Source organism: Tasmannia lanceolata, unplaced genomic scaffold, assembly GCF_043159265.1.
Source record: "Tasmannia lanceolata isolate RefF3 unplaced genomic scaffold, GAP_Taslan_0.1 ptg000023l, whole genome shotgun sequence".
Taxonomy (NCBI): Eukaryota; Viridiplantae; Streptophyta; class Magnoliopsida; order Canellales; family Winteraceae; genus Tasmannia; species Tasmannia lanceolata.
In genome coordinates, this window is record NW_027518700.1 from 33869530 (window position 1) to 33981287 (window position 111758).

At 39.9% G+C, this 111758-nt stretch overlaps 2 protein-coding genes, 1 long non-coding RNA gene, 1 other non-coding gene and 3 pseudogenes across 20 annotated transcripts; 3 read left to right on the forward strand and 4 right to left on the reverse strand.

Annotated features, from left to right (window-relative positions):
* The first annotated feature begins 8043 nt into the window (after positions 1-8043).
* Positions 8044-10733, forward strand: LOC143856349 (UDP-glycosyltransferase 92A1-like; annotated as a pseudogene). Its single transcript, XR_013238168.1, has 2 exons — positions 8044-8628; positions 9450-10733. The product of XR_013238168.1 is annotated as a UDP-glycosyltransferase 92A1-like (transcript).
* Positions 10734-14332: 3599 nt separating this feature from the next.
* On the reverse strand, positions 14333-16630 carry LOC143856546 (UDP-glycosyltransferase 92A1-like). Its single transcript, XM_077366800.1, has 2 exons — positions 15985-16630; positions 14333-15379 (listed from the first exon to the last, which is right to left on the reverse strand). Exons 1-2 carry the CDS (start codon positions 16571-16573, stop codon positions 14484-14486), a joined length of 1485 nt encoding a protein of 494 aa, XP_077222915.1. The 5' UTR covers positions 16574-16630; the 3' UTR covers positions 14333-14483.
* Positions 16631-32316: 15686 nt separating this feature from the next.
* On the reverse strand, positions 32317-63254 carry LOC143856037 (beta-adaptin-like protein C; annotated as a pseudogene). The gene is made up of 17 exons (XR_013238091.1): positions 63073-63254; positions 56714-56911; positions 52092-52205; positions 51626-51876; positions 50379-50514; positions 48761-48940; positions 48568-48660; positions 46718-46929; positions 46556-46618; positions 45697-46264; positions 45160-45205; positions 40272-40880; positions 35146-35185; positions 34672-35072; positions 34053-34242; positions 33763-33966; positions 32317-32679 (listed from the first exon to the last, which is right to left on the reverse strand). The product of XR_013238091.1 is annotated as a beta-adaptin-like protein C (transcript).
* A 966-nt stretch (positions 63255-64220) lies between these two features.
* TRNAL-AAG (transfer RNA leucine (anticodon AAG)) lies at positions 64221-64301 on the forward strand. The gene has a single exon. It is a non-coding gene; the product is annotated as a tRNA-Leu (tRNA).
* Positions 64302-68716: 4415 nt separating this feature from the next.
* On the reverse strand, positions 68717-70649 carry LOC143856038 (uncharacterized). Its single transcript, XM_077366079.1, has 5 exons — positions 70296-70649; positions 69968-70203; positions 69477-69853; positions 68893-69230; positions 68717-68806 (listed from the first exon to the last, which is right to left on the reverse strand). The coding sequence occupies exons 1-5, from the start codon at positions 70647-70649 to the stop codon at positions 68717-68719; spliced, it is 1395 nt and encodes a 464-aa protein (XP_077222194.1).
* A 2657-nt stretch (positions 70650-73306) lies between these two features.
* On the forward strand, positions 73307-75945 carry LOC143856492 (putative indole-3-pyruvate monooxygenase YUCCA9; annotated as a pseudogene).
* Positions 75946-80409: 4464 nt separating this feature from the next.
* Positions 80410-85913, reverse strand: LOC143856720 (uncharacterized). Of its 15 annotated transcripts, none has more exons than XR_013238306.1 (5): positions 85724-85913; positions 83361-83472; positions 82023-82085; positions 81487-81565; positions 80410-80722 (listed from the first exon to the last, which is right to left on the reverse strand). It is a non-coding gene; the product is annotated as an uncharacterized LOC143856720 (long non-coding RNA). The 15 variants fall into 15 exon arrangements; XR_013238309.1 differs by having other exon boundaries at positions 80410-80787; XR_013238314.1 differs by having other exon boundaries at positions 80410-80787; positions 80953-81565.
* Positions 85914-111758: the final 25845 nt, after the last annotated feature.

The following is a 111758-nucleotide window of genomic DNA, read 5'->3' on the forward strand; positions in this document are numbered from 1 at the left end:
TGGTCGGAGAGCCATCTAGAGTCCAAAGGGTATGAGAGGTGGCCATATTTTGTACTATTTTGCACTATTTCCGCCTGGGGGATTAAATGATATTGGCACCCATGTACGGGTGAGTGGAACTTTTGGTGGGTTTGGGCTAAGAAATACGCGATTATGCAAGGGCCTCTTTGGGCAATCTCTTCATGGTGCTGAAATGATAAGGGCACCCCTTCTGTGTGCATTGGGCAAAAGCCACTCTCTTTGACATTTTTGCCTAGGCATTGATTTGATATGGGCACCTTGTTTTGTATTGGTTATAAATAAGTTGGATAGGTAAGGAAAGGGATTATGCTTGCTTATTATTTCCTTGTCTCGAAGTGAAGTTGGCTAGTGTAGCCGATCAGCCGTGGTAGTGAGATAGTGCATCTCCTACATGGTGAAGGTGCAGTGAGCACCCCATCTATCCTCCATCCCCCATCCTCCTCGCAGCAGTGTGCACTTGGAGATCGCCCATCTTCCACAATCATTCAAGAGGACACCCCCTCCATGAGCAGTGCGCCCTTGGATGCGGCAACCATCTATCCTTCCCCATCTACTCTTCTCCTTCCCTACATATTCTCCAAAACATTCCCCTATGTAATGCCCCCTTTTTGTATGTGAATGAATCGCTATTGAAGATATTAGAGTGAGATTGCCCATCTGCCATCTACTTCTTGTATTTTGGTACTGTATCTATGGTGTGTTAAATGAGAGTGTTTTCATTTGTAGTATGTGTATGCAATGTAGCCATGCTTGGTGAGAGCTAAAGGCCCGTCATTTAGATTGGAAAAAAAGGGTCATTATAGGGTGTGTACCAAAAATCAGCTCCATAGGATCATCCTAACCCCTCCATTTGTGGAGGACAAAAATGGGCAGATTTGTGGACAAATAATGTCTGACCATTTTGACCTCCACAAATGGATGGGTTAGGATGATCCTATGGAGCTGATTTTTGGTACACACCCCATCTATGTAAGGGCCTTTCAAATGAATGCTTTGGATCATCCTAACAAAATAGGCCCCAATGTGATTGGGCGCTTAAGCTCACCAAACTTATGGTGAGCTTAAGCGCCCAATCACATGGGTCCCACATTTTCTGTGGTGATCCAAACCATTCATTTACAAGGCTCTATCATAGATAGGGTGTGTACCAAAAATCAGCCTCATAGGATCATCCTAACCCCTCCATTTGTGGAGGACAAAAATGGGCAGATTTGTGGACAAATAATGTCTGTCCATTTTGACCTCCACAAATGGATGGGTTAGGATGATCCTATGGAGCTGATTTTTGGTACACACCCTATCTATGATAGGGCCTTGCAAATGAATGGTTTGGATCACCACAGAAAATGTAGGACCCATGTGATTGGGCGCTTAAGCTCACCAACACTTTCCTCTCTCTCTCTCTCTCTCTCTATATATATATATATATATATATATATAACGTAGAGACAACCATCCATCTACTCTCATAAAAGCTAGCTTATCTAAGGTCTTGATAGTTGGACTTTGCCATAGATGGTTGAAGAGATAAGCCTTATAAAAAATAATTTCTTGTTGCACATTTCCCAAGAAAAGAACATGCTCTTTTTTTTCCACCTACGAATTGGTGCTTGGTTAAGATTAATGTGATTGAGAATAAAATATAGGAACTTAATTTTATTACCTAGTGGGTCATAAAGACCTTCATGCAAAATCCTAGCAAAACTTGAGGATAGAATTAACTAACCCTACAGTATGTCATGGTTAACCATATGTATTTAGTTGGCTGACATCTATGAGTAATGATTATTAGATTCAGAAAATTAAACCTACAAAATATAATTGTTGCCTCTGTGGGACCCGATCCCGCGAGAGGGGTGGGGCGCGAGCCGCCACGCACTCTCTTGGTCTCTCGTACTCACGCGATTGGCGTGTGCTCTTTTTTTATTTACTTTAATTCATCTTTTATGTGAACTTGGGATCACTGAGGCAATTCGAATTCCATACAAAAGAGACTGACAGAGTCGCCACCTAGATGTGGGATCTAGGACCCATAATTAACCAGAAATCTAGACTCGCTACCTGGTTACAAGAATGGAAGGTATGGAGAGTTATCCACCACATGCACCATTCCTGCCCGATAATCGGTCTTCAATTCCAAAAGTAAACTCTTTTAAATTTATTTTAAATGGCTCATTCAACTCTCTGTTATTGTGCGAACTATGTGACATGCATCCTATGATCTAATTTCAATGTAGATCCTAAATGTGTATCTTGATTTCTTAATTTGTTTGAGTTGAATCTAAGTGAAAGTTCTCCTAAAATTCTAATTTCAGGAAAATCCTACATATTTTAATTAAGAATGTACAAGAAAATTAATATACAAAACCCCACAATTTGTTGTGGAGCCGACTCGCGGTTGGTATGCCATCAGACATCCAAGCTGCCTACGTACCCAAGCCTCACTGGGATCAGAGTCGACGTAGTTCGGTGCACCTAAGCTAAGCTACTTATGCCTAACTCAACTAAGACACCGACCTAGACGGATTTGACTGTTTCAACAGTTTTAGGAGAAGTTATTTAATTCAAGTTGATGATTTTATTATCCTAGGATTTCATCTAAGATGCTATATGATTCTTATCTAAATGCAAGTTATTCCTTAGACTAATGCAGGTTAGCCTACATCCTAGTTTACTAGGCTTGTCCTAGGGAAAGATTGGGCGACTAGTGTAACTAGACCTATGGTACGGTTGCTATCCATAGAAAGCGTCCGTGATGAGGCTGGACTCCTAACTCTAGGACTCCCTAAAACCTAAGACTCCCTAAAACCTAGGATATGACCTGACACCAGTGTTCCTAAATTGGGCTCTAATGGTTCTTATATCGGAAATCGTAATCCAATGGTTCCGAAAGACTCGAGACAAATCGATTCAAGTTCTTGAAGTTAATGAATTTCAGATTTCAAAGATTTTCAGTTTCTGGACATTTAAGGATTACCAATGGCTCTAGGGTTCACCAATTTCGGCCTAGAATAACATCTAAGGAAGGGAATCGTGCGCTCTTTCCTTGCGCAATTTAATACTTAGGTTATAGCACCTTATTGCCTGGCATATCTCAGGATTTCTGTGGACAGTAACCTCGGAGCCAACAACGTGCTATAGCTTAAATATTCAAATTGTCAAAGATCGAGTGCAATAGGGATACGATTATGGATGCGCTGACCATTTTTCCAGGAAAATCTAAAGATCCTAAGATTTCTGTTTCAATGGATTAAGGAGTTAATATGTGACAGAGATTTAAGGTTCTTTAGAGATTTTCAGATGATTTTCGATTGATTTCGGATTTTCAATGAATTTTATCAATTTTAAACATATGAGTGATTTTACAAGTGAAACTGTTGCAAACGAATTCGAAATGAGTTGAAACTTCTACAGCAGCAAGATATGATGAAATGTAGCTTACTGAATGATTTTTACAGATTTTTACATTAAGCTCATATTTAATTTTGATTTAACAATTAATTGATCAGATTGCCAAAATAACACAGAAACTACTAGAAATAAAAAACTAAATTCAATGAAATTTCTACAGAAATAAGATATGAGTAAATATAGCATGCTGTGAGATTTTTATGAATTTTAGAAACTATTTACTATCAATTTCGGATTTTTGAATTTTCAGCCTAGATTATGAATTAACACTACATCCCATACGAAACAAGATCTAAAGCACTTGAAACTTTTACAGCAACTAGAAATATGAAACATAAGACTACTGTAAAAATTTTGGGAATTTTATCTCTGATCTGATGTCAGTAAAAAGTCTCCCTAAATCTGATAATTTTCAAAGAAAGCATAAAATAATATACCAAAACACATCCAAAAATTCTCAAAAATTCAGGGTAGAATATACCAGTAACATATTATTTTCCCACGAAATTTTATTAATTTTTGAATCGGTTTAGTATATAATTTATTTTGAAGAGTTTTCTATTTTTAAAACACGATTTTCGAGAAAATTACGACTCCGGAAAACGTCCTCCAACCTTGTTCTGATGTGATGAACACAAGAAAATTTTAAAATTCCAAAAAATAGATCATCCCGAGATGGCTATTTTTTCGAATTTCGTAATTTCTGAGTCATTATTTTAAATAAAATTCTACTCTTCACTCAAATTCTGAAAAACCGTTGATCTAATGTCCGATCCGATCCAATAATTATTTTACTCTATTTAGATAGATCATTGTATTAAATTTTGAGACGAAACGGAATTGAAACACTCATGCAGATCATGATTTTTGAGCACACACATTTAATATTGAATTAAATTCATTTAAATGCTTAAAAATCATGCAAAAATCCAAAAAAATACCAAATCATCCGGAAAAAATCTGAGAATAGTGTACTAACCTGTGATGGAGTTCCACGCCGAATCCGAGAGCCGAAAAATCCAAAAATCCCGCCGCCGCTCGATCCGATCCGATTTACTTTCTTCCTTTTCTTTCTCTTTTTTTGTTTTTTCTGTATTTTTTTTTACTGTGGGGATGGGGAGAGAGAAACTGATGGAGGGAGAGTAATAGAGAGATTGAAAGAGAAAGAATATGAGAGTAAGTGAGAGTTCGAGAACAGAGAGTGTGAGTGAGGGAGATAAAGAATGAGAGGGACACAGAGAGATTTCAAGGGACAAGTAGTGTTCGAGAATGAGAGAGGCACCGAGAGAGTTCGAGGGAGAGGTAGACACAGAGAGAGAGTTGAGATAACAGAGAGTGATAGAGGGTGAGTGAGAGACGACACAGAGAGAGAGAGAGAGAGAGAGAGAGAGAGAGTTGAGAGAGAGAGAGAGAAAGAATGAAAAAAAAAAAAACCGAAAAAAACAGAGTATGGGAATACTCTGTTTTTTTTTTGTTTTCTTTTTTTGGTTCGTTTTTTTTTTTTTTTTTTTTTTTTCGTGCTTCTCTCACGATGGATGAGAAGAGAGATGGAGATGAGAAGGCTGAAGGTGATGGGGGGAGGAGAGTGAAACACAGAGAATGAATGGGGGGAAGATTCTGTTTCTTTCTCTTTTTTTTTTCGTTTTTTTTTTCTTAACAGAAACCGACACTCTGTTTTTGTAAAAAAAACAGAGGTGGCTCGTGGCTACAGAACGAGGGAGTGAGAGATGGGGAGCACAAAGGGAGAGCTTGGTGGGATGAGAATCTGAATGAGGAAGAAGGCTGCTGTTATGAAACCTCAAAAAAACAGAGCCACCACCCAAGCTTTTCTTCTTTTTTTTTTCTTTTTTCCTTTTGTTTTTTTCGAGTTGCTGCCGAAAGAAAGCTTTGCGAGAGATTGATCGAGTGAGGAAGATGGCCGAGTGAAAATCAGCTGGGAGACGGCCGAGTGGGAAGGATGCTCGCAGATGAGAGAAGAGAGCAATCGACCTTTTCTTTTTTTCTTTTCTTTTTTTAATTTTTAGAATCAGATCTCTATATTCCAGCCAATTGTCGAGAAGTTTTCTTCCTTTTATAGACCACCTTCCTCTTGAATAGTGAGCTACTTTCTTATAATCCCACACTCCACAATAGAAAATTGCCGAACTCACGAAAAAAATGCCAATATTCTTCCACAGCAGAACGTATTCTTCCTATGAGAAATATAGCATATTTCAAAAATTTCTCTTTTCTTTTTTTTGATCTTAAATACAATTGCCATTTCAACTCCTCTTTTCCTTTTATATATTCCTTCTTTGACAACTGCTTGGGAATGTTTCCCATACGAGAAGCATGCCTTCCTTTTTATTTTTAAATAAATAAAGAATCTTTCTTCACTATGCGTTTCCACTATCATGATCTAAACTGTCCATTTGATGGGGCCACCCGACAATCTTAACCGCTCAAATATTGGGCTGCGATGAATTGATTGACCGTACCTTAACCTCTTCTATAAGATGATCCTAGCTATTCAATTGATGGGCCGCAACGAGAATGGGTCGCCAAAAATCATTTCCATTGAGTGATCCAATCCGCCCACTTAGCGGGCCGCAATACAAATGGGTTGGGCCCACAAATCATTTCCTTAGTTTGATCTGAACTGCTCAACCTGATGGACATCTTTAAGCCTTAGATCGAAGTAGGTTTAACACTTATTTTTCATTAAACAATATGCGGGCCCCTTGCTTGATCCAAATTTAAACAAATATCCAATACGGGCCCACCGAACGGGTCCAAATTCTCTCTTGCTCGAATTCTCGCAAACAACCCCTCTCAACAATTATCAGGACGACGCAAAACATGACAGAAATAACCGAAAAGATCGAGAAAACATAGGGGACGGACACCGAAATGGAGAATACTGACAAACTGACAGTGAAACACTAACTTCTTTGTTGACTAAGGCGGAGCAAAATGGGGGTGTCTACAGCCTCTTATATTAAAGACACCCTAGTACAGAAAGAAAATCACTCATGTTTTAGTTTTGGTAATGACACTCCATCTTTACCATAAATAAAAATAAATAAATCCTAATATGTGTGCACGGGGCCGGTTGCTACAAAAGGAAAGGAAAGGAAACTGACGTGGCAGAAAGGAAAGGGAAGGAAAAGAAACCTGATAGAAAACCGGTCAAATGAGCGTTTCGTTGCACAAAAACCTAATAGAAACTAACAGAAACTACAGAAATATGCGTTTCGTTGCAGGGAAACTCAATAGAAACATGTTAAATATAAATTGTGACAAACTAACATACAGAATGATGCCCACATAGAACCTAGTCTATAATAAGTGGGTCTAACTCTCTCAAGTGGATCAAAATAAGAAAACCATGACAAACAAAAGCTGAACATTAACAATGCTAATCAAATTGTCACAAATATAGAATCTACATATTAAAAATTTCGAAACCCTATTATCAGATTTCAACAAAAATATAAACCCTAGATCAAACATTAAAAAACCTAGCTATAAAATGGTAAAACCCTATGAAAGCAAATGCAAAAACCCAACCCAACATATGAATCAGAAACTATAAACCCTAACCCTAACCATAACCAATACGTTAAAACGAAAACCATCTGTTAAAAAACAACCCACAAAACCCTATTTCACCATATTTACCGACAATAAAAAAAAATCACAATGAAAAAGAAGAGAGATAGAGAGAAAGAATGTCCCCTCGTTTGAAGTGAAAGGTTGTAGAAACCACAGAAACCACTGAAAAAGGGGAAAAAGCCACTGGTGGAGAAAGAAGAGAGATAGAGAGAGAATGATACCTGGTTTGAAGCTTGAGAGGGTGGAGAAGAAGAGCAATGGTGGAGACGCCCAAACTCGAGGTTGAAGACAACACCCGAAGTGCCTTTTTTCTCGTCAAAAATTCCGTTGGGTCGGGGAAAACTCAGAGAAAAGAGGGCTTTTCGATATGTGAGCTCGGAAATGGGGCGACAGTAAAGTCGCGGAAACCACAAGTCCACGTAGTTATTTTGGTTTTTCCACGTATTTTTTAAACGTTTCTGCGGAAACTAAAAGAACACCGAAAAACACTGTTTCCGGGGAAAATAATTGGTGTTTCCGTGGAAAAGCGAGGGGAAAGAAAATAAAAGAACACAGCATATAGAATTCAGTCATTCACTTTTCTCTAAACATACCAAAGCCTCCCTCTACAGATTGGAGGGTTAGGATCATCTTATGGAGATGATAATCCAGATAAGCATATTTACTTTGGAGCCAAACAAATGAATGGTTTGGATCTTTTGAAAATAGTGGGCCCGATTGTATTTTTGTGAAAATAGGTGAACCTAAACGCCACACCATAAAAAATGTGCAGATATTGGCACTCTCTTTTGATAATGGGGCAATGGGGAAGACTCACCTTGTCTTTTATTATTTAAAGAGCTGTTACTATTGCAACTACCAAAAAGCCCTCAGGGCCCAATAGAAAAAAAGAAGAAGAAGAAATGACAATGTGAGTTCGCCCAATTATCAAAACATGGTAGTGCAAATATCAGTAACTAGAGTAAAGCCCCCTATAAATTGACATGTACTCAACTCAACAAGCTAAAGGGAAAAAAAAGAGACTTGGTCTGAATCTCATTTTCTTCCCTCAATGGCGGAAAGGGAAAAACACATGGTTCTGTTCCCTTACATGGCTCAAGGCCATCTAATCCCTTTCATGGAGTTAGCAAGGCTTCTACAAAAAAGAACGAGATGCACCATAACCCTAGTAAACACCCCTCTAAACATCAAAAAGCTTAGAGCTTTTCTACCTTCAGATAAGTCTATCCACCTTGCAGAGCTCCCCTTCTGTAGCTCTGACCATGGCCTCCCACCAAACACCGAGAACACCGATTCCTTGCCCTCCCACCGCTTCATCGATCTCTTCGAAGCCTCGCAAACCCTCCAACCTTACTTCGAACAGCTTCTTTCTAAAATATGTGAAGAAACTAATCCTTCTCATGTATGCATAATTTCTGATATGTTCTATGGATGGACGGTCGAGGTCGCAAACAAGCATGGTGTATTCCATTCGTTCTTCATCTGTAGTGGCGCTTATGGGACTGCTGTATATTTTGAGCTATGGTTGCACTTACCACACTCTCTAACTGATTCTGAAGAGTTTCTTCTGCCGGGTTTCCCCGAAGCTCGTCACATACACAGGTATTGGACTATTGGGAAACAATCGAGGCCCTATTTGTTTTAGATTATTACAAACCATTGTGGAGACCCAACCGATTATTGGACCGAGAATTGCACTAAATTGGACGCAATCCGTTGTCATAATCTAAAACAAACAGGCTCTAAGCTGTTAGAGTTGGTGTTATTTAATCATTTATACTCCTAAACACTGTCTCCTTGTGCCATCTCTTTTTGGGTTGGGTTGTCTTGGATATACAGTTTTTTGGATTTTGCACTAATATTTCTAAGGATGCAACTAGGGTCGGGCTCAACCCAAGAAGTCGGGTCGGGTTCGGGTTGAGTTCGGGTCGGGTTCGGGTTGAAGGCTTGGGCAACCCCGACCTGAGTGAACCCCGGCATTTTTTAGTAAGGTTAAAAACTTGGGTTGAACTCGGGCTGGGTCGGGTTCGGGCTAGGAAAAAGGGTTCCTTGGGTTGGGTAGGGTTGAACCTCATTGGGTTGGATATCGGTTCAGGTTGAGTAAATGGTTCCTCGGGTACGGTTCGGGTTGGCCTCGACCCAACCCGAGTTGCACCCCTCAAATAGCTTTATTATACCATGTGAAACAACCAATTACTCCAAATACTTGAGCTGTTGGGGTTGGTGTTATTAAATCATTTATACTTCAACACTCTCTGGCTCACCTGTAACTACATTTTTTGGGTTGCCGTACACATGTTTTTTTTGGGTTTGGTGCTAGGACGGTTCAACAGCTATACTCTATGTGAAACAACCAATTACTCAAATAGTTTAAGTTATTAGAGGGGGTGTTATTTGTTATTTAATCATTTATACTTCAACAGGTCTCAACTTCCCAACCATCTCAAATTGGCCGATGGTACGGATCGATGGTCCAAATTCCTTAAGCGAGAGCTCTCCTTTTGGTTAAGATCCGATGGGTTTTTTATCAACACGGTTGAGGAGTTTGAATTGATTGGATTAGGATATTTTCGTAGAAAAATGAGTCGGCCCGTTTGGCCCATTGGGCCAATAACTTCGGACAAGGAAGCATCTGTACGGAAGAATCCTGGAATTCCCGTAGATCATTGTGTTGAATAGCTGAATCTCCACAGTCCGTGCTCTGTTCTCTACATATCTTTTGGGTCTCAAAACAGCATCTCTACGTCACAAATGATGGCTTTAGCTATGGGTTTGGAAACAAGTGGCAAAGCATTTATTTGGGCCATTCGGGCTCCAATTGGGTTTGATAAAACAGATGATTTTAGATCCGAGTGGTTGCCCCAAGGATTCGAAGGTCGGATGGGGGAAAGAAAACAAGGGATTTTGGTAAGAACATGGGCCCCACAGTTGGAAATACTGTCACATAAATCAACGGGAGCATTTCTAAGTCATTGTGGTTGGAATTCAACGGTGGAGAGCTTGACACGTGGCGTGCCGATGATTGGATGGCCGATATCTGGTGAGCAGTTCTATAATTCGAAGATGTTGGAAGAAGAGATTGGTGTTTGTGTTGAGATTGGGAGGGGGGATAGTGAAGAGATTAGGGAGGATCATGTTGTGAAGGTGATTGAAATGGTGATGGGAGAGACAGAGAAAGGAGAAGAGATGAGGAGAAGGGTTTATGGAGTTAAAGAGATGTTGGAGGTAGCTATTAGAGAGGATGGTAGTTACAAAGGTTCATCGATTGAAGGTGTGGATGGTTTTTTCAACACTGCCTTTTAAACGAGGGAGAAAGATGAGTAGGGCTGCAACTCGAGCCGGGTTTTACCCGACCCGCATCGACCCGACCCGAAAATAGCCTGGGTTGGGTTCAGGTTTCATGGGTTTCGGGTCGTGCCAGGTTGAGCATTCAAAAGCCCGCATGAATCTCGGGTCAAGCCGGGTTTGAAGGGGCCCGACCCGACCCGACCCGAGTTACATAAGTTATAGTATGTACATTTTTTTCTATTGTTAGTTAAAAGTTAAATGTGAAAACCCACGCACCCACTGTTATTGTATGTGAGTGTAATTTCTGCTTCTATGAGTTGAGTTGATTCAAGTGTTTGATTCAGCATAGTTTGATTGTAATTACAACATTGTTTGATTCAAGTGTAATGTGAGTGTAATTACATCATTGTTTGATTCAAGTGTAATGTGAGTGTAATTTCTGCTTCTATGAGTTGAGTTGCCTTGTCAAACAAGAATTTTCCTTAAAAAATTGCGTCAACGTGAAAAAACCCGACCCGACCCGAGATTTATCATGGGTAGGGCCGGGTTTGGGAATCGTGGGTTTTCCGAAAAAAACCCGACCCGACCCGACCCGAGATATTTCTCGGGTAGGGTTGGGTTCTCCAAAACCCGACCCGCCCGACCCGAGTTGCAGCCCTAAAGATGAGTAGAGAGAGTTTTCTATTTGGGGTGTGGGGTAGGTGGGGATGAGATGTATTCTATTGTTATTTTTGCCTATTTCTTTGCCATATTAGATGACCTTTGAGCTTTTATCTATTGGGAAATGATGTATTCGACCCTTCATCTCTTTAGGGCCACTCCCTCGTATTGTAGATAAATTATATGGTGGCCGCCCTTTACATATATATATATATATATATATAAAAGACGGAGAGAGAAAATATCAACCCCCTTGATTTTTTTTTTTTTTTTTTTGGTGAACCCCTTATTTTTTTTATGAAGGGGAAAGTCAAAAAAGGGGGTTTAATCATAAATACATGGAGGGGCTTGATGCTGACGATCATTTGGCCAGTACTTTTCTACTGTGGGGTCAAATGCAGAGGCATCCTATTTTACTTCAAGAAATATTAGGAGACTCAAATATCTTAGAGATAATGTTTCATAACTGTTTTTCTTTACTTTATTTAGCTAAGGGATTTAGGATATTAAGTGGATTTCTTTCCTTAGGAGTCAAATATGCAAGTATAGTATGCCCACCTATTTGAATGATCTAATCCAATCATATATTGGTCCTCGCTATAAATTAGCCCACAACTTTTGTTTATTTGGACCCACAACTTTGTTTATTTGGAATCACAACTGTCCTCACAAAGTTCTTGGGATAGTAGTAAAAATTGAAATGTAAAACCAATTAGGACATTACATGCTTGTCGGTGAAGGAATACCTTGTTAAATCCAAAAAGAAAAAGCATACACACAAAGGCGTCCAAAACAAGCAAAAGAAGCTTACTCAGGATGATGCTAAATAAAATGTCAAAGAAGCCAAGCATCGGCGTGTCAAGGTCTTTGAGGTTGAGATGCTATGACGACAACACCAATAAACTCAATGTCAAGTTCTCTTCAAGTGGGGGGACTGACGTAGCCACGTCTCCCTGATAAAAGGGGTTTCAATACAACCTTTTCGGGTCAATACAACCATTTTGGGTTGCAACATGTTTATGTTGAGATTAGTTTATTTACTTTTCTTTTGTTTAGGACTTTAGAAGTGATTGGGTAATAGAGTCATGATAGGGTTAGAAGTTTGGTTCAAGTTGAACAAGGTAATGTCTTTTAGTGGAATTAGGAAGTTAGGATTTTGTCTGTGAAAGTAACAATGTTGCACGGCCAATTCATTTTTTTTGGGGTTTTCTAATAAAATTAAGTTTCTCCTTTATTACTTCTCTTTTCTTCTTTTGGAAATTAGAGAGTAGTGATACCATTTCTCGGGTCATGGATTCGAAGGCTTATTGAACAGAGGTCGATGGCTTTCAACCCCGCCTTGGTTCTTCGCATTTCCGGCTACGCCACCTTGCAAAACTAAGTACAACACTCAGTGTTATCTTTGTATGCTTTTTTGCTCACTTACATTTCCATTGCTTTGTATGCTATTATATCAGTTTTTGCCCGTCTGACTTTCTATAGAATAAGTGGAACAGCTCCCCACATCCAATTTGAAGCTGATCTTGCTAGAGCTGGAGCTCATTTCATCTGATGGGTCTTTGAGGTTACCTTTCTTATGGAAGTATGGGACCTTCAATAACAATTCTACAGTCAGAAATCAGTGCAATATAGAGGAATTATCTGGTTTAATCATTTACGCCGAATTTTGAGTTCTACTGAACTTCCAATGGTAGTCACAAAGAGTACCACCATCTAATTTGTATAATAAGTTCTACAACTGATCATTTTCTGTTTACATTTACCAATTGTGACGACCATTGAGTAAGGTTGATTTTTCATAAGCACTAAGCTTTTGCCCCTAAAATCCTACAATTCAAATGAAAATTTTACACCCATTTTACGTCGAAAGAAATGGAGACTAAATGAAATCATTGGGATAATAATTGTACCTTCCACCACTTGATTCCTCCTCTGCCAGAATTGGCGGCCGCATACCATCTAATTAGCTCCCTCATTCGAGAAATGGCTCCTCTTCCTGTTCATTGACCTGTCACTTCCATAATCAGCGATCGTCGAGCCTGACACCACTATGTCACAAATTGGTAGAAATTTACTGCCTACATGGGCTGATTCTGCCTTCTGACCCATTTGTTCTTCTTTTATTGAGATAGTCTTTAGTGTTTGTACATGTTAACATTCTCTTGCTGCTAGGAGTAGTTTCTATGGCTTGTTCTTGTGACAATTTGAGAAGCCATTGTAGGATCTTATAACAAGTAATCGACGGAAAAAAGAGCGATTAGTCATGGATAGATTAATGTTTATTAAACATCTAGATGTCTTAAGATGACAAGACTCACCTGCATACTGATCAGATTTTATGAGCTGTCTGTTATATAGAATAGCAGTTTATAGTGGTTAAAGGATGAAGACAGAGAATGATCTATTGATGTAAGAGATTCATGTCTCATTAGGCTGGATCATGACCGTGTGATAGAATTTGATCAATCAAATAAAGACGCCAAGCATTGAGTGGTGGTGGTGGTTTTTCTTTTGGGGGCTTGTGATTTTACTGTTGTAAGGTAGTAATGTGGTAGGATGAGAATGTTTTGTAAATGGGTTTTATGATGGGTCATGTGGGGATGAGATGGAGATTGGCTATTAAAAAATCGGTGGTGTTTGTGTTGGCCATTTTAGACACCATGTGTGGAGGCCTTGAGCCCACATGGGTGACAACCCATTTAACTTCTTGGCTTTGTATTCTAATCATATGAGGCATTCTTTCATGTGTTGGGATTTTACATGAGCTTTCCATTTGATTTGAGGACGTGTATCTCTATCCTTCATTCAAGTAAAGGAGTTATTTGCTGTCTAATCAGATCTTGGGAGGAAACTAGAAAATGTGCCTACTTTTGGGGAGAGATTTACTAAGATTGCATACTTTTCTCACATTGTCTTCATTCTCTCTCGATATATGTAGGTACTTCGTGTCAATTCCTAGAGAGGGCTAGAGAGGGCTATCACATTCCTTCTTCTTTTTTTACCGTTATATCCTCTATATAAGCCCCACTAGCATGTAACTATTGGGACCTCATTAGTTCACGAACACAAGATTAGTGACGAACTAATGAGGTCCCATTAGTTTACAAGGATTGATTGTAATTGAATTGAAGATTTAGTAAAATCCATAATTTTATCATGGTATTGGAGCAGGTTAATTGCCACAATGCTGACACAAGCAAAGCATAAGCTCCCTAACAAATAGGGCCATTTACCTTGCCCAGAGCACAACCCTAGTAATGTTAGTAATGTTGTGGTGGACTACCCTCTTACACTATAAGGGAGTGGCCCGAGGAAGGAAAGGGGGCGGCGAATGTATCATTTCCCATCCCAAAGGATATGAGCTCACAAAGGTCATCTAATATGAAAGGACCAATAGCAAGAGGCAAAAACATGAAGATAGAACACATCTCATCCACATACCTCACACCCTTATCTACTTTATCTATCCCACTGGGATTCCAGAACAAACAAAAAAGGACTGGGCCCTACTATACATCCAACGTACAATGCTCGTTGCTCGTCTTTGTCCTCATAAAAAAGGCAGTATTGAAAAATCCATCCAAAGCTTTAATCGATGAACCTTTGTAACTACCATCCTCTCTGATAGCTGCCTCCAAAATCTCTTTAACTCCACAAACCTTACTCCTCATCTCTTCTCCTTTTTCAGTCTCTCCCATCACCATTTCAATTACCTTCACAACATGATCCTCCCTAATCTCTTCACTATTCCCCCTAGCAATCTCAACACAAACCCCAACCTCTTCTTCCAACATCTTAGAATTATAAAATTGTTCACCAGAGATAGGCCATCCGATCATTGGCACACCACGTGTCAAGCTCTCCACCGTAGAATTCCAACCACAATGGCTTAGAAACGCTCCCGTTGATTTATGTGACAGTATTCCCAACTGTGGGGCCCATTTTCTTACCAAAATCCCTTGTTTTCTTTCCCCCATCCGACATTCGAATCCTTGGGGCAACCACTCGGATCTAAAATCCTCTTTTTCATCAAACCCAATTGGGGCCCGGATGGCCCAAATAAAAGGTTTGCCACTTGCTTCCAATCCCATGGCTAAAGCCATCATTTGTGACACAGAAATGCTGTTTTGAGACCCAAAAGATACGTAGATAACAGAGCACGGACGGTGGAGATTCAGCCATTCCACGCAACGATCGACAGAAATTCCAGGTTTCTTCCCGACAAATCCTTCCTTGTCCGGAATAGAAGTTATGGGTCCAATGGGCCAAACGGGTCGCCCTGTTTTTCTACGAAAATACCCTAATCCCATCGGTTCGAACTCCTCCACCGTGTTAATCAAATACCCGTCTGACTGTAAGCTGAAAGAGAGCTCTCGCTGGAGCAATTTGGACCATCGATCCGTACCTGTCAAAGTATAATGATTAAATAACCACAACTCTAACAACTCAAGCTTTTGGAGTAATTGGTTGTTTCACATGGTATCATAGCTATTGTCTCATTACAAGTCCTGGGTACTAAACCCACCAACTCCTTGAGACCTTGATATTAAAAAAACCCACTGGTAAGAGTGAGTGTTGAACTATAAATGATTAAACTCTTAAAGGCTTAAGCTTTTATTAGAGTAATTGGTTGTGTCACATGGGTATCATAGCTATTTCCTCATTGCAAGTCCTGGGTTCTAAACCCAGCAAGGAGTACGTGAGACTGTGAGAGGGAGTGTTAAAAAAAAGAGCTCTAATAGCTTAAGTTTTTGAGGTAATTGGTCATTTCACATGGTATCAGAGCTATTAAAAGCAAGTCCCGAGTCCAAAACTCAACAACTCCTTGATATTAAAAATCCTTTGCCAACCCAGGCCACATGCGACAGGGAGAGTGAACTAATTACAGCTTAAGTTTTTGGGGTAATTGTTATTTCACATGGTATCAGCTATTAAAGGCAAGTCACGGGTTTAAAACCCAACAACTCCTTGATATTAAAAATCCACGAGTAATTGGTTGTTTAACAATACCGTCGGCCAATTCGAGGTTCTTGCCAAGCTGAGAGAAGTGAATGTGACGCGCTTCTGGGAAATCTGGCAGAAGAAACTCCTCACAATCAGTAGTCCTATAGTGTGGTAAGTGCAACCAGAGCTCAAAATATACAGCGGTCCCATAAGCACCACTAGAGATGAAGAAGGAATGGAATACACCGAGCTTGTTTGCGACCTCGACCGTCCATCCATAGAACATATCTGAAATTATGCATACATGAGAAGGATTAGTTTCTTCACATATTTTAGAAATAAGGTTTTCGAAGTAAGGTTGGAGGGTTTGCGAGGCTTCGAAGAGGTCGATGAAGCGATGGAAGGGCAAGGAATCGGTGTTCTCGGTGTTTGGTGGGAGGCCATGGTCTGTGCTGGAGAATGGGAGCTCTGAGAGGTGAATGGAGGTATCTGAAGGTAGAGAAGCTCTAAGCTTTTTGATGTTTAGAGGAGTGTTTACTAGAGTTATGGTGCATCTTGTTCTTTTTTTTAGAAGCCTTGCTAACTCAATGAAAGGGATCAGATGGCCTTGTGCCATGAATGGGAACAGAACCATGTGTTTCTCTCTTCCAACCATTGTGGAAAAGAAGGTGAGTTTCAGGACACTTCTTTTTCTCTTTAGCTGTGTGGTGGGAAGCCTATTTATATTTTATAGGGCAGGGTTACAATATTTGCTGTCCCCTTTTCTTCAATGAACCACCCTGTAAAATGAGTAGTAAAAAATTCACTGAGAGAGGTCGCAGAGGGAAGAAAAGGGGGCGAATGATCATTTCCTTATTTATAAGTGTTTGTATACAGTTGGGCCCACTTTCTTAGAAGATCAAAACCATTCATTTGTTGGGGCCCAATGTAAATAGGCTGTATCCGGATTATCATCTCCATAAAAATGATCCTAACCCTATGATCTGTAGAGGGAGACTTTGGGGGTTTCTAGACAAGTGAATTCTATTACGACCAATCAACATATCTAGTCTTCTCGACATGTACGATGGAGATCACAATACAGTGGGCCCCATGATCTCGCCTACCTCTAATCTTCAGCATGTGGAGGTCTGAAATATCGTTGCACCCCTATCACCGCTCGAATGGCAAGGTATCCATGGCATTCCTTCAATTTGAGTTTATGGTTGCTCCATTCTGACCAGGTGGTCACGGATTCGAGTCACGGAAACAGCGTCTCTGTAAAGCAAGAGTAAGGCGTACATCTAGCCCTCCCCAGACCCCGCAATGGCAGGAGGCTTGGGCACTGGGCCGCCCTTTTTTATTCAATTGAGGAGCCCTTCATCTTTGCCACACATATACTCAGCATGATTTAGGCCTTCCTTAGATCCAATGATGAATGGAGAAGTTTGACTCTCCATTCGTGAGAGATATATCTACACAAATCAAAGGTTTCTGTCACAACAACTGGAAAAATAGTCATTTGGTAAGTCACAATACTTTTTTTTTTTGAAGACCCTCCAATTTTTAGGGCGGGACTATTCCCTACGGATGTAGGCATTCTTATTCCCTACGGATGCAGGCATTCACCCTGTTAGACTTAAAATCGGTAACAGGTACGACAGTGATGTAAGAGCTGAGCTGGATGACTAGGGGAGCTGAGTCCTAAGGGACCGGAGTGAACGAGGAGTGAGGTGGTCGAGAACGAGTCCTGCTATGAGGGCTGAGTCCTGCACAAGGCAAGCGAGGTCAGAAGACCAGACCGGGTTTTACTCCGGACAGGCCCTTCGACACTCAAGTCAGTATGAGCAGGAGTGAAGGGGAGATGTCTAAGAGTTTTTAGGGAGAGAAGGGATTTTTCATTACCCATTGGTCTGAGCTTTGATCCTCTATTTATAGGGAAAATCTGGTGAGGTGTCCTGGACAGGTGGCGGCCTGTGAGAGGCTGCAACTCACCTACTCTGGGACAGGTGGCAGCCTGTGAGAGGCTGCAGCTCACCTACTCTGGGACAGGTGGCGGCCTGTGAGAGGCTGGTGTTTTCACACCCTATCAGTTGCCCCCCAGTTTTCCAAGTCATTGAGAGACTTGGGAAAGTGTGATTAATCGATTCTCTTAATGGGTAGGCATTGTCTGGGAGTGAGTCAGAAAATTAAGTTCGGAGATCCAGTCCGGAGTCCGGTCTGGAAGTTGAGTCCGGAGATCCAGTCCGGAGTCCGGCTGGAAGTTGAGTCCGGAGATCCAGTCCGGAGTCCGGCTGGAAGTTGAGTCCGGAGATCCAGTCCGGAGTCCGGTCTGGAAGTTGAGTCCGGAGATCCAGTCCGGAGTCCGGCTGGAAGTTGAGTCCGGAGATCCAGTCCGGAGTCCGGTCTGGAAGTTGAGTCCGGAGATCCCGGTTGGAAGTTGAGTTCGGAGATCCAGTCCGGAGTCCGGTCTGGAAGTTGAGTCCGGAGATCCAGTCCGGAGTCCGGTCTGGAAGTTGAGTCCGGAGATCCAGTCCGGAGTCCGGCTGGAAGTTGAGTCCGGAGATCCAGTCCGGAGTCCGACTGGAAGTTGAGTCCGGAGATCCAGTCCGGAGTCCGGTCTGGAAGTTGAGTCCGGAGATCCAGTCCGGAGTCCGGTCTGGAAGTTGAGTCCGGAGATCCAGTCCGGAGTCCGGCTGGAAGTTGAGTCCGGAGATCCAGTCCGTAGTCGGCCTGGAAGTTGACTCCGGAAATCCAGTCCGGAATCCGGTTGGAAGTTGAGTCCGGAGATCCAGTCCGGAGTTCGGTCTGGAAGTTGAGTCCGGAGATCCAGTCCGGACTGATTTTTGTCGTCTTGCGGCCAGTCCGGTTCGGACCGGACTGATTTTTGTCGTTTTGTTGAAACGCGTTATATCCAGTTCGGCTTTTGCCGGGCTGATTTTTGTCGTCTTGCGGCTAGTCCGGTTCGGACCGGACTGATTTTTGTCGTTTTGTTGAAACGCGTTATATCCAGTTCGGCTTTTGCCGGGCTGATTTTTGTCGTCTTGCGGCCAGTCCGGTTCGGACCGGACTGATTTTTGTCGTTTTGTTGAAACGCGTTATATCCAGTTCGGCTTTTGCCGGGCTGATTTTTGTCGTCTTGCGGCCAGTCCGGTTCGGACCGGACTGATTTTTGTCGTTTTGTTGAAACGCGTTATATCCAGTTCGGCTTTTGCCGGGCTGATTTTTGTCGTCTTGCGGCCAGTCCGGTTCAGACCGGACTGATTTTTGTCGTTTTGTTGAAACGCGTTATATCCAGTTCGGCTTTAAAGATCCAGTACGGAGTGCGGAGCATGGAGTAAGGAGCATGGAGTAAGGAGCATGGAGTACGGAGCGGAGTACGGAGCGGAGATGTGAATTTTCATGCACGTAGGAACACGCGCGTGCTTGATCGTATTTTGAGTGGGAGAATGTGTCCGTTATAAATATGGGACACGTGGCGCCATTCGAGTGTCCTCGAGATGCGTGCGTCGCATTTAATGCCCCACCGCCTCTGAAAAGCTATAAAAGGAGGTTTACCCCCTTTCATTTTTTACTTTTTACTTTTCATCTTTTCTTCTTTTTCTTGCTCTGGGAGCTCCGACTTCTCAGTTCTCAGTTCGCAGTTCGCAGTTCGCAGTTCGCAGTTCGAGTTACGCAAGGACTTGACGAGCTCCACTCACCGGTATTCCTCTCAGCCCTTCTCTTTACTACATGTCTGATAGTAATTCGAGTTCCGAGTCCGGTACGGAGTCCTCCACTAGCAGTAGTTCAGAATTTAGGCCCCCGCAGGAGCCTGTAATGGCTAGGACGTCCGCTAGGATAGATCTTGTAGATAGCGACGACGGAGGGGACAGGGACGAGGTTTTTTTAGATTTGAACGCCATTCCACTCCCCACTGGTAGTCTCTCCCGAGCAGAAGGGAGTGTTGAAAGTGACGTTGCTGAAGCGTCTACAACATTCCCTCCTGGTCAGGCGGTGGAGGTAGTCGCTAGAGCGCGGATGGATGCCAACCCAAAATACAACTTGCGAGCTCTAGTCGAAAAGAACTACCTCACCAGGTCCATGCTAGGCGACATTAGGGATAAGTACTGTGTGCCTCCAAGATTTGAACTGAAGGCAGCTATAGAGGGAGACAGGGCCTGTAACGAGAGTCGAGATCTCTGTATCTATGAGGAGTCGATGAGGGCGGGACTCTGATTTCCCTTGCACCCATTCTTCGCAGCGGTGCTTCGATACTACGGACTGGCCCTAGCGCAAGTAGCTCCGAACTCATGGAGACTACTGACTGGGTTCTTGTATCTCGTCCACGGCCGGTTAGAGAGGAGCGTGAGCTTGTCGCTATTCCGTGCTTGTGCACATCTGAAGAGGCATAAGGAAGGGGGCTGGATCTACATCAGCCAGCGCCCTGAACTAAAAATCATTACCGGCATCCCCTCGTCAATACATTCATGGAAGAATAGGTTCTTCTACGTTGAGGATAAGGAGGTCAGTGAGCCCTGGCCTGTCCCTCTAGTGTGGGACACTCCGGACACTTCCAAATTAAGTCGAAAGCCGCTCCTCGAGAGTGAGGACAGAGAGACTTTCGCCTTGATGCGGAAGGAGATTGAGCAATCAGGCCTTATCCGCTGTGCAGAGTTCTCAGGAGAGGAGGTGCTAGTTGGACTGGGCGTGAGTGCCGCGACTCCAGAACGTATGTAGCTAGACTTGTCTTTAGGATATGTTTACTTTTATATGCTTGCTTCTGACTGCTCGCTTGTCTGGCAGAAATGAAGAAACAATCGACTGTCGAGAAGATAAGACAGGGAGCCCAGCCACGGGCACAGGAGGGTGCTGCACAGGCACAACAGGAGCGCCAGAAGAGAAAGGCGACTGTACTGGCGAGTCCGGCCCCATCACAGGGCACTCCTCCACCCCCATCTCAGAGGGCCAAGACTACGGTGAAGCTAATAGGCCCCTTTGCCCAGGGCGGTGGCTCTTCTAAGTCAGGTGGTGCTTCTACTGGAACCGTTTCTGGAGCTCGTCCTCCTACGGGGCTTAGTGAGCACGTCTTTCGACCCAATTGGGCCGTTCTGAAGGATGACACTGCTCTAGGCGAGAGCCGAGTAGCAGCAGAGATCATGAGCAAGTGTCTGCTGCGGAAGGACAAGCAACAGGTCCTTCACGAGCTGCCAGCTACAGGAGAGGAGGCTGTGTTATCCTCAGCTTACCAGGTAAGGAAGAGGTGATCAGTTTGCTAACTTTCTGCCCATTTCTTCCTTTGACCATACTGATGCCTGTTTCTTTCTGCAGATCTTGCTCTACTACAATGACCTCAAGGAGAAGAGTAAGAAGTTCTCCGAAGCCATCACTGCATCTGAAGAGGTGAACGGAAAGTTGGCCACTGAGGTGCAGGAGCTTCAAACGAGCATCGGGCGAGTAGAGGAGGAGAAGAAGTTGTTGATGGAGGATCTGGCCTCAGAGAAGAAGAAACTGGTCAAGGCTGCCGAAGCCATGGAGGCCCAAAGAGGAAGAGCCAAAGAGAGGCAGGAGACGGCAGTGAAGGAGGCCACAGAGGCGAAGGAGGCTGAACTTTTCAGCCTGTCGAGCGAGGCTTATAGTCTTGGATACTACGACTGCCTCCAGGAGCTCCAGGCCTGCAATCCAAACTTAGTGATGCAGAATATGACTCTCCCTGCCAGGCCGAAGATTACTGATGAGGAGCCAGATGCTCCTGCTGACATCACCTCTCTTCCAGATGCTTAGTATTTTTTTGTTTTGTTTATTTTGACCTCATTTTGTAATGGTCCTTGAGACCCTACAGCTCTTAGCAGCCTCTTTAAAATGAATTTTGTAATGGCCCTCGAGGCCCCACATATTCTGATCAATGAAATCACATTTGTCCTTCTGTCTCTGATATTTCTCAACTGAGTGATTTGCTCGACTTGTCTTTTTAATTTTGATAACCTGGGACTGAGGCTGTTGATAGTCGAATTGTGACGAGCTGGTCTTCTAACAAGTACCCAAGTTTAGGAACAACAAGTACCCAAGTTTAAGAACTGGGTTTCCAGTAAGTACCCAAGTTTTGTGAACTGGGTTTCCAGTGAGTACCCAAGTTTAAGAACTGGGTTTCTAGTGAGTACCCAAGTTTTGCGAACTGGGTTTCCAATGAGTACCCAAGTTTTGCGAACTGGGTTTCCAATGAGTACCCGAGTTTTGTGAACTGGGTTTCCAATGAGTACCCGAGTTTTGTGAACTGGGTTTCCAATGAGTACCCGAGTTTTGTGAACTGGGTTTCCAATGAGCACCCAAGTTTTGTGAACTGGGTTTCCAATAAGTACCCGAGTTTTGTGCACTGGGTTTCCAGAGAGTAAGAGTGAAACAAAGTCTGCAAAAAGATTATTTATTTATAACAACAAATTTACAAATTTACAAAGTCACCTTTTTACGCCGTACATTTTGTCTATTGATAATATCTCCTGAGATTTTTGGAGTTCCATGCGTGAGGTAATAAGTGCTCCTCCAGTGTCTCCAGCTTATAGCTTCCTGGCCGGATAACTTCTTTCACTCGATATGGCCCTTCCCAAGTCGGGGAGAGTTTCTCGACTTTCTTCGGTTGGGAGACGGCTGCCTTTCTCAGGACCAAATCTCCTGTCCTGAATTCTCTGGGGCGAATCTTGGAGTTGTAATAATTTGATACCCTCTGCTTATAAGCGGCGACCCGGATTCGAGATTCTTCTCGGATTTCTTCTAGTAAGTCGAGATCGGCATGGGGCCCGTCGCCGTTAAGCTGCTCGTTGAAGCTGGTGATTCTGGGAGACGGAGCGCCTATATCGACTGGTATCACAGCCTCAGTACCAAAGGAGAGGTTGAATGGCGATTCACCAGTCGTCGTGCGAGGAGTAGTGCGGTAAGCCCACAGAACGTGATAGAGCTCATCTGCCCATCGGCCAGCTTTTTCATCCAGCCTCTTCTTTATCCCCTGAAGCAGGATTCTATTAGTTACTTCCGTTTGCCCATTGGTCTGGGGGTGAGCAACCGAAGTGAATCTCTGTTCAATCTTTAGGTCCGAGCAGAACTTTCGAAAGTTCCGGCAGTCGAACTGTTTGCCGTTGTCTGTGATCAAGATACGGGGAATCCCAAATCTACAGACTACTGCCTTCCAGAAGAAGTTCTGCACATTCTGCTCAGTGATCTGGGCCAGAGGTTCTGCCTCCACCCACTTAGTGAAATAGTCGATCACCACTACCACGAACATGCGCTTTCCAGAGGCCGGTGGGAAAGGGCCCAGGATGTCCATCCCCCATACTGCGAAGGGGAGCGGACTAATAATTGGAGCCATTGCTACGGCGGGCTGGTGGATGGTAGGAGAGAACTTCTGACACCTCTCACACCTTTTAACCAGATCCAGGGCATCCTGCCTGATAGTAGGCCAATACAGTCCTCTGAGCAGCACCTTTATCGCCAGAGCTTTGCCCCCCAGATGTTCTCCGCAAATTCCTTCATGAGTCTCTTGTAGTGCATACGCGGCGTCGCTCGGCCTCAGACACTTCAGATATGGGAGAGTATATGACCTTTTGTATAGATTGTCACCACTGAGGGAGAATCGGGCAGCTCTCTGTATCACCTTACGAGCTTCCTTCTTATCCTCCGGGAGTCTAGCATCGCGCAGATAACCAATGATCTCATCCATCCAACACGGCTCATCTTCCACCTGCATGACTTTCATGGCTTTACTGTCGATGCTGGACCTTTGTAGAAACTCCATGTGTATGCTTCCGAGAGTGGTATATCCAGAGGCAGCTAGTTTTGACAGCACGTCAGCTTTGGCATTTTCTGTTCTTGGTACTCTGATGACCTCGAAACTTGCAAACCGGCTGGAAAGTTGGCGAACCTTGGCAAGGTATTTAATCATACGCTCGTCTCGGGTTTCGTAGACCCCTTGGATCTGGTTTGCTACCAGCTGCGAGTCGCAGTATGCTTTCAATTTTTGGGCGCCGGTCTGAATCGCTAGGCTCATTCCGGCAAGGAGGGCTTCATATTCTGCCTCATTATTTGATGCACGGAACCCGAATCTCAGGGCGTAATCCGCAGTGAACTCATCAGGCCCAGTGAGGATGAGGCCAGCTCTACAGCCGTTTTTATTTGAAGATCCGTCGACATATACTTCCCAAGTCGGTGTGCTGGTTATGGAGTCCTGTCCGGCTGACGGTGGCCTGATTTCCGTCCGAATTTCCTCTGTCATACGCTCTTCAGGGACTACTTTCTCTACAACCGGGAGCTGCAATGCTTCAGGGTCGGCGACCTGCTGGGGGATAGTGCACTCGGCTACAAAATCTGCCAGTACTTGGGCCTTGATAGCTGGCCTGGGTGCGTACTGAATATCGAACTCGCTTAGCTCTACAGCCCATTTCACAAGTCGCCCGGAGATATCTGGTCGATGGAGAACTTGTCGAAGTGGCTGATCAGTCAAGACCTTTACAGTGTGAGCTTGGAAGTACGGCCTTAACTTCCTAGTGGCCATTACCAGCGCGTAAGCCAATTTCTCGACCCGCTGGTACCTTGTTTCTGCGTCGTGAAGAACCTTGTTGACATAATAAATAGGTTTTTGCTGGCGGTGCTCTTCACGGACGAGGACAGCTGCCAGAGCCGTGGAGCTGATAGAGAGATACAAAAATAGCTCCTCGCCCGGCTCTGGCTTTGTTAATAATGGCGGAGAGGACAAATATCTTTTCAGCTCTTCGAATGCGATCTGGCATTCTTCCGTCCAGGGCGCAGTCTTGAGTCCCTTGACCGCGCTGAAAAAGGGGAGGCACCTTTCCGCTGATTTGGAGATAAAGCGACCCAACGCCGCTATCATTCCCGTGAGCCGCTGGACTTCCCTGATGGTTTTTGGAGCAGTAAGCTCCATCACGGCTCTGATCTTTTCTGGGTTTGCTTCTATCCCTCGCTGGCTCACCATGAATCCTAAGAACTTCCCCGAGCTGACACCAAAGGTGCACTTGGTGGGGTTAAGTTTCATGTTGTGCTTCTTCAGGACCTGGAATGTTTCTCTGAGATCAGACGCATGATCCTGCGCACTTCGACTTTTGACCAGCATATCGTCTACATAGACTTCCATGTTACGGCCGATCTGGTTCTGAAAAAGTCTGTTCACAAGCCTTTGGTAAGTAGCTCCGGCATTTTTGAGGCCGAAGGGCATAACTCGGGAGCAGTAAGTCCCTTGATCTGTGACGAAGGAGGTCTTTGGTATATCCGACTCGTACATCCTGATCTGATTATACCCGGAGAAGGCGTCCATGAAGCTCAACAGTTCATGACCCGCTGTGGCGTCAATGAGTTGGTCGATCTTTGGGAGTGGATAGCTGTCCTTAGGACAAGCCTTATTCAGATCGGTGAAGTCGACGCAGGTCCTCCACTTCCCATTAGTCTTCTTGACTAGGACTACGTTTGCCAACCAGTCCGGGTATCGAATCTCGCGAATGAAGTCAGCCTTCAGAAGCCTCTCCACTTCTTCTTTTATTGCCTGCCGCCTTTCGAAGGCGAAATGTCGTCTCTTCTGCTTCACCGGTCTACAGGTTGAATCAACACCGAGCCTGTGTGTGCTGATCTCTGGATCAATGCCGGGCATATCGGCAGGGACCCATGCAAAGACATCTGCATTGTCCTGGAGAAAATTGGTGAGCTGGTGCTGAATGCTGGTGCTGAGGGAGGAACCGATCAGAGCGACTTTCTCACTGTCCTCTGGGCACAGTGGGATGGAGAGGAGGTCTTCAGCAGGTTGAGTCCCTCTGAGCTCGTCCCTTACATCGAGCAGTTCAATTGACAGTGATTCCACTGCATTTTTGCCTTTGAGTGCCATTGCGTAGCACTCTCTGGATTGAGGCTGATCTCCTCGAACTTCCCCCACACCATTGGGGGTTATGAACTTCATTTTTTGGTGATAGGCCGAGGCTACTGCACGGATGAGGTTCTGGCCAGGCCGTCCCAAGATAGCATTATAGACCGAAGTGGCCCTTACTACCAGAAAGTTGACCATGGCGAAAGCTTGACAAGGTGGATCTCCGACAAGAACAGGGAGCTCGATCTGCCCCACTACTTTCACGACCTCTCCGGAGAAGCCAAATAAATCTGAGTTCGCCGGCTTCAGACGGTCGTCGCCTATCATCATTTTCTCAAAGGCGTGGTAGTATAGAATGTCCGCCGAACTCCCATTGTCTACGAGGATTTTCTTCACCTCCCAGTTGGCAAGGAGCATGGTTAAAACCAGTGTATCGTCGTGGGGCAGGATAAGATTATCCAGATCTGCATCTGAGAAGGAGATCTCATTCACCGTTCTCGTCTTTTTGCTGGTTGTGTGCACGGCGTTAACTCGCCGTGCATATTCTTTGCGAGCGGTAGAGGAGGTGCCCCCAGCCGCAGGCCCACCCATAATCGTACCGATGACCCCCCTTGGCTGAGATTGGGGTGCCTCAGGCTGCGCATTGGCCAGCTGAGGGGTTTTGTCCCGAGCAGGGGGCTGCTGTGATCTTCGAGGGCTGCGGCCCTGAGGGCTCTTTCCTCTGCGCTCTTGGTTGCGGCTGTCAGTTCGGATATACTTTTTCAAATAGCCCCGGCTGATGAGTTGCTCAATTTCCTGCTTGAGTTGCCAACAATCATCTGTGTCGTGGCCGTGGTCCTTGTGGAACCGACAGTACTTTGAAGGATCTCTCCTGTTTCCCTTGGAGATCATTCTAGCAGGCCACTTCACGAACTCTTCTTCGCTGATCGCCGCCAGTATGTGCTTTCTGGAGGTGTTGAGAGGCGTGAAGTTTTCTTCTCTTCTCTGAGGAGGCGGAGACTTCTCTCTCCTGGGAGGTTTATCCTCCCTGCGCTGCTTAGGGAGATTCTTCTCTTCAGAGGTTATCCTCCGATTTGAATTAAGAGCTGCCAGTGTTTCTTCCACCGTTATGTACTCTTCTGCCCCGGCCATAAGATCCGCTAGCGAGTGCGGATTTTGTCGAGCCACCGCTCGACGGAATTCATTAGACCTGGCGCCTGCGAGGAGCGCATTCATTGCTGCTGAGGGATCTAGATTTGGCACTTGAAGTGTCTCCCTGTTGAATCGGCGGACGAACACCTTCAGAGGCTCGTTGTCGTCCTGTCGCAAGGCCATCAGGAAAGCTGTTGTTTTCCTTGGCCTGCGGCTGCTCATGAAGTGGCGGACAAGATCCTCTCCAAAATCATCAAAATTGTTGATGGAGTTCGGTTTGATCATGGAATACCAGTCTCTTGCCGCGCCAGTTAGCGTCGTTGGAAACGCTCTGCAAAGAAAGCCATCGGAAGCTCCGTGGAGGAGCATAATTGTTCTGAACGTTTCCAAGTGGTCCACGGGGTCTGTAGTGCCGTCATACTGAGGGACGGCGGGCATTTTAAACCCTCTAGGTGCTGGGGCACCCAGAACATCATCAGTGAATGGCGTCCTGCTTGAGAACGCCCTGGAGACGGGCCGGCTCTGGTCCTTCGCCAGTTCCTCTATCCGATGATCCATCTCCTCCATTCTCTGTAGCAGCGGATCCGTCCTGTGGTCCAAGGACCTGATCCTTTCCACAGACTGGCTCGCCGCGGAGCCGGATTGGCTCTCCCGACTCATACGACGAGGTCGGCGTTTCGCTGGTGGCGCACGATCTTCATGAGCTCGGCGCCTCTGTGCGGAGGGGGAACGCGACCTTTCACGGTGATGAGGCTCTGTTTGGGCATGCCTCGTCGTGGGGTGAGGGACTTGTCTGGTGGAATGATGAGTTCGGCCCTCACCATGGTGTGATGACTCTCCCCTGTGGACGTCTGGCCTTCTTTGGACAGATCGCGGAGCCTCTGGGGGAGGTTGAGGGGGCACTTGAAGTAGTTGCTGGTACTGCTCAACGAGGGCTGTCATCTGCTGAAATAGAGCTTGAACTTGCTCCGGGGTGGGCAAGGGATTTAGGTGTTCTGAGCGAGCCGGGCTCTGCTCTGCTGTAGCAGAAGCTGCTACTACTAGTGATGCAATTCGCTCGCTCCGGGTTCTGCGGGGTAGCGCGGTTTGGGTAGTCCGCGCCCGCGCAGTAGGCATCCGCGTACTCTTACGTCCTGCCATTTTTGTGAGTAGGATGTGTAAGGACAGCTTTTAGTTCTGCGGTCCCATGGATGGCGCCAATCTGTTAGACCTAAAATTGGTAACAGGTACGACAGTGATGTAAGAGCTGAGCTGGATGACTAGGGGAGCTGAGTCCTGAGGAACTGGAGTGAACGAGGAGTGAGGTGGTCGAGAACGAGTCCTGCTATGAGGGCTGAGTCCTGCACAAGGCAAGCGGGTCAGAAGACCAGACCGGGTTTTACTCCGGACAGGCCCTTCGACACTCAAGTCAGTATGAGCAGGAGTGAAGGGGAGATGTCTAAGAGTTTTTAGGGAGAGAAGGGATTTTTCATTACCCATTAGTCTGAGCTTTGATCCTCTATTTATAGGGAAAATCTGGTGAGGTGTCCTGGACAGGTGTCCAGGACAGGTGGCGGCCTGTGAGAGGCTGCAGCTCACCTACTCTGGGACAGGTGGCGGCCTGTGAGAGGCTGGTGTTTTCACACCCTATCACACCCGTAAACCACGCACATCGTGTAAGCCCGGAGAGATTTGAACTCGTGTCAATGGGGAACATAACCATGGCTTTAAGCCAAAGAGCCACGCCCTCACAGGTTATCACAATACTCTCTCTCTCTCTCACCGACTGCTAACCATTTCTTTTCAAAATCCTTGAAGCCTGGTCTGTATGTTGCATCAATAATAGGGTGATGATAACTTCGCACCCCCTCTAGGATGATCCGCATCCCTTTAACGTGAATTGACATAAAAAAGTGTTAAAGTCTGATTTTTTTTATGCTTTTTTTTTAACCTTTTTTACGTCAATTCACATCAAAGGGGCGAATCATCCTACAAGGGGTGCGAATTTATCTTCTCCCCAATAATCATGAGATCTTTGAACAGCAACTCCTGTCCTGCTCGAGACATGATTTTCCTCATTTATCATATAGTCCAGTGTGACAAAGACTAAACCTTCCTGTATTTCCTCTGTCCTACATAAATCAGCACCCTTAACTTTCATTCATGCACCCGTTCTTTATTCACACCCCCACAAATGATAGTAGCATGATGTGTGCATGATGGTGGTGGTGTAGATGGGGTTAGTTAGTGGATGGATGTGTGTTTATGGGTGTTAGTTATCTAGCTATGTGTTGTAGGGTAGTGGGAGTTAGTTATTTATGAGGTGTCTTGTTAGTGGGTAAGTATGCTTGCGATGTGGCAATCTCTCTTGATTGTATTTATGTAATAGCAATCTAATGAAATGAAAAGAAGAGTAATTTCTAGCAAAGAAACTTATGTTTCTTGGAGAGTTATGGTTCCTCTCGATTTGAACCACTAGGAGGTCTGGTTGCCTCGAATCAACCTCTCTTTCCCCTCATTTCTATTTTCTTTTTTTTTATTTCCGTTACGGCCCATTAGGCACGTAACATAGCACCTCCTTGCATTCTAATTTTCCCAATAATGAGAGAGGAGTGTGGGAATTAGCATCCCTTATTTTACTCCTCAAACCCCTCTCTTTTATTGTTATTTAACGATACAACACTCCTCATATTTGATATTAGCACACTTGTCAATTTTTTTTCCGCCGATAATTGTTGCTACCATTCTCAGCATCAAATTGTTGCTCCCTTTTGCTTTTTATCTTCTCTTAATTTTTGTTTATTTCTTCTTCTTTTTTCAGTTGAAGAGCCTTATGTGAGATGCGTGCAAGAAATAGTGTTCTATTCAGTTCAGGTGTTTCATTTCTTCTGAAGTACGCACCCTGAAAGAAAATTTCAAATTCCATGTGGATCGGTACTCAAAATCGACCCATAATGTCTTTTCATTGAGGTTTAGTCTATAGTGACACATTTTCAAGAGGACCGGTACCCAAAATTTGTCAATAAAGACTCGTCCATCAAGGCTAGAGTCCCATCGAACCTGTTGAAGCTTTCCGCAGCTCATCTTTTATGCGACACATTCTTTAGCAATAGTTGGCCATCATCATCTTCAAAAATCTCACCGTACATCAACCAATCTCTTTAGTAGATAAGGACGTCGAATTGGGGATTTTGTGTGTGTGTGGGTGGGGGTAGATTTGTTATAATCAAACGGATGTCGCATTGTTAGATTGTCTTGGTGGTAGATTAAGCAGGTTGGCTAGATGGGGCAACCTAGATAGATTAGACAGCTAACCACAGAGGATCGCTATTTATCCCCTCCAACTAAGATCTCCATAATCTTCATCGACGGCTACCCTAGGTTGGTTACTTTCTGGTGACCCGGAAGCATGGCGGTTGTTCTCCATGGGGCTCAAGGATTTTACAAAGAAAAGAATGAGAGGTAGGCGATGGCTGAGAAGAAGGCGAGGAAGATTACCTGTTGTAACCGTTGAAAGGAATAAGAGTGGGGCGAAATGGAAAAGAAGGGGGATCAATTTATCATCACCCAAGTATATACAAGAAATGATGCTTGATTAAGAAGAGAAATTATATGGCGCCCAACCATCAAGTCGGGCGGGTAAGGCCATGTGGGCCATACCGCCCTTGATATTTGATCAGCCCACTTTTTAAGAGGCTGCTGCTGGATCAAATATCAAGGGCGGAACACACCGAGGCAGTTGGCTCTTCGGCATAAAGTCACGGGTATGCTCGCTGTTGACGAGTGTTCGAATCCCGCCTCCGACTTACCTGATACACGTGGTGTGTGTGTGTGTCGTTGCGTGTATCCGTAGGGACTAGTCCTACTCCCGAAGGGGGTGGGGACATCCTACGTCATCAAAAAAAATAAAAAAAATAAAAAAATAAAAAAATATCAAGGGCGGTACGGCCCACATGGGACTTGACAGTTGGGCACTGTGGAAAACCCTTGAGTATGAGTCGAGTTTATACTTAGAAATATAAATAGGGAAATGATTTTAGCAGTCCAATGGTTTGATATGTCGCGTGGGGGCATTTGGATACGCGGATTTTAGAATCTTAAATTTCCTCAAAAACGTAGATGGGAGACGAGAGGAGACCAGCCGTCATTAGCCATCATGTTCTGATTTCTCGCCCTTCTTTCTGACAGCAAGAGAGCAGGCGATCGTTCCATGTTTCCAGGTTTTAGAAATCTCAATATGGGAAAGAGATTTCTAAAACCTGGATTTCTCACTAAAAATCCAAGAAACGAAGTAGGATGGCATATAGCAGCTTGATCATGAACCTTGTTTTACACAGTTTTCAAACTAAAACCTGGATTCTAAAATCCGTGCATCCAAAGAGGCCCTTATTGTTTAAAGGGCTGTCAAAAGGCTATTTACAGTTCCTAAAAAGCTCTGATAACTCCAATTAAAAACAAAACAAAAAACAAAAAACATGCTACTTTCACGTTATATCAAAGCATTGGAGTGCTAAAATCATTTCCCTATAATACTAACATTGAATCTAATCACGTAACAAAAAGGGATAAATGCTAGGCAGGGCCTAATTTGCAAATTAAGCTTGTGCCAATATCAAATATCACCTTTGATTGGTCAAGGCTGGTAAATTGTAAAAACAATCCAATCCTTTAGAAGGTGACAAATTCTTTTTTTTTTATGGGAGAAGGTGACAAATTTATGGTGAGGAGAACACCAGAAGCTACATTCAATTCGAAATGATCGTTCACCCTCACTTATTTGGTTTTTTCTAGGTAGCACATGTATAAAGCCTGCGACGATTTTAAGAGACACAGCGTAGCTCATAGATGGGGATAGATGGGGACAACTTTATCAACCCCTGGCGAAAGTAGCTTGTCGCCTTGCTTTTAACGAACGTAAAGGTTATTCACAGTTCCCAAAAAGCTCTGACAATGCCCTTTAAAAACAAGACGACAATCTACTTTTCGCCACGTATCAAAATAGTGGAGTGTTAAAAATCATTTCCCTTCAAAATAACCTTGTTTTAAAATGGATTTGCTATGCAATTCCGCGGAAAGCCATTTGCACACCTTTGCAGCAGAGAACAATCACACCGGTTCACATTTTAACATAGTTTGTCTTATTCATTTAATTCGTCTAAGGTGGTTGTTCTCATGCAGAAGTGACACTCAAAATGGCTTTCCAAGAAACTGCCTACCAAATCCCATTTTTAAAACACAAAATAAGCTTTTATTGTTCAAAATTATAACACATTCAACTGTATGAATCGAGCACGTTATTGAGGCCGACAAGTTTTTTTTTTTTTTTTTTCCCATCTCTCAGCGTTCATAGATTCGAGGAACTCAAGACCCTAATAATCCAGATGTGTATCAAAAGCTTTAGCCGAAATGCAAAAACCCTCACACCACAACTCAACCCCCAACACTCATTCAATCACTGAAGAAAAACCCAAAACTAGAACAAAATCTGAGTAGCAAAATCATAAATTTTACAAAAGCTACGAGCGAAGTTAACAGCATCACTTGAGAAGAGCCTCTATTGCTTCAAAGAAGAGAGGGGCCATTTCGGGGCTTCGAGTTTTGATCGCACATTTGATTCCAGGGATCCCGAGAACAGCTGTAAGCTCTATAAGGAATGGAATACTTGAAGGGACTTTGGCAGAGAGATACATAACTTCTTGATTCATGTTCCTTCGTTTTGCAATGAACAACACGTTTGATGCCGCTACATGCTCAACAGTAGCTTCAATGCTGTTGATGACGACACTGGGTAGGTCTTTGGTGATCTCATTCGGATCGGGAAGAGACTTCCATGTCTGCATGTAAGATAACAGATACAACCAATAAATCTCCCCCAAAGACAATAAAATGTTTTAGTGAAGATAAGAAGAAGCTCCTATAACCATATGATGTTAAGGGTTCAATACTGTGATACATGGATTCTTCTGAATCGGTGAAGTACCTTGTTGGACATGTGTCAGAATCCAATACTTTAGGATTCAATGTAACACTTCTACATTTATTTAATCTATTTTTCCTAAATACAATAATAAATTTACAATTATCACATGTTTTGAGTTTTATCTATCTTAATAGTAAGGTTTTTATATGGAAATACAACATTATATTTACTTAACCAAACAAAATTCCCAATATATAACCATGTTATTATGTTAAGGAAATAAAATTATCTGAATACATGAATCCTTTGTTTTTAAGTTGGCTAAATCCAACACTCCCATTCCGACACGCATATCCATACTCATGCAATTCTGGTTCAATATAAAGAAGTACCTTCAAAATGGGGCATACCTCAAGTCTACACATTTACATTTTCTACATTGTTTTCTTGTTTTCCTATACTTTAATATTTTTCAGCATAGCCGTAAGTTCTGGGTACTACTATGTCGCTTCCAAGCACAAACTTGTTAATCAATGTGTCTTAATTATGATGTTAAAGGGACCAAACATTGTGATTTAGACACAAGGTTTGCAATGGTGTACAAGAATATTGAAGTGCCAGAAATGGCAATATTAGTATTTATTCCACATCGTCTGAAACATCATACTAGCATATATACTGAAGTCATTCAGAGGTTGTGCAATGACGATAAAAGTGTGCTGCACAGCCTCCAATGCTATTTCCTAGTAACCCATATCTTGTAGTTGACATTAGTACATAAGAGATCCCATGGAGCCATTACAGATTTTAATGAGAATCCTTTAGAAAGTACTAATGGTAAATATCGTATCAATTCTAAACATTATGTCCAATTATAGATGTTAAAGCTTGATTAGCAGGTAAACAAAGGCTTGCTGGCGAAGAAGAGTCAAAGTGGAAGGAAACAAATTCAATTGTTGAGAAAGTGCATAAGATCAGTCAAACTAAATGTGTATACCTCAAGAAAGCTTGCACCCTCCATTCTGCCATCCTCGGTGAAGAAGACTTGCAGCGAAATTTTATCATTGAAGTACAACACTGGCTGTTGATTATTTTTTATAGCAACCTGCAAAAGCGTGTTTGGCGGTCCAGGGGAGACATTCTGGAATAACACCATTGGCAAAAGGGTACTCACTGAAGTACCAGGTTGCAATTGTGGGACCTAGCCAACATAAGAAGGCCCAAAACCAGATCAATTTGGTGCAAAGAAAGTCTAAGAAAAAATTGGATTCAAGCCAAGATAATCACCTGCAGAGGTCCAGCGGCCGCAAGACCAAATGAATTTTTGTTGAACTGTATCATGAACCCGTCAAGAGGAGTCTGGGAGTTATTCTCAAACAACATACTGTAAAATATTTGACCATCGCGTCGTATAATCTGTGCACTGATTTGTAGACCTTGACCAGTTGATGCTGGTACTAAGATGGGTAAAGGAGGCCTGCATGGAGTAAAGACATTGTTAGCAGACTATGTTAGTGCTATTCCTAGGCATGAGCAAGGTTCTAAATTTCGGTTCCGGCCACAATTGAAATCGAAATATTTCAGTTTCGGTGGAAATTTTGGCCGAACTCCTGTAAAATTAGGTTAAAATTTTTGTTCTTTAAAAAAAAAAAAAATCGGTGAAAATGTCTAAAAATTCGGTAAAATTTTTGGCAATTTCAGCGGAAATTTTGTAAATAAGGGTGAAAGACGAATTTTCGGAACTTTGCAAAATTTCGGCGAAATGAATTAAAAATCCGATTCATGGTATAAACATTTTGGCCGATATTTAAACCTATTGGCATGAGATGCATTATATCAATCTTTGATTTCTGGTAATGCCATTAGGAAAGCTAATTAGAATTTTAGAAGATTCCATAATCCTCACTTAGAAGGTGTTGTTGGCTGGTCAACAGGGACAAGGGCACCATCCAGGCCTATTTAATCACCAAGTAAGTCTGGCACTGGAGCCGCATGTGCCGGAGACATTGGTGCTGCCTGCCTTGTTGCAACTTGTGGAACATTACTAGAACTAGAAGGGGCCGATGTACTATCGACCGCATGGGCAGGTGATTCAGAATTTCCGGTTTCACTTCCATCAGGGTATTCCTCATCTTCTGGCCGTTGGATTGCTGTCTTGACACGGCTTACAAATGCATCTGGAGGCTTGTGATACACAGAAGCAAGGGTAGCGATATTTGCAAGAAGCTCGTCAAGAAGTGAAGGATCAAGTTGATTTGAATCATCACTAATCACTGGCTTCTCGGCCAACACGACATCTTTAGCTGCCTGAAATAGAAAATGAGAATTTGTCATGTGTGAGCAAATAGTAGTCTTTCAAGTGTCTTATATTGATATATACCTCAGGGTCAGTTGAAAGTGTTAGAGAAATAATTCTGTATCTGTTGGAAAGAAAAAAGCAGTAATCAGTTTGCTTCAAGGCGCGAAATCGCTTTCCTTAAGACAGATTTCGCCCCCACTAGAAGTGTGCAAAGGGAATCCGCGAACTGCCTCCAAGATACAATGAAGCCAGTAGGAATGTCCTACTAATTTGACGACGCTATGCACAAGCGGAGTCAAATCCGAAATGCCCTTAGAATCTTACAAGCCTGAGAGAATCAGTCTAATTTCTGTTACTGCAGTATAACAGTAATTAGATAAACAATAAGAAAATAGTTTAGTAAAACGAATTTTGGTGGGAGCAAGAAAGAGAGTATAATGCACTAGAAGTCTTAAGAATTTATCCAGAAATGGGTAAATTCGATTGTACTTTGAAATGGTTGGGTTCTGCAACTTTTATAGAGCCTCTGGTGTCTTTTCAGTGTGAAAAGCACCCTTGTATAGAGACTTTCCAGATCGGTTTGAATTCTGGCCGTTAGATCGCGCCCATACGCGATTCAACGAACCAGATCAATCCTAGAGAGTGTGTTGGGATATTTAAATTCCCGTCCTCCCATCTAACCGTTAGATGATCCATCTATGGTACAGATCGCACCCCTTAGATCCTTGACCGTTGGGAAGGGACACAACCCAATGGATCGCACCCACTGACCGTTGGAGCACTGGGCCCGCTGGGCCGATCGTTGTGCTCGAATCAAAGCCCAACCCAATCGAACTATTCGACACTGGGCTTGGGCTTGATGGGCCTTTGACCTATTCGGCCCACCCACTAGACCGATCCACAATCGTCTAGATCCACGGTCCAGATCAGATCTGGAAAAATTAAAGGCTCCAATCGCTCCTCGCTACGATGCGGCGTGCGAAGTGCAAAGTGCGCCTAAAAAAGCGCCAATAAAGCGCCACTATGCACCCTATAGCCCATTGCCCACGCCGCGCGTGCGTGTGAGCGTGCGCGAACGGTGCGTTGCACCGTCCCGCGGGTCCAACCATGGGTTCAACCTAATGTGCAATCAAACAAGTAATAGAAAAGTGTAGTGCTTTATAAGCCCTTCTCTTTCTTTTCTCTCATCCGATTTGGGACTATCTTTTCAACTACATTACACTATTCTCTTTCTCTTGCAAAAAGCAACTATTTCCAAAGAAAAGTTTTTCTTTTTCCAAAACACACTTAAAGAAAATATTTTCCAAAAATTGTTTTGACCAAAAACACTTGATTTTGAAAAATCTTTAACAATCCCCCACCATTTTCAAAATCAAAAAAGATTTTCTCATCAGGCTTGGAATTTTTATGCATAAATAAAGGTATCTTTCGATTTGAACCTTTACTTAGTGAAAACACATCAAAGTTAACCAGAATTGCATAGTAGACATGTCTTTGAACTAGCGATTCTATTTGGTTAACCGGACACATCTCACACATAAGAATTTATCTCTTTAGGCAATTTCTAAAAAACCGACACATGAATTGGCCTTGTGTCTATATCTTGGTTTCATGAGTGCTCTAGAAACTAGCCAGGTCTCATAGGAAGCGGCACCACTCCCACAGTCACATAGGTAGACTTATCAAGAGTGCCCCTGTAACTATAACACTCCAACACTTTGTTATAAGTCTATTAAGAGCTCAAATGCTCAGCCTTTCCCTTTTATACATTACAGGTACCAAGCACTTTACCTTGGGATGGAAATATAATATATATTATAGTGCTTGCAATCACTCCATATGATGTACTTTGACTCATTGAACTCAAGACTTGATATTTATTCAAGTGTTGAGTCGAGGTTCCATCATTGGTGACTATTTGGTAATGGCTTTAACCCCATCCCTAATGATGTTTTACACACCATATCTCTCGCAAGAGCTTTAGTAAATGGATCAGCCAAATTTTGGCTTGATCTCACAAAATCAATAGTTACTACTCCATTAGTAAGTAACTCTCTCACAGTACTGTGTCTAAGTCCTATATGCCTGGACTTACTATTATAAACATGATTATATGCCCTTGATAGTGTGGCCTGACTATCACAGTGGACATAAATCGATGGCATAGGATTAGGCCATAACGGAATTTCCAATAACAAATTCCGAAGCCATTCCGCCTCTTTACAACATGCTGCCAGAGCTATAAACTCTGCTTCCATAGTGGATGTTGAAATGCATGTTTGTTTCTTAGAGGCCCAGGAGACTGCTCCCCCACCAAGGGTGAAAATCCACCCACTGGTTGATGTATGATCTATACGCTCAGTTATCCAACTAGCGTCAGTGTATCCTTCTATTACAGTTGGATACCCACCATAACATAAACCATAGTCTATAGTTTTCTTTAAATATTTTAATACTCTATAGACTGCATTCCAATGAGAGAAATTTGGATTACTGGTAAACCTACTAAGCTTACCCACAGCAAATGCTATGTCTGGCCTAGTACAGGTCATAGCATACATAAGGCTACCAATCACACTAGCATACCCTAGTTGAGAAATAGTCCTTCCAGAATTAAGATATAACTTCCCACTAGGATCAAAAGGAGTTGAAGCAGGTGAACAATCAAAATGATTAAACTTTTTAAGAACTTTTTCAATATAATGTGACTGGGTTAGAATCAAACTACTGTTATGTCTTATGATTCTTATACCCAAGATCACATCTGCTTCACCCATATCTTTCATATCAAAGTTTTGAGATAAAAATAATTTAGTACTTTGAATACATTCAAAATCTGTACTAAATATTAACATATCATCAACATATAAACATATAATAACACCACTACCACCTTTAAAGTTACTATATACACATTTATCTGACTCATGAATTCTATAACCATTAGAGACTAACACCTTATCAAATCTTTCATGCCATTGCTTAGGAGCTTGCTTTAGGCCATATAAAGATTTGACTAATTTACAGACTTTATGCTCTTGACCAGGTAAAATGAAACCTTCAGGTTGTTCCATATACACTTCTTCATCAAGTTCACCATTTAAGAATGCTGTTTTAACATCCATTTGGTGAATGTGAAGTTTGTATATGGAAGCAAGAGCAATCAAGACTCTAATGGTAGAAATCCTAGCAACGGGTGCATATGTATCAAAATAATCAATTCCGGGTTTTTGAGTAAACCCTTTGGCAACTAACCTAGCTTTAAACTTTTCTATAGTTCCATCTACTTTGATCTTCTTTTTGAAGATCCACTTACACCCAATAGGTTTAGATCCAGGTGGTAGATCAACTAAATACCAAGTCTTATTACCCATAATAGAATCCATTTCGTCATTAATTGCTTCTTTCCAAAAAGCGACATCCTGTGACTTTATGGCTTCCGTATAGGTTTGAGGGTCACTTTCTACATTTAAATCTAACATTATAGAAGATTTGAGTTTTTCTCTTGTCCCTTCTACTAGGTAAGTAACAAAGTCAGGACCAAAACTCTTTTCACTTCTATCTCTTTTACTTCTTCTTATTTCACTAGGTTCACCATCTTTTGTTTGTGGTTCTAAAGAAAGTTCCACAGTATTACTAGGCTGAACTTCTTTTGGAATTGAAGTGAACCTATTCTCATAGAAGAAGGCATCTCTAGATTCAATTATTGTATTAATTTGTAGAAAATCATTAGGTTCTATAACTAGAAACCTATATGCCTTACTATGGCTAGCATATCCTAAAAAAATACACTCTATACCATTCTCACCTAATTTTCTTAATTTAGGTTTAGGAACTTTAACAATGGCTCTACAACCCCAAACTTTAAGATAATTCAAGTTTGATTTTCTTTTCTTCCAAAGCTCATAAGGGGTTACATTATTCTTTTTACTTGGTACCCTATTCAATATGTAACAAGCAGTAAGTAATGCTTCACCCCAAAAACTTTTATTCAAACCAGAATTAACAAGCATAGCATTAACCATTTCAGTTAAAGTTCTATTTTTTCTTTCTGCTACACCATTTTGCTGTGGTGTATAAGGGCAGAAGTTTCATGAACTATGCCCACTGATTCACAGAAAAGAGGGAAATGGTATTCACCACCCCTATCAGATCTAAGGCATTTAATGCATGTTTCACATTGGTTTTCTACTTCTGTTTTATAAACCTTAAACTTTTCCAACACTTCATCTTTATGACTAAGTAAATATACATAGCAAAATTTAGTAAAATCATCTATAAAAGTAACAAAATACTTTTTACCTCCCTTGGTAGGAACACTATGTATATCGCATACATCGCTATGTACAAGGTCTAACAGATTAGAAGTTCTATCTACTAAGGGAAATGGTCTAGTTATTAATTTAGTTTGCATACATATTTTGCATTTATCTACTAAATCAATTTCACATTTTGGAATTAAATCTAACTTAACCATATCATGCATTTTCCTAGTATTAACATGTCCTAAACGATTATGCCATAAAGATAAAGAGTCAACAACATAAGCAAAGACATTCACTTTATTGATATTGAGTTTAAACATCCCTTCATACATATATCCCTTTCCAACAAAGGTACCCCCCTTAGAAAGAATGAATTTGTCAGATTCAAATACGAGCTTGAAGCCATTCTTGTTAAGAATGCTTCCAGAAACTAAATTCTTTCGCACTTCAGGTACATGAAAGACATCGGTAAGAGTGAGGCGCTTGCCGGATGTAAATTCCAGTTCTACTTTGCCTCTTCCTTTGACTTCTGCCGTCGACGAATTGCCCATGTAAAGGACACTTCCATCTTCAACCGTTTCATAGGTCGAAAACAGATTCCTGTCTTTGCAGACATGCCTCGTCGCACCCGAGTCAATCCACCAATCATTGCCATCTTCAAGAATATTTGCTTCTGAAATCATGGCCACAAACTTGTTGTTGTCTGTTGGTGTTCCCGACTTCTTATCTTTAAGAAGTCGACATTCACTCTTGTAGTGGCCTGGTTTGCCACAATTGAAACAAGCACCCTTCCTTTTCTTATTCTTATTATTCTTCTTGTCAGGGTGTTTGTTTCTCTTCCGATTGCCTTTCCCTTGTTGGTTTGGTTTATTGACATTTTCCACCAAGTGTATCTTAGAGGAAGAATTCTCATGATCATCTTTATGATCTCTAATCCTTGACTCTTCCTCAATCCTGAGGCATAGAGCCAAGTCATCAAGAGAAATCTCCTCTTTCTTGTGTTTAAGACTTTTTCTAAATTCTTTCCAACTTGGCGGAAGTTTGTCAATAATCGACGGAATTATAAAGGAATCATCAAGTAAAATGCCTTGCAAATGAATTTGACTCACCATGTGTTGGATTTCATGCAGTTGATCAATAACAGGTCTATCATCTACCATGCGATAATTCAGGAAACGACTCACAGAGAATTTTTTGCTGCTAGCATCCTCCGCCATGTACTTCGCTTCGAGTGCGTTCCAAATCTCACTTGCCGATCCCATTCCCTGATATATGTCGAACAAAGTATCCGACATAGCATTGAGGATGTGCCCTTTGCAGATGTAATCATCTTGTTCCCATTTCATTCTTGCACGAGCCTGCGCTAATGTCTCATTTTCAACTGTTGTCGGCCTTGGGGATGTGAGAACTCGAACTACTTTGAGCGACGTAAGGATGAAGTGCAACTTCTTCTGCCATCGCTTGAAATTCCCTTTGTCAAATCGCTCAAGTTTGACAAAGTCTTGGGACATTTGACGGATTGAGTACAACGCCATTGAAGCAAAGAAAAATCTGTCTTAAGATTGTTAGAGAAATAATTCTGTATCTGTTGGAAAGAAAAAGCAGTAACCAGTTTGCTTCAAGGCGCGAAATCGCTTTCCTTAAGACAGATTTCGCCCCCACTAGAAGTGTGCAAAGGGGATCCGCAAACTGCCTCCAAGATACAATGAAGCCAGTAGGAATGTCCTACTAATTTGACGACGCTATGCACAAGCGGAGTCAAATCCGAAATGCCCTTAGAATCTTACAAGCCTGAGAGAATCAGTCTAATTTCTGTTACTGCAGTATAACAGTAATTAGATAAACAATAAGAAAATAGTTTAGTAAAACGAATTTTGGTGGGAGCAAGAAAGAGAGTATAATGCACTAGAAGTCTTAAGAATTTATCCAGAAATGGGTAAATTCGATTGTACTTTGAAATGGTTGGGTTCTGCAACTTTTATAGAGCCTCTGGTGTCTTTTCAGTGTGAAAAGCACCCCTGTATAGAGACTTTCCAGATCGGTTTGAATTCTGGCCGTTAGATCGCGCCCATACGCGATTCAACGAACCAGATCAATCCTAGAGAGTCTGTTGGGATATTTAAATTCCCGTCCTCCCATCTAACCGATAGATGATCCATCTATGGTACAGATCGCACCCCTTAGATCCTTGACCGTTGGGAAGGGACACAACCCAATGGATCGCACCCACTGACCGTTGGAGCACTGGGCCCGCTGGGCCGATCGTTGTGCTCGAATCAAAGCCCAACCCAATCGAACTATTCGACACTGGGCTTGGGCTTGATGGGCCTTTGAACTATTCGGCCCACCCACTAGACCGATCCACAATCGTCTAGATCCACGGTCCATAAAAAAAGTGCGCCTAAAAAAGCGCCAATAAAGCGCCACTATGCGCCCTATAGCCCATTGCCCACGCCGCGCGTGCGTGTGAGCGTGCGCGTGCGCGAACGGTGCGTTGCACCGTCCCGCGGGTCCAACCATGGGTTCAACCTAATGTGCAATCAAACAAGTAATAGAAAAGTGTAGTGCTTTATAAGCCCTTCTCTTTCTTTTCTCTCATCCGATTTGGGACTATCTTTTCAACTACATTACACTATTCTCTTTCTCTTGCAAAAAGCAACTATTTCCAAAGAAAAGTTTTTCTTTTTCCAAAACACACTTAAAGAAAATATTTTCCAAAAATTGTTTTGACCAAAAACACTTGATTTTGAAAAATCTTTAACAGAAAGAAGGCGCCAATATATGTAGGCACGATCACGCAGGTCTGGATTGTCAGTCTCTACAGTAGCATTATTTAAAACCAACTGTACACAAGTAATTGAGGCATGATAGACATGGTGGAAACCAATGAGAAGTACAGTTAAAAACTGTGCTCCTAAGTTTTAAAATAAAATCTGTAGAAGTAAAACAGTATGACACATTCCGCTGGAATAAGCAAGAGAAACAGAGTTGCTAGTAAGTAGTCTTATCAAGATATGAATTTAGGCCCTCTGACGACAACATTAGCATTACATGAATACAATATCGAATTCTCCTCACTCAGGACAAGTAACCATCTGTGGATTAGGAAGTTGTCCCCCACCAACTTACCAATGTGATTCAAGCAGTAACATCAAAACACAAGTAATTGGTAGTTTGATAGTGTATGCACAAAATATAACTCTTTGCTTATAACATGTGTAGGGTACAACATGTAGATAAACCCTAAGTAAACTTCCTTGTTTTGGCACTGTAGCCTTTATTGAAACCCGCGTATTTTCATATGTAGTATGCCTGAGTGGTGTGTGCGTGTGTATGGAGACAAAAGACATGCATATCAGAGCCAGCCTGTCAATATTGTCCTAATACAAAGGCATATCATATCCATGTGCCTGCGTACATATGATGTGATGCAGTCTTTTTTTTTCCATATCAGTTGGCATTAGTTGCCCGATGTACAATTCAGTTCTATTAACCACCATTGTTAGTGTATCAGTCCAATCGTTGGTGATCCTAGGAACATGCATAAATGAAACAATAGTTGACTTCAAGCCATCTAGAATCTCATTAATAATAATTCGCTAATCTCCATGGCTCAATGTTATCTCCCCTAGTCTACGATGTCACATTGGAAGAATCTCCTTCCACCACCAACCTACTGCCCATATAAAATTCCGATATGAAGAGCCCAAACCTCCGCATTCGTTGAGTCCACATGACCAATAGAACCCAAGAATGACCGAATAATGTTGCCATTTGGATATCAAGAAACACCCACTAACATGCTGGACCCGAGTTACCAAGCAAACTATCATCAAAAATTAATTTGATGAGATAAGGGGTGGAGGGTCCCATCTCGCTTTGATCTTCCTCTACAGACCTCTTCCCATTAGAATTTCCTTCCATTTTCTAAGGATGTCCCAGATGGAATAACCCCAGAATTCCTCTAACCAAAACAAAGCTAATAAAGGAAAGTTTGATGCTCATCATCACACAAACAAGTGAAGACGGCTTCTCCTTAAATGTAAGGGAACCATAAACGACAAAGATCGACCGGTATTTCCAAATTCTCTAGCATACATAGCCTACCAAGACAAAGCTAATCAAGGAGGATTTGGGTCCTCTTAATTTGCGAGGAAGATCACCAATAGATGCTATGCATGCAGGAGCATCTCTTATACACATTAGCCCCTTCATACATAGCTCTTTGTTTCATTGGTTAGTGTTTGGGAATTCAGGTTTTATTAAGGGTACTTTAGGCAATCTTTGTAATGGGCTAGCCTATATAAAGCCCCAACAGTTGTAATTTTCTTTAGTTTTGCAGCTAGGCTCTTCTCTTTATCTTTCATCCTTTCTCTTGGGGTTATGGGATTTGAAAGATAAAGAGAAGAGCCGAGCTCTATCTGAAATTTCTCTCCAAGGAGAATCTCTACAAAAATTTCAGTTCCAAAAATTAAAGAAAAGGACAAGTGTTGGGGCTTCATATAGGCTAGCCCATTACAAAGATTGCCTAAAGTACCAATAATAAAACCCGAATGCCCAAAGTACCACTACTAATACAAAGATATTAAAGTACAATTACAACTAAAAAATGACCAATTAATCATGAAGTGAACACTAACTAACGAAACAAAGAAGTATGTGTGCAGGGGAAAATGTGGCTAATGTACAAGGGATGCTCCCACATCATCAACCCCACCACTTCCTCAAAATTATGACGAGGATAAAAGCTCAAAGAAGTAATGCATTCCAACAACCTGAAATTCTTCAGAGGATGTGGCAACCCGTTCACACCAAGCATCGTTGTCCTCAACCAAGGCCTCAAACTGTTGTCCAATGTAATCATCTGGACCACCAGTTGGATCTCACCAGCATCCCCCTTGCCCCACTACAGCTGGCCCTAAAACCCCTCTGTGGCAATTGATCGGCATTATCGATTCAATTCCAGCCCCTCCCCGAATAATTGTCCTTTACCACCCCTATGCCCCAGTGGCGATTTATTCCTCTCAGCCATTGCCTATCTCTTTAATGACAAAGGGTTCTGCCACAATAGGCCCTCCAATGAACACCTCAAATATTTACCAATAGATGCGTCTGTGCAAGTGTTGAGATGATCATTGTCATAGCTTTCATCTTCTCGAGCTAAACTGCAAATGAGAGAAGAGGACTATTTTCATCTTTTTGCTCCCATCTCAACATATTTGCTTCCAGGCTACTACCAGATCCATCAAGTCAATCTAGAACATATGAAAATCAATCTTACCAGAATAAAAGTGTGTATTGATAGTCACAAATTAATGTAGGTGGAGATGAATCAAAGTAATCTTCAACATATGCAACAATCTATTGCAACCTTTACGCAAAGCAGGTTTTGTGAATCTTTGTTTTAAATGATCAATTACCAATTGAGCACAAATCATTGTTTATAACATATTCCAGAGTGCGTACCCTGGTATCATGAAAAGTAGTGTAGGTTCTACGAAAGTTAGATTGCGTTTGATTGATTAGGGTCCCCGCCCCCCTCTTAACCCAGAATATATTATCATACAGTATTAGCATACAAAAGGAGCCACCAATCATTGACTCGCTCAAGCCCACTCAGTTTTGAGTCAATCAAAAACTACATTGACACACCCAAGTTAACAAAATCTCACCACATCAATCATTGACTCGCCTGACTAAGTTTTTTTAAACATTTTTTATTACAGCTCCTTGATAATCATAACAGTCACTGAAAGAAGTTAAGAATGAGAAGGGATGGATCTGTCAAAACAAGGGAATGTAGTAAATATCACCTTCCTTGGATACTCACCTGAGTCCACTCAGTTTTGAGTCAATCAAAAAATCTATAGACACACCTGAGTCAATAAAACCTCACAGCGTCAGCTTGAGTCAACTTGGTTTTACCTAGGCCAAGTTCTTGCCCAGGTTTTTTAAACATTGGTTATTACAGCTCCTTGATAGTCATAACAGTCACTGAAAGAAGTTACGAATGAGAAGGGGTAGATCCGTCAAGACAAGGGAGTGTAGTAAATATCACTTTCCTTGGATAAATTAATGATATGTATGCATGAAGCACATTATATCAGAAGCCATAAACTAATTTCTAAACAAAAAAAAAGAAACTGTTATAGTTATAGTATTATACTAATTGCTGGCAGGTACTTAATATTATAACAATGATTTTTAGTAAAATATGAATTCATTTGCACAAGACAATATCAGTTGTCAAGAATGATGCGCTGTGAATGTAAAACGATGCACATCTTGACAATGCTAAATTCCAGAAAAAGAAAAAAACGTTCAATATTGACATGGAAAGAATTCTATGCTAGTATATGATTCTTACGTAAAAGAAATTTCAGGTAATCAAAATAAAGAACCCCCGAACTTCTCAGCTTAAATTTCTCATCAGTGAACAGAAACGCTAAATAACAGATAAAAAAGGATTGCATATAGGACAAGAAAATTTTGGAAAATTCAAAGAAAAAGAAAATCAAGGGACGGGAGGCTAATGTTAACATGGTTTTACACAAAATAGGTGCAACTGGAAAGGCATAGGTGAATGGCACGAAGGATACTATAAATGATCGGCTGCAAAGTTGTAGGAAACAGGATAAACAGAACAGACTTCTTGAGAACCCAGAGGGGAAAAAACAGCACATATGGAAACACAATTGTAAGCAATGAAGACTAATCAGAATCACGAGGACATCATGATGGTAAAAGCAAAGAACCTGAATCATCTGTTGTGGGCCCTCAGTTCGCTTTTTAAGAAACAATTTAACAGTTGCAGTAAGCAATTGCAACTGGACCAGAGCAGGCTCTTCTGGGAAAGTCTCTAAGAAACTTTCAAGGAGTTCGTCGGCATTATCAATTCTTTCTGCATATTCACCAATTATCCATATCATAGATGCCTGCATCAACAAAAGCATCTGGGTAAACATCTGGAAGTAAACTACAGATGTTACTATTAGAAACGCAGAATCCTAGGCCGTTCTGTCAAGTGGAATAATAAAAGAAGAGAAATTATATGGTGCCAGACCGTCAAGTCCCGTGTAGGCAGTACATCAAAAGTACCGCCCTTGATATTTGATCTAACAAAAGCCTCTTAAAAAGTGGGCTACTGTTGGATCAAATATGAAGGGGTACCGCCCACAATGGACTTGACGGTCGGGCACCGTATAAAAACTCATAAAAGAAAGTACCTTGGCCTCTGGCTCATCTAAGTGTCTAAGCTCTCACAGAGGGTTGCAATAATAGACTCATAGCTGCAGATGAAGATGGGCACACAAATAAGCTTGGAAAGAAGAGAACCATCCATGTCCAGTAAATATGTTACTTGGCAGCCCCAAAAACTCACAACTCACGTGTTAGGATATCGTCGGAAAATGTCCTTGATGACTATAATAGCCTCCTGCACAACATAGTTTACTTTTATCTTTATCAGCTCAAGCAACACACTGATGCGTCGCTCGGCTGCTCTGTCTAACTTGATAGCACAGCGGCCAATAGCACGTACAGCTTTTCTAACAAAATCCACATCTACTTCTGTGGCATACTCTTTGAACTCCAAGAGAACCTACAAAATAATTATCATTCTTTCTGAAGCAAGGTCTCGCTACTTGTTGAATTTACATATTAATCTACCCCAAAAAATACATAGTGCGTTGAGACAAGTTAAAACCCCAAAGAATTCTAAATACAGAAAACAAGAGACACTACCAATTACTAGCCCTCTATACAAAGCCTATTAAAATCAGCCGATTTACTTATCGCATGTCTAGAGGATTAAATAATAAATAAGAAACAACATTCATCTAGGAGTTCAAGTAAAATTAGATTCACCAAGCAATCATAAAATTTACAGAAAAAACTTTTCAAACATTAGAAGAGAAAACAGATCAAAAATAATGTATTGAAAGTACATTCAAACAACAGATTAAATTACAGACATGCATGAGCATAAGCTTCTTTACTCTTAATCTCATATTGGATGGCAAGAATACTAATCACTTGAAAAGTCAGGCCTCAGGAGTTTGTTATTTAAATGTGCAAAGTGGGATTAAGATTCAGATCATGGGCAAGCGATACCTCTCAAAAGGAAACAGAACGATGAAGTGAGTACAAACAGAACACCCAAAAAAAAAATACTTAATACATGTGCTAAATTTTCAATGAATGAAATAACAAATTTCAACAATAACAGTCATAGGTGCGCACGAGTCTGCACGAGTCTCCGTGGGGTTTTTATTTTATACTGCTTTATATATAATTGTAAATTGCAATAAAACCCATCAAAAAAATAATAATAAGATCAACTATAACATCAAATCTCCCATTCCTGCATGGGAATGGAAGCAAGGTGAAATTTCATCGTGTAGAAAACCCAGTTAAGTTGTTTCTCCTTCAGTAAGAACTCTGATCGGTGTATCTCATCCCTTTTTTCTTGTGGAAGGAGATTCTCCAAATCATTTATGCAAAAATAATGTTCTCCTTGGAGTGTTGCCATCATACTTCATGAGAAATTTGACATTAATTCTGGCATATCAATATGCACGTTTCTCATCCTCAGGCAAGCCAACCATGTGATGAATGGCTTGGCGGGCTAACCGAGGAGCCTACGCTATTGTGTTGGGTTTGCAATTTCTTGCCAAATATACCTCTAAGTGTACAATCATTAATAAGTAACCAACAGAATAAATAATTCAGGACAAAACATCCCGTGACAATAGAGACTTTGAGCCACATAGGATGGGTTTATTTTATTTTTATTAAAAGATGGGTTAGAACTAATAGTTGTGTAAAAATCTATGATTTGTGGACATGGACATGAGTGTCGAGTGTCAACACCGACACGGAGTGTCGGACACAGCAAACCCCCAAACTTTAGAAATGGGGACACGGCTAAAATAGAAAGTATATGTAATCATGATTTGTGGATATGGATTCGTATGTCCAGTTTCGACATGGATACGAGTTGTCTGAATGAGGTAAACACAATATTAAATAAAAAACAGAATTTCACACTTGACACGGAACAAAAACATGTCCACACACGCACATTAAGTCTAACACTTCCAGCAATACAAGTAAAAGTGTCCAGAGGAGTGTCGACACGTGTGGACATGCGTGTCGTGTTGGCAGGACACGTGAGTCAACAATAAATTCGAAGTGTCGGACAAATCATAGGTAAAAATCAAATAAATGAGTTGGGTACCTGCTCTATGTTTCGATCGGACGCAAGCTTTATCATGATCTCTAGCTTCTCCATCTTCACATAAATAGGATCATTGTATTTGCAGAAGAAAACCTACAGACAGCAAAGATGCACAGTAAAAATTCATGTATAAACCCTAAGCTTGAAAAGACTAACGGAATTAGCTAGCAAACTGTTACTTAAAATAAATGACCTTGATTTCATGAGCAAGGATCGTAGGCCGCCTTTGTACGATAAGGTTGATGTTTCGCAATGCAACATACTGTATTTCAGGTTCTGCAAAAAGTAGTGTTACTAGAGGAGGGGCCATTTTCTTGCAAAGATTCCGGACCACATCAGCACTGGTGATGAGTTCCATTTGTTGAAGGATCATCTGCAATAACCAGTTCATGACTTGATAATGTGCACCAGCAATACAAGAATGCGTAAAATATCATTCTCTATGTCAATACCACATAGAGTTACGAGGTATTATTGGTCACATGCCGATCTCATAAAATACAGATACTTTGCTATGCAGTTCAATGATGTTGCGTACCAAATATCATTCTCTACATTAATGAAATGAATATGCAAAGTAAAATGCCTTATGAAGGAAAAAAAATCCCCTTTCGATGCTTAGTCAGAGACTCATCATTTGTACAATGCTTATGTTTTGAAATTTGAAACTCCCATGACTTTTTAAATTGAAATGAAAAGTGGGCCCACCTTCCCCTTTCGATGCTTGGTCAGAGACTCATCATTTGTACAATGCTTAGGTTTTGAAATTTGAAACTCCCATGACTTTTCAAATTGAAATGAGAAGTGGGCCCACCTTCGATTCAACTAGGATGGTCCCACAAAGCATGTTGACAAAGATTAAAAAACTTAAATATTTTTTATAGGGTTTTCAAAAAAAAAAAGCCCATGGAAAACCACGGCAAAAATGTGCTTCTTTGATTTGCATTGTTTTTTTCCGATTTAGAGCAGATTAGGACAGGATTTTTTATTTTGGGGAAAATATCATCTTACGATGTAAATAATAACATCTTTCCATTTTCCTTTTTTTTTTTGTCATTCCGACTATTTCTGTCAAATTTCGATCGGAGATAATGACGTGGAAGGAACTCATTGAGATTTCAGTGGAGGTGGAAATGGAAACATTTCGGTCGTTTTGGGGAAATTCGGAGAAATTTAAAACCATGAGAACACATAGTATCTTATCGTACACCAAAAATATGAATGAGTTCTTCAAGAAAAAGGAAATTTGAAATGACTATTGCAAGTGTATCCTACTTTGGCTCAATGAAATTGATTGGAATTGTTAAAGTATAAAAGACAAAAAACGCCTTTCTCCAACAGCTTAAGCTTTTGGAGAAGTTGGTAAGTTAACATGGTATCGGGGCCAAAGGTCTCGAGTTCAAACCTCCCGGATAACAAAAATCCACATGCGATGGCCGGCCCAAAGTGGGACCATATGTGCCACGTGTTTGCCAAGTGGGCCACACGTGCGGGGGAGTGTTAAAGTATAAAAGATAAATAACGCCTTTCTCCAACAGCTTAAGCTTTTGGAGAAGTTGGTAAGTTAACAGGAATCATATACTGAATGGTGAATACTAATCGTGAATAAGATACTATGTGAATATTAAAAGACATTCATTTCCAGATAAGTGATCATCCTTCACAACCGCCCCAACAATATAGTCACAGTTCTTTGTGAGTTTAAGACTGTATTGTTGGGAAGTGAAGGAAAATGATGATCACCTAAATGTAGTCACCTTTCTTGACATTGAGAATATCATTTAAATCCATAGAAGGGAACAAAAGCTTACCTTTACAGCCGAAAGTACAACTGCACAATTTGCATGCTGCAGTCGTGGAGTAACCCGTTCAACAATATTTTCAGCTTCACGTGCATCTGAAGCCTTGTACTTGGAAAGAGCATCCAAAATGAAAACTTGACCCCATCTGCAGAAACATTAGACTAAATTCAGGACTCAAATATAATAATAAAAAATAAAGAATACTCCTAAAAAGGTACTGTGTCAGGAAAAAAACCCCAAGTTCCCTATAAATTCAAGTCAAACAATAGTGATCTTGTGCCAGTCTTGTGATGTTCCTTTCACTGCCATCTAATATATGTCATTTGCAACCACAATTTCCAGAAAAAACCATTGATACAAAGTTTGGGAAGCAAATCCATATGTCGTTTGCAACCACAATTTCCCCATTGACACAATGTTTGGGAAGCAAATCATATGGCAATCTTTCTAAACATAATAGAAAATGAAAATATAATAAAGCATCATGTACAAGGTTTTAAATTTCGACCAAAATCCGAAATTTCGAGTTTCGGTGGAGACCGAAACCAAAATTGGGTAAAGTCCAAGCGTTACAAAATTTCGATCGAAATTTCGTTTGCTCCAGAAATTTAAGGAATATCTCCAAAAAATCAGTTTTAAATTGATTATTTAATATTATCCCAAAATTTCAGCCGAAATTTCAAATTTCAGCCGAAATTTCAAATTTCAGCCGAAATTTCAAATTTCGGGGATTTCATCGAAATTTGCTAACGGCTAAAATCTTGCTTTATTTAATTTCGATTGATTTCGCCGAAATTTCCAAAATTTCTATTTCAGCTAAAATTTCGGTTTCGGTGAGGACCAAAACGCATTCCAAAACCGAAATTTAAAACCTTGATCATGTATAGAGGTTCCATCTGAAACTCTAACCTAGGCAATTGATATTGGTCCCGCTCCCAAATAACTGAGAGAAACAGAAAGCCTTCATGTTATTATTAAATATGACTATCTATGAAATATTTTGAATCCAATTCAACCAAAATACGCACATCTAAGTCAAGTGAAACTCGAGACCATAAAAGAAACATATCCAAAAGAAAATTCAATAAGATAACAAATTTAGCCTTCTAGCGTGACAGTAAGACCTGTCGAAAAGGTAAATATTCAGAGAAACTGGAATATTTTTCTGATAGTTTTTGCTCCTAATAATAGCATGTACGCCCACATAGGATGGAAATGAAGCAAATGGATAAAATGTTGCAATAAACTAGACTTACTCAGTGCACTCATTTAGAGCAGTCAGGAGCTTAGAAAGCGTGTTACTGGTGATCTCAAAGATTGGTCGATTGCTATTTTCTTGGATCTCTGCAAGTGCTGCCACAGCATTTGCCACCACCATTGGATTATTGTCAGAAATTAAATCCTTAAGATTCTCTAGAAATCCTCTATCCTCCACTAGCTCGGCATTTATATCATAAAGTTTAGCAACACATATCGATGCTGTCTTTCGAACATAAGGATCATCATCCTGTCAGTGAATGGAGAATCAAAGTGAAAATCATATTTAATGTGCAGTGGCTCAACAAGTGAACTTACACAAAGTTCATTCAAGATGAAGCAAGATCCTTACCATTTGAAAAAAAGAAAGGATAAAAAAACCATGTTCAATAGTAACAAACAACATGAGAGTGCAATAGTGACACAAATGACAAAAGGAATAACACGACTGGAGATTAAAGAGACCTTGAGACATCTCTGAAGTGGATCGCATAAATATTCTGTAATTTTATCAACGCGGATGCATCCCATAGTCCTGACAGCTAATGCACGAATTAAGGGATTTGGATCCTGTGAATCCTGCAAAGGAACAGAACTTAGCAGTGCAAGATAACAATTTGATCGCAACAATATGAATGCCAAACCACAGGTAGATATAGCACTTCACAATATTTCAAATAAATTTCCAAATGTTGATAGCCTAAACGGAAAAATGACAACTCTTTCACAAAGGTGTACAATTTCAGTCAACAAAAGAAAAAACGACCAAAACATGTTCAGCATTTGACATGGGCCACAGAGATATCTTCTAACCGAGTTTTCATGATATAGCAAAACCCATAAAGGTTGACTGTTACTTCATTAAAGAAATGTTTGGTACAAACCATTTGCTTCATATATTGGGGATCGACAATGCATTGCTCATATATCATTGAAAAACAATGGGTTTGTGTGCGCACAAATGCACAAAAAGTAACGAAAAGGGGATGATATCAGCGTACTTGTGTAAGCTAGGAATGCAGGCATAACTAATTAAACTGAATAGGGGTAGAGTGTGAATATGGTATAACTGTACTGTTTCTGTGCGCCAATTGAGGTCGCAATGATGCATTAGTTACACACAACTGCCCTAGTTAACTAAAGTCAACCTAAAACCCTTTTTATCAGTAATAGGATATAAAAATAATGAACACAGATCATAGGGGTAGAAATTTCCTCACAAAAGACTCCTTACACATTCCTACCTTAGTTAGAAGATAGCAATACTGTCAGCACTTTGGAGGACATGAAAGAAGATAAAAGTGAGGTACATGAGTTAAAAATTTCACGGATAATCCCCGTAAATCTCCAATGGCCCAGAGATTGGTTCTTTGCTAAGAGAAGACGTTAGACGAGTCCTCCTCCACGGGAAGATTTCTTCCCAGGTAATAAGAAAACAGCCTTAAGCCGATGAGAAGGGCTCTAGCTTCCGTCTCCCTCTAGTCTGCCCTATTAATTGGTCCAGAAAAGCAAAGGATGATATCACCTGTGTGATTCCTGAAAACACCACTGATACCCACTGGGCCCAGGTTACCAAGAGCAGCACGATCAATGTTGAAGGTGTTGGGAGGAGGGAGGGTCCACATTGCCATTTTCTTTTCCCTCTCCACTCTATCTTCCAATGACTTCTTCTTTCTCTTGCTCCATAATACTCATGACACCACCAATGGAGTAACAGCCAAAAGGTCCGATCCCACTCCCCAAGATGGCACCACCACCATCCCTCAAAAAGTCCCATGAAGGATGACGCAAAAGAGAGTGAACATATTGCACCATACTTTTACCAAAAGATCACAACGGCCAAAAATATAATTGGAGGACCCCTCCACCTTCAAACAAAGAAAACATATCTGCCAACAGAAAGTTATTCCGCTTGAGAATACTAAGCATGTTAATCTTTTGGTGCACCACTGTCCAACAATAGCCATGGACCTTGGGCGGTGTGGGTGATCTCCAAATTGTCATTCAATTAAAAAGGCCAGACCCCTTTCACCAAGCCATGAAAGATGGGCTAAAAAGAGAGATAATATTTGGGGTCAGGGCCCAAAACCTCATATCCAACACTTTCAGGAAGGGAGGATTAGGGCAATCCTATGGATTACTAATTTCTCCAGACCTCCGGGAAAAGCATGAAAAAAAAAGGCTTGAATGGTACGATCCCTCCGTCACCCCAGAATGAAAGGGGTGATCCCATAGTTCTTGGTCTATGAAGATGCGTTGTTAGGTGCTCCTTTTCCCATTGAGGCCGAACCTAAACATATGCTCGAGAGATAGCTATCCATACAGTTATAAGGGATGATAAGGGATGTATGGACTCCCGAGAAGAGAGGAGCCGTGGTGGAATACCCCCCACCCCGACCGCCAGGATCCCACGAGTGAATAGAAAGTTAGATCTACATTGGTTCTCACCTGAATCGTCCCATCTATCCTTTTCCATAACTGAATCCCACAATGATTTACGTGTGATATCAAATACAAGAGGGAGGCCTAAATAGGAAACATGAATCTTGGCTTTCTTGCAACTAAAAGCCTCTACAAGCTCAACCACTCAACCCTCCTCACCCCCGCAATAGAGCTTTTCCCAAGATTGAGAATAGAGATTTCCCCATCATTGAACTTGGGTAGAAACAGTGAGGAAAGACTTGATGGCTAGGAACATAACAAAGAACATGACCTTGGATATGAGAGAATGGAAGAAAATGATTCATGTAGGTGAAGCCAACTAGTGTCAAGATTAGACTTAGTCAATTTGAGCCGGGTAGATCCTTTCACCTTCTTCATGTAAATTTTCTAAAGGATTCATTAGCCAACCCCAACTAGTGTGGGACAAAGGCTTAGTTGAGTTGAGTTGAGTTGATTCTCAATCCTGACACACCCTCAAACCACCATAAAATGCATCTAAGATTCCTAACTTGGTCTATGAAATCATCATAAAAAATCAATGTATGGTTCGCAAATCGGAGATGAGTTCAAATCCCCCCGGCTTACGCGATGCGCATGGTTTACAGGTGATTGCGCGCATCCGTAGGGAATAGTCCTGCCCTAAAAATTGGCGTGGGGATACCCTATGTCATAAAAATAATAAAAAGGAGTGGTAAGGAATCTTATGAACAAATTCTTGTGATGTTTAAGTTTGCCACGACTACATATGACAATAGGAAAGAATCAATTTCAATATTTTATGGGGTTTCACACATCAATGCTCCAGGACTGCCGTAAAAAGCTTAGTAAACTTCAAGTCATATAGAAAATCCATAAATTTTCATTTATAATAGCTTTTCGTACCAAGTTATGTGGCTGGGTATATTATGTCTTGCACATAAAAAGACTCAAGATCTTTACAGTTTGTCTACTAAGTTCTCCATTATGTTGTAATGTAGACTGTCATCTGCCATTGGGCTGGTATGCTGCTACAAACAGCTAGGCATTTGCTTATGTGAAACAACCAATTACTCCAAAAGCTTAAGCTGTTAGAGATGGCGTTATTTAATCTTTTACACTTTAACAGCTTAGCATGATCTTCCATCAAGTTATGATGCAGATTTTGGTCCACACCCGATATGCAGATTCGTCCAAATTATTCTACATGCACTGAGCTATGTTTGACCAATTAAAGATTTATATTTAATATTGGTGCATCATGCTTTTCATTCGAATCAATGTATCACACATTTAGAAAAGCAGTTCAGATGTGTTGGTAGCATCACCGACATGTTTTTTTTTCTCTGAGACAATCCAGATCGATTGACAAGGGATCTTATTCAATGGTTGCCTTCCACAGTTTCCAACTTTCTTCTCGGTGAAATCAGCTTTGAAAAATTGTCAATTATGGACCATATACTACAACTAACATGCGTTCCCTAGTACAGCCCCAAGCCCGAACCCTTCAGAAACTAACTAGTACTCCAGTGCCGCTGCCATGTCTGCTCTGGCATGTGATTCCTAGTTTATCAAAGCTGACATCATTGACAGTTTTTTGATAGAGGATATATTGTTGCTTCATCTAGATCTAGGTATCAGATAATCAGTGTAATGTATGATCTTCATCACATTCAGATGATCAACATCATGGTACATATATGCTGTATTGTTATGTATCAATGCATGTCCATGAAATTGAATGACTTGTCATGTATCAATGCATGCACTGTATCCTGCATTTGAGCATTGAAAAAGAAGAGGCAGAGCATGGTCGTAGCAATCCCTCATTCTTAAAGGCAGTTGAAATTTTATATTCTTTTGGTTCCGAATGTTACAGCTAGATAAATTCAAGAACGGATGGGTGAATCTTCCCCTTCTTTCTGTCATGTGAGGAGATCGGCTAACGACGTAGCCGATAAACTACCTAGGGAAGGGGTCTCAAAAGAGGAGTTAGTTCTTTTTTATTTTCTTCCTCCTTGATGTTTGGTCTCCTCCCCCCATTTCTGGGGGCCTTCCTTTTGTTTCTTATCTTGTATGTTATTTGTGGCTTGTATTGACCATCTCGGTCCCCTTTTGACTTAATGAATTCTTTACCATTCAAAAAAAATGTTACAGCTAGATAAAGCTATAGAATATATGCACAAGAATAAGAATAAATTTTTTTTTTTTGAACTATCTACAGTATTGATTTAAAAAATAAGAATAAATATGAATGCTTCTGTAATCATAACAGATCGTTGACTTCAAGTTTAATCTTATTATTTCATGTTGTTTCTATAAATAGACCTATGCTTGCAGGCAATTGAACATTCTAAGAAATTTTTTCTGTCTGCAGCATTCTTCCTTGAAACCAACACTATTTCAGGAAACTCTGGACCAAACAACTGAAGAAAACTTTCAGCACTCAAATTCCTGGAAGCTTGAACAAGTGTCACACCCATATCCGTGAGATATGAACTGGGCAGTTAAAGGAACGAAGTAATTTTATATGCAATCTTTAATGGAAACGCGTGAACAAACATTAAATAGGCAGCTTATAAAGAGTAAGTATTTAAAAAGAATGGCTCCATTAAAATTCATACCGATGAATAAATCAAGGAAAAATGTATAATTCAAAAGCAATTTACCTTCACGAATGTATTTACAGCAAGTATAGCTAGGTCAGGTTGACTTTTCGCGTAGTTTATAAGATATAAATAGACAAGCTTCTTCAACTCCAAATTCTCTGTCTGCATGCAGTTCACCACGTCCGTGAACAATGATGAAACATCCTTCCCAACAGTCATTGCAGCAATTACCTTCTTCACGGCATCCTTTTTCTTATCCTAAAAGGCGTATTAATAAGAGTAAGCTTAATATGTCAATAAACAAGTCTGAAGGAAACCCCCTGTTAACCATAAACCAACTCATTGGGCAAGCACGCATTACAGCCATGATTGGCAAGCATACAGACAAAATACCAAGAACCATGAGATTTTATAGTAAAAGATGAAGGAATAAACTAATTTTAAGATTAAGAACAAGACGCATATGCTCTAGCATAAGGAGAGGAAATTGGCAATAGAACTTTTCGAAAGATGCAACGGTTAGCAAGAAATTGATGTTTGAATCTTCCATCCAATATTGCCCAATATTTTCCTTTTTAGGTTCATCGCTTAGTAAAATAGCATAATTAAGGAATAATTAATATTAGAGATTGATGTTTGAATCTTCCATCCAATATTGCCTTTTCTCTTTGTAAAATAGCATAATTAAGGAATAATTAATATTAGAAATTGATGTTTGAACTTTGAATCTTCCATCCAATATTGTCTTTTCCCTTCTCTTTTCTTTCTCAGTTGTTTTGCATTTTGACCACCTCTGTCACTTTCTTTCTTTTTTTAATGTTGGATTAGTCCCTCTAATAAAATTTCATCAATATTAAAAAATAAAAAGAATTTTAGTGCAGTTTTTTTTCATCTTTCCGATAAGTGGACATTGGCTGACCTTTTCTTCTGCTCCATCACAGAATATGTCCATGCAGATGAAAATAACAAGTGACAGTGGATAGCAATTCAATACAATAAGGAATTCAGAACCCAGTCTTGCATGATAGAATTTTAGTGGCTAAGAAACTAAAGCATGGGATTTCTGATTAAAGGTTGTTTCACATTTTGTGGACTGCAAAAGATAAGCATTCCGTCAAATGATTTATTGCAAGTTTTCTCAGTCGATTTGGCATTCCCATTTTGGTCCTCGAAGGGGCAGACAAGAAGACCACCTACAGACATGATCTGATCTGAACTCCCACAATGCAAGAAAAGAACTGCAGCTTCTAATTGTTGACATTTGTCACGACCTTGTGGAAAATATGGACGGAGCATAATTGTTGCACTTCCATAAAACAAAAAAAATGTGAATCGAACCATGAGCTTTACAATCCAACACTACGCACTTGATCACTTTACCATGAAATCACCTAGTGTTATATAATAGAAGTTATATGCAGATATATAAACCTAAGGTGTTCTGAATAAAAGAACACCGTAGTTTTTCTGAATATTTTAACAATTCCCCACTAAATTAAATAAAAGAACACTATAGTTTTCTGAATTTTTTAGTATTTCCCCACTAAATTATTCCCCAATCTGAAATTGGTAACCATGGATTTGATAATACCATCGGCCATCATTGGGATTCCGATTTAGAGTCCACCATCTCGTGATAGGGGTGCAACTTGGGCCAGGCTCAACCCGAACCCGACGGGTTCAGCCTGAATTTGGATCGGGTTGGGTTGGCACTTCCTCGGGTTGGGTTGGGTTAGGGTTGGGAAAAGCCAACGGTTAGAGTTGAGTCCTTGGCAACCCGAACCCTACCTCCATTCTCTAATTTTATCTAATATCCTTTGGGTTATAGTATTATTCTGTTTGGCCCAAGGTGAACTCGAACAAACCAGACTCATCCTGACCTGATTTCAGGTTAGATGGGTTGGATTAGGGTTGAGAGATTTAGAAGCAGGTTGGGTTAGGGTTGACCATCCTCAACACGAGGCCCGGTTGGGTTAGGGTTGAGGGAATGCTACCTAGGGTTGGGTTAGGGTTGGGCTCAACCCGATCCAACCCGACCCAAGTTGTACGCCTATCTCGTGAGTGATTCAAGATTAACTTTGGCTATAACAGTAGAAACAATTGTGTCTAGATGGTTTTAGATGAATGGTAAATAATAATGCCAAATGAGTCATATTGGAGTTCGTTGAATCATTTGAGTACAGAAGCTCCTAGGGTGGCCGATGCATTGAATCAAAACTCGGAATCCTTTTTTAAAATTATCCATTGGTTATTCCAGGCTACTCTCAATATCATCCAGTGGACTAAGGAGAGAGACCTACGGGGGTGGGGGTCCATACATATTATTAAGTAGAAGGAAGGATGTTTCTTTAGTAACTCAGATTGATCAGGTCCTCCTAAGCCCCAAAAGTTTATGCAAATGAGCTACTTAAAAGTTTTAGCAGTGGCTACCGGTCCTCCCTTCAAATTGAAGAAGTTACATGGCAACTTGGCAACTCTCAGGTTTAGCCTAGCAATGAAAGCCCAAAATTACAAGAATCCAAGCCAGGCTACATATCCAGATGGTGCTCATGGCCCTAGTTGTAATCATTGAATCACTACAAGAATCACATCTACTCTGAAAGGATGTCTTTTCTGCATTTTTCAGTGAGATTGGTGATATGTATACTTTGGGTGTAGTTTAGTCAACTACAAGATTGCCAACAGAGGAAAAAAATCCTTTCTTCCGATCCTACAAGTTCATCCTTCAAATCTTGATTTACCGATTTCCCTACAGAATGGAAAATGAATTTACACCTCCCATCAAATTAACAACTTTCTTTCCTATCAAAGTTATCAACATCAGGTAGGGAAGCTGTATCAACAAATTAACCTGCCAAATAAACTTCAAGCCAGAGCAGATGACACATCCAGAGCAGAAAAAAAGATGATAGAGGAAATCAAAGCATTTGAAAAAACTAGCGAGGTGCAAACATACAGTAATCTATTGAAAGGTATCGAGCTACGCATGCATGTAGCGGACGGGTTTTCACAAACACATAGAATACATTGTTTAGAACATTTGCTCACTAACCATAAGGGAGTGATTTTGTCAGCTGTGACAAACAAATCGTGCCCATCACATCGATTAGATGTGAAAAATGTGCCTTCTAATTTACCTCCAATAGGAATTCTGTATGGCAATTCCACACGGGTTTTTACTTCAGGGGAACAAAGACAAGGTCCCAATTTGTTGCGCATCATAAGGGGTTTTTACTAGTAAACTAGTAAACTAAAGAGAGCAAACTCATAGCATAATAAACTAAGGAATATATCATTTCCCAATAATACCGTAGTCAATGGAAAATTATTGTGCCTCGAGATTTATCATAATTTCATAACCATCTTTTTCATTTAGAAAAGAGGATATGCCAGTCCCTTCTATGTCTTCATCACTGCATAATTGGTTCCTATAAATCGGTTTGTACTGATGGCATTATCACCACACAATGATCTATCAATCCTATTTTTGAAAAAAATGATCTAGCAATCCACAAAATAGTTGCAGAAGGCCACTTAACAGTTGAAACTAAAGGTACTCAGGCCAGCCACAATTGGATGATTACTTCAAATAGATAGAACCTAAATGAGTCATAACAGAAAATCAATGGGAAATTATTATGCCTCAAAATTTATCATAATTTCATAAGCATCTTTTTCATTTAGAAAAGAGGATATGTCAGTCCCTTCCATGTCTTCACTACATAATTGGTTCCTACAAATCGGTTTGTACTGATTGCATTATCACCACACAATGATCAATCAATCCTATTTAAAAAAAAAATTGATCTATCAATCCACAAAATAGTCGCAGAAGGCCACTTAACAGTTGAAACTAAAGGTACTGAGGCCAACCACAATTGGATGATTACTTCAACTAGATAGAACCTAAATGAGTCATAACAGAAAAGCATAAACTATAATCGAGGGATAACCCAATAATCCTTCACTAAGTGTCTATTCCTATTAACAGATATCACATCACACTCTCATAGGTGATATCACAAATTCTGCTTCAGGAATCCAGTGAGCCTTCCAAGAAAACTTCCCTTAATGATGACAAGAAAACTTTTGGTGATTTACTTCCCTATAAACCAGAATGAATAATCAAGACCCATCAAGGTATGATCCAGAGGGTAGTTAATCAAGAACCTCTATAAGTTCCTTAAGCAACTGAAAACATTTGTGGTGGTTTTTTTTTTTTTCTTTGAAGTGAATTTGTGATGTTGATCTTTTCCTCTTTTCCCTTTTTTTTTTTTTTTTTTTTTTTGAAGACATAGGGTATCCCCACGCCATTTTAGGGCGGGACTGATCCCTATGGATGCAGGCAATCACCCATAAACCACGAGCATCGGGTAACTCTGAGGGAACTCGAACTCAGGCATTTTTAGAAAACCCATAGAGAAAACAAGCAACTAGAAGATGACGTCACTGAAAAGGAATACAATGAAAGAAAGAAACTATAAAGGGATAAGGTCTCCAATAACAAGTGATTCCCTTGTGACAGCTTCCATAGGACCTGTTTGTTTAAGATTATGACAACCGATTGTGAGTGCCAAACCGATTATTGGACACAAATTTATGTTGGAATTTGAGTCCAATTAATTGGTTTGGCACTCAATCGGTTGTCATAATCTTAAACGAACAGGGTCTTGGCCAACTGGTCTGCCAGTTGCAATGGCCTCTCAACAAACACGGTCGAACAAAATATCTAACATCGAGACAATATCATGAGCCTCCTCAAAAATGTTGGGAAAGGATAAGGTGACTCAAGTCAAGGGATATCCACTTAATGACGTTACTTGAAACACCTTCCTTAGCCAACTGGTCTGCCATGCTTCCTTCCCAACAGTTACCAAATTTGAACTTCTACCAACCTCTGTGCGTATAAGGTTTCAGGCCTTTCGGCTAATTTTTCCCCACCCCATACATTCCAAAGTAACAAACAGTGAAACCTGTTAAGGTCCATTTTGATGTAAATGTTCACTAGTGGCAGGTGCAATGCAAGTAGATCATGTTTCACGCATTATTGACTGTGTAAAGGATAAAAGAACTGTTGATCTTTCTCTACTTATGCTTGAGTACCTAATATACATAGGGATTTTGCGATTTATCAAGGCTAATAGACGGGTTTTTTCCCAATTTAGCAAAAAAATAGTAATTTTATAATAACATCCTCAAGGTAGTACAGTAAATCTCCTCCAAAATTAACAAAAAGAATGCTAACATTACAAGGTGTTGATATTTCTCTACTTATGCTTGAACACCTAATATACATACGGATTCTGCGATTACTCAAGGCTAATAGACAAATTTTTCCCCAAATTCAACAAAAATATTAATTTTATAATAACCTCCTCAAGGTAGTATGGTAAACCTCCTCCAAAATTAACAAAGAGAATGCCAATATTACAAGGCTTAAAGAAGGCATATTAATTAATCATCATAAAAATTAACAAAGAAAATGGTAATATCAGAAAAAACATCAAGCAATTCCCATGAATCTTCCCCATCTTCAGTACGAAATCCAAACTTTCCACACATTTAAGCAATTGCCGATACATCAAACACTATACAAACACAAACATGACTCCTAAAATGAAATAAACTGCTGAAATCAATCATTTCCCAAACAAAATGATGAAAATCCGATGAGATTTGGTTCCGATCGATCCATATCCAACATCGATCTCATCAATTTCAGATTAACATTTGAAAAAAAAAAAGAATAAAAATAAAATTAAAATTAACAGAAATTGGACTATATAAGAAGAGACAAAAGAAAAGTGAAAATCAAAGACGAGGAGAACGGATCTGATGAGATCTACCCTAAGATAGTCAGATAAAACCCTAATGTTAGGCCCGAAATCGGTTAACAGATGTGACAGTGACGTAAGAGCCGAACTGGAGGACCCGAGAAGCCGAGGTGAGGGAAATAGAGTCCGGATGAACTGTGTTCTGCACAGAAGCAAACGAGGTCAGAATGAGCGACCCGGAGTGTACTCCGGACAGGCCCTTCGACACTCAAGTCAGTATGAGCCGGAGTGAAGAGGGAGTTTTAAGAGTGGTGGGTGAGAAGTTATTACCCTGATTTATGAGCTTTGGAAGCCCTTTTATAGGGGAAGTTTTGGGGTAGGCTTAGGTAATTACCGAACTGCCCTTGCTGACGCGGGATCTGCAGTGGGCCCCCCTCGAGACACGTGCTGGCAGCTGATAGCCTGGTCCGCGGTGGGCCCTCCCCTAGCCACGTGTCGGCAGCTAACAGGCCGCTGCGCTTTTACACCCCATCACCTAAGATCCATAGAATGAAGATCTAATTGAGATAAGAAACGAAATTTCCAAATACTTTAGATCGAAAACGGAAAAACTCGTCAAATGAGAGAGATAGAGAGAGATTTTGCCTTGTACTGAGAATTGAGCTCGTCTTTGAGTTCAGGGATTTCTCCCTTCTTCGTGGTGGAAAAGTACTTAGAATCGTGGCCACTCATCTTCTTCTTCTCCTTCTTCTTCCTCTTGATATTCTTCTCCTTTGCTCTCCATTTTTTGAGGTAAATGGAGAAGAAAATGTGCAAAAGACCAAGATGAGCTTTGCGTTGCCGAGGAATTTTATGTCCGTAACTACGTTCCCAAATTAGAGAGAGTGATTTTTTCGCCCCCACTATAGGATTATGCGCCCCCTTTTATGTTAATAGTGGGGCGCATAATCCTATAGTGGGGCGAGGGGGAGGGAGCATAAGATCCAGCATACAGCCCCATGTTGGATCAAATATCAAGGTCAATGGTTTGAGGTAGTGCTGCAACTTGGGTCGATTTTTTGGAATTCAGGTTGAGCTTTTACCTTAAAATCGGGTCTGGTTGATTCCTATTTATTTTTTAGCAAAAGCTCAAACCCGACCCAACCCAAGTTGTACCCGTAGTATGAGGCTTGTAGCTCAATGGTTTGAGGCTTGGTTTCTCAACCTTGAGGCCTCAGGTTCGGTCACAGCTTTCCGACCAAACCAAAAAAGTATAAAAAAGGGTGGCAATCCTTTATATTTTTTTGAAGTAAAAAACTAAGAAATTTTAGAAAAAATTTCCTTTCCAAACTTCCAAACTTTTCCATAAAATTCCTGCAATCCAAACATGGCCTTAGTAGAAATATTAAGACAATTTGAGCGATCAAAACTAGCAAACCAAAGACTCCTACGACTTTTGTATGAAAGTTGCATATTGCAAACCCGATCCGAAAATAAGGCCATGTTTCGCCACCATGAAAAAAAAATCCATGGAATATTTCTCGGGCCAGATGTGAGACGTGGAGGAGATGGAGAGACTTGAATGAGAGGAGCATGAAAAGCCCAAAAAAACAACAAAACGAAAACTTAATTCTAATTACTTATTTTATTTGCACTAGTTTCTAGGAAATTTTGATGATATCTCCACTCCGGCCACACAATTCTCTCCCTTTGTCTCTCAGCCCTTTTCATACATAGGAGCCCATAAGAATCCCATTGGACGAGCATAAACTTTATAGAGTAAATATAATAAAGAGTCAACCTTGAATAACAAAGTTGAGATGGCCGAGTTGGTCTAAGGCGCCAGATTAAGGTTCTGGTCCGAAAGGGCATGGGTTCAAATCCCACTCTCAACATCATAATTTTTCAAATAACCTTATCACGGGGACCAATGCGTACTGGTGGGGAGAGAATTATCATCGCCCATTATTTTATTCACCAATTTTAGGTAAAATTACTAAGACCCCATTAAATACGTTTCAGCAACCAAAAAAACAATCCCATAACTTTTATATAATTAACAGCACCATACATTTCCTTACATATTAGTGAAGCTTAAAAACAAAGTGGGCCCACGTTGTTTGGATGATCCAAAGCATTCATTTGATGAGCCCTGACATGGATAGGGTGTGCCCAAAAAATCAGCTCCATAAGGTCATCCTAACCCTTCGATTTGTGGGGGTTAAAAAGAATGCTTTGAATCATCCAAACAACGTGGCCAGAAGGTTCTCTAGTCGACCGACAAGAAACAACGGCTGCAACCAGAAGTGTATGAAGCATTTCTCCATCCTTCTTCTCATTAGTTTATTTTTTCAACACTTTTATGCAACGGTGCCTACGAGTTAATTTAGAATACCTCTAAATGAAAGGATACTTTCATTTGAAAGGGCGCCTTTGTGTCTTTTTATCTTCTATAAAAGAAGGCTTGGGTCTCATTTTCCATTAGATTCTCTGCTCTTTCGCTTTTCTCCTATTTTCCCTAATGTCTGTCTTGAACTTGAGGTGCAACCCTTGTTCTTACTCTACGAGGTTGACAACCAAACATTCCTCACCACTTTTCTACAAAGGTAACTACAAGGCTTGTCTCCTACCCGCTGACTACTTACACCATTACTCTACGAGGTAACTACCTGCAACCAAAATGGCCCTTATAGATATCTGTTCTCAATCTCCCCCCCCCCCCCCCCCCCCCCCCACACACACACACACACATCTACCTCTCTATCCAATATTATCCATCCATTTTCTGGTTATATTACATTTTGCTTGAACTTATATATGTTCTTTTTATTCTGGGAAAAAAGGGGCACAAAACAATCACTAAAAGATAAAGGAAGGGAGGTAACTACCTGCAACCAAAATGGCCCTTATAGATCCCCCCACCGGCCCCCCTGTCCAATATCATTCATCCATTTTCTGGTTATTTTACATTTTGCTTGAACTTATATATATATATGCTCTTTTTATTATTATATTTTTTGAATGATGTCTTTTCTGGTTCATGATTCTTAAACAAAACAATTTAAAAGGTTTTTCGTAATAGTGATCAAAAGGAAAAGGGCTTCTTGGGAAAGACCTTTCCTTTAAACTGAAGAGGCCCTTAGATTTCTACATTTATTCCTCTCATAATATTGGTTTTTCATTGAATTTGTAGTTTCTAGCTGCTTCTTTCGAATGTTAGAGCTGACCCATATTCTGAATTTTGAAAAGTATTTTTAATTTTTTAAATACGATTCAATTGATTAGTTGAAAATATTGGTGAAATTTTACTATGCTTATTTGTATCTAAGGCCGTGCTTGGCATCCATGAAATTTTATTTTTCATGGAATATAAGTTTATCCAGTGGTGGTAGAGGGAGGGAATTGAGAGGGCACGAGTGAGGATAGGGTGATAAGTGGGACGGAAACACAGCAAAGAAAAACTAGATGTAATCAAAATAAAGTTTTATATTTCTTATTTTCAGCCACTCGGCAACATCTCCACAATCTTGCCCTCTCAAATTCTCTCCCTCTCCTACTCTTTCTACCCCTCTCTCACCACTTGGCAAACTAAGAGTCCCCGAAAAAAATTTCATGGTCGCCAAACATGACAAAAACAAAAAACTTGTACTGATATATTAATTGTTTAATAAGAAAATCTCAAAATTATGATTGCTAATCCCTTTTCTTATAAAAAAATAATACAAAATGAGATAAAATAAGGAAATGATAAATGCACCCCTTTATTACTTGGGACACCCAGCTACAAGGTATCCATGACTGCAAAGGTCTGATGAACTTCACATTTAGGGTCTGTTCACTTGTTTTTTCGGGAAAGGAAAAGAAAAGGTTTCCCGAGAATCTGACGTGGCAAAAGGAAAAGAAATCCCGAGAAACTGTGCAGGAAAAGGTTTCCCACGCCTGTTCACTTGTGCAGGAAATCCCAGAAAATTGTACAGGAAAAGGTTTCCCATGCCTGTTCACTTGCCAATTAAACATTGGTGGGAAACCTAAACATAAAAAATCATTTTAAACATTTTAATCATTTTTGAAATATACATGTTCTCATTTTCCTTCCTTCTTTTCCATAGATTGTTGAAGAATTAATGCATATAAACCAATATTTTTCAAAATTACGTTACACCACGGATGATCCAAACCGTCCATTTGGATTACAACATAAATAGGAGGTTCCCCAAAAGTCATTTCCATAGCATGATCCTAACCCTCCGGTCTATAGAGGGACTGGACGTTGTGGGTCTGTTCTACATTAGAGGGCTAGGATCATCCTGTCCAAACATTTTTGGGCATAAAAAGGGTCACATTTCTAACTCTACGGTTTGAGGATAAAAATGGTGGTTCCCACCAAATACCACCCTTGATATTTGATCCAACGGCAGCCTCTTAAAAAGTGTGCTGCTATTGGAACAACTATCATGGGTGGTGCCCTTTCAAGGTACTTGATGGTTGGGCGCACCATATAAAAAATCGGTTTTTCTAACTCATCCCATCTTTTGTCTCCATAACAGAGTTTACAAAGGGGTATTTTGTGTCATTTTAACACTTCTTGCACATAGATGTTTTGAAGAATATGAGGAATCCCTAACGTGGTTCAAACTAGCATCTTCATACACTTGCCCCAAACTATTGCTTTGAGGCTTCTTATAAATCCGGGGAGCACTTTGCACCTAGAAGTAAAGAAATCATATCAACCATCATCATTGACATTTCTATAAACATAAACCCAAGGGGGCATGCCATTATTTTAGTACATAAAATGCTTTAATATGGTTACTGCAAGAACAACTTTCAGCGCTAAGATTTCAAGGCAACAAAGTATTTTTTTTTTTGGTAGGCAACAAAGTAATATTTCTATACACTGAATGGTCTTCAGGTACAACCATAAAAAGCAAGTGGTTTCTCATGATACCATCTCTCATTTCAGTTCTTGCTTTCCATCTCATTCACCACTAAATATTTCATTCATATATGTCACAACGGCAACACTGGTCAAAACATTTGATGGTCAACATTTGTCAACATAAGCTAACCTCCAAAACATAGACGTAGAAAAATAAACTTGTGTACTCCCTACATACACGAGTTAGCACTGAAGCATATTAGCCCACAACGAAAACTAACTACACGATGAACCCGTCACATCAAAACTTGTCGAGCCTTGGGAATCCAGATGAAGATGGTTGGTCTATGCTTTCCTATCTTCCCTGGGCCCACTATTGGCTTGTATAAATGCTCGAAGGGCAACCTCTGCCTCATCCCTAGAACCGTAGGACCGGTAGCATGCTCCACTAAACTTGTTCACTTGATCGTGACAGTCTTGCCAACTGTCATATACACCTACCTGCCTTCCCTTGAAGACCACATAAAATTTTATTTTGCCCATTAGCCTGCAGGAATGCAATTAAAAATAATATAATGAAAATAACATACAAGTACTAATAACCACCACTAACATAAACAACATAACCATAGTTTGTCATCATACCATTAATTTCTCACCACCTACATAAGCAACACAAACCTGCTGGACATACCCACCAACATAACCAAAAGTTTCAAACATAACCGTATCCAAACAACACAACATAACCAACCATAACAGTATCCAACCATAACATCAACCATAAACAGAATAACATGAGTTTCCCACCACCAACATAAGGTTGAGAACCTACCATAACAATATCCAAAAAATCTAACTTCAAAATAAGAAATACTCAACCCACCATCAAAAGAGCGAAATACTGGAACGACCAAAACCAGATATAGGGAGAAGCTACTGCTCTAAAATAGCGATAACTACCTCGTATGTCCCTCGTCCTCCAGGGAAAGGAAGACCTCATCTTCCTTATGATGGGTATGGAGGTACATGTAGGCTCTAACCCGCTCCCTGTAGAAGAAATTCTCCATGCTCATCATCAAGTCTTTAAGATGACTGAGGTCGTGCACCTCGGCAGTCGATGTGATGGCATCAGCCGTCATCCTGATACTGTCGGACAACCTATCCATATTTTGTCCAAGCTTTGCATCAGCACCCCGCCTCATCTTTCCGCTGCTACCCGGAGTAGGCGCTTTCACAGGGGATGAGTCACTGAACCCCATGCTAGCGTCTCTAATAGGAGAAGAATGGCGTGATATGAACATCGTGGAGGATCTAGAGGAGTAGCTACAGGGGGAATCTGTCGGCCATATCGTCGAGCCCCACTGGGTCGCTGGAAGGAAAATTACCCAACTCATCCTGGAAAGGGGCATGGCTGTCGTCAAGAAACTCTCATGTAGCATGATCCTCCCCAAACACATACTTCCATTCTTCATAAAGGGGGTAACGGGTGTTAAAGAACCGAAGGTGTCCGGGAGTACTCTGGAAAAAAATGGTGTAATTGTAAGTAATGAGTGGAAACTGATTACAGAGAAAAACAAATCAACCACAAAAGTATTGGAGATTACCTGCAGGTAATCATTCTTCACTTCATCCTCAACACTTATTTTGCATTGTATTGTATCCCAACCAAAACCGCTGCGACTGAGGATAGTGTGAACAATCCTGTAATTCGTTTTCATTGTCTTCATTCTGTTCCTCACATGATCTTTCGTGATATCCCTTCCAATTCTAATGGTAAGATCCTGTGCCACCGCGTTTAATGCAAGCTTTTTAAACCCGTTAGCAATCTTGTTGCCCTCGGCAACCTGATGAGCTAAGCTTGTAACAAGTAGTCTATCCTCATCCTCTCCCCAGTGATTTTTTTTCCTCCCTTTCGACACCCCTGAAGTAGACGCCATCTTACCTGTGACATTGTTCATGTAGGAAACATGATACCATCAAACAGAAGACACAAAAGTAGTACTAAAAGCAAAAACGCATTCATCCCAAAGACAAAGTAATAAAAGCAAAGTGTAATAAGAGCAAAGTATTCAGGAGTGAACATAGATACAACCCAAAGACAGATAATAAAATGTAATACTAAACAACAGATCATCCTAAGTATGACCACGGCGTGCCTGGAAATCACGCCACAAATGATCCATAATGCCTGTACGGATCAGTCCTCCTGCTCTCACATCCTCGGCCCTAGAAATAGGGGGCAAAGGAACAAGTGGCGGAATCTCCTCCGGAGAGGCTACTTCCAACTCACGGTCAACCACTTCAATGTACCCATCGTTTGGCATCTCCCTCCTGATGTGGTTGTGGACGCAGCAACAGTCTAACACAATGTCCACCTGCCGTTTTAAAGGATACATGGGTGGTGAATTTATTATGGTGAATCGCTTCTTCAGGACCCCAAAAGTTCGCTCGATTACATTCCTAACCCCTGAATGCCTCTGATTATATAACTCCTCAGGAGATTGAGGCATGCGCCACTCCTCAGGAGATTGAGGCCTGCGCCCCCTGATCTCGTTCAGGTGGTAACTAGGGCCGCAGAATGGAGTTATAAAATGAGCCAGGCATGGGTACCCAGCATCGGCAAGGTAGTATTTTCCTGCACTCACAAGAAGGATTATGTCTAAGTTTCATAACTCATACCATAAGTACCGGGTGGACACGAAATGGGTTTTCGCGAGTGATAAAGTGGATGCCAAGACCCGTGAGTCTGATGCCGACCCCTCCCACCCAGCTAACACGTAAGTGAACTTCATGTCGAAGTCACATGCAGCGAGCACATTCTGAGATGGGTATCCCTTACGACACCAAAATCTGCCATTCAACTCTGCACTTACTCTTGCATGCATGTGAGTCCCGTCGATTGCACCAATGCAATCCTACAATGTACACATTAAACATCAGGATACGTCAGCATATGAACCTAAGGCCCTAATCAGTTACTAACAAATACAGAGGTAATGCTTGCTACCTTAAAGTAGGGCATCCAGTTCTGATTTCCAGCGATTTGATGTGGTGTCTCCGTTGAAGGAGGTAAGATGAACAAGTGCCAGATATTTAGCACGGCATCCAAAACCTTGTTAAAATACTTCAAAACCGTCACCCCTGACCGTCTAATTACTGCCCTAACATGGCGGTTCCTATCGCTGTGACCAAGTATTTGTAAGAAAATGGCCACTTGTTCCTCGACACAACAGTTGATTGTGTCTTCGAGTAGGGCCGTGTTTCTTAAGATGGCCACAAAAGTGCGGAAGCAGCGAACATCCATACGAAGCACAGCGACACAGTGATTCTCTGCATGTGTGATACATGTAACATATTCCATGTGGGTTAGGTACCCTGATTCGTAAGGGGCTCTTGTCCTGCGCTGAAGGTTTCATCTAATCCTAAATAACAATGCAGACTTCGTAGCCATAACTACCGCTGCTGCTCGAACAATCATCATCCTCCTATTTACTGCTTCTCGCGGCATGATGGTAGCCCTACAACACCCACAATCCCCTTTCAGAAAAAACATCCAAGCTCCCAACCACCAAAGGACCCACAACCACCCATTCAAACATAGGCACCACATAGAAAGCAATCCCAAGCATAGATAATAAGAAGCCCCAAACACGACACGGAATGGGGCTTATAGGAGAAAATATACCTTAAGATCCGAACAGTAGTAGTAGGAGTGAAAGAGGGAGGGAGAACAGAAACGTCGTTCGGTGCCGGAGAGAAGAGTCTACCAAAAAAAGAAGAAAGATGTATGAGAATGGACTTTTGAAACAACACAACACATATGAAAGTAATAAACAAATTGCTATCAAACAATATATAATTTTAAACTATCAAACATCATAACCAAAAGGAAAACAAGATGACTGGTGATAATCACCATACAGGCGACTATTGTTAAAGGAAAACTAGTGATAACCAAAAGGAAAACAACACTTCCAATTTGATTTACACTATCACTACTGTTAAAGCAGTTCCACAACTAGGAATGAGACAGCCTTTCACAGGACTTTAGACAAACACCATGCAGGCGACTTCCATTCACTAGTAAAAACTTCAAATCCTATCTAAAATACTAAATGGATCTACCTAAAAAATATAAGGGTGCAGTAACTGACCTAAATCAGTTCCACTAGCTATGGTTGGTTCTCATTTTATAATAGAATCATGGTTGCAATTTCTTTATAAATTCATGGTTTTACACAAACCAGTGAGCATATACAAGCCATGGGTTGAATTTCACTATAAATTCATGGTTTTACACAAACCAGTGAGCAATAACAAAGCCATGTCATTTAACTTCAGTATAAATTCATAGGTTTTACACAAAGCAGTGAGCATATACAAACCAGTGAGCATACACAAAGCAGTGAGCATATCCAACAAACTTAGCAAACCCTAGTTCACCCGATCCATAGCTAAAACCCACAAAACCCACAAAAAATCCATAGCTAAAACCCAGAAATTCCATAGCTAAAACCCACAAAAAATTCATAGCAAAAACCCAGAAAATCCATAGCTAAAACCCACAAAAAATCCGTAGCTAAAACCTAGAAAATCCATAGCTAAAACCCACAAAAAATCCGTAGCTAAAACCCACAAAATCCATAGCTAAAACCCACAAAATCCATATGGCTATACATCTTTCTCTACCAAAACTCCCAAAAAAAAAAGGAGAGGAAGAAGACGACGGACAGAGATAGAGCAGGGAGAGGATGGCCTACCTGATGCGAGCTGCGTGTAGGATCTCACCAAACTGAGAGAGAGAGAGAGAGAGAGCTTCGTGGAAGGAGCGACGACGAAGACGATAGGGTTTATGCGTCTGGGTTGGTAGAAAGAAGACGAGGGTTTTGTGTTTTTACTTCTCTCACCAAACGGCTTTACTGCCTCACCCAACGATTTTAATTTTCTCGGGAAAACGAATCGCACCAATTTTATCGGATTTGGTTTCCCACTATTGTGAGAAAAGGTTTCCCTACATGCCATTTTTTGAATTTTCATGTCATTTTTTACTTTTTCCACCTAGGCACTATTACTTTCTCAGGAAAACAAGTGAACACCGCTATTTTAGCTTTTTCGGGAAAAAATGGGTGTTTTCCCAGAATTCGATTTCCCGGGAACGCAAGTGAACAGAGCCTAAGGAATGAAGTGACCTGATTGCCACGTACAGTGCAGCCGGGTGTCCCAAGAGATGAAAAGGGGCGCATTTATCATTTCCCAATAAAATAAAGTAACTCTAGAAAAAACACTGCTGAAAAAACCAACAAAAGAAAAATGAAAAATTCGTAGTGGAAAACTGAAAGTATAGCATTATGTTTTCAAAATCGAAAATAGAAAAAAAAATGCAAATCTATCAGTGGTAAAGAACAATATATTGAAATGTAGTGATCTAATGAAGCACTTCTAAAAATACAGTATCTATGAAGTGGATCTAGATCCACCAAATGGGAAATCTTGAACAAAAATAAATTAGTAAACAGCATTGCATTGTCTATGGTTTGAGAGGTTCTTTTCTACTTGTACTAGGTATATAGGGGCCATGAAGATACAGATATTTTTTTTTTACATTTATAAAATCTAATAATTATAATAATAATACTAAATAATTCCAGTGAATTTTGTAGAGGCCCACAAATCTTGTGTTGGTAGAATTGATAATGATAATACTAACAATAATTCTAATGAATTTTGCAGAGGCCCACAAATCTTGTAATGATTGAGTTTCCAAATAAAATATAGTAAAAGGAAAATTCTCTAGTAAAGAAAAAAATCAATGAAAAATGTCACATTATAATATAAGGAGGCGGCCATGATTATCATTTGAAAGCACCAATTTCCACTCTAATGGCATGTAGCTCTCCCTCCAACACCTCTATTTAAATCCCCGCCATCCTTCTCAGTCTCACTTCACATACAAACACCACTCTCTCTCTCTCCCCTCTTCTCTTTTTAAAAATTCAAAAAACCCAACTCATTTCAACCATGTTTTGTGCATCTGATCAGGAAAGTTTCACGAACTGCCGATGCGTGTGGGTTAACGGTCCGATTATTGTCGGCGCGGGTCCATCGGGGCTTGCCGTGGCAGCATGCTTGAAAGACCATGGAGTGCCTTTTATAGTCTTAGAGAAAGCCAACTGCATTGCTTCTTTATGGCAAAACCGAACCTATAATAGATTAAAACTTCACCTTCCAAAGAAATTCTGCCAACTCCCAAAACTCCCATTCCCTGAAAATTTTCCTAAATAACCAAGCAAGAATCAGTTCATAGAGTACTTAGAATTGTATGGGAAGCATTTCGAGATCAGCCCGAGATTCAATGAGTGGGTTCAGTGGGCTAAGTATGATGAGATTTGTGGGCTATGGAGGGTGAAGAGTGAAAGGAGTGGTGGTGGTGAGGTGGAGTACATTTGCCGGTGGCTGGTGGTGGCCACAGGAGAGAACGCAGAGTCTGTAGTGCCGGAGATTGAAGGGATTGGGGAATTCGGGGGGCAAGTTATTCATGTCTGTGATTATAAGTCGGGGGAGGATTATAGGGGAAAGAAGGTTCTGGTGGTTGGATGTGGGAATTCCGGCATGGAAGTTTGTCTGGACCTCTGTAACCACCACGCGATTCCATCATGGTGGTCCGAAGCTCGGTGAGTGGGACCCATCAACCTCACTCACGTGTTGCCCCTCTTTTGGGTTGGCCATACACGTGGAACAACCAATTACTCGAGAAGCTAAACTGTTATAGTTGGTGTTATTTAATCATTTATACTTCAACACCCCCCTTACGTGTGACGTCTCTTTTGGGTTGGCCGTACACTTGGAATTTTAACATCAAGCAGTTATTGGGTTTTGAACCCGGGACCTGCCGAGGCATATCTCTGATACCGTATGAAACCACCAGTCACTCCAAAAGCTTAAGCTGCTAGAGTAATCATTTATACTTCAACACTAGTCTTGTTTAATGATTTGGGTTCAATTTTGAAAAGTTGAAAAAAAAATAAAAGCGGGGAAGAACAAACCTAGAAAGAAAATTTGTTATTTTCAACCTTCTTTTTTGCTTCGAGGCCATGCGTTTTGTTGCTTCTAATGTTTATTTATGGGTTGCTTCAATGGACAGATTCATGTGCTGCCAAGGGAAATATTTGGGAAATCGACCTTTGAGACTGCTGCTTTTCTTATGAAATGGCTGCCTCTTTGGCTGGTGGATAAGCTGCTATTGGTTTTTTCATGGTGGGTGCTTGGAAATACAAAGAATTATGGCCTAAAACGCCCTCCAATTGGGCCTTTGGAGCTCAAGAACAACCACGGAAAGACCCCTGTTTTGGACATTGGTGCATTGGAGAAGATTAGAGCGGGTGAAATAAAGGTAGTTCGAGGAATCAAGAGGTTTTTACCTGGGATAGTTGAGCTTGTTGATGGTGATAATCTAAAGGTCGATTCGGTCATTTTGGCTACTGGATATCACAGCAATGTTCCTTCATGGTTACAGGTGAGCTTAGTTTCTCTTTTTTCACTTTTTTACATTTAGAATGATGAAGAACTTTCCCTTTTTTTTTCACTTGTTTTCAGATTTTGCTTGATAACTTGATTTTGGGTTGTGAAATTTTGGGTTTTTTTAACTTTTGTATACTAGTTTCTTTTCACTTAGTTTATGTTGGTTTGATACATTAGAAAAAGGGTAGAAATGAAAAGGAGCTTTCTTAAAAACTGGATTTGACTGAAATTTCAGTGGTGAGAATGTTTTTGACGTCTCAAGTTTTCTTTTCCTCTTTTTTTTGGTAGGTCAGTTTTCTTTTCCTTGAGAAGATAGATATGACTGAAAGGTTCATGTTTTATTATGAGGACTGTCACATCTTTCCTAAAGAGGGTTTTAAAATATCTGGAACCCAAAGCTAGCTGACTGGGTTTTATTTGGTGGTTTCTTAGTCTTGTTTTTTCATTTGCCTTGATGAAATGGGGTAACCAATTAGAGAAAAAAAAAACTTTTTTTAATGAGAAGTTTGGACTTTAGCTTATGGCCTTTGAGTCCCCTTTCCATTCTTCAACTGCCAGTACAGAAATAGAAAATGTTTGGCTAAATATATTTTTCTAAAGGTAACAGTAAAAATGCTTGCCTAAATACATTCTTTTAAAGGTAACAGTAAAAATGTTTGGCTAAATATTGCTGGACTTTATTTTGCAGGAGAGTGATTTCTTCTCAAGAAATGGATTCCCAAAGCATCCATTCCCAAATAATTGGAAAGGGAAGAAAGGACTTTATGCAGTTGGGTTTTCAAGGAGAGGGTTGTCTAGTGCATCATTAGATGCCACAAGAATAGCAGAAGATATTGGAAAACTTTGGAAAGAGGAAACCAAGCACACAAAGCCTTCATTGCCTGCCACATGAGGCGCATTTCACAGTTTTAATCAGTGTTTCAAAACACGGATGCAGGTCAAGACATGGCCAAAGTAAATTCTAGTCGGCTCGGCACGACGTGGTCGAGTATTCTGTTGACGCAGCTCAGTACTCGGTTGATGCGTTCATAACTCGACAGATTCCAAGGAGTTTTGGTTGACTTTGGCGGGAACTACCGGACTTGGACAGGAACGTCGTGAAGGTAAAAAGGAGTCGACTGAGGAGAAGTCCACGATTAGGCAGGGGAGTTTTGAAACTATGGTTTTGATGTAGACATTCCAACTTGATTGTCTTTCCTTCTTTAATGGCCAACATAATAGTGAGTGGGATTTGACTGAGTGTAGGAATGGAAATTTGTGTACAAAGGAGACTTACTTTTGCAAAAATTTTGTAGTTTGTACAGGACCCAATGATTGGATCAAAGGAAAGAATATCATTCCCTTCTTATTGGGCTATCCAATTTATTAAACAAATTGACCTTCTCTCTATAAATAGGCTGAAAAGCTGGCATTTTATTCCTCTTGTGAACTTAATACAAATTCCTTTTAATTCAATATATTTAAAAAGAGGGTAAGTAGGGGTGTAAACGAGCCGAGCCGAGCTTGGCCAGGCTCGGCTCGGTCAGGCTCGGCCAGGCTCGCGAGCCTTATCGAGCTCGGGTTATATTAAGTTCACACCCCTCATCTTCCCTGGACAGCCCTATCTAGTGTAATTTGACTACTCTTTTTACATTACAGGGGGTGGTCCAAGTAACAAATGGGGTTCCAAAAAAGAAGTGACATATTTTGCCTCCCCCTTTCACTCCATGGACAACCCTTTTAGTGTATATATTAATATATAATATATATATATTTAAATATATTAAATTCTTAACGAGCAGAGCCTGGCCAACCGGCTCGGCTCGTTAAGGATTCGAGCCGAGCTTTTTCCGAGCTGAGCTTCCGAGCCCGAGCCAAAATTGACACCCTTAAGGGTAAGATAAGGACTCATAGTTTAGAGAACATATATGGTGGCTGACCGTGCGATTATAAAGGGCAGAGAGAGAACCATCTCTCCCTTGGATTTTAATCCAAGAGAAAGCCCTTTTGTTGACTTTTCTTTGGTTCAAAAACCAAGGCAACATGTTTTGTCTCTACCTGCCCTTTATAATCTCACGGTCGGGCATTATATAATTTCTCCATAGTTTATTTACATTACAAAAGAAGTCAAAGCTATGTTGTATGTAGATAGGCCCACTTCAGCTTCCATGAATCATCATTGAAAATTGCAGGTAAAGAATTGTGTGGCACTTCATGAAAAGCAACTGCAGCTTCCATGAATTATTTCTACAAAAAGTAAGTTAGGACCTTTATTGTTTAAGTTATGTTGCAGAGACGGAACCTGGGAATGAACCCTGCCGCAATTGTGAAATGACCAATTACTCCAAAAGCTTAAGTTGTTGGACAAGGCGTTATTTAATCTTTTGTACTTTAACACTCCCCCTCACGTGTGGCCCCTCTGTTTAGGTTGGCCTACACGTGGCACATGTGGCTCCTCTTTTGGGTTGCCCATCAGATGTGGATTTCTATCAAGAAGCCTATACGGGGCACATGTGGTCCCTCTTTTGGGTCTGCCATTAGATGTGGATTTTTTTTATATCAAGGAGTTTTAACCCATGACCTTTGCTTTGATCCCAGGTGAAACAACCTATTACTCCAAAAGCTTAAGCCGTTGGAAAAGCCGTTATTTAATCTTTTATACTTTAACAGCAATTTCGATGAGATATTTCAAATGTTTCTTTTCTTCTTTTTTCTTTTTTTTTTCTATTTGTTGCTTTGAAAAAAAAAGGTTTATAACCCATCAATCATATATTTCTTAAATCTTAAATTCCAAAGAAATCAAGAGCTGTTGGGAACTCCTGAAACTCAATTATTCAATCCTACCACCCATCACATAAGCAAAGTTCCAAAAAATTTCAACTTGAGCACTCCAAAAGGATTAATTCCCTACCTTCATTTTATCATTAATTTTTCATCCATCTAAATCAAACTCCAGTAACATAAAAGTTTTTAACAAAACTGTATGAAAAAAAGAAACAAATTGGGTGTGTTCCAAATTCCAATATACCACACCATTTATACTTCAACTATTCTGCAATTAATTTTTCATATAAAATGGGCCATGGAGAGGATCCCCTAAATCTTTAATGTGAGTTAGTCGCCATCAATTGTGGAGATAAAGTTTGTAACTGCTAACCCTAAATTTATTGCAAAAGAATTTAGGTGTAGGATTATGAACATTAGTACAGCCGTACTTTCAGTTCTTTCCCCTTAACTATGAACTTCGCTTTTTCTTTGGATCTAAGATCCTTCCAAACTCTTTGATATATACCCACCACCAAGAGAAAACCCACATGGAGGGTGCCACCACCTTCCTCCTTCCATAACTATCACCCCACTTTGCATCATCCCTCTAAATTCTCCCCCTCTCCACATTACCCCTTTCTCAACACCTGGCAAGCTAATATTCCATGAAAAAAAAAAAATTCATGGCTGCCTTCAGCAGCAAACCCATCTGCACCATAGATTCGTAGTACCTGGAGCAATATTTGGCTCAAGGACATCGGATTTGGATCTAGGCCTCAACTCAAACCATTAAGTTACATCTTTATCTTTGGGTTATTATTATTATAGGGGAATTGCTAGCGTCCATAGCAAAAGGCATTTCGAGGCTGGTCTGTGCATGTCAGACCATCTAGCAAATCCCTTATTATTATTATTAGGGAGATGATTTTTTCGCCCCCAGTAGGATGATGCGCCCCCTTTTAGCGTGACTTGGCATAAAAAAGCGTTAAAGTCTGCTTCAAATCACGTTGAAAGGGGGGCGCATCGTCCTAAGCAAAGGGGGCGGAGAAACCATCGCCCTTATTATTATTATTATTATTATTATCAATAGTGGTAGATGGGATTTGCAAGTCAATTTCGTGGAAAGCCATTTCGCGGTTGGCTTATGCATGTGAGAACAGCCACACAGGTTGACATTTTGGCAGATTTTGTCTTATTCATTTAATTCATCGGATGTGGCTACGTGTTGTCACATGCAAAAGGCAGTTGTGAAATGGCTCTCAGCAAAATTGGCTAGCAAATCCCTGTACCTTGTTAGTCTTCTAAATTTCTGTAATTATAGCTAAAAATATTGATCCATCCAATCACATGTCGGCAGATCTATAGCACTGTCACCAAGTCACCAACATGCCATGCAGACTGAACTTCTCGATCAAATTAAATCCAATTTTTTTAATGGAAATTAATAGCAAAATTTCAACGATTTTTTTATTTTATAATTTGGGCAGGCTCTCGACCCAATAGCTACATACGTACCTTAATCTGATTGTCAATTGGCTTCGATAGGCTATTTTATAATTTTTCTTCTTATCATCATCCAAGGGGGAATAATATTTTTCACCCAGTGCGCTCAATCCCGCCATTGCGGGGTCTGGGGAGGAGTGATTAGATGTCCGCACCCTTACTCCTGCTTTACAGAGAGGCTGTTTCCGTGACTCGAACCCGTGACCACCAGATCACAATGGGAATAATATTTTTCACCCACTTTTCAAACAAAAAAATTGCAAATATGGATAGTGTAAATGCATTCATTTTCATGTAAATGCAAATGAAAGGGCTGGAAATTAATATCATTTCCCTCATCCATATTATAAAATGAAAGGTTGGAATTAGCTTAAATATGGAAAAGGCTGGAGGAAAGCAAATTCTACGTGAGAGTCTAAAACCAGCTGAGGTTAAGGTTCTTCCTCACTATCTTATTCAAGAATCCAATGTAGAGAATATGTAACTAAATAATGTATTAAACTAGAGGTATGCTAAACTCAAGGGCGCCCCCATTGGCTACAAGTAACCAAAGTGCATTTAATGCTATTTGACTTGCAGCCATCACAAATGCACAATGGTGAGGCGCCCTTTCAGCCCACTTTTGCAAGGGCCCCTGAGTTTAGCATTCCTCATTAAACTGAGGATGACCTATAATTATGTAATAATATTCCAAGCAGGGCGAAAATGACTCAGTTGGACATATCCTTGGGGACCCACCTCATCTCAAGCCGTAGAATAATTGAAATCAAAGCTATAATGGATTTGTGATTGCAATCACAGTGAGAGCGATAGGCTCGTTCATCTATGCTGCCATTTGGTGGCCGAGGGACGAAGAGGCCCACGGATGCCAGATGTAAGCCGGCCCATGTGGCAGGCTTGTTTTTTTATTGGACCCCAACACCAATGGCACAAGGAGGTTTAAATGGTTAGAGGTTGACATGGGAGGGGACCTCCCTATTAGCTCTAAGTCAATCAATGGAGAATTTGTTGAGGAGGACTAATCATCTTTAGTCTGTAGGACATAGACTCTCTAACCATGCATGAAGCTTCTTTCCAATAATTGGGTTGATTGGAGAGAACCATCAGCGATTTCTGCTGTATGCCTGGTGGAATTTTCTTATTGAGGAGGTGCATGGGTATTCATTTTTTATGGATTGATTCCACAGAGGTAGCTTGGAGGGGAGAGAAGGAAGTGGGTGGTGTTAGAATATATCTAGAAAGATCTAATGGTTGGATCATTATGGTGGTATGTGAGGGAACTCAATAGTCATTCTATACTTATTCTTAACTAGTAAAAAGTGCACGTGCAAATGCACGTGCGACAAAGATATAAATAACAGAATGGCCTGAATAAGTAAAGTGAATATCAATATGGAAGAATACAAGAGCACTTTATACAGTGTCAACTTTTAATGCTCAATATGCATTATAAAACAAGGCTCACTTTTCATGGAATTGACTTGATTGATATGATTCTAGGGATCCTTCAGCTTTGTTTCTAGGTTAAAGGAAAGAGGATGTTGGCCTCAACAAATGTTCAAAGATCGCCACGATTTCACAAATGTGCTCATATGCATCTATGGTGCCTCATCTGCTACTGGATGTGATGATCTGTTGTATACACTCCATGACTTTGGTCTTTCAGGGCTGAAGCCATTCATAATTCGTATCGGTTAGTCTTGCAAAACAGAATTTTTCTCAAAAAACCTTTGCTGCAAAACATCAGACCTAGGAAGAATTTGGTTCTTATTCATAGTGAACATGCATGAAAAATCTAATTCATATCTATTACCGTTAAAAAAAAAGATAATCATACCAATCAAGTCACTTTTAGAAAAAAATTTAAACTCGCACATATATTAGCAGTGTCCAAATACCTTCCAATGTATCTCAAAGACTTTGCAGATGAACCATCCTTATGGAGCTTGCATTTCTCCAAATAGCTAAGATAATGTTAAGCAAGAACAGCTAAGAAACTAATAAAATTATAAGAAAGTTCAGAAAACTGATTTGTATGTACTTTGCGGTTCATCTTAGTTCTTGGCATATCCTTCGATCACTGAATAATTTTTTCCTTTCTTTCGAATCTATTTTGTATGAAATAACTCTAATAACTAATGACACACTGGATTACAACTTGCATTTCTCCAAATAGCTAAGAGAATGTCAAGCAAGAATAGCTAAGAAACTAACAAAATTATAAAAAGTTCAGAAAACTGATTTGTATGTACTTTGCTGTTCATCTCAGTTTTTCGTTCACTGAATAATTTTTTCCTTTCTTTGGAATCTATATTGTATGAAATAACTCTAATAACTAATGATACACTGGATTACCGTACATACCACAAATACATGACTGAAAAAAGAAAAGAGATGCAGAAATATATGAATGGGAATAAGATAAAGTTAACCATGGGAAGTGTTGGGGATGGTGAGGCCACCAAACATATTCATCAACAAATCCAAATCCCATATTGTTGCTGGGTAAACCTGTCACTGAAACAAAAATAGAAGATAGTCTTTGGAATTTAAATGGAAAACAATACAAAAATTTGAATGCAACCCAATTTTAACAACCTGTGCCACTGCTAATCTGACGAAGAACGACCAAGAAGTATAAAAAGATTATGGCGAAAGTATGCGTAGCAAATGAAGAAAAGCGTGCCAAAATGCAAGAAACAATAGAAAGATCATCTACAACTGCTGCTTTGGGGTTATTTCCTATTATCCTAGCCACTGCTGGTTTCATCCAGTCTAATCTTATAGTATTGCTTAGGAAGAATCCTTTAGAAATTAACTTCCTAATGAAGCACATTCTTGTATGCCAACTGCCCATTTCTTCATTTCTCAAGTCAAATCCAATCTTATAACTTCACCATTACAAAGAAAATGGAAATTCTAAACCCAAGAAGAAAAGAATGAAAGATAATTTATTCACAGATTTTACCTGAAAAAATGAGCTTTTCTTGAAAATCTCGAGTAATAACAGACCAGTAGCCCCCTTCACACCCTTGAAATACAGAAAAGAGATGAAATAAAGTTTGTTCGAATCCTTCAAATCCAATGCTTTAATAGTATTATGCATCTACCCAAGGACTTCAACTTACAAAGACCAGATCTTATGCAAGGGAAAAATATGTAGGTGAAATGAAGACCGACTCAAGAAAATAGCAGTTTCAAATGAAACAAAAGAAAGACACGATTCTAATGGTAAAAAAGAAGAAAGCCTAGGATATTAAGAGGAAAATAGGGAGCTTTGCTGAAGTACATGAAGATCTAAAATGGAAAAAAAATAGCCATGCCTTCAAAAAAGATCATCCAGAACAGAGCAAAGATCAAATGGAAAAAGGAAAATGACTTATGAAAACATGCATCTAAGAATAGCTACTCATAGAACCATAGTCACTGAAGAATCAACTTCAAATATACAATTAACTTAAACTATACCACTCACCTCGGGAATGAAAGAAGCAAAATCTGAATAGGAAAACTGTATATTTAAGTTACTTCAATTGTGTCCATGTCAATTTATAGACAAACATATACAAGTTGAATAAGGATCAAGGATAGAAAAGGAAGAATGTATCAAATCAGGTTCTCTGACCTGATGCCGAAAACTCAAAAAGGTCCAGTAAACTTTAGTGGGAGATGTACTCATTGTGAAATTAAAGATATCTTCATCTAAAAAGTTGAAAAATGAAAATCAAGAAGCCCCTCTAAACAAAAAGAGTTACAAAGAGGGGATCTTCTTTGCAACAACCTACTTCTATACCTACTTCTATATGCATCTCCTACCAAGCTATGAAGCCTCCCATTGAACCTAATTGTATGTGACACCTTTTTTCGATCAATTCAACAGTTCACATCTTAAAAGTTGTTGTAAATTTCTATGCTTTGAGCATAGATCTATATATTCATTTGACTGGACTATCATTCGAGCTTTTTTCCCTATCAATGTCGAAATAATTGATAGCATTCCATTACAAGTTGGGCCACTTGTTCAATGATCCAACCTATTTATCTGCATAGCAAGACCTTGCAAATACATGGTTCAGATAATTGAACATGTGGGGCCACTTGTACCGATGCTCACGCACCATATAACAACTCCTAAATGAATTACCCAATACTCTGCATAATGAAAAAAGAAACACATGAAGGAGAATACACAATGTAACATTAGAGACGTTCAGTTCCAACTGCTATTAAGAAAGCATTTCTTTTCATTCACTCTAAGTTAGCAAGATATAACCAACAACAACAACTGCCAGAGATAAGGGCATACCTCATCCCCAGAATTCCAAACAGAATTTTCTAAAGTGCATCTCCAAAGGAATTTATTTCTAACAGTTATGCCTTTCTCTTCAACCATCACTTTTGCCGCCTCACCAAATGGCCTGTCAAAAGCATCAACCACAGGAACATCGTTCTCAATTGAGCTTCAATCCCAAATATAAATCATGCAGGCTTAAACTTTCAAAGCAACAATTTACATCTCGTGTCGAGAGGATTGAGGGTTGGGAAAGACTCACCTGCTGACCAAATTAGAAATCAAAATCTTCTGCCAATGTCATCGTCCAAGTGACATACACAAATACTATAACAATAAAGACATAGATGCAAGAGGTAAGGTCACGAAAGCCCATTCGTTGGACTGTAATTTCACCTCACAAATTCAATGGAAGGATCTATGGAAGGATATCACTGTGAAGACGATACATAATTTAACAACATGATCTCTGAAAACCCACACCAATAATTGAATAAAAATATTAACAACCCTCAAAGGATGACACCCAACTTCAACTGAAAACTGAGCTTCAATCCCAACAACCGAAGACGAAGATGGCTAGACAGAACCAGATCAATCTTATGTAAAAAGAGAGAAGTAATATGATCATTTCAAGTGAAACATATCTCTTTTCTTTGTCTAATACACTCAGAAAACTGAAAGAACTTGCATGTATTGCTAGATTTGTTACTGGGGACGGGTTTGTTTTTTGATGTACGGACAATTGCCATTTGGGGGCACAACCACATACATTCCGAAGCATAGAAAAGGGAACCATAATTCCATTTACATCTGAAAAATTTTCAACACCAAAGTTCAAAGAAAAAAAATGAGAAAGAACGAAGGAAGAAGGAAATGAAATCATTTTTCCCATAAACCATTTACCATCCAAACCCTAGAATAAAAAATACACCCATATAATGCATAATTAGAAACCCTATCAAACAGGGCCTAAAGGCAATTTTGAGTCAATAATCAATTTTACACTCAATCAGCCTAAAGACAATTTTGAATCCATAATAAGTTTCACACTCAGATCAATTCACAAATGTGAAACTACCAATCACTCCAAAAGTTAAAGGCGTTTTTAATCTATTATACTTTAACAACAAATTCCAAAATGAACAGAGCATCATTCAAAGCGAAATTAAATATTGTGATTATCAGATTGCCCAAAGGCAAGAAATGATTCTAACCTAAGGTAATTCGCTAAATAAACTTGCTTTAGCAAATATGATGTCTCAGTGAGCATTTCTAAAATTTGGAATCAGAGGCCTTGGACTTATAACTTTGTGGTCAAGCTTTAAAATCTTAAAACTCAACATTGCCTTAATGAGGCTAGGATCCCAGTTGGTTATAAATTTTGTGTAGCACTCCATAAATATTTCAAGTTTAAAAGCTTCTACAGTCTAATCATTTGAGTTTACAACTGCTCAATCAATCAAATGTTTCCGGAACTCTGTTAATTTAATACGATTCTCCATCAAGTTGAGTGATGCAATACAACTTTCCTAGAGATTATATTTAATACCCACTAACCATAGGCATTTCCCATTTTTTTTAGATGAACTTTGTGAAAATTTCAGCAGAAAAGGGGAAAAAGGAATAGAAGTTTCCACAAACCATTGTCAATTGAAAGTCAATTCTCTCAATCGAAAGTGATAAGGAAAATGACAGTACTTTTAATACTTTCATACGAAAAAATCATAAGAAATTTTCTGAGTAAATAATGGTCTGTCAGAAAAAATGAAATGCAACACAATTTTCCAAGAGTTTACATTTAATACCCACTTACCATAGGCATTTATTTTCATGAAATGAATATTGCTCTTCTCGGCACTTCAATGATACATAATTTCTTCTTGTAAACCAAAGATTTTAACATATCTAGATATTGCATTTGAAGTTTTATTAAAAAGATAGACACTTGAATAAATAAATTTAATTCGAAAATATAAACTTAATAAATTGATGGAAATGACTTTAAATGAACAAATAAGAAATTTTACAGGAACTTAATTGTGAGGAAAAAAATCTATTGATAATCTTTATAAGAGGAATGATAGACACAAGGGAGCCCTTGCATAAAGAGCCAAAAAAGGGCTCTTCATTGGATTTACAAATTTATTTGAGCAAGCAAATAAGATCCAAACAAATTTATAATATGCGCAACAGAGAAGTAGTCCAACCCATCAGAATATTGAAAAAACTAAATGGAAACTCTTGGCCAAATCCAAATACTTGGTGAAATTAAGGATACAACCCATGGATCTTGCTTTTGAAGCCAAAATCCACACCTCCAGATAATGAGAGAGTAAAAAAAAAATACTAAACTGAGATATATGGAGCAGTTGCACCTTCAATCAATGGATTTTTAAGAGCCACCCTGTTTGGGTTTCCACATAAGGAGAACTTGCAACGACATTTCACCCATAAAGAGAGAGTGAGAGAGTATCTTGAGCAGTTCGGTAGAATAAAAAATTACAAAAAACCGTATTTCCGAAAAGCTTCAGAACTTCTCCTTGCATGCTCTCTAAAAAGCAGAAGACGGTATGCAGGGAAACCACACTTTGCAAAAGCATGCATAAGATGGCCAGACACCTGGTGGGACGGGTGATAAAGTCGAGAGAATAGGCCATGGTGATTGGTTGAGACTGCGGTAATTGTTTGGATACTTCTGCAGGGGTAACTAGGGAGACGAAAAGACGGAAATAGTATATGGTACGGACGCATGAGATTGTTTTCTAAGAAATAAAAAAGAGAATCAAAGGCCATAAGATCAGGATATAGTGGGAATTTAGGGGAAGATGGTAGACGAAATTTCGAGGTTTAGGTTTTTAGAATAGTAAGGATTATGTTTTGAATTTCAAATATAGGTAGTTTTAGTACTTTTGCATAGGCGGTCTTGCACAGTTGTACATGTATTTCATGTTTTTCATGTAAAAGCCTCTATAAATAGAATGCAAACACACGCAAGACATCAACCGTTTCTCTTCATAAAACAACTACCGAGTTGTCTAATCTACCATTCTAATGATACCTGATCTCATATATTCTAACACGTGGATCCGCGTTAAATAGAAGACTAAAGTCGGAAAGAGAGTAACTTTGTTGTATTTATATAGCAGAGCGCACCATACTTCTTTGAAGAGTGGGAGGAGTGGTCCAATTGGGGTCCTTGTTACAATTGATCTGGTCCCAAATTTTAAAGGAGGTTGTTTGCAGGGAGGTCTATGTTTGAAGGACCTACTTAGCCCATGTGATCTCTTCATGGGCTAGAGAGGGAAGGGAAGCTGCCCTTGTCAATTCAGTTTTATATACTCATCACAAGGTTTATTAAAGTCTACATCTTCAATGTAACTTAATTCCTAGAATGCAACGCTTTGTCCAACTAAAAGCAAGATTGAATTGAATTTCGAAGCAACGGTTTCCTTGGATATTTGGGTACCTTGAAATGGTTCTTTTCAAGAGGCACTTTTTTGCCTGTCTGTCTTGTATGCAATGATAAATCTATCTTATCACCCCTTTTAGTTCAGTCTTTCTAGCACTTAAGTTAGTATTTTTTTTGCACCTGGTACTAGGTAGGTGTGTTGATTTTTCCTATTCAATCACGTAGAAAGTCATTGGTAGTCTTAATTCTTTTAATCTTTCCTATCTTTGATGAAAATATTGACTATGTTTAGCAAATGATGCCTACTTTAGCTGTTACCGGATTACCAAATTACATTATCCAACACAATCTCTAATTCAAAAGACCATGTATTGTGCTTATGTCTTGTATTTTGGCAATGATTTATCGAGTTTTATAAGGGATACGTCTAGTCGTAATCAAGTTACCACCCTGATATTTAATCCAACGGATGACTTTTTAAGATGCTGTTGTTGGACCAAATATCATTTGTCATGCCCCCATTATGTGCACCCATATAGTTTCACGTGATTTATCACCCACAGACTAATGTGTGCGACGTAGACGCCGGTGGCAGCCCCGGCATGGCCCTATTGAGGCCTGAGTCAACGTCTCGGAAGGAGATTTTATTTTTCGGATAGCTTCTCTAGTAGTGTATATATACGCATGCATATGTATATGTGTGTGTAAAACGCATTGAATATAAAGTTTTAATGTTTTTTGACAGAGAGAAAATATAGAGTTTGTAAACGCAATATTGAAGTATTTAAACTTACTTCTACAGTGGACGTAAGCAACCACTGAACCACGTAGTGCAAATATCAGTAGCCTATATATAGTAGAAGCTTCAATTCAAATCGCATGGTTAACCATGTTCTCACGAATTTTAATGTCCCTAGGACAAGTTAACTTAAACAACGTCAGCCAAATTTCTGAGCATTGATGATTTCTACCACTCCTCCTTATTCCAGCGAAAACACATTGAGGCCATCTACCACTTGGTCCACTTCATAAGACAAAGGTTGAAGTTGAAGAAATCAAGACACATTGTCTTCCTTCAAAAGAGTAGTCAGTAAAGAGCTTTCCAAGGACTTGAATTTTAATACCATTATCAATATTTCATATCTACATATAATATAGTACAATTGCAACATAAGGATATGATAATCATTGTATAATGGAAAATCACTTATATTATAAACATTCAGTTAATCATGGGTCGGAGATTGTAATGTCGGTTCTCATTCTTTCAGTATTATGAGGAAAAAGATTATACGCTTGAAGCGCATTTCTTTATATACGCTTGCAGAGAGAGGAGCCGTTTGGCTTGAAGAGAGGGGAGCCGTTTGATTGGCTGAAATGGTTGGCCCAGTTTTTTTTTTTTTTTTTTAAAGGAAGCGGCGTTACGGAGGGTGCGTCTTCGACGTACCCTCGAAAGAAACTTAAAACAAAAACTTGCGTTACGAGACGCACCCTCGAGAAAAAAAGAAACTTCATCTCTCTCAGTCGTTCTCTCTCTCTTCACTGTGTGTTTTTCTTTTTAAAAAACCGAAACCCATATGGGTTAATTTCTTCCCCTCTCTCTCTCTCTCTGTCTAAGAAAACCCATCGGGGGTTCATCTCTCTCACTCATTCTTTCTCTCTTCACTGTGTTTTTTTTTTAAAAAAAAAACCCAAACCCATATGGTTCTCCTGCCCCTCTCTCTCTCTCTCTCTCTCTCTCTCAACCATATGAGGTTCCCACACTAAGAAAACCCATCGGGGGTTCATCTCTCTCAGTCGTTCTCTCTCTCTGTCACTGTGTATTTTAAACCCAAAAATTAAACCCAAACCCTCGAAAGAAAAAAGAAACCCATCGGCTCACGGAGTTCTCCATCTTCACGGTTTGGATCACCCAAACCCTGTTATGAAACCTCCTCCTCTTCTCACGCTCATTTGTAAGCTTTAAAACAACAACCCCACATAGAAACCTCCTCCTCTTCTCTTTTTTTGTCTTATCTGTTCTTTAAATTTGCAGACTATAAAGGGTCCGGGGCGTAAAGATGCTCTAGGGTTCGTGGGTTTTGTTCCTCAAGCAGGACTTTCAGGAAGAGCAGATGGTGTGCATGTTTCTCTTCTGTTTTTTTTTCCATTTATTTTCTGGGTTCTCTGTATTGGGTTTGTGGTGATTGATTGGTCTGTTTGGTTGGTTTGCATTTTGCAGGTAGTAATTATGACCCTGAGCTCAGGTTAGTGTTGGAACTGGCTACTGACTCTGAATTGTATGAACTCGAAAACATTCTCTTCAGTCCCAGGTTTAGTTCTACTCTCCCCTTTCGCATTTTCTGATTTATCTTTTTTCATCTGGGTTTTAGAGCAACTCTATTTTACAATTGAGGTTGAGATTTTTTTTTTGTTTGCTTGCATTCAATTGTTGGGCAGCTGTTTTATCTGTAGGCTATTTGGTCATTTGTATTGGACACAGTTCATTTGTATTGCTGATAAATTAAGGATTGCAACATTATATCTTCTTCTACAAGAATAGTGCCATTATGGTGGCGATGTTTCCTATGTCATGGTTTATGCACTCTGTAATGTTCCCTTATAACGAATCCCTGGCCTTCCCCATCAGCCCGGGCTTTTGGGCGAAATGGTTAAGATCCTTACATTGGTATCAGAGCCAAACAACGTCAAGGAGTTGAGTCTCGGGGGTACCTGTGATTATGGTAGTGAGACAAGGGTCAATAGATGGATCCATATTTTAGGTTCTATTGTTGGCAATGTGAAAAAAAAATGTACATTTAACCATTTCTAATTATGATGATGGGCCATGTCTATGTTGTATTTTTTAGGTAAAAAAATGGATCCATCTATTGACGAAGTAGATGCAAATGGTTTAATTGAGTTTGGCGATGGATTTGATCTCTGTGATGATAATTTAGTGTGGGAAGGGACTACGGTTGAGGTTAATGATGGGGTGAATCTCAATGATGATGAGCTAGTATCGGAGGCTAATGATAGGAAAGACGGAGATGAGGGTTGTAGTCACGAAGTAAGTAGTCCCAACGAGGTTGGCAGTCAGAAAAGTGTTATGAATAAGCCGTTTGTGGATCAAGTTTTTGAAACTTGGGAAGCTGCATATGAGTTCTACAATAATTATGCGTACGCTACTGGTTTTGGAGTACGAATATCTAGTACAATGAAGTCAAATATAACGAAGGAGGTGATATCGAGACAATACGTATGTGACAAAGAGGGACAAAAAAGAGTTATGGAGAAAAGAGATGATGTGAAGGAGTTGAGGGAGCGTCGCCTTACCAGAATGAATTGTAAAGCGAAGATAATCATCAAGTTGAGAGATAATCAGTGGAAAATTACAACTTTAGACGACATTCATTCTCATGAGCTTACTTCTCCAGTTAAAAGGCAAATGCATCATTCACATAGTCAGTTCCGTAATAACAAAAGTTGTAAGAATTTGATTGAACAGCTCGGTGGAAGTAATTTCAAGCCTGCTCAGATCAAAAATGCCATTAACTCTACTTCCAATGCTCCCGTGGTCTCAACAAATCAAGTTATTGCCCATTTGAGAGCACTTAGGGAGAACAATATGGGTAAAGAAGCGGTGACAGTGGCAAACCATTTTCAAAAGAGAAAGTCTGAAGCCCCGAACTTCTATTTCGAGTTGGAGTTAGACGCGAATGGGACTTTGCGTTCGATGTTCTGGGCCGATTCAAGGGCGAGAGAAGCATACCTTACCTTTAGTGACGTGATCATATTTGATGTCACTTACAAAACGAACAGGTTTAAAATGCCGTTCGCACCGTTCACTGGAGTTAACCATCATAGGCAGTCGACTCTATTTGGATGTGCACTTCTTGCAGACGAGAGAGAGGAGACTTTCACCTGGTTATTTGAGCAGTGGCTCACGTGTATGTTTGGTAAAGCTCCAGGTGCTATAATAACTGATATGGACGGAGCTATGCGAAATGCAATTATGAAAGTGTTTCCACAGACCAGACATCGGTTTTGTTCGTGGCACATAAAGAAGCATCTCCTTGAGCATGTTGCACACATGAGAGATGCCGACAGTAATTTCTACAAGGATTACAATCATTGGTTTTTTAGGAGGAAAATAGAGGATTCTGAGACAGAATGGAAAACTATGGTTGATAAATATGGTATTGATGAAAGTCATTGGTTAGGAAAAATGTGGGATCTCCGTGAGCATTGGGTCCCCGCTTATTGGAGAGACACATTCACAGCAGGAATGGCATCTAGTCAACGGAGTGAAAGTATAAATTCATTCTTTGATGGTTATGTTAACCAGAACACCTCTTTAGTTGAATTCTTGAGTCAATACGATAAGGTACTGGTTGAGCGGCGTAAAGCTGAATCCGAAGAAGATTTTAAGTCTAAAAATACAATTGCTAAATTGAAGACAATCAGCCCGTTGGAACGAAAGGCTGGGGAATTCTATACGAAGAAGATGTTCACCATATTCCAAGATGAGATGATGGGTAATTTTGCCTTATGGAAAGATAAGTTGGGAAAGAACGGTAATGTTGTGGAATACAGTGTAGGAATTAGGACAGATGACAAGAAGAAATACGTCAGGGTTCTGTTTGACAGTTCTAACGATGCAACTGCGACATGTGAATGTGCTAAGTTTGAGAGGGAAGGAATATTATGCAGACATGTCATTCACGTTATGGATAGAAAGCAAGTACCTACTATCCCCACACGCTATTTATTAAAGAGATGGTCAATTGATGCAAGGTATCGAGCTGGGGGCACAACATCTGTAACCCAAGGAGATACTAGTGGCGTGAATGGACTGAAGAGGTGGTGTCTAATGTCAACATGGCAGCAACTAATTGAAAAAGTTGGTAATGACGAGATTCTCTTCAAGAAGATGACTGATTTTTGTACAGAGCTTGCTGTAGAAGTTGAAAAGAAGGAGAAGGAAATTGTGTGACTAAGAGAATGCTGAAGTGCTCTTGGCTAAGATTTCTTCTTGGAAAATCATTGGAATTTTGCACAAGTATTATTTTTAGCAATTTTATAACAATTTGTCAGCCTTAAATTAAATGCCCATTTAGAAAACAAATTTGGATTTCTAGCTTGATTCAAATAAGCTAGAAATTTGGATTTTTAGCAATTCTAGCTTAATTTGGATTTTCGCGGCTCACTTTTGGCATTTTCTTAAATTTTAATTAATTATGTTAATAATGTTTTATACCAATTAAAAGCCCAGCTGCCAAATGCCTACTGCAATGGTCTTTACGCGGGATACCGGTTTCTTAACAGTGTGGACACAAGCACGTTGAGTAACCATGAAAAAATATTCCATGGAATATTCTTGGGGCCAGTTTTGAGAGATGGGCACACTGAGAGAGACTTGAGAGGGTGGGAGTAAGGGGGGCTTGAAAAGGCCATAAACATAGGGGGGAAAATAAACCCAATTTGAAGTAATGAATTATTTTTTTTTACTGTTTTTCAGGGATTTCTCAATATAGGGAATCATGTCTCCCACGCTTTCAATGTTCTTTTACAATTGGGCTCTTTTTCCATGAAATGATTTTTCATGGTTGCCAAACCCTTCTGCCACCCTTAACCTCACCCAATCAGTTAGATCAACCCCGCCCTCCTCGCCGGAGACCACATCTCCGGCACACCTTCCTGTCAAAACCTCCAAAAGTGAGAGATCAGGGTAGGAGAGGCCGATGGGTTTAGACCTGGCAAACGGGTAACCCGCGCGGGTACGGGTACGACCCGTGCGGGTACGGACCCAACGGGTACGGGTAAAAAATACCCGCGATTATGCGGGTAGCCATTTCATGTACCCAGACCCCACCCGGGCAAGTACGGGTCAACCCGCGGGTCACCCGCAAATCCCGCAAATATATATTGTAATAATTTTCTGATTTTACCGTATTTGTTTTTCCAGTAATTGTCATAACTTTCTATATTTAATTAGTATTTTTTCTGTAATTTTACAACTTTCTATATTTTATTAGTATTTTTTCTGTAATTTTACAACTTTATAACTCTTTCTACGTAATTTTTAATTTAAAACTTTATAAACTTTAGCTATTTTACTTTTTCTGTAATGATTACGTTTTTTTGTTTTTACTAGCAACATTTGCCATTGCGCAACTTTGCACCCAGATGGCCACATGCCGAGAAGTTGCCAGAGGAGAAGTTTGGTAGCAAATTATTATAAAATAAAAAACAGAAGGAAATGCTATCAACACTCTGTTTTCTTATGAGCGCACTCTCACTTTATTAAAAGTATGGTATGGCCCAGACCATAAGATGATCCAAACCGTCCATTAGATGGGCTATAGCCTAAATAGGTTATGCTACAAAAATCATTTCCATAGGATGATCCTAACCCTCCAATCTGAATGTTAGAGGGTTGATCCTAATCCTCTATAGATCGGAGGGTTAGAATCAACCAATGGAAATAATTTTGGGGCATAACCTATTTAGGCTATGGCCCATCTAATGGACGGTTTGGATAATCCTATGGTGCGGGCCATACCGTACTTTTTATAAAGTGAGGAGTTCCCTCATAAAAAACACTAAAACAGTAGTGCTCATAACATTCTCAAAAAATGTTAACCCATATGGGTTTCGGTTTTTTATGGGTTAACATTTTGCCAGGTCTAGATGGGTTTGGTTTTAAAAAAAAAATTAAACACAGTGAGAGAGAGAACGAGTGAGAGAGATGAAGAGCCGTTGGGTTTTCTTAGTGTGGGATCCTAATATGGTTGAGACAAAGAGAGATCGGGGTAGCAGCAATTGATGGGTTTGGGTTTTTTTTTTTTAAAAAACACACAGTGAGAGAGAGAGAGAACGAGTGAGAGAGATGAAGAGCCGATGGGTTTTCTCATACGGTTGAGATAGAGAGAGAGAGAGAGGGGAAGAAATTAACCCATATGGGTTTCGGTTTTTTAAAAAGAAAAACACACAGTGAAGAGAGAGAGAGAGAACGGCTGAGAGAGATGAAGTTTCTTTTTTCTCGAGGGTGCGTCTCGTAACGCAAGTTTTTGTTTTAAGTTTTTTTCGAGGGTACGTCGAAGACGCACCCTCCGTAACGCCGCTTCCTTTAAAAAAAAAAAAACTGGGCCAACCATTTCAGCCAATCAAACGGCTCCTCTCTCTTCAAGCGTATATAAAGAAATGCGCTTCAAGCGTATAATCTTTTTCCTCTCTCTCTCTCTATATATATATATATATATATATATATATATATATAAACCAAAGAAAATCAAGATAAAATTATATGACGGAGGTCAGGTTCGGGTCGGGTCGCCAAGGCCTCAACCCTAACCAACCCGAGTGGAGGTTGAACCCGTCTGGTTCGGGTTGAGCCCGACCTAAGTTGCACCCCTCATAGCAGTGGGACCCTATTTTTTTAAGAACATTTGTAAAGTTTGGTAGGATTAATACTCGCGCGAATTAGAAACTCGTCTCTCTCTACATTTTTTTTCTATTTTTCCAAGAGCAGGAAGAATGATGCAGGCATACAGAAGATGTTTAGGGCACCAGTCCTTAAATCCCTACCCATCTATATCTCCTCTCTATTCCATTTATTCTCTCTCCGGTAATTCCACTTCATAATCCTCTTTCTAGGGTTTTGGAAATTCCCTCATTTTCTCTTCTTATTCCTCCTCAATCATGTGATTCTCTGATCTCCTTGGTTTCTTTTTCCTTTATTTCAACGCATTTTTTCCCCTTTTCCATTTCGCCCTGTTTGGATTGCAGGAACTTTTAGGAAAAGTTTGGGAAGGTAAAATATTTGTAAAAATCTCTCCTTTTTTTTTTTTTTTACAATTGAACAAAGTTAACTCAAACCAAACCTATTAAACTTTTATGTAGACGGTCCTTCAATTTATGATGATATCCATTAAAATTAACCATTATCATATTGTTTCCCTCTAAATTGTGTAAAGAAAAACAAATACTGAGTTTATTTTTTTGTTGATATGCGGTTATGTTTATGGGTAGTTTTAATGTAGTAGTTATGTAGTTGTGGGTATGTAGTTTAGGGTTGTGGTGTTAGTTATTTGTGATGTGTCTTGTTAGTAGGTAAATGAGATTGTGATGTGGCTTTGCCTCTTGTTTGTGTGTGTGTGTGTGTGTGTGTGTGTGTGTGTGTGTGTGAAGGGGGGGTGGGGGTGGGGGTGGGTTGGGTTGGTGTACGTCCGCGCCTCGCATTGTATCTATATTTGAAATTTGGTGATTCGGAATTGATCATCCTCGCCATGGATCGACACTTACCACTAAGGGCGTGGGGCATCTTGTTCGCAAAGGTACAGGTGGAAGATCATCCGTTAGGTACAATGTTAACTTCATTTTCATTTCATTTTCTCCTTTTAAGTTGATTGGAAAGAGCTGCAATCTTGTGATGATGTGAAACAACCAGTTACTCCAAAATTTTAAGCTGTTAGAGTTGGTGTTATTTGATTATTCATACTTAAACACTCCCCCTCACACGTCCCTTCTCTTTTGGGTTGGCCTTACACGTGGTTTTTTTTTAATATCAAGCAGTTGTTGGGTTTTGAACCCAGGACCTGACATGAGGCAATAGCTCTGATACCATTTGAAACAACCAATTACTCCAAAAGCTTAAGCTGTTAGAGTTGTTGTTATTTAATCATTCATACTGCAACATGCAAAGTTGGTTTCTAAATAATATTGAAATTAAATAGTTTTGATTGCAACTTTTGTTTAGATGGTATAGGGATGTAATTGAAGGTTCATAAAAGAGTTTATTCATGGAAACAAAGATAACACGAATTGAGTTTGAGATTGTAGGCTCATGTATGATGCAACATATTTTCCTCATCTCTCGTTTTATTATCTAACATGGAGTTTGTGTCATTTCGGCAGTGGAATTGTTGCGACCGTGTTTGGAGCTACTGAGTTTCTCGGCCGTTATATTGTGCAACAGCTTGGTAAGCCGATTTGAAGTTTATTGTCGTTCCCTCCCTTTTTTAATATTGAATTCATATGATGTGCTCTTTGTCTGGATTTCTGTTCCTTATATTTTTTCTAGCAACTTTCAATATCTTTTGAGTTAGGTATGTGGGAATTGTTTGTTCAACCACTACATATGTTTCTATTTCTTGAAAAGATTGTGATACCATGAATCTCAACCTCATAAAAGAATTTTCATAGAATCATCATAATGCTCCGAGGTGCTTATATTCGTTTACAAATGCCAGCTAAAATGGGATCGCAAGTGCTGGTTCCCTTTCGAGGTTCTGAGGATTCTCCTCGCCATCTCAAATTGATGGGTGATTTGGGCCAGGTAAATTACAGACATTTCTCACATTAATTCTGATATTGCATTTGGGAAGTCTTTTCAGCTTGAAATTGTACTTCATACATGGGTTGCACTTATTTTTCGTACGTTTATCTCCAGTTTACATTTTGATATTGTAATATCTAATGCATTCAGATAGTGCCAATGAAATACAACCCAAGAGATGAAAATTCAATTAAGGCGGTGATGGCAAAGGCTAATGTTGTTCTTAATCTAATTGGTTTGTATTCATATATAGGATTTGGTCTTTGTGACCTTTGGGGCGGCTGTGTGATACATTATGCTGATAAACAATTTGTGTTGGCAGGAAGGGAGTATGAGACTAGGAACTATAGTTTTGAGGAAGTGAACCATGCTATGGCAGAGCAGCTTGCAATGGTTGGTACCAACTTGTTTATTGGAGAGAGGTTTATAAAATCATTCTTAAGCAATTCATATTGTTTATGGATTTATTTCTTTTTGAACTGGATGGTCTTGTAGCTTTATAAACTCGTGTCTGTGGAGGAAGAATTTTCTTCTGGAACATTTCCATTTAGTGGAAAAACTATAATTCTTTTGAATGGTGATGATTTATTATTAAGAAAGAAAAGGGCAACAGAAAGACCTCGACCATGGCTGACTTATGTCACAAGTTTTAAGAGCTTTCTATGGTTATGATGCGTTAAAGTATAAAAAGATTAAATAACGCCATCTCCAACAGCCTAAGCTTTTGGAGCAATTGGTTGTTTCACATGTCATCAGAGCAAAGGTGTCCTGGGTTCAAAACTCCTTTCTTTTAAGATCAAAATTCCTTGATATTAAAATTCCACATGCAATGGCCAACCAAAAAAAAAAAGAGGTTCCACTAGTGCCATGTGTAGGCCAACCCCAAAAAGAGGGGCCACACATGAGGGGGAGTGAATTGTAAAAGATTAAATAAAGCCATCTCCAATCGCTTAAGCTTTTGGAGTAATTGGTTGTTTCACATGATGCATGCATAGGAAAGAGACCATGTGACTAAGGGAAATGAGGGGTTTCTTTATTTGAGTTTTACGAGCTTAAGACTTTAGGGATTAATTTTTAGAGTTACTTAAAGAGGCTTCAGTTATTCTTTAATGGTATTTTAGTTTTTCATATTTCATCAACTTATGTGAGTTTTTTAGTGATATGAAAGGGGGAAGTGGGAGTCACGAATTTTACAATATTGGGTTTTATCTTTTTTGAAGAGAACTTTGCTCTTCTTCTCTCTATTGTTTGGGTGTTATTTTAGTTTTTCGGGAATTATTCATGCTTAAATCTTATATTTCTACCCTCGATGTCATAGGTGGTTTCAAAATTGTTGTCCATGCTATGAAATTCTTTATTGCAGATTACATCAGATTTATAATCTTTTAATAGTCCAAACATCATCCTGGGATTTATGTTTGAATGACAACAAATTATTATTATTTTGAATAGTAACATGTTTATATTAAAGCAAATAGAGACTGAGGAGATCCCTAGCAGTACAAGTACCATAATAAGCTCAATGAAAAGAAAACATAAGAGTACAATAATAGCTACGGGGGAAGGAAATCGAAGAGTTACAAAGACTCCTTCGCAACACCCTCTTTAGCCAAACTATCAGCGTCACTATTCGCTGAACGCCTGATATGATTGAATGAAGTTGATGCCACCCCAATTCTGTCTTGAATTTCATAAAAAAAAGCAGCGAATCTCCATGGGATTGGATGAGAGCCTCTTAGCCACCTGATTATGTTGAGGGAGTCTCCTTCAACCCCCACTTTATTTAGGTCAACCTGATTCCTTGGTGACTGGCACGAACTTCCGCCTCATTTGAATTTGCCACCCTGATCGGACCTCTAAACGCCCATATTACACCCCCCCCCCCCCCCCCCCCGGCCAACAAAAACTACAAACAAACAAACAAAAGTACCTTGATCTAGATGATCAAGACAACAATCAAAACCAACAAAAGAGCAAACCACCTTTAAAGCTTCAACGAACCTCATTGGAAAACCTTTCCACTCTCACACCCATTGGACTGAATCAAGAAGATCACAACCCACACGAAGAATACCATCTTAAGCGTCATTACTTTTCCCTCAATTTTTTTTGAATGACAATCAAATATCATTAAAATTTGAAAGAAACAATAAGATCGAGGAGGTCTAGAAAAGGAGAACAACAGGCTATAGAAAGCCAACTAAACAAACCAACGCAATCCCAAAAACCCAAAACCCAAGAAAAAAAAAAACTCGGTCAATTCCACAACACGTGAGCCGATCCGCCTCACAATTAGCGACCACCATATGCACTTGAATTATGTCTTGCGACCCTCAATCATATCCAATATCTCTTTGGTAGCATTAGCAAAGCCTTCAGGGGAAACATTCGACATCCCTCACCTAAGGGAATCACCCTCAATGATCAAGCAGATTCAGATCCACCAATTTGATGCCAAAGAGATGAGCCTGCACTTCAGCCTCATTATAACCCGTCTCACTAATAGGACATGAGAAAGCCCAACTAACCTCGCTTGAAGAGCTCCTGAGAAGGCCCACAACACTAGCATGGCCCAAATTGCCAAGGCTCGACCCGTCGAAGTTCAGCTTCAGAAACCGGATGACTTCCTAGGATTCATATCAAGAAGTAACTGATGTATCTTATGCGTCAAAAAAAAGTAACTGATGTAACCCTAAATATTGGGAGATCAACCGTCCACTAGACCATCACTGAGAAGATTTGATTTTGACTACTCTGAACACTCCTAGATGTCTCTTTAAAAACTCTTTTGTTCTGTTCTTTCTATACTAACTACAACATATTTGCAAAAAAGAGGTTCCATAGATTTCTACCCCTAGAACGCTAAGGAGTGAACACCCAAGCCTCAATAAGATCCGCAGCACAGCCAGGATGAACCAACTTACTCTGAATAAACTAGACAAAAGGCTAAATTGTATTTGTGAACCTACAATGAATTAGTAAATAATCAATTGTCTCAGCATCCTGAAGACATTGTGTACATGGTTAACTAGGTTCTTTTGTCTATGCTGGAGATGGTCTATTGTAAGGATCTGTCAAGACAAGCAGTCCAACAAAAAGTTTAATTCTAGGAGGGGCCTAGGAATTCTAAGCTCCCCGAGCAGCCACGCTAATATTTTCACCAAAGGCATGTTGAACAAAACTTGAAAATCAGTGAATAAGGGATGGCTTCCACATCACTCTGCGTCCAGAATTTAATCTTTCTCTCCATTTCTCAGTCTGAAACAGATACCATCTAAGAATCTAGCTCCACACTTCCAAATTTATTGCTAGACCAAGGAGCGTTAAGATCTATAAACATCCTATGAAGACCAACTGTCAAAGATGGATCCATACTTGGAAACAATGACCGTATACCAATGCCTCATTTTTTGGCTTGCACATCTCCTCCCATTTGACAAGATGATATTTTCTGTTGTTACCGTCATCTTTCCTGAGGAAATTTCTTTGAAGTTGCTCAATTTTCTCAATCACCTATGAAGGGCAACGAAAAAGGGACATGTAATAGATAGGAAGGTCCGGCGGCATATTCTTCATGAGAAAGATTCTTCCCCCCAAGTTACATATTACTTTTCTTTTAATGTGATAAAATTTTTCCCACTCTCCCAATGATTGGATCCCATAGGCTCTTTGGAGGTTTGCCAATGCACAGAGGAAGACTTAGGTAAGAGTTGGGAATGGTCCTAGTTCTACAATACAACGACGTCACAATTTAATCAATATTAGGTTCCATGACCTCATACTTAAAAAATAATTAATTCGTTGCCCCAAAACTACTTCGTAGCATCTAAGGCTAGCCTCGAGGTTTTTAATCTTTCCTACCTAAGGAAAGCCGAAAGCTAATGAATAAGGTATTGTCATTTGTCATATTGAAGGTGAGGGATATTGACCACATCATTCCCCGTGCAAGATCCTTCAATTGGACAACTTGATTTAGGTTTAAAGGGATATTGACCTTATCATTCCCCGTGCAAGATCCTTCTATCAGACAACTCGATTTAGGTTTAGACATTATCCAGTTGAAGGCTTCCTCCATGATGGTGAACAGAAACGGGGAGGGAAGGGTCACTTTGGTGTAAAGCTCTAGAGGTCTTAAAGAAGCCTTTAAGCAATTCATTGACAATAATTGAAATCCTGACTGACAAAACACAAGACTCATCCAACCTCACAATTTAGAGTCGAATCCCATCCTAACCATAAGATGATCCAAACAATCCCACTAAACTCTGTCATACATTTTTTCCATATCAATTTTACACAGAATGCCCTTTTCCTAGTTAGGTGATAAAGCTTGATGCATTCGTTAGCAAGAATAGCCCCACTGAGGATTTCTCTTCCGTTTATAAACACAATTTGAGTGTTAGATGATACCTCCTAAAGCTCCACAAGTCTATCCTCTAACACTTAAGCTAAAATTTTATAAACAGGGCCCATTGGGCTAGCCGACTAAAAATCGGCAAGTCTTTCCACACCATCCTCTTTTAGAAATTAAAATAATGAAAGTAGCTCCCATACAGCTATACCTTTATTCATATTCATGCCTTCAAAAAATTCATAGAACAATTTCATGATATCCCTTTTGGTCCGCTCTCAAACCTTGGAAAATGATCCTCCAGCTCCTCACAAGTCCTAGAATCTAATTGATCAAACAACATATTCTATGACCTAGAAAGGGTCCGACATTCAGTCTGAAACTCCCAGCCCTTTCCCCTAAACAAGTTACATTAAAATCCTCCTTCCCCGATACAATAAAGGATCTGCTAGTCAACACTAATCAAGGAGAGCCAGACCACATGGAATAACGAATGGGGCCCAAAGTAGGATTTTACACATCTGAGAAAGCCAACTGGGAATTGCCCTCCACCCTTTGTCTAATGGAAACAAAAAAGACCCGTTTAACCTCCTTTAAGGGCAAATTTTGCCCCATCCCATGCCACAAGAATGTTGGCAGCTGTCTCGGAAGCATCAAGAGCCAAAAACCAAGATTAGGGGAACACCTAAGGCCTCTAAGGTTGGAAATAGAGATACCTTCCAGTTTTGTCTCTTGAAGAGAGAAAATAGAAGGTTTATTCTTCCTAAGGATCTCTTTCTCATGAAGGTTTTTTTTGGAGCCTAGTCCTCTAATGTTTTAGTTCAGAATCATTAACCCACCTCATATTGACACCATAACATTTTTTTGCTATGGTGTATGCTTTTATTTTTTATTTTCCGCTTTATTACTATCAATATGGGATACAAATCATAGGTAATTCTTTTAGTTATTAGTGTTTTACTTTCCAGATGATTGACCTTTAAGGCTTATTTTTTGTTCTAGCTTTCTTTTATTCCCTTGTGGCTTTATACTTAGGTTATCTTGTTCAATGTGTTTAACTGTTTTGATTGTGAAATAGAATATCGATTTATCTTCTTCCATAATGGGCAGGATCCGATTTACTGTTTGGTCTTTTTCTTTTTCTTTTTTCAATTTTAAGTATATAATTGGACTTTCTTGCTTACATATGCAGATCGCTAAAGAACATGGTGGCATCATGAGATTTATACAAGTTTCTTGCTTAGGTGCATCTTCAATGTCTCCATCCATAATGCTAAGAGCTAAAGCAGCTGCAGAGAAGGCTGTTTTGAGAGAATTACCTGAGGTCATACTTTACTTTGGTTTCTTTCTCCTTATGAGAAAATTCCACCTCCTTTTCCCTATTTGAATTATAAAAGAAAGTTTGTAAAAGGTAGAAAAGAAAATTTTCAATCATATGTATCTTGTTTTGTGTGTTTATGTTTCTTGCGTCTTAACATGTAGTTAGCTGCACATCGAGTTTGAATATGCTTTTGAGGAGATTATAGATCTCTCGGTTTTCAACACGATGCTTGCAGTCGATGAGGTGGGGGGGGGGGGGGGGTGTTCAAAAGTTGGGATTAGCCTACTCTCTCTTTGAAGAGTCGCTACCTAGATTAGGGCCTAGAGTTAACGCTGGCCTCAATGGATCAATCTTCGATACTAGAGGGGGTTTAAAATTAAGTTACGGTGTTGGAAGGTGTTAGCCCCAACTAGTTTGGGACAAAGGGAGATTATAGATCTCTCGGTTTTCAGCACGATGCTTGCAGTCGATGAGGGGGGTTCAAAAGTTGGGATTAACCTACTCTCTCTTGGAAGAGTCGCTTCCTAGATTAGGGCCTAGAGTTAACACTGATCTCAATGGATCAATCTTCAATACTAGAGGGGGTTTAAAATTAAGTTATGGTGTTGGAAGGTGTTAGACCCCAACTAGTTTGGGACAAAGGCTTAGTTGAGTTGAGTTGGAAGGTGTTAGACACCAACCATGCCCTATGAATACCAATATTCATAAGCCTCTTAATGCGATCTTAATATGTTTGATTCATTGAGTGACCACATTACGTAACATGTGAATGAAATCTAAATCATGCATTGATGCTAGGGAAGAATCATGCCATATGCATGCACCATCCATGGATAGGAAACTATTGAAAGATGTGACTTGAAGCTGATTGTATGGATGCACGATGTACTAACTTAACATGAAACTATAACTTAATGATGTGATTCGGTCATCTTAGCATCCATTAGATTTATTTTTTTATTGGACTATTAGACACATGTTATTTTCTTTTATTAATATTTTATTTGAATTATTAGCCTTTTTTAGCCTAGATGTGGGGGATGTCTACATCACCCATGGCCCACCATACCCTTTTCTTTCCATGGCCCACCATTCTCACCTTTCCCCAAGGTCGACCATCACATAAAGCCTTAACCCACACATCGGCCATTAAAGAATCCGGTCTTACTATTTTTAGTATGTACGAACTATTTTTAGGAAGCACATACTTGCCATTTTCAGTAGGTACAAACTCACGTTTTTTTAGTAAATCCGCAAAAGACCCTTCAACCCTCCTTATAAATCTTGGAGAAAAATGTGAGAAGAAATCTTGGATAAAAATGTGAAAAGAAATCTTCCTACATTCAGCGTACTCCTTCCCCTCTTTTTCTTCCCTTCTTTTTCCTTCTCTCATGTCTTCTACTTTTACATCTCTCTCTTCTCGCTTCTTACATCATCTATTAATTCTCTTTCTTCCTTCTTACGTCTTCTATTCATAATCTCCTCTTTTCACTCACCTTTTTCGGTTGAGTCTATAAGTTGTTTCTCCCTTTCTCCATTTTCACCCATCCTGGTTGGGTTTTGTAAACTGTTTCCTACCCCCCCCCCCCCCCCCCCCCCCCCCTTCACCCTTCTCGTTTGGGCTTATAAATCGCTTACTCTTTCCCCCTTTCACACTTCCCTGTTGGGTTTATAAACCATTCTATATTTTCCCATTACCTTTTCTCCTCGATGTTCTTTTCCTTTTTTTTTAATGGTAAAGATTTCTTTCAAAAGAAAGACCGAGATGGTCAAATACATGAGCGTGAAAAGTAAAAAGGAAAGAGAAATACAAAAACAAAAATTTTGAAAAGTTTTTCAATTGCAAAGACGACAAAAGCACCCCATCCTTGGCCAACTTATCTGCCACCCTGTTGGCCGATCTCCTAATATGACGGAAGAAGATATTGGTTCTCCCCTCGATATCATTTATCTCGTCGAAAAGCTCGGCAAATCTTCAAGGGGGGACATGAGCACCACTAAGCCAATGAATTACATTGAGGGAATCCCCTTCTACCACCACACTTTCTAGGTCATCCCCCACCAACAATTTGATGCCTTGATAAGCCGCACGTACCTCCGCCTCACTCTAATCTGTCACTCCAATAGGTCCTGCATAAGCCCACCTGACCAATCCCTCCTCATCTCTTAAAACTCCTCCTATACCAGTCCTTCATTTCCATTTTCTTGATCTTGATCTTTGTCTTATTTTTAAATGGTAATGAATAATATTTTGATCTTTATCTTTTCTGGATCTTGATTATTTCTTGATCTCGATCTTTCTTGATCTCGATCTTTCTTTCCTTCATCTCTCCTTATCCTCGCTGAGATCAACTCTTTCTTCTCATATCTCTATCCATTTCTATTTCTTAATTTAGAGGCTGCCCTATACTCTACACATATCCTATCCTTATTCCATTACCCCTTCTAGATTTCATTGGGCCATAGTTAGGGGTTTATTTTATATCCTTTTCGCATTGTGGACAGACTAGTATATTATTATTTCATCTTGGTTACATATCTGATTTCTTTGGAATGCTACTTGATGTTTATTCTATTATGAGAATGTATGGTGCAAATTCCCATAAATCATCCTGTGAACCTTAAATTCACATCAATTTGGTATCGGAGCCTTGGGTTTGCATCACTTAATAGCATGGTAACCGTGTATTCAAATATGCAAATGAAGTAAATGCAGAAATGAATAAAAAGGTACAAAAACAAGGCCTAAAGTGAAGCATTGCCCTGAACTACACAGGTTACAGAGTTGATTGACAGGTTGGCCAGTCTATCGGCGCCTGAGCACAATCAACCCTCTAGATGGGGTTCAAATTTTGGAAAAAAGAAGTTTTAATTTCAAACTCAAGATAAATGGATTCAAATGAGGTTGTTCTACTTCAATGACTCAAAAAATTGAATGACAATGGAACTGAGATTTGAATGATCTAATCCATAATGAACTTTCCAAAACAATATGCTTTTTCAAACAAACTAACATTTTACCAACTAAGCTAGCCTAAGCAATATTAGATGATGCAAATTGAAGAGAAGTGGTTTAAAACATGAAAGGACATCAAACTATTGCAAAAAAACTAACCACAACCTAAGCATGCAAGAAACCCAGGAACTGAAAGTATCGAAAGGAAAGATTATGAAACAAAAAAACTTGAAAATATTAACTCGAGTGGAGAAAGGGTGTGTGCTTTCCTTGTCTTCTGTTTGGAGGTGCTCTTGAACTTGAACTTGAACTTGAGCAACTCTTTCAAAGCTCTTGTACTTCGCATTGAGAGAAAATTCCATTATCTCTTGAATTTCTTGTTCTGTCTTTTTAATTGGTCTAGCACTCTTTTTATAGAGCCTAGGGTTTGAGGACTTGAGTTGAAGAATCAATGTGGGACTAAACTTTATGCATAGGCTAGTTTGAAGTGGTTTGAGTTGAGTTCAAATGGGTTGGATTGAATTTTAGGCTAAAACAACTTAGACTTGAAGGTTAGAGATCAGTGATAATGTTTTGCACAAATTTAGACTTTCCTACAAGTTTATTTGAGCAATAATGATGTTTTGATAGAATCCCAATTGGAAATAATGGCTTTGGAGGAGGTTTTGTGGGTTTTTTTATTTGAAAGTTATGCAACTAGCTGGCAAGATCTAGGATCGAGAGGCCAGATTCTCGACCAAGTGGCAAACTCATCGACCGATGAACCATGGCATCGACCGATGGACTTGAATGCAGATCGACAATTTTCACCATAATAGTTAGGGTACTTTCAAAGCTTTTGAGAGTTTTTTTTTAGAACTGATTTATAAGGGTCTTTTGCACTATTCTGAAGGGTTTGAAGAACATTGTGGAATGTTCTACAACTCATATTCCAAACATTAGTCAACTAACATCTTTAGGCTCAGATTTTCTTGGGTTACTTTCGAAACGATTATCCTTTCAGACTTTTGATGCTATTTGAGGGGTGCTTCGACATATTTAAAAGAACTCAAGTGATCATTATTGGCAATCACAACCTCTAACTTTTTTTTAGGTTAGGAAGGACAAACGACGTGTGTACAATATTTTAAGTTTTAAAAAGATTTCTATTGAATAATGAAAGTCATAGAAGATAATAGAAGAAGGGAGACCATTCAAAATAATAATAATAATAATAATAATAATAATAATAGTAGAAGAAGAAGGGAGAGTGGGTTCCAACCAAGTTGGACGAATTTATCATTCTAAAAGAAAAGTAGGTTGGAAGAGGTTGCAAAGGTTCAAGTTAAATTTTTTATGCATCCTAGTGGGCTTAGGGGAGTGATTAGGCATCATGTGGTTGATGCAAAGTGGGTTTACCTAGGTCTTTTCGGCATTAGAGATTTAAATGAGGTGGAGGCCGGAGCTCTCTTAGACAGTCTATCTCATTCCTTTAAAAATCTAAATGGTGGAAGGGGACTCTTGTACCATCAACTCTTGGGCTTCTAATATGTGTATGGATCCTTGGAGGTGTGGCATTCTTGAGGACCTGTGGGATTTTTCTTTTAGGAAGAGGTATCTTTGTTCATTTTTTCCAAGAGGCAGTTGGTTTAACGGGTTTGTGCCATGGAAAAAGTGTTTATGGTTTGAATATTGAGTGGAAAATCTATACGCTTCCGCTAGCTCCCTTAATCGTTTCCTTGGCTAAAGTTGTTACTCATTAGAAAAAAAATGATTGAAGTGTAAACCATTGTTAGAATTGAATTGGATAAGTTGCTTCAATCGATCTGAAATTGACTAGTAAGAAATGCAATTTGAAATAGATTTGGTGAGACCTTTTTTCTCCTTTTAGATGCTGCATGCTTTTTACTTCATCAAAGGAATTCCATTTGCTTTTCTTTTGATAAATAACGCTTTTCTCAAGATGAAGGAAATATAAAAAACAAAAGTGAGACGATAGCTCCACAAGGATTATAAATTGAAGAACAACAAAAGAAAATAAACTAGACCAATGGTAGCACTCTAGAAACTCCATCTCTATGATACCTGGATACTTATGAGAGTTCCAACATATGTCTCTTACATATGTTGGAGTTGGAACTGTTGATTTCTTAAGGAGGAGGAAAATCATGATTGTTAACCATTGTGTTATGTGTATGGAGGATGCAGAGTCAGTGGATCATCTCCTCATCCATTGCAAAGTAGCAAGAGAGGTATGGTGCAAAGTGATTCGAAGGTTCAGCATTTGTCGGGCTTTTCCAAAGAAGTTTTTGAATTTGTTCTTAGGGTGGAGTAAGGTTATGTGGAAGAGTAAGGGCAGGATCCTCTGGAAGATGTGCTTCCTAGCTATTATTTTGGTGATATGGAAGGAAAGAAATGCTAGCATTTTTAAAGGAAAAGCAAAAAATGCTCAATTTCTTTATATTAAAAGTCATCGCTTTGGTGATTTCTTAGGCCACCCATCTTTTGCTATTAGGAAGTGCAAGGTCTAGTTTTGTCTTTTTTATTCATGGCCATAAGTTATCATTAAATGCTTTAGAATCTAGGCCACAAGGGCCAAAACAAGCTTACGACAGTGCCTTGTCCTTGGATTATTGTATTAGTAGTTGTAGTTTTTTTTTCTCATGAGATGTACATTCATATGTATCTCTGTACTTTGTCATGTATTGCTCATATTGTGCCTACATTCCATTAATAGAAATTTGGTTTTCTACGAAAACATACATTTATGAGGAGTGTGTTTTGGTCATTTTGTTATTCAATTGCTGCCTCCAGATTTAGTAGTTAGGGGTGGGAGGGTTTGTATACTCATTCTATGAAATTTAGTGTATCCTGGTCAGTCTTGACTTCAAGTTTGGGCTGAGCTAATAGGTAAGGGCTAGTTCTTCAGTGGAAATATGTCTCAAAGTTACCCATTGTGCACTAGTAGAGCTTTTTTTGCCTGCCCCCCCACACATGGAATAGGTTGGGTTGTCATAGCTGTTGACATTAAAATATTATGCAGATATTCGGTATTAGGGCATGATGGCCTTTTGACATTTATAACATTTTATTTCTTTCCTTCCCCTCTTAGGCATACTTGTATCAATAAAGTTAGGGATTTTGCTATATTTCTCCTTGTAATGCCTTTGTGTTGCAGTGATTTTTTTCTATTTCGTTTTCTTTCTTTGAAGAAAAAGCTATATCAATTATATGGTTATTATATTCATTTCAGTATTCTAGTTATTATTTCCTGGAGCTATTTGATTGATTGCATTCTTATTTATCTCTGTCCAAAAGTTGTAGTTTGCTCAGATACTGAAATTTCAGGTACCCCCGACTTTGAGATTCATCTTGGATGGAGAAATGCCCAGTTTTTTGCTTGCCAAGGATTTGATTTTGCAAGTAAGTGTTTTGGTTCTTGAAATGTAGGATTTCCTATTGGCATATCTCTCTTTTCTAATAGGGCTTGGATGAACAAAATTATTCTTAGTTCAATTTTTATTTAAGGGTTGTTAGTACCATTTTTGGATGGGCTTTTCGGTTTTCACGTAATCATAATCGTTGGCTTGCAGATTATTGGTGAGATAACTGTCTCTGGCGCAACCTACAAATCCATGGAGTTTGTCGGTTCTGCAGTTGAAAGTCTAACTGTAAGTACACTTTAGAACATGTCTTAATATGAGGTATTTGGCGTACTAAGAATTTTCTGTTCCACATTATTTACTCATATTGGAATGGATCGTGATTTTCAAATTCTTTAAGATGGAAGAGAGGATGACACTATGCAACATGGTTGTTGAAGCCGGCGGGAAGAATGGTGTTGTCCCCGCCGACCAAACTACATTTATTTACCTTGAGGTATTTCATGTTTTATCTAATTATTAGTTTGTACAAGCAAACAATCTATTTCAATTGCTTGTGCCCATCTCAGAATTGTCTGCTGTGGCTGAAATTGTAATATTTTTGTTTATGTGCACAGGGTAAGACTTCTACGAATTATGAACCTGTGTATAGTGATGAACAAGCCAGGTAATTGTTATTAGGAGACGCAACTATTCTGTAATTGTTCCATTGGAATCTTTACATTCCATCTTTTGTATTTCTCTTGAGAGCTTTAATAGCATTCGTTTCTCTTTCAGCGTATTTATCTCCTGCTTTTGATTCCAGTGTCTGCTAATACTTATGTTTTCTCATCAATAAATAATATGCAGTACTAGTATTTCAGTTGTGTTCATGATAAGTAGAATAAAAGTGCCTCGTTTAATGTTTCGTACTTTCGTTTATGCGGCTTTCTTTTATATGGTTTCGTATGTTTACTTAGATAAGTCCATTGTTTTACGATCTACCCATAGTGTATTTCAAAAACAAATAACTGGATTATTTGGTTGTCTTCTTCATGTGGTAACCTCAATCCTGCATGCCCATGTGGGCCCCATATATCGCCATCCCACCTAGTCTTCCCCATAATGCCTCATTCAAATTTTCTCTTAAATTTACAACTTTCCAATGTCATGGAAACTGCGATAGTAACTGTGTTTCTATCATTAATAATGCTATAATGATATGGTTTAAACACGTTGACCACTAAACTAGTAAACATGCCCATTTTTGTTCTTATAGAAATGCTAAATGTGCTAAAAAAGCACTTTTGTGCTTATCTATATAAAAAAAATATGCTTTTTTTACGTCTTGTTCCTGTTGATCACTTGGCACTCAAAAGGGTTAGTCACCTAGGCATTTGACAACTATATGTATGATGTATCTTACATTGGTTTTGTGATTCTTCTAAATACGGCATCAATATTGATGAGCTCATCTATCGTACTTTGTAGTTTTCTTTGCGAGTACAAATTTGACGTCTCCAAGTTGGAACCATTGGTGGCAAAGGTAAGTCATATAGTTTCTTAAAATGGCATTCGCTGGTTTACGGAAATTGAGATGCTCTACTTGGGTGGGGGGGCTACAAAGATATTTTTCTCGTTTTTAAAGTATAAAGAATAAATAACGCCTTCTCCAACAGCTTAAGCTTTTGGAGTAATTGGTAGTTTCACATGGTATCAGAGCAAATGCCTGGGTTCAACCCTCCATGGTATTAAAAATCTACATGCCATTGCCAACGCAAAAAAGAGGGGCCACATGTGCCACGTGTAGGCCAGCCCTAAAAAAGAGGGCCCACATGTGAGGGTGAGTGTTAAAGTATAAAAGACTGTATAGTGCCTTCTCCAACAGCTTATGCTTTTGGAGTAATTGGTAGTTTCACACACCTCATGTTATTTTTTGTCACTGTATAAGTGTCTGCTGATTATGAATCTACCTTCTGAGGATGCTATAAATAGTTTAAACAGCTACCCCTTAACCTATTTCATTATTTTTGCAGCCGCATTCTCTCGATAATCGTGCTTTGGCAAGGGAATGCTAAGATGTAAAAATAGACAGAGTATATATAGGCTCTTGTACTGGTGGAAAGACTGAGGATTTTCTAGCTGCAGCTAAGGTGTTTTTAGCTTCGGTAAGAAACTGAGGATCTGGTTACTATCCAATGTTGTTTTTCTTTCGTTATTGAGAAAGCTATGATCCTTTATAGTCCTGCTATCATCGTCTGATTTCTTGTTTTAAGTAGCATCTTTCATTTCTTTGCTCCTATTTGTAACACTTCTCTACTAGATATTGATTTTCCATCTGTGGCAATTTTATTTGTCACGATAGGGCTGGCTTTCCAGTTTGCAATAAACTATATGATTTATACTGTTGCATTATAACTGCAAAGCAGTTGTGGTACTTGTATAAGCTGATTTTGCAGGGGAACGGTATCTGAACTATATTGTGTTTCAAAAATGGGTGTAAAATCAAACACACGGTTTTAAATTTCGGTTTCGATTGGCTCGGAAAGGGAAACATTTGATTTTGGTTTCGGTTGGAAATTTCGGTGGAAAACTTGTAAAATCACAGAAACGTATGGAAACATATGCAAATGGTGAAATTTTAAGATAAAACTTTGGAAAATGCTAGAATAAGCACAAATACATACTTAGATACCATCACATAAGCAAAAATAATGGCTTAATCACATCAAACACCTCGTGACTTGCGTTGTCGCACTTGTCTAGAACAGTAGATCAATAAAGAAGTGCAATGTAATGAAGTATAAGAAAGTACAATGACTAATCTCCCCACCAAGGACCCCAACTCAATGTCAATACCACTTAGTGTTACAAGGTATTATTGGTTCCATGCTAATAAGACCCCAACTCTATGTGACTAACTCTATTTGACATCCCATCACAGAGTTACTTTGCTGTGTAGTTCAATGATGCTCCAAACCAAATATCATTTTCTACATTAATGAAATGCAAAGTAAAATGCCTTAAAAAAACATTTCCCCTTTCTATGCTTAGTCAGAGACTCATCATTAGTATGATGCGTAGAATTTTAAATTTGAAATTATCTCAACACTTCATATTGAAATGAAAAGTGGGACCAAGTTGTGATGAGAACTGATTACTGAGATGACAAGATTATTTAGACCCGTATGACCCCAAGTTTGTGCATGTCAGCAAAGTTTGTGCACGCCTGCAGCAAAATAGGTGGTAAGTAAAAAGAGGAAGGTTATCCAATTTTGGGTTAGCTAAGGTTTGTAAGTAAAAAGAGGAAGGTTACTGAGTTGACAGCAGCCACCTCGTGAGTGAAGACAAATCTGCTAAAAAGTGAGCCTGTGTGGCCGCTGTCAGATGCAACAGACCATCCGCGAAATGCCTTTTGTGATGGACGCTAGCAAATCCCATATATATTATACTCAAGCGACAATCTTTGTATTCATACCTCTATTTTTAATAAACTGTTAGATTGTTAATTTGCTGTGTTTGTATTTTTTTAAAAATGGTTAATTTACTGTATGTGTTTCAGTGCCGATTCCTATGTAGGTCGTTATAGTTGCATATTCTTGTTTTTTTCTCATCAACAGAATGGATTTCATTTCATTTAGATGAAGATAATTCTCTTAATAAAGCTTCATTTTATGTATTCTGCACTGCACTTGGCCTATAGTCATAAGATT

What these genes read in the sequence shown, in the direction of transcription:
- LOC143856038 (XM_077366079.1), bottom strand. Translation starts at nt 70,649, where the DNA reads ATGGAATATGTTACATGTATCACACATGCAGAGAATCACTGTGTCGCT. An exon ending in ACTGGATGCCCTACTTTAAG is followed by an intron (nt 70,204 to 70,295) that starts GTAGCAAGCATT and finishes TGTACATTGTAG; the next exon opens with GATTGCATTGGTGCAATCGA. An exon ending in GTGTCCACCCGGTACTTATG is followed by an intron (nt 69,854 to 69,967) that starts GTATGAGTTATG and finishes CTGCGGCCCTAG; the next exon opens with TTACCACCTGAACGAGATCA.
- LOC143856546 (XM_077366800.1), bottom strand. Translation starts at nt 16,573, where the DNA reads ATGGTTGGAAGAGAGAAACACATGGTTCTGTTCCCATTCATGGCACAA. An exon ending in GAACCTCGAATTGGCCGACG is followed by an intron (nt 15,380 to 15,984) that starts GTATTGTTAAAC and finishes ATACTTTGACAG; the next exon opens with GTACGGATCGATGGTCCAAA.